Source organism: Camelus ferus, chromosome 21 (genome assembly GCF_009834535.1).
Source record: "Camelus ferus isolate YT-003-E chromosome 21, BCGSAC_Cfer_1.0, whole genome shotgun sequence".
Lineage (NCBI taxonomy): Eukaryota > Metazoa > Chordata > Mammalia > Artiodactyla > Camelidae > Camelus > Camelus ferus.
Window position 1 is genome coordinate 4,480,006 of NC_045716.1, and position 144,179 is coordinate 4,624,184.

At 41.1% G+C, this 144,179-nt stretch overlaps 4 protein-coding genes across 26 annotated transcripts in view; 2 read left to right on the plus strand and 2 right to left on the minus strand.

The window, feature by feature from the left end:
• Positions 1-17,956: 17,956 nt before the first annotated feature.
• TOR1AIP1 (torsin 1A interacting protein 1) lies at positions 17,957-54,469 on the minus strand. Of its 7 annotated transcripts, XM_032463618.1 has the most exons (13): positions 53,515-54,464; positions 51,784-51,861; positions 49,202-49,267; positions 47,794-47,853; positions 46,828-46,872; positions 33,806-33,847; positions 32,955-33,041; positions 30,424-30,480; positions 28,287-28,328; positions 27,656-27,724; positions 22,835-22,879; positions 22,429-22,485; positions 17,957-19,915 (listed from the first exon to the last, which is right to left on the minus strand). In XM_032463618.1, exons 1-13 carry the CDS (start codon positions 54,014-54,016, stop codon positions 19,128-19,130), a joined length of 1,938 nt encoding a protein of 645 aa, XP_032319509.1. In that variant the 5' UTR covers positions 54,017-54,464; the 3' UTR covers positions 17,957-19,127. The 7 variants fall into 7 exon arrangements, with proteins under 7 accessions (XP_032319509.1, XP_032319514.1, XP_032319512.1 ...); XM_032463623.1 differs by lacking the exon at positions 27,656-27,724 and having other exon boundaries at positions 53,515-54,469; XM_032463621.1 differs by lacking the exon at positions 22,835-22,879 and having other exon boundaries at positions 53,515-54,465.
• Positions 54,470-57,981: 3,512 nt separating this feature from the next.
• Positions 57,982-71,362, plus strand: LOC102518031 (torsin-1A-interacting protein 2). 2 transcript variants are annotated; one of them, XM_032463627.1, is made up of 3 exons: positions 58,070-58,116; positions 63,724-63,817; positions 68,774-71,362. In XM_032463627.1, exon 3 carries the CDS (start codon positions 69,445-69,447, stop codon positions 69,838-69,840), a length of 396 nt encoding a protein of 131 aa, XP_032319518.1. In that variant the 5' UTR covers positions 58,070-58,116; positions 63,724-63,817; positions 68,774-69,444; the 3' UTR covers positions 69,841-71,362. The 2 variants fall into 2 exon arrangements, with proteins under 2 accessions (XP_006183086.1, XP_032319518.1); XM_006183024.3 differs by lacking the exon at positions 63,724-63,817 and having other exon boundaries at positions 57,982-58,116.
• LOC102522651 (torsin-1A-interacting protein 2) lies at positions 57,992-89,478 on the plus strand. Of its 2 annotated transcripts, XM_014557842.2 has the most exons (6): positions 58,076-58,116; positions 63,724-63,817; positions 78,933-79,111; positions 81,074-81,586; positions 83,450-83,551; positions 84,194-89,478. In XM_014557842.2, exons 3-6 carry the CDS (start codon positions 79,078-79,080, stop codon positions 84,952-84,954), a joined length of 1,410 nt encoding a protein of 469 aa, XP_014413328.1. In that variant the 5' UTR covers positions 58,076-58,116; positions 63,724-63,817; positions 78,933-79,077; the 3' UTR covers positions 84,955-89,478. The 2 variants fall into 2 exon arrangements, with proteins under 2 accessions (XP_032319517.1, XP_014413328.1); XM_032463626.1 differs by lacking the exon at positions 63,724-63,817 and having other exon boundaries at positions 57,992-58,116.
• Positions 89,479-101,356: 11,878 nt separating this feature from the next.
• Positions 101,357-144,179, minus strand: part of FAM163A (family with sequence similarity 163 member A) — a 60,908-nt gene continuing 18,085 nt past the window's right edge. For 6 of the 15 annotated variants that reach the window (XM_032463631.1, XM_032463633.1, XM_032463636.1 and 3 more), the window contains 4 exons: positions 109,782-109,873; positions 106,281-106,301; positions 105,187-105,299; positions 101,357-104,614 (listed from right to left, as the gene is read on the minus strand). In XM_032463631.1, the coding sequence (XP_032319522.1) occupies positions 104,192-104,614; positions 105,187-105,279 (516 nt within the window). In that variant the 5' untranslated portion in view covers positions 105,280-105,299; positions 106,281-106,301; positions 109,782-109,873 and the 3' untranslated portion in view covers positions 101,357-104,191. Of the gene's footprint in view, positions 104,615-105,186; positions 105,300-106,280; positions 106,828-109,781; positions 109,874-114,216; positions 114,270-144,179 lie in introns of all 15 variants that reach the window. The other 9 variants (XM_032463644.1, XM_032463640.1, XM_032463642.1 and 6 more) reach the window with 6 other exon arrangements.

Below are 144,179 nucleotides of genomic sequence, written 5' to 3' on the forward strand. Positions count from 1 at the left end.
TAACTCTCCCAGACTTCAGACAATACTATAGAGCTACAGTAATCAAAACAGCATGGTACTGGTACAAAAAACAGACATATGGACCAATGGAACAGAATAGAGAGCCCAGAAATGAATCCATAAACTTTTGGTCAACTAATCTTCAAAAGGACAAAGGAGGCAAGAATATACAATGGAATAAAGACAATCTCTTCAGCAAATGGTGTTGGGAAAACTGGACAGCAGCATGTAAATCAATGAAGCTAGAACACTCCCTTACACCATACACAAAAATAAACTCAAATTGGATCAAAGACTTAAACATAAGACAAGATACAATAAACCTCCTTGAAGAAACTATAGGCAAAGCATTATCTCACATCTCAAAAATGTTCTCCTAGGGCAGTCTACCCAAGCAAGAGAAATAAAAACAAGAATAAACAAATGGAACCTAATTAAACTTACAAGCTTCTGCACAGCAAAGGAAACTATAAACAAAACAAAATGACAACCTACAGAATGGGAGAAAATTTTTGCAAAAGATGAAACTGCCAAAGGCTTGATCTCCAGAATATACAAGCAGCGCATAAGACTTAATAAGAAAAAAACAAACAACCCAATCCAAAAATGGGCAGAAGACCTAAACAAGCAATTCTCCAAGGAAGAAATACAAATGATCAATAGGCACCTGAAAAAATGCTCAATATCACTCATCATCAGAGAAATACAAATCACCTCACACCAGCTAGAATGGCCATCATTCAAAAGTCCACAAATGACAAATGCTGGAGAGGCTGTGGAGAAAAGGGAACCCTCCTTCACTGCTAGTGGGAATGCAGTTTGGTGCAGCCACTGTGGAATACAGGATGGAGATTCCTCAAAAGACTAGGAATAGACTTACCATATGACCCAGGAATCCCGCTCCTGGGCATATATCCAGAAGGAACCCTACTTCAAAAAGACACCTGAACCCCAATGTTCATAGCAGCACTATTTACAATAGCCAAGACATGGAAACAGCCTAAATGTCCATCAACAGATGGCTGGATAAAGAAGGTGTGGTATATTTATACAATGGAATACTATTCAGCCATAAAACCCGACAACATAATGCCATTTGCAGCAACATGGATGTCCCTGGAGAATGTCATTCTAAGTGAAATAAGCCAGAAACAGAAAGAAAAATACCATATGAGATTGTTTATACGTGGAATCTTAAAAAAAAAAAAAAAGAACACAAATACAAAACAGAAACAGACTCATAGACATAGAATACAAACTTGTGGTTGCCAAGGAAGAGAGGAGTGGGAAGGGATAGACTGGGAGTTCAAAATTTGTAGATACTGACAGGCATATGTAGAATAGATAAACAAGATTATACAGTATAGCACAGGGAAATATATACAAAATCTTGTGGTAGCTCACAGCGAAAAAGAATACAATGATGAATATATGTATGTTCATGTATAACTGAAAAATTGTGCTCTTCACTGGAAATTGACACAACATTGTGAACTGACTATAACTCAATAAAAAAAAAGTTTAAAAAAATACATACAAATGTAGTAAAACATTTTTAAATACCAAGATATAAAATATACTAAATTTGGAAATGTGGTTACCTCTGAGGGAGCAGAAGGGGAATCAGTATGTGATAGGGATGAACCCAGGAAACTTTAATGCATTGATAATGCTTTATTTTTCAAGCTGGGTTTGGATATATGGATGTTTATACTATTGTTCTTCATTGCTCTTTTACATCCAAAATGTTAAATAATACATTTTAAACATAAAAATAAACAAGAATTTAAAAATCTATGTGGGGAACAGTAGGAAGAACAGCAAGATGAAAGTAAAATTTTGAGCACAAGCAGGCAATTTCACTCAGTAGAAATGGTATCCTACAAAACTGGGGCTCAAGAAACTCTTCAACTTTGCAACACTGGACAAGAAAAGTACAGGCATTCTTTTCATCATTTTAAGCCAAGAAAAGAGTTCATTATCTAAGAAAAAGCAGCAGTAACTTCCCTGGGGGTAAATTAGCCACAGTTCAGGTACCTAGGGGATACTAGTGTGGAATTAACTTGACTATCTCCTGACTCAAAGCTACTGTCCCATACCAGCAAAGAGAGGTCACATCATCGCCTCAGCGAGCCTCTCCTCTACCCACATTTTTGTGAGAGAAAGATGTGTCCATGCAAAAGCTGTACAGCTGGTTCTAACTGAAAAGAGACTCAAAGATAATGCTAACACTGTCCACATTTTGATTAGCTCAAGCCAAACATTAAAGTGTCTTATGTGGCATTTATTAATTGTATTCATTTGTTTTGGCTGGGGGAGAGGGAGATAATTAGGTTTATTTATTTTTTTGATGGAGGTACTGGGGATTGAACCTGGGCCTTGAGCATGCAAAGCATGCTCTCTACCACTGAGCTATACCCTCTCTCCCTATTAATTGCATTATTACACCTTCTTTTGTCAAAAATCTTCTAGGCCTAAAGGTCACGTGAAAAGTTTTTAGTTTCACTTTGGCTTACTTCTTAAGACTTTAAAAAAAAAAAATCAAGATACAAAACTGGAAAAACTGGAAGTTAGGTTTTTAAGTATATATTTCTCTAATAATAAAATAGCCATTTCAAGTCAAGAAGAAAAAAAGCATGGTCAATAAGTGGACAATCAAGTATTAATGATTTTGAATAAAATTAAAAATTTTTCAGAAGTTTAAAATGTTAATGTTAATGTTGCAGGTAGTATTTTCCATAAATGGCTGCAACAATGTATTTCATCCTACATGCTTTTCTTATATTGGGATCTTGGCATTCCTCTGTTGAGAGGTGGGGTCTGGGTCCCTCTTCTTGAACTTAGACGGAACTTTGTAACTGCCTCTACCGATAGAGTACAGCAGAAGTGATACAATGTGATTTCAGAGGTTAGGTCATAAAAAGCAGTATCGATTCTGCTTGGTGCTCAGTCTCTAGGGACATAAGCCTTGGGAATCCTTATCTCACACACACACAAAAAGTCCAGTTTAACCTGCCCATGCTGGAAGACCACGTAGAGATACAGAGAGATGCCCACGGAGCCTCAGGTCTTCCTGTGCGCAGTGGTTTAATAGTCTTTCCGGCATTAAGCACCAGACACATGAGAAGGTGATGATTCCAGTCCTGATCTGTGTTGGTCAGAGTCTAATAGAATGAATGGGATGTGTGTGTGTATATATATGTATATATACACACACATATATATTAAAATATAAAAATAAAAATTTAATAAAATGTCTATAAATATATGCATATTTTATGTATTATTACATATGTGTATGTGTGTGTGTGTGTATATATATATATATATATATCAAGAGAGTGGAAGAGAGAGACAGAGAGACACATAGAGAGAGAGATTTATTATAAGGAATTAACTCACACAGTTGCAGAGGCTGGCAAGTCCAACACCTGATAGTAAGCAAGCAGGCTGGAGACCTAGGAAAGAGTTGATGTTGCAGCTTCAGTTCAAAGGCAGTCTGTTGGCAGAATTCCCTCTTTGTGAGACCTGTCTGTTTTCACTTAAGACCTTCAACTGATTAGATGAGGCCCACCCCCACATGATGCAGGGTGATCTGCTTCACTCAGAATCTACTGATTTGTTGTTAATCTCATCTAAAAAATACTTTCATAGCAATATGTAGACTTGTATTTGATCAAATATCTGGGTACTGTGGCTAGCATTTGTTATGTCATTCACTTTTATTTTCACATTTTTTTAGGCAGGAGTGATACTAAAACTATAATGTGCAGTAAGGTTTGGAGCCAATCAGAATCGAGCAGAGTCAGAGCCCCCCTCCCATCCCACACTGCTTTTGGGCTGAGGATAAATTCCTTAGTTGTTAGATCTTGGGAATCAGTTTGCTAAGGGACAGCAGTTATTTAGCAACTAGTGCAGAACTGTTTTAATATTTAAACAACCAAACCAGTGCAAACTAGTTAGACACCAGCTGAGAATTAGGTATAATCCCTTATTGCAGTGCTTGCAGTTGGCTTTGGCCCATTTGTTTCATCATCCTAACAGTCCTAGAAGAAAAACACGGCAAGAATCTGCCTTTGTTAAGAATGCACTCGACCACCTCAGTAGAATCCATTCTTCACTGGATAAACCTGCAGGTATAAGTCTGTGCCCAGCAACATTGTGTTCCTCATGATGGATGCTGCTCAGTCCTGAGACCATGACTCAGCTCAGAGGAATTGCCCTGAGATTTTGACATTCTGCGAGAGGGCACACGGTGAGGTCCATTGCTGGTCAGAAATACACAACATAAATATGTACCTTGAAGTTCACTGAGAATTCAGCCATTCGAGTCACAGATAGAATACACCAATAAGGCAGCAGTGTTTGTCTACCTCACTGAAAAAGAGGAACTAGGATTTGAGCTCATCAGTGGCTCAGAATCTCACTCTTCTTAAATGTGAAAAATTACCTGACCATTGCAGAAACCCATAGCTTGGAAGAAAGGAAATTCTCATTAAGCAGGGTCTAGTAAAATTAAAAGATTCTTTTACTTTACTCAATTTACTTACAATCTTTTATTAGGTAAATACTAGAACAGATTGTTTCTGCCTTATTGCTAGGTGAAAGATTTATCCCTGTGTGGGAAATTAAGATACAGCTCTTAGGAAAGAGATCAGAGAGATTTTCAACATACATTGCAGCTAAATGAATAAGCAGCAAACAAATCTGAACAAGCACAAACTTATTTTGGGATGGTCTGGAAATTTATTTTCTAACACTAAAAAAAAATCTTAAAATCCCCACTCCAAATAATCTATAAATGAAATTAATATTCATTTTGCACAAACCAGTTGCTGAGAATGAAAACCTTGTGATAAAATACTTCAGCATTTACAAGGACTGGAAATTTTCATATCCGAGTAGCAGGGCATTGTTGATTCAACTTACATTTGATTCCAAACCTTCTACTCTCACTGGCTTGCCTTATGATTCTAAAACAAGGAATTTAACCTGGATGGACCTACCATTAGCAGAGATTCTGGTTTTAGGGTATATATGTATCTTTGAGGTATAGGATATAACTTGAAGGTGGGTTGGAACTATCAGGCAAACAGTTAATTAAATCAGTGGTAGGACCTGCACTTTCTCCCATCCTGTTTTTGAGTTATTGGCTCATAGTGGTTGCTAAAGGTAGCTAGGATTTAGGAAGTACATCCTGTTCTGTGTAAAGTTGACATGAAGAGGACAAACACGCCCTTCACAAAGGGCATGCCCTTCTTTGCAGTCACAAAAAAATGTAGGCTTGTTTAACACAGTGCTAAGCATTTAGCTCTAACAGTTAATAAAAACTCATTGAATGGATGGATGGATGAATTCATTCCATCAATGAAGTAGACTAGGAGAGCTAGCTGGAAGTCTACGGCAAAATAAAATCCACTTCTTAAATATCTGGTTGTTCAGATCAAAGCAGCTTTGGGGATATTGAGTTATCTGGAAAATTGCTTCAAATCCACATTTCACTTTTGGTGGCTAATCCCTCCCATAAGATGAGTGCTGAAGTGCTCTTGGAATAGAGCCAGGCAATGGGGTTGGAGAGTTTCTTCCTTCCTCTATTTCTGGAAAGGTCAAGAGCAAACCAGGATTTAGCACAAAACAGAGGGTGACTTTTTTTTTTTTTAATATAATGGATTAGACTCATAGATTCATTTATTGTAGCAACTGTGAGACATTGGAAACAACAGGTCCAACTCAAAAACATTGTTTAATGAAAGCATTGTTGAGTGTAAAAAAGCAACTTGCTTAAACAGATGCCTGCAGTCTGACTTTTATGTAGATAAAAAATAAAATGATGTTATATGTAATCTGTGGATACATGTATATATACAAATGTATAGCAGTGCATAAAAATGATAAACTCTAGTGTTGGGGAGCAGATCTGGATTAGGGTGAGGCTGACTTTTGATGATTTTATTGCTATGTTTTTCTCCCATCTTCTAAATTTCCTCAACAAGATTTGTGAATGAGACAACCAATGTATTTAAATCTAAGTACTAAGCTTTTCCCATTTTCCACAAATTAAGTTTTATATTTAAAAAGAGTACATCTAAAATATGTGATTTTGAAATGTTCCCAAGCTTTAAAAATTACATTTTCCTGAGTTTAATCTCCATGAATCTTCAAAGATCAGTCTCCTTTAATTTTGAATGCCTTCTTTTTGATATTTTCCCTATTGGCATTGCTTGTAAATTGCTTAGCTAGCAGACATGGTAATCCCTTTACTGTACTAAAGCAAGCCCTGTTTCTTAGAACACTGATAAAAAAGAAAAACATCGCTCTTTAGAGCATCTCTGGGTTTCAGTGCTGATTTATGCACTAATAATACAAATGAAATGTGCAATGGAACATCTTATAGCAAGACAGCAGCAACTGGAAAAGAAAAAAAAACCTGAATATGAGTCACAATTAGGCTATATGTGACCAAACCAGGTTATGCTTTGTAAGAGGTAAACCACCCTATTTACAGGTGGTGGAAAGTTTTAAACTCTTGACAGGACATTTTCTGCTGCCATTCTGAAAATAGAAAAAAGCAGCTGGGAAGAAGACCCACGGGTTTTAATGAGGCTTATCAGCCACTAAAAACACTCCTGGAATCCCGGGATTGGATGCTTCCCACCTGTTGAACAAGAAATGAGAACATGTGAGCTTTTGGTTACAAATCCTAGTGCATGAACAGAAGGTCCACAAAATATTATAAGCGGGCAAAAGCAGCTGGAACTGTCTGACAGAAAAACTGATGGGCAGAAATGAGTGATGGTGAAGAGGTAGCTGGTTTTAGAAATATAAGTGATTGTATATATTAAGCATGAATTGAAAAATTTGTGCAAAGCAACCATATATACTGATCCAACACATGCTGACAATTACTTCACATATTTAAGGGGTTATATTATAACTAACATATGTATATTTTATATAACTAGCATATGTATTTATATAGCGTATACTATGTCAATAACTCTCGTATAACCTCTAATAACTTCTATTATTCACACCCATTGTCTTGTTTAATTCTCATCAAAACCTGAGATGTATTAGCATCACCCCTTCTTTCAGAGATGAGGAAGTTGCAGCTCAGAAAGGTGAGGTGGCTTGCTCTCAGTCACAGGTTGGAGAGTGGGAGAGCTAGCCCTGGAATCTCCATCTTCTGAATCCAGAACACGTCCTGTTCCACTACACGGTGTGGCTGCTCAAAGCAGTTAGGTGCCCTTTGGAAAGAACCCTGGGATGTGGATTTCTGTGCTTTGGCTGAACAAAAACGCTGTGAGTGACTAAGTGAGAAATACTTGTGTTTGCTGAGTTCATAATCCCTCTCTTTCCCCCAGCTCTTTAGTCACCTTTAGCCCGCACACACAGGTGACAATGGAAGTGTACATCTCCAGATGTTTATGTGCAGCTCTCTGGCCTTGATCCCCTGTCAGCGACTTGAATCCTGAGTTCAGGCCAAAATGAAGGAGAAATTGACTAGTTCTCCATTTTGAAATGTAGTTAGAGTTTAACAGGCAGTTAATACTACAAAAAAAATTTTTTTGTCCTGTGAATAGTTTACTTTTAGCACAATTATTTGATATTAGTAGAATATAAACAATTTACATTTATGATTTTTGTCAGAAGTAGTAATATCAATTATGCATTGACAAGTTTGAGTTCATGAGGCAGACTGTATGAGACTTATAGGAGCCTGGAGATTAGGACTAGTGTGAAAAATTGAATAACATTCTTGAGAAAGGACAATAACCAAAAGCCATGCCCTCCTCCCATCATATGTTCCCATAGAGATTACAGAAATTTCAGGGACAATTCTGAATTGAGTGGGGATAGAAAGTATAGAATAATTCCTAGACCCCTTCTGTCCATGCCCCCTATCAAAAATAATATATGACACAAATACAAAATAACCACAAGGACATTGGACCTTAACTGACATAAATTCTCTATTAGATAGCTAAAATGGGTTCTACTAAATAAACCGAACCTAATGTAGATGCTCTTTTGAATCCGGGAGAATTTATTTTTAAATCACTTCTTAAATTTCTCCCACAAAAAGCAGCCATGACCTACAACAAAAGCATTTTCATTGAATTGTTTACAGAAGATATCAGTTTTAAAAGTGCATTTAATACAAATTTACACCAATACTGGGACATTGTGCTGTACACCAGAAATTGACACATCATAATTGTACTTCAACTGAAAAATATTACGTCAATAAATGTCTTTTGGTGTCTGGAAAGCTGACCTAGTGATATAAACAGAAAAGTAGATTAGATTCCTGAAATAAATTTCTGGCTCCATCACCAACTCGTCGTGCACGCTTAAGCATGTTAGTTAATCTCTTAGTATCTTAGTTTCTCCGCCTATAAAATGGGGGTAACAATATTTGCTATTAGATAATGTCAGCAAAGCATTTGGAGAACTCAGATGAAAGGCGCCAGAAGTATTTTGTTATCTGAAGCATGACCTCACAGTGTCTGAAAAATGGACTTCAGCAGGGTTGCTGATTATCCCAGCACCTTAGTTCCAAACTGTTCCTGTTCAACTGCTTTTGGGGTTTATTAATTTCTATTTATACTCTTTTATATATTTTAACTTCATTGTGCTGTTTGTGTTGTTTTGAGGAAAGCTAATACTTTGAAGAAACCAGGAGACCAGGATTTGATTCGTTTTATGTTGGTTTGTTCGTTTGTTTAAACTCATATGCTTATGTTTAAGATTTGAAACAAATAAAAAGGCACTTAATCAGCTTTCTAATTGTGGGAGACAGCTATAGCTATAAGAGTTATATTAGCCTCATCCATCCATCCATCCCTCTTATTTGTGTTATGTATATTTTATTTCATAATAAAAGGTAATTTTTAGCTATATATATATGTGTGTGTGTATATATATATATATATATATATATACACACACACACACACATATGTATTTGTTATTAGATAATGCCAGCAAAGCATTTGGAGAACTCAGATGAAAGGCACCAGACATTATATTATATATATATATATTCCTCCCTGCACACTCCATGAAAGATTTAAGGCAGATCTTGAGATAGCTGTGACATTTGATGTTTCTGTCCTTTTCTACAGGAAGGAAATAATATGATACAAGGGCAAAAGTTTAGTTGCTTAGAACTAAATCTGACCTAAACCTATAGTCCAACCAGCTATTACACAATGATCTCAGAAAAAATAGCAAGGGTAAAAGGGCTACTTCAGAAATAACACACGTGACTCAAAGAGCAGAGCTGCTGACTCAGTAACAATAAAAACTTAGAGGTGAAGTCAGAGACAGGAAGCCAGCTATGTTTCCTGAACACGAAGGTACTTCACTCCCTCTGTGTCTGTCAATCTGCTTATCCGAGGCTAATAAAAACATTTCAGAGGAGCAAACCTTTGGTCTTTGGAACCTACCAGTTAGAGACAGAAAATCTAGTTCTTTGGGAACTTTCCAAAGGGAAAGATGTTATTGGAATCTGCCCACAAAGATGTTGTATTTCAAGTGGCAAGCATTACATCACTTGAACGCAGCTTGAGTCATCCATTAAACAATGGACGGATTATGGACTACAAGAGATGAAGACTTGTTCAGAGGAGACATCAAGCAAAATACTCTGGGCTTTACAGTATTTTCAGATATTATAACCTTTGCCAACTTTACAGAATCAGCATTGACAGAGATTTTAAATATCATCTAGTTCAACCTACATTCAAATTTGGAAATCAGAACCACAGTAGGCCTTTGTTATTAGAGAGGTATTCTTCCTAATGGAGCTTCAAATGTTTTTGCCAGGTTTTATCTCTATAGAGAGGTATAAATTTCATCAGATAATGAAGTGATCTTATAGGTCATACACTGTTTCCCTAACTTATATCCCTTATATGTTGTGGTTTATAAGACATGGTTTAATATCATTTTCACTTCTTCAGAAGTAGATATTATGATGGGACAGAATGTGGCATGATGGTTAAGAATGTAGGTTCTGCATGTAAATCAATGAAGCTAGAATACTCCCTTACACCATACACAAAAATAAACTCAAAATGGATCAAAGACTTAAACATAAGACAAGATACAATAAACCTCCTCGAAGAAAATATAGGCAAAACATTATCTGACATACATCTCAAAAATGTTCTCCTAGAACAATCTACCCAAGCAAGAGAAAAAAAATCAAGAATAAACAAATGGGACCTAATTAAACTTACAAGCTTCTGCACAGCAAAGGAAACTATAAACAAAACAAAAAGACAACCCACGGATTGGGAGAAAATTTTGCAAATGAAACTGACAAAGGCTTGATCTCCAGAATATATAAGCAGCTCATACGACTTAATAAGAAAAGAACAAACAACCCAATCCAAAAATGGGCAGAAGACCTAAACAAGCAATTCTCCAAGGAAGAAATACAAATGATCAATAGGCACCTGAAAAAATGCTCAATATCACTCATCATCAGAGAAATACAAATCACCTCACACCAGTCAGAATGGCCATCATTCAAAAGTCCACAAATGACAGATGCTGGAGAGGCTGTGGAGAAAAGGGAACCCTCCTACACTGCTGGTGGAATGCAGTTTGGTGCAGCCACTGTGGAAAACAGTATGGAGATTCCTCAAAAGACTAGGAATAGACTTACCATATGACCCAGGAATCCCACTCCTGGACTTGTATCCAGAAGGAACCCTACTTCAGGATGACACCTACACCCCAATGTTCATAGCAGTACTATTTACAATAGCCAAGACATGGAAACAGCCTAAATGTCCATCGACAGATGACTGGATAAAGAAGATGTGGCATATTTATACAATGGAATACTACTCAGCCATAAAATGACAACATAATGCCATTTGCAGCAACATGGATGTTACTGGAGAATGTCATTCTAAGTGAAATAAGACAGAAAGAGAAAGAAAAATACCATATGAGATCGCTTGTATGTGGAATTAAAAAAGAAGAACATAATACAAAACAGAAACAGACTCATAGACATAGAATACAAACTTGGTGGTTGCCAAGGAGGAGGGGCGTGGGAAGGGATAGACTGGGAGTTCAAAATTTGTAGATACTGACAGGCATATGTAGAATAGATAAACAAGATTATACAGTATAGCACAGGGAAATATATACAAGATCTTGTGGTAGCTCACAGCAAAAAAAGTGACTATATGTATGTTCATATATAACTGAAAAATTGTGCTCTACACTGGAATTTGACACAACGTTATAAAACGACTATAACTCAATAAAAAATGTTTTAAAAAAAAAGAATGTAGGTTCTGGAGTCAAATGATCTGCATTCAAATTCTGTCTCTGCCAGTTACCAACAGTCTAACTTTGTATCTTTGTTTCCTCACCTATAACAATGAGATAAAAGTGCTAATAGTTATGTTGAAGGATTATGGAAATTAAATGAGATGCTGTGTGTATGGATCCTACCATGGTGCTTGGCACGTACTTAGTGCTCAATAAACATGAGCTGTTATTCACTCTGTTTATAGACCACACTAAGCTTAGAGTGTGACATGGGGCGGGCGGAGGGGGCGATCTCTGAGAAGCAGACCATGAAACACAATTTGGTGTGCCAGATGTTCACCAGGGAGTGCTCCAGGTATGCACATGTGTGGAAGGGAGGAGATGAAAGCACGATGGGGGAGAGAGCAGTCACACTATTATGCAGGTCCTAAAGCCTCAGCCAAGCTCATGGGGAAGCCCTGAAGTGCAAATGGTCCATCCACATTGCACTGTGTTGGGCTGTATATTCCCTTAGTCGGCCATTGGACGTGCACCGCCCTCCCCCTTCCCTGGCACGAGCTTGGGTAAAGCGACTGTGCTGCTGAAACAGTCCACGAAGCGGCTGACAGTGAGGGCTGTCCGTTGACTGCACTCCCAGCCATCGGCAAATAAATTCTTTGTAAGGGGATCTAGGTGGCACAGGTCTGTGTTTATCACAAGGTGGTCTGGGCAGCACTTGGAAAACAAACTCAACAAATTACAGTTGCTTCAATAAAAGTGAGGTCTTTAAGGAGGAGAGTAGGACATGAAGCTGAATAAGAATAAGCTCTGGAAACATAAGAGAAAGAGCTGTATCTGTGCGATGGAAAGCTTTTTCGTTCTTTATAATCTCCCAAATTTTGGGAGAGGGTGGATTCTGGTAACTGGAAGCCCTTTGTTTAATGAACATTGTGATGGATTGGGGTTTGTGATGGAGGTGTAAACTGGAAGAAAGCCCATGTATTCTGCATAATCAGGGTCACTTAGGAGGTAGAAATAGAAGCCAGTTACAGTTGATGCCACCCAGAGGGGAGAGGAGAATGCTTGGTAAAAATTTGGGTGAACAAATGTGTCTAACATTGTACCCTTTGATGTGCTCAGCACTTTCTAAGGGCTATACATGTATTAACTGAAAAAAATCTTTACAACACTGAGATAGTATTTACATTATCTCCCCCATTTTAGAGATGAGGAAACTGAGACATAGGGAAGTAATTTTGCCAACGTCATTCAGTCAGAAAGGTGTGGAGCTGGGATTTGATCTCAGGCAGTCAGACTCCAGACTGTAGGGCCTGGGCTCTTAATCATCCCTTTCCAACTGTTCCTGTGAAATTGCCAATGCTTTTGATGCAAATGGAGTCTTTCTTAGGAATTCCAAGAAGTGCTGTCTTGCATCAAGGCTGAGGGCAGGCAAAAACAAAGGCCCTGTGATATGCAGGGACAGCTAACACTTAGGTCACCTGTAGGTACTCATTTTCAAAAAGATGAACTTGTAAGTCAACACCTCAGGCCTCTAGTTACACAAGCATGATGTCAATGTATGCAAATATGAGTCAACAAGTAGGATTGTGTGATTGTCCACACTACTCAAAATTCTTTAGACACTTAGTGTGTGCAATATTGGATTCCACAAAGCTGAGCAAGAAGGAAAGAAAGAAAATTACTTAAACGACCACAGATAATAATTTACAAGGTTGGCATATACAACATGATATCAAACAAATAAGCAACCGAATCAAAAAATGGGCGGAAGACCTAAATAGACATTTCTCCCAAAAAGACATACAGATAGTCAACAGGCACATGAAAAGGTGCTCAGTATTGCTAATTATTAGAGAAATGCAAATCAAAATTACATTGCAGTATCATCTCACACCAGTCAGCATGGCCATCATCAAAGGGTCTACAAATAATAAATGCTGGAGAGGTGTGGAGAAAAGGGAACCCTCTTACACTTTTGGTGGGAATGCAAATTGGTGCAGCCACCATGGAAAACAGTATGAAGGCTCCTTAAAAAACGAAAAGTAGAGTTACCATATGATCCAGTAATTCCACTCCTGGGCATATATCCAAAAAAGATGAAAACTCTAATTCAAAAAGATACATGCACCCCAGTGTTCACAGCAGCACTATTTACAATAGCCAAGACATGGAAGCAAACTAAGTGTCCATCCACAGATGACTGGATAAAGATGTGATACACACACACACACACACACACACACACACAATGGGATATTACTCAGCCATTAAAAAGAATGAAATATTGCCATTTGCAGCAACATGAATGGGCCTAGAGATTATCATACAAGGTGAAGTAAGTCAAAGACAAATATTATATGACATCACCTATATGTGGAATCTAAAAAGTAATACAAATGAATTTATGTACAAAACAAACAGACAGACATAGAAAACAAATTTATGGCTACCAAAGGGGAAAGGAGGCGTGAGTATAAATTTGGAGTATGGGATTAACAGATACACACCACTATATATAAAAATAAATAACAAGGATTGACTGTATGGCATTGGGAACTATATTCAATATCTTATAATAACCTATAATGGAAAATAATCTGAAAAAGAATATGTATTTATAATTGAATCACTTTGCTATAAACTAAAACTAACACAATACTGTAAATCAATTTAAAAAAAAGAATCTGCAAGGTTGGAAAAATACTCCAATCTGTACAGAGCCTGAATAGATCGGGGGAAAAACATCATACATGGGGTTCTAAAGACTCTAAACATAGTAGTAAGAACAAATGTTTTAAACCCAGACTACCTGGTTCAAATCTCTGTTTACCACTTTTTCCTTGGGTATTCTTGAGTGTCCTTTTACCTTTCTGTGCTTCAGTTTCCTGTTTATAAAGTTGGGATAATAGTACCACCTCACAGGGTTACTGTGAGAATTGAACCAGTTAATATGTTACTATAAAGCAGCTAGAACTGTGTTTGGAGCATTAATAAGCACTCAATCGTTAACAAAAACTAGAAAATGGTGAGAGAAAATATGTATTCAAATACAAAGATCTTTATATAGACCTTTTCCATCTTCATGGTAGACAAAGAGGAAGTCCATTTTACCTATGAGATGTTGAGGGTAGATTGAAAAATACTGCCCATCAAGAAATGCACGTAACTACTATGGGTAAATGTGCTTTTATAGAGGGCTGTAGAGCATGGAGCAGTTTCTCTTCTTGAGTTTAGCCTAAGAATGGTGCTCTCTATAAGTAAGAAAACAAACCCTAAAAGAATCAAGTCTGAGTCAGGGGTACATCGTCACGTGCTACCTCACTCACTCAAGAAACAGAATGAAAACAAAAGTTGTGTTCTTTTGAGGGTCTTACAACAAATTACTAATAGCCATTACGTATTAAAATAGTACCTGAAGTTTTGTTAACTGTTCCTTTTTTCCCCCCAACCTCAGCATAGAAGACAGAAGCAATGGGAAGAAATCACAACACATTTGTAGTAGAGTTACAAAAAGGATCTGCTCGGGTTAAATTTATCTAGACAGAGCCATGACCAGGACCCAGATTTTTAAACTTCAGTGTTGTTTCCATTACCTTTAATTTCCTTTCACTGATTCTTCAAAAAGGCAAAGTGAAATGAATTAACCCAGACAGCATCAAATTACATAAAGGTCTATAAATTTGAAGATGTATTCAGCTGTCCCTTAACCCTATCTGCTCACTCCTGACCTCAGGAGACTACCCTATCCCCACCCCATGGTCCCTGTTAAAGGGGTGACCTAGGCAGCTATGTTTAATCATATATTCTTTTCAGGGATGACCCATACACTGGACGGAGCCAATCAGGTCCACCCTCTTGATGTGTTTAAATCACAACGGGGGACGTTGCTAAGGTGTAGCAAAGCCAGAATTAGAGAGGCAGGGGAGAATGGCTACTGAAGTCTCCATCTACCACAGTTCTAACAGGTCCCCTATTTTCCTGTCCTGGATGGAGTCTGAGATGTATATTCTTACCATACCCACCTCACACTACCCGCAGCTTTTCTCTTTTGCTGATTAGACAGGGTTTTAACTTACCATCAAACAATTCCTGACTAAATACATGACTTTCTACTTCAGACTGCTAAAAGTCAACATGAAGACATGCCCAGATAAGAATTTAGCACTGTGTGCTTGGTACTTGGGGAGAGATGAGCTAAACAGATCAAAGAGGTATCTTGAGTATTTCAGCACTTTGAAGAGTCCTCTATGAGGGAGTTTCTCCGTAACATTACATTCAATTACCAAACTTTGTCATTTCTACTTCTCAAATATTTTTCTTATCCATCTTCTCTCCGCATACATAGCCATCTCTTATCTAGACTGTAATTACCCTCTTAGGCAACATGAAAAGATGTAAGGAAACTTGCTGTTTTAAGAAAACTCACAAATTCCAAATCTGTGGAAAGAACTCATGGCCTTCCAATTTCATCTGATAACACTCACCTTCTCTTGGGGACTTCTCACTCATGACCCTTGCTTCCACCAGAAAAGGGCCAGTTTCCCTTGTACCACTGGGGCTGGTCCCCTTCCTCTTTCCTTAAATTATTCATAGCCCTACTGAATCCAGGCTGAAATAGTTTATATAAAGCTTTAGAAAAAGACTCATGAATAACAGAAGAAAAAGCAAAACACCGAGAAAGATGCAACTTACTTATTTTTGCCAACTAGGTGGGGCTTGCAATTATTATTCAACAAGTATTTGAGCATTCTATGATTACCTCTGTGCTTAGACTGATGATCCTCTCCCGCTCTCAAGAGGAATACGGTAGTGGGAGTGTGCTAACTGCTGTGTCGGGGGTAATACAGGATGAATGAGAGCATAAAGCAGCTCCTGAACCAGTATTTCAAGGTAGGGAATCAGTGAAGTTCTGCCTTAAAAAATTAAGACTTAAGATCAAGTAAGAATTAGCAGACATGAAATTGGGGAAAGGAACGGGGAAGGATATGAACTATTCCAGAAAAGACCAACAATGTGCAAAAGCCGAGTACAATGTGTAGATTGCAAGAGGTTTCTCCCTGTTTATGCTCAGGTGACAGGCCACTATCTCCCCTACCATCCAGAAGAACCCGCAAGCACATCAGGACTTCTCGGAATCCAGGCCAAAGAGAGACAGGTCTTCAAGGCAGGAGTTTCTGTTTTCCAAGTCAATGGCAGTCGATGGTCGACTTTTCAGTTTGTTTTTCCAGACTCAGGACTCACACCTCCATCCCAGGTGGCTAATGCCAGTAAAATCCTCATACTGTAAGATTTTTACTCTATGGCCTGGATAAGGACAATACAGAAAAACAGTCCATTGTCTTTTTGCGATCAGTGAGAAATGCTTCCTCATGTTGCCAACATTCTGAAGACTTTCTGAGGATCAAAATTGGGCTTTACATCTTTAGTTTAGGTATTAACTATGCCAACCGTTACAGTTCTCTTCATAGAATGAAAAATCAGGTTTACTTCCAACCTTTGTTTTGAGGATTAGAAAACTTCCCTAAAAATAATGTAATAAAGTCATTAAAGGAAAGGAAGCAAATTAAGTTTCTAGACATTTGTAAGGTAAGTACTGCACCGTGGTTTTTCCCTGGGCCAATGTTGTTACTCAAAGTCACAATGTGCCTAATTTTCTAGAGGCCCTAGTTCCTGTTCTCAAGCCAGTGATTTATTAAATTTTCCCCTCCAAACGGATGATGGTAACATGAACAAAGCAGGATGTTTTAGGCATCAATGATCTAAAATACAGATTTTTTAAAATACAGATATTCTTGAATATGCATTTTCAGTGGGGGCAAAAAAATCTTACTCTTTGTATATATAAAGCATAAAAACATACATCCAGTATATATGTGGTATTAAAATTTCATGGGAGCAGATGATTAGGGGAAAAAAATCTAAAAAGACTCTTTAGGGAGGTGAGAATAAAAAATTTGGAAAACACTGGTGCAGATTTTTTTGCTAAGTTGGGAATCTCCAAATTAATTCCATTTTAGTGATAATTCAAAATCCCTGGATGGACTAGAAAAACATGATTGTATTTCCTACCAATGTACTTGTGAACGGCTCGAATTCTTTGGCCTTTCTTCTAGCAGAAGTCACTAAAATTGTTCAAGAGTAAAGAAAACTCTAGGAATAATTTTTAAATAGGTATATGAATCATTAAGTTTATAACACAGAGAATACAAACCAAGAAAGTAAATTTATTTAAGTTACTAAAATAGCTTTTAAAGTCATTTACAGATCAGCTGCTACAATGATTTTTTTTCCTGATATAAGTAATATTAATTACTTTGAAATTATTTTGGTCAATGAAACACTTAATAAAAATGTTTGTTTATTCATAATATATATATATATATATATATATATATATATATAAAATAAGCCTTTCAAAAACTCTTTGTTTTAGAATCCTCTATAAATCAGAATATCTGACTTCTGACAGGAACAAATTATAACAAGGGGTGTCAATTTATGAATACTGGTGGGCCTAGTGGGAAGAAACCAGGCCACACTCCACCATCAGTCATGGGATCCTCAGAAGGTATACGGTGAAGCCAATGAGAGGATCTAGCATTCTAAAAACAGTATTTTCATTTAAAGGTTTGTAGACACACACACACACACACACAAAAAGGTGGATCCAGAACTTTAAGAATCTAAGAAAACCAAAGCAGCTGACAAATGAGAGAGCTCAGTTAGAGATGCAAAGTTAAAACTGAAATACTGTAGCAGTACAGTAATACACAGCAGTACACCTTAACATTCTGCACCTACGGTAAGCTTCACTTTCCTTTTGGCTGGAGGCAGTCAACAGAATTTATCCTGTGCACAGTATATCTATTTGCTGTAAGTGTCAGTAAAGGACTTCAAATGCAGTAAGTAGACATGCAGAAAATCAAATCCTTCTTCAACAGCCCAGGAAAGCTGGTTAGTAAGTGGTTTGCCAATTCTTGAAATTATATTTCTTAACAAAACTTTCAGGATGTGACCAAAATAAACTGCTCTGAATGTACACATTCTTAAGAGCCAAGTAAACAAATATACTAAATTTCATCATATACATACTTCAAAATCTTTGGGAGGACCAAAAATTTCTTAAAGGAAAGTAAATGATAAATGAAAAACAAATCCCAACAGAATTCACTGAGAATGGAGTTCATGTGTGACTAACCCTAAGTCTCAGTGGCGTATTTTAACATTTCACCTTGAAGATTTTTCCCCCTTTTCCTTCCCCATTCCACAACTTCTTTTTCCTGGTCTCCTCCTCCCTTCCCTCCAAAAAAAAGAAAAAAAGTCCAAACACACACTCAGATGACCTTTCATTACTTTTGTTCCAAAAGCAGAAGCTGACTAAGGAATTCACATCTAAATGATATAAAAGAGAATAAAACAGGGAAAATCCACAGTCACATTTAGGGAGCTGCCTTACTAATAACTCAACAAACTCTGCAGAAAAGAAAAAAAACAAAGTTAAAAAAATTGGGGATTCATAAAAAAGAGCCTATCCCTCCCACTGGTCATACCACAGCAATAATGACTCAACCCAGAACCTAAGCAGATCCTCAGTGAGACCGCATATAATCTACAGTCCTCAGATATCATTAACACAGAATTTCAATCGAAACAGGGAAATGATTCTCTCAAGTAACAGATAATTAGGTTGAATACACAATTTAGATGTTCCATGTTTACTTAAGAAGTTAACTTCCTTTAAAAAGAAACCAGTTCTTCCAAAAAGAGCTCCGAATTCTGTCTCTGGTTACAAAGACTGAAAAATTCACTTGGGACATGATTTTCACCCCTTATAAGCAGATACCGCTTTTCAGGTCATTTTCAGGTTGTACAGGCAGGACTAAGTGAGAAATGCGGCTCCAGAGTCCACTCAATTTGTCTGGGTCCATATGTTTGTAGGAGTTGGGTGTGTCAGAATTGGTGAACTTTACTTTGAGGAAGTCCCTCACTTTTTCTTCAATTTCCTTTAGGCCTAGACTGGTTTCAAGTGTCTCCTCCTCCAACAAGACAGTCAGGACTAAGGCTACATCTTTGAAGGCTGCATTTTCATGGTCACAATACTTATAGAAGATCAAAGCAGAGCCTGCAGGCAGTGACTCGAAGCGGTGTACCACGGCTGCACTCTGGCCGTTTGTGAATCCGTTGGTCAGTTCCTGATCTACCTCTTGTTTGACAGTGTCACTGTCTTGAGTAGCTTTGCCTGCCCCATCAATCCGGATGGCAGGAACGCTGCGGAAGGAAGAATAGGCATCGGCAATTTGCTCACTCAGACACTTGAGTGCTTCCTCAGCATCTCGGGCAGCAGTGAGCAGCAAGATAGCAGGATGAGGCCGAGGCTGGGAGCTATTAAGATGTTTTTTCAGGAATGTCAGGCTCCTTTCCCACAGCTTCTCGTCTTGACTTTGGTACTTGTTCATAAGTTGCTTCATCTGGTTCTGGAACTCTTGAACAGCAGTGGTTTCTGCCTCAGGAGTAGGAGTGAACCAAAAACTCCCAATGACAAGAGCAGCTATCAGAACAAGTGGCCACCACCACTTCATCTGGACAAAAGATGCACTTTTGTGTTGTCCAGTCACGTCTGCTCAGGAAAAAAAGAGATACAAGTATTATTTTCTTAGATTCAAGGGCAAGTGACTTTTAAAGCCAATATGAATCTTTATAAACATATAGATAAAAGAGGAAGGAATTAAAGAAGGGAGCTGAATAATTTACTTCCTTAAAGAGATAATTTATCACAGGTGTTTTAAATTATGAGTGTGCCTATGTCTCATCAATGTCAAAATGATAAAAAAATCTTAGAGGAAAAAGGAGAACTTAAATATAGGAAATGGCAAATGCCAAGTCAGAAAGAATATAATTTATAAAGCAAAACTATTATTACCACTGCTGCTAATATTTGGGAGGTAAACAATATTCAAAGACACTTTACAAAAATAATTTTAAATTTAGAAATGTGGGATGTTCTGGAAGTACATAAAGGGATAAAGAAAAAGATGCACTGTAAGTGAAATCTTCCGTATATTATAATAGCTAGCTGTCCTTTTAATTGCACTGATGCCATCCTTTGGGGTTGCAAGTTAACACTAGCAAAATTTAGTTTTCAACTCATTCCTAGTTATTAACTGGCAATGATGATAATTATTTACATTCATCTAGTGCTTTTCAGTTTATAAAGCACATTCTCATATACCATCTCATTTAATCATTTATTTAAAAAAATTTTTTTCATTTAATCATTTAATATGACAGCAACAGTACTTTTACACTTTCTATTTATTGATTGACTGCTTTAGACTAATAATTGTACCACAGACCTCCTGTTTTTTTTTTCTTTCTTAAAAAAATTTCATTTTTATTATTTTACCATGGACTTTTTAGAGCAACAGTTCTCAAAGTGTGGTTGGTGGAGTATCTCAAGATCTCTTCAGGGAGGTCCTTGAGGTTAAAGCCATCCTCCTAACACTAAGATGTTATTTGACTTTTTCCACCATGTTGACATCTGCACTGATGGTGCAAAAAGCTATGGTAGAAAAAACAACTCATGATTTAGATGAACCATTGGGCAATGGCAGCAAACTGTCCTTGTACTTTCATAGCCATGCATTAAAGATTATCAGTTTCACTTAAGAACGTAATTCATGAAGCAGTTAAAATTATTTATCTTATTAAAACTCAATCCTCGAGTACAAATCTTAACATCCTATGTGAAGAAATGGAAAGTACACATAAAGCACTTCTGACACAGAGCACAGCACGGCTGCCCCAGGGAAAGAACTGTGCGCACCTTAGCTGTGGGCTGAACAGGTGCTTTTTTCACAGGATTTTTACTCGAAAGACCAAGTGACAAACTATGCTTAGTCAGACTTTTGTATCTGGAAGACATTTTCTTGAAAATGAACAAAGTTGAGCTTGTTGCTTCTAAGAGAACTGACAATATTTGTTTCCAATTCTAAAATTCAAGGTTTCAAGTGAAAATTAGGATTGTGGGAAAGTATTGTATCTGCCATTATGAGCTTAACGGCTTCCAATAGTTAAGACTTTTTTGTCTTGAGATTGGTGGTGATACTAACAAATGCTATCTTTTTATCTTGTATTACAAGTGTGTCAACATTTGGAAGATCTACATAACTTAGTGAAACAACATTTTCCAAATGACTAGTGCATACTCATACAAAGTACAAGAAAGACCAATGGATTTTAATGTAACAGAACACAAAAAGTTCATTAAAATTGTTTCAGATTTCACATTTCAAATAACATTTAGAAACTACCACTTGTTGAGTTTTAGAGAATATCAAAACAGAATATCCACAACTGTCTGAAGGCTATTATAATTTTATGTATCTGTTTAAAGCTGGATTTTTGCAGATAACTTCAACCAAAACAATATACTTTAACAGGTTAAATACAGAAGCAGATATGAGACTCCAGCTTCATTTTATTAAGCCAGGCATTAAAAAGATTAGAAAAAACACGAAGTAAGCTATCATTCTTCTTACTAAATTATTTAAAAATAAATTAATAAACATTTAAATTTCTTTTTAATTTTAATTTCTAGATAAATATGGACATATTAAATAAAAAAGCTCTCTTGGGGTATTTATTAATTTTGCTAGTGGAAAGTGGTATTGAGACCAAAGAGTCTGAAAATCACTGTTATTTTCTTAGTACTCATTCAGGATAATAAGCAGACTTAGAGAATTAAACAAACTTCCCCGAAGGCTATACAGAAGGTAAGCGGTCCAATCTAATTCAAATACAGTTCTTTAAACTCTAAAAACTACTATGCTATGTGCATCTTTCTTCTAACTCGGTGAGGTTCAATTGGTTAATAGTATTAGTTGCTTAATTATTAATTTTTACTTTAGGTCTTATGGATAATAAAGTGTAGGGGAAAACCAGATGTTGTTTCATACAGTTTGTCCTTAAAGATTTCCCTGCTAGTATATACATACACCTTTTCCTTTATAGTGCTTAAAATACCATTCTTCAAATAGCATGAAGTTATTTGGTGTGAAAAAAAAATTTAAAAACCACCATGATCACCAATTTTAGAGACTCATTTAATAAAAACTGAATAGATAAACTTACGTTGGCTGGAGGTTGATGGAGACTGGTTTCCAAGATCTGATTTCAGAACAGTGTCATCTAATGATAAAGTAATAGAGACTATCAGTTTATGTTTCATAATTTCAGTGTTTCCAATAGAAAAGGAAAATACAAATTCCACCAAGAGAAAATAAGGCAGAGACCAGCCAGAAACAGAAGAAAATGCAGAAGCTCTGAGTGCCCATGAGATTGACAGCTGCTTGAGAAACAGGACCTATTTCATAATTATTTATGGTATGTAAAAAGCATACTCTTAGTATATCAGTATTGTGAAAAAGCCTTGAAGTATTTGACCCAAATTATTTAGTGGGAGTGGTGAAACTTCTGGGACAAAGTTAAGAGGACAAAGAAAATAAGAACAACTATAATAAAAGGAAACACATTATACCATCTGAAAAACTGCCATATATTGAACTCTTGCTTGGTGATGATGCTGAAAAGAGGCAAAGAAGGACAAAATATGGATTATGGATTACTGAGCTCTCTGGATAAGAGTTTTAAGATAAAATGCAATCTTAATCCTCACTATTTTCTACCTCAGACTGTTTCGAATATTTCCTCTGGTGCTTCTGACCATTTCAAATACCAATAATATTCTAAAAATTACATTAAAAACTTTTCACCATTTCTGTTAATAGACCAGTAATTTTGTTTTAGCTTGTGGTAAAACAATAGATTTCAAAATAATTTTCTCATAATTCCATTCAATCTCTATTTTCATTATTACTTTAGAAAACAAATTAAAAACTATCCCAACTCTTTCCTTATTTCCTCCTTCATTCTTGGCATGGTCACAGATTTTGACATCTAAGAGAGAGGAAATGGAAGGACAGGATTCAGAGGGCGAAGAGGTGGAGTTTCTCATTCGTATGATCTACATTTACCAATACTGCCACCTGTCACTTGCTTGAAGTTTTATAACTTTTATGTAAGTACTTTCCCTGGTGTTTATCAACAGCTTTCATTTGAGGAAAACTGGAATAAACTGGAGGGATAAAATTAGCACTGCTAAGATACAAAAATAGCCTTATTTTTGGTCATATGACAAAAAAACATCAAATGAAACAAAATAACATCAACCTTAACTCTATAGGCATATTGTTTTGCAAATACCAGTTTAGCTAAGAAATTGCATCCTTAGAAGTTTCTAAGTTAGGTCACCAAAAGTCACAACTGACTTAACTAAAACAGAAAAAAAAAATCCATCAGATAATGTTTATCTTGAACACCTCACTCATGACTACAAAGATCAAATGAGATAATATATAAAAGTGCTGTACAATGCTATATACTATGATGATATTAATGATGAAGAATAGCTAAATAATTGCTATTATGAAACATATGTAACATTTATATGACTCAGAACACAAAATTTAAAAAAAATTAACACAAACACAACTAAGAAAAATTTCCATTTACAACAATATCAACAAGAATAAAATATTTAGGAATAAGCTTAACCAAGGTGAAAGACTTATTACTGAAACCTCTAAAACACTGATGAAAGAAAAGCCTACACAAGTTAAAGGAAAGACATCCCATGGTCATGAACTGGAGAATTAATATTCTTAAAATATCCATACTACTCAAAGCATTCTATAGATTCAGTGCAATCCCTATCAAAATTCCAATGCATTTTTTACAGAAATAAAAAACAATCCTAAAATTCATATGGAGCCACAAAAGACCCCCAAAATAGCCAACTTTTTTTAAAACTTTTTTTTATTGAGTTATAGTCATTTTACAATGTTGTGTCAAATCTGAGCAAGAAGAATAAAGCTGGAGTATCACACTTCCTGATTTCAAAATATATCACAAAGCTAGAGTAATCACAGCATTATGGTACTACCATAAAAAGACATACAGACCAACGGAAGAGAAAACAGAGTCAAAAATAAACCCATGAAGATATATATGGTCAATTGATTGTCGACAAGGGTGCCAAGAATACACAAGGGGGAAAGGACAGTCTCCTCAATAAACGGTATTGGGAAGACTGGATAACTACATACAAAAAAATGAAATTGGATCTCATACCATCCACAAAAATCAACTCAAAATGGACTAAAGACTTAAACAATAAAAACCCAAACAATAAAACTCCCAGAAGAAACATAAGAGAAAAAGCTTCTTGAAGTTGGCTTTGACAATGATTTCTTGGATGTGCACCAAAAGCACGGGAAACAAAAGTAAAAACACACCATGGGATTACATCAAACTTAATAAGCACAGTGACACATGTGATCAAAATCACAATGAGGTATCACCTCACGTTATCAAATGTGATGTGGCTATTATCAAAAAACCAAGGTATATGGAGACGATGTGGAGAAAAGGGAACCCCTATACACTGTTGGTGGGAATATAAGTTAGTGCAACCACTATGGAAAAGAGTATGGTGGCTCCTCAGAAAGTTAAAAATGGAACTACCATTTTATACTATAAAATGATATAAGAGAGTACCCCTATAGAAGAGAACAGAGAGTTAATACTTGTATAGTCCATAGAACACAAACAAATTTAGCAGGGTAAATGCTGCTGAGGCAGGGCATTGTCTAAAAGGTAATCTCTATCCTTATTAAAAATATTATTGAAGACAATAATAAAAATTCCTAAAAAAAATTTTTTTTTAAAAAGGTAAAGGTCAAAGCTTTTCTAGTATGAAGAATATAGTAAAATCACTCTATAAAGTCAAGAGCAGAGGGCATGAATCTTTCAGTTATTACTACTGATTATTACATAATACACTGTTAACAATAAATAAGCATTAATTATGTGGTATTTAGACTTAAAAAATTATGTTCACATATAAAATAATCTAATTAAATAACCTAGTTATAGGCACTATAGTTCCTACTTTAAAGTTAGGAAAATTGAGGTTCACCAAGGTTAAGTGACTTTATTTACCAAGATAACTCAATTAGTAAGTAGAAAAGCTGGGACTGGAACCCAGTAATTCTAACTCTAAACTTCCCTCTTTTCTCTACACCACTTTTAAAGACAGATTCTAAAGCATATATGTATTAATGAAGCATAGATTCAGAGGTCTGACTCTCCACAGACAGTGTTCCTCATTCTCACCGTTCTATCATCTGGGAAACAGGAAAAATAAAGACAGTGGTTCTATCTTTCCCAAAAGGTTTGGATATAGGCAGAAACCTGAACTGGGACCTATCTAACCAGAGATAGATAGGGTGCTAACACAGGGTCAGAATAATGATCTAAAGTCCCAGATTCTTGCCAATAACTAAATCTGAAAATAATTGTTTTTTCTCACTGAAGCAGGTAGAATTGTATAGTTAAGACAATGAGATATGAAATTTGGAATGCCAAGGAAAAATTTTTTCAAATCATCTTGGATTAAAGAGGAATCTACAAGGCTGTTTGAAAAATCACTGCAGCCTTCTACTTTGAAAATATTTTCTTCCTGTTCATTGTTCTTAAAGTCCTCATGTGGTCAGAAATCTAAAAAATTCTGGTATCTGTACCTGCAAACTTCTGCTATATAATTTCTATTTAACTCTCACAGTCCTATATTTATGGTAGATGGCTATCAACCAGTATGTAACTATTTAAGCCATAACAAATATACAAACTTAAGACAAAGTAGGATTGCAAACAGAATGCAAAAATACTAAAAACGAGCTATCAATTTAGCAACCAAAGATTATTTCTACATTCCAACCAAACCTTCAAAATATTTATTTTCCCTTCTGCATTTCACTTGTACAGTTGTCTTATTAGAATAAATAAAAACACAAACTTTTTTTTGACAACAGTGTGTCTTACACTTTTCTGGAAGTAATTTATCTGCTACTAATTATACAAAATATATAGTTAAAATAAGAAATAACATAAGAAGTCTCTGAGCTTTTCATAGGATGTATATACTTAAACTCAGGCAGTTCTGCTTCCAAGAATATCTCTCAGATCTGATCTTTAAAATAAGTTTTAATTTTTAATACTGGGTGAAAACATAATCCTAAGAAGCTGAATGATTAATACTTGGTTTCCTAACTATAATAGGTCAGGAGAACAAATTTTAAGAGGAAATAGGCTTCTAATAGCAAGTGTATATACAGCAATAAGAAATGACAACCAACAGTACGGCAAGGGCAAAAAGCTATTTGAGTTTCAGGCAGTTAAAGAACTCACTTATATGTAGGGTAAAACTCCACTGCTGGGGAAAAATTAATTGTGACCATTGCTACTTTACTAATGGAAAAACAAAGCCTCTTGTCCAATTATAGTTAGTTATTTCGTGAGTAAGAGCTATATGATGCAGATTTTTATATCGTCTAAATGAAATATAAGGGGCCACCTGATGACCTTGAGACCTACTGTGGTTACATGAGTAAGGGATAGTGGTTAAAGGTCACTTACGGCATGGCATGGATTTTTTTTTTATACAATTAAGGTTTAATGTGGACACACTACTATAGAAATTACAATAGACACTGAATTCAAAGTATGATTGTTTTATCACGTTTACTTATGTTATTTCTTAAATCCTGTGACATTTAATCCTTCCTAAACCTAAACATGAAAATACAATTTAAAAATTTCAGCCTCTATTACTTGAAATAAGTACATAAAGCTGCTCTAAGTGGTTATTTATATAAAAGTAAATAATCTGGGATTTCAAAATTTGTAGACACTGATAGGCATATGCAGAATAGATAAACAAGATTATACTGTATAGCACAGGGAAATATATACAAGACCTTGTGGTAGCTCACAGCGAAAAAAAATGTGACAATGAATATATATATGTTCATGTATAACTGAAAAATTGTGCTCTACACTGGAATTTGATACAATATTTTAAAATGATTATAACTCAGTAAAAAGTGTTAAAGTACATAATCTGTTAAAAGTAACAAACAGGTAATGTCAAAAGAGTAGAGTTTCATTTTCATGTACAGATCGTACTGTTGCTAGATAGAACTGACAGTCTGTCAAGTACAGACCCATTATCTACTGGTTTTCTTACACCACCGTCTACACTTTACACCCAGTCCATCTCCTGCTAGTCCAAGTAGAAGGAAATAACTAAACCAGTAATCATAGATTTCCTTATAAATGAAATCACAAACAACCCGAATGCTTATCTGAAGAACTAAATAATTTTATATATTAAATAATCAAGAAAACAGAAAGTAATCTTAAAATTACTTCAATAACAGGTAGAGATTCATCAACTTACTTTTCATCCTAGTCCTTATTCTTGTGGCGTGTTCAATCCATTCCTGAGGGGTTTTGTGATATCCCGAGCCTGAGGTAAATATATACATACATATATATATATAACAAGCTATCAGTTCACACAGTTTGAAAATATATACTATACCCCAGTGTTCTAAGGTAAATTCATCAGAAAAGCAAAACAAAGTTGGGGAGAAAAGACACAAAAGGCAGTAATAGTTCAAAACTAAAAGATACTGTCAAAGGATCACATCAGTGAGAATGAACCACTTCCCACAGCAAAAGAGGCAGCAAATAAATACATAATCTCCGAAGAGACAAAACTACGTGCAAGTCCTTTGCTATGATCTCTGAGAATGACTGTGTTCATTAACACTTGAACTTCATTAACACTTCAGTGTAAATTAAGAAAAAAGCTAACCATTTACTTTCATAAATAAGTTATTTTCAGTAAAATAGCCCTGAACACATTTCCACATCACAGAGTAATTATCACCTATAGTACCAATTTGTGGTGGATTAAAAGGCAAAGAGGGCAGAATGACTTAAAATCCTATTTAAATTTTTGTTGGCAGAAAAAGATTGGGTTAGAATTGCTTAAATGATAAAAGAATAGACAACCAACCACTTACTAAGCACTAATGGTTGCTTATCAAAAGCTGTGTAGTTTCGACCTGAAACAGAAAACAGAGATTAAGTCATAGAATATTTGGAAATTAAAAAAAATGAAGAAGTTGCATAGACATTTTGCTTGTTTACTATGGATACCATATCCAAAAACAAACAAAAATCAAAACTTTCTTTTATTAGTCCCAAACATATACAATATGTATGTATTTTCCCTTTCCTAAACTTCAAAATGTTCAGGAATCAGATAATAAGAAGCCAGCTTTAAGATCAACATCATCAAAATAATGGCTAAAAGTACTGAATATTTACCAGGTACCGAGTACAATTTTATTAATTCTCACACTTTATGTGGTGGATACTGTTATTCCTATTTTACAAATATGGAAACTGAAATTGTTAATTTGTTCAAGATTACATATCTAAAGGTAGTATGACAGAGAATATAAATGCAGGCAGTTCATATATAACAGTATATACTATATAAGCAAATTTGTGAACACTGCAAAGTAGTTATGAAGTGAAAGATTCTACTTCATGTTTGGGATGGTATCTAAGTACAACTGTAAAATGATACAGTGGGATAATAAAAAAATGATATTACAATTGTAACAGGGTACATTTCCAAATCTGCCCTAAAGAAATTTACTTCTACCCTCTAATTCAAGTATCAGTATAACTTTATGTTCAACTTTATTTTTCTCTGACTACAAATGCAATATATGCTAGCTGTACAGAAATGCACCATTTTAAAAATGCATAACTTAAAAATTCATTAGTATCTATTAAGTGCCTACTATGTGCAAAACATTGTAGGAAAACCATGGTGAATAAGTCAGATAGATGTAGATACCAGATTTGTATTCAGTCTAACAAGGTACTTATCTAAAAAGTAGACATTATATTGTCTTTCATTGATTCTGAAGAAGTAATTTTTAAAAAACACCTCTGATTTAGGGCTGCATCTTATAATCAACAATATGTCACACTTTAACTGCATTTTCTTTCTTTCTCAGTGATATGTAAAAGCAGTGGCATCTTAGATTCAAGGAAATATATACTGATCACCTAACTGTATATAAATAACTCATTTTCCATAACTGAAATGTATTCCACTGCAAGAGTATAGCATAATTAATACAGGGAGACAAATTTCAGAGCTTCCAAAGACCAAAGATTTAGAAAAATAAAGGGCAAATATATTAAGATGATTCAAAAGTCATTTTCCACAAATGACTTATTTCTGTTTCAGTTGCTTTTGTTTTGTCTCAGTTTAAACTCCAAACCCAGAACCTACTAAAGACTAAAACAACAGATACATATATACACACATATAAAGTAGAATTCAATGAGCACAGCGATTATGAAACAGATTTCCAAAGACTTTTTCTTTAAATACAGTCTCATATTTTAAAAATATTGATGTGGAAGGAAAAAAAGTCTTGAAGATTTTACATTCAAGGGTATTTCTGGTTGATCAATAATTAATTTGAGTTCTGGGAATTGATTAAAAAATGGGAAAAGAAAACAGAATAATTTCTGCTTAACCTAAGAAATACGTATCAATTGTAGGTTATCTGCAAAATACAGAAAAAAGGTAAAAGAAAAATGTCAACAATGATTCTACCAACCCGATTATATTACTTTCCAATCTTTTTTGTGCATTACATTTTCTTTGAAAATGAAAATTTTCAAAGCTGTAAGCAAGGCTGTAAAACTTTTATATACCCACCACCTAACTTACCATTAACTTTTTACTATACCTGATTTATCACTTATTTATTCATCCTTCCAGACTTTTGCAACATTTGCAATGGTTGAAATCATACCATCAAGGCTCAAACTAATACCTTAATTAAACTAAAACAATCAACAAATTTATATTGCAAGCAAGGACATTCAACGCATCATAGAAAGCAGTTTTTTTGTTTTTTCAATTCAAATTCAAGTTTGGGCACAGAGATGATTAACTCAAGAAGGAAAGTCAAGATGCAAGATGAATTTCTTTTTTTAGAACTCACTCTACCTTTATTTCAACATTTTACGTTAAATTGCAAAAGAGGATCTTCAAAAACAAGAACAGCATTTCACCACACCCACAACAGACAGACTTTTAAGGATGTAAATTATGGTTTTACTTACTTTGTGATGACTGCCAAAGTGATTCTGGATATTGACTTGATGATCTAATGGTTTGGTCTAAAAATGAAAAAGAAATATAGTACACTATAGAGCTTATTTAACTTTTTAAGTGCACATTTTACCAAAGAACAATGAGTAATCAAAAGAGCAAAAAATATTCACACAAACCCTAGGGAATTCAACACTTGGACATGTAATTTATTTAAAAAAATAGTTTCTAAAGGGTCATGTTATATCTAAAAATTTAATTATCTATCTTTTCTTTTTAAAGAAAAAAATAAAAGAAGCCATAGAACATTGCATGACGTAAAGGAGATAATGAAACCTTTGAGTTGAGGAAAATTCTTAAAGTTTATAATAATGGATCTTCTTGAAATCATTACTATCCATTTCGCCTCAAAATTTTCTTGCAACTGGTCAATACACTATGTATTTTAGTCTTCCCTTCTTCAAACTTTTTCTTCATTTAAAAGTGGAATTTGTAACAAAATCTGTTTAAAAGTGACCAGACTGCTATCTTGGAGGCAAAAGCATTTGACACATCCAGGAGGTGGCTAAGTATTTTTGTTAGTGCGCTCCTTTTACTAAAAAAGTTTTGAGCATCAATCTCCAAAACATATTTCTAACATTACATACATGAATCACTAAAATATTAACTAATATGTATTACTGTAAAACAAACAAAAATAGATATTCTAAATGGATGAAATAAAAAATAAATATACATGAAACTCTAATATTTTCTTCCTTCACTGTGATGTATCTTCTTGTACCTCTTCGGTTATAACTGGCCCAGAAGATAGTCTGAAAAATTAGTATTCTTATTCTGATGCCTCACCTCTTTGTTCTTTAGCTAGAGTCTTCTCTTGCATGGTGTCTGTGTGCTTCAATAAGAACTTACCAGAACTCTAAAGGGATCACAGAGCCTGGGATTTATGTATTTCAAAGGGTAGCAATGGTACCAATGGCATCAAACTACTGGCCACAAGAATGGCTTAATCAGTCTCTAATTTTTAGAGCTTTATGAAGCACATACGAAAACTAATAACAGGACTTAATTTGAGTGTTTACTATGTGCCAGGTACTTTCTAAGTAATTTAACCTTACAATAAGCCAGGTGAGAAAACTGAGGAGCATAAAAGTTAAGCAATTGCCTGAGGGCACAAACCTAGTAGTGGAGGAGTGAAACCTAGGGATTCTGGCTCCAGAGAACGTGTTCTTAACCACTATGCTAGGATGTTGCATGTCTCCTTTGGATTTCTGTATCAAGGAAGAACAGGGAATGAATATACGTATGTATATGCGTGACTGGGACATTGTGCTGTACACCAGAAATTGACACTTTGTAACTGTACTTTAAAAAAAAAAAAGAAAGAATGGGGGAAAATGAGGAAGGGTGGGAAATATACAGAATACCACATGCCCATAAACTAGCTTCTGAGCTTATTTTTAAAGTGGAATGATTAAGTAAAACGTAGGATTATAGAAATTCTCAAAAGGAGGTGAGTGAAAAATGGAGACTTAATCTTCCATGGGACTATTAAAACATAAAATTACTCATTATTTACGAAGTTTACAAATTTGATCAGCACCCTCATAAGCCTCAAGTTGGTGTTTTTTCTCTTCAGTCAGTTCTTTCCTTAAATAAATTTCAATATAAATTTACATGGATAATCAGAAACTGTTGTTGCTAATTTGGTGTGAATTTGAGCAATCCAGAGACAAAAGTAGTAATCTAAGTATATTAAAACTTCCTTTCAAAAAAGAAGAACAATCTCAAATAAACAATCTAACCCACCAGCTAAAAGAACTAGAAAAAGAAAAGCAAAAAAAAAAACAAAAACAAAAACTTCCTAAAGCTAACTAACACTCCTGACAGTGTGTAGTGAGTCAATGCCAGTGTGATATCAGTTTTTTTTGTTCAGATGCCAAATTTTTTTTTCATTGAGTTATAGTCAGTTTACAATGTTGTATCAATTTCTGGTGTACAGCACAATTCTTCAGTCATACGTATATTCATTTTCATATTCTTTTTCACTGTGAGCTACTACAAGATACTGAATATATTTTCCTGTGCTATACAGTATAAACTTACCTATTTTATATATACCTGTCAGTATATCTCAAACTCCCAGTTTAACCCACAAATCCCCCTCCCCACTGGGAACCACAAGTCTGTATTCTATGTCTGTGAGTCTGTTGTGAATCAGTTCCTCTATAAAATTTTTTTAAAAAACTACAAATAATTCTTGAGAACAAAAATCTTATGTTCTAGAAATATCAAAGCAAAATAAAAGTGATTTATTTGTTTAGACATTACATGACATTGTACTACCAATTAAATGTATATATGAAATAAGTAATTTTAATAAATATTAAAAAGTTAAACTTTTAAAAAACTCTTTAAAAATTAGTTTTAATAAATACTTTAAAGTATTTTTTTAAAAAAATAAGTTCACATAAATTCTTTATATTTTAACTAAAAATACAGCTCCTAAGATAAAAGTCATATGTACATAAAGCAATGTTACCTTCAGACTCAACAGAATCCCTGGATCTGACTTTAATAGTAGAAACATCACTGTCAGAGCTGTCTTGATCGTTTTCTTCAGTTTCTCCTAAAAAGAAGTAAAAATACACGAGTATAGTTTGTATTCCAAGGCTCTACAGATCTGGATTAAAAAACAAAAACAAGTAATTCAACCTTAAAATGAAGCCTTTTAAAATATCAGGTGTATAACTGCCACTTATTATGTTTACTATTCTGAGTCACAAAGTTGTAGATAAGCTAAAAACATTTTATGTTCTCTGGGGTATATAATTATGCCCCAAATATTCAGAGTAATATCAGCAAGATTACACTCTGAGGCTTTAATGTAGAGGCAAAGAGTAAACAAATGAGCATTAAATAGAAGGAAAGTTTTACTCCGTGGGGAGGAGAAGCACATATGGTATAGTATGCCCACACCCACACACAAACATTTCAGTATGCAGGTAACAATCTCAGATTATGCAAAGTTTGAAAATGGACTAAGTTTTACTGTAGTATTCAAACACAGCCTGGTTATAAGAATTTGAAAAACTGATCATTTTAATATCATAATCAAAGGCCAGCATATGCCAGAAACTGAAAATATTAGCTTTGCTTAAATTAACTCAACAGGGCAAAAGTTGCTTAAAATGCACATAAGGGCGATTATCACTCATTGTATCCTAATTTATCTATCCATTCAAGAGTTCAGATAAATGTGAATTCTTTTTTCCCCTGAAGAAAAGGACACTATTTTCTGTTCTCTCTTAAGTACCTATCAAAATTGCTTCTAATGCTAACAACAACAAAAAAGATTTAGAATATATTGCACGATATTTTAAAAGAAAATACCTTCTTCAGAGAAATTCACCTTCTCTTGGACACTGGTGGCTTCTAGAAGACAAAAGCATACATGTTGTATATAACATCAAAAGCTAAAGCTCAGGAATAAATAAGAGCATCCATTTGGGGGGGTGGTAATTAGGTTTACTGTTAATTTACTTTCTTTTTTCAGAGGAGGTACCGGGGATTGAACCCAGGACCTCATGGATGCTAAGCCTGTGCTTTACCACTTTGAGCTATACCTTCCCCACTAAGAGCATCCATTTTAAAAAGTGAACATAACATCACACCATTTAAACTTTTTTTTCTGTTAAATCATTAAAAAAAGAATCTATTTTTTCCTTTACATTATTTCAGGAATTAAGTCTACTACAAACTAGAATCAGAAAGAGTTTAATTTTCCTTCACCCAGAGGTCTATTTGTACTATAAAATATAGAAAACATGAAACTGTTGATAAGCAAATTCACAGTATTCTCACTCTCCTATTTGCTAGATGCCCTGCACTCCATTCAAAGGCCAACCATACAAGTAGAACCGAAAATCCAGTTCTTCAATGCACTGGTGTATCTAAAGGTAAGAAAGAAATTCTCCTACTTTCAGCAGGTCCACATAGACTATTTCTCATCCAGAGAATTTGGACAAAGATACATAAGCAAAACCTGTCAAACTTAAAATGCACTATTTTTACATGGGCTATTCTGAATTTTTTTTTAATAAAGGAAGATATACCCAAATGCAGTTATTGCATAATTGGGCTAAAATACTGCTGAGCAATATGTGAGGAGAAGTAGCATGAACCAGACTCCTTCCACAAAGCTGAAAAGTTTCTTTTGCTTCCAGCATTTTCCTCTCTTAATTTTAACGCCTATTTGCTTTTAACCCCTCTTTGCTTTTGCCTGTATTGTAAAAGGCAACTGTCAACACACTATATGGTGAATTTAGAAATATTTTTTTCAAATCAGTTTAGTTAGATTGGTATAATACTAGTCAAACTCCTCTTACTCAATAGTAGCAAGTGCAAAACAGCATTTGCCAACATTTTTGCCACAGAAAAAAAAACCCTGAGAAAATTATTAGTAGCACTGTTACTCTTTCCTTAGAAAGACTGACCTTTCATCTTTTTTTCAAGCAGAAAAATGGAAAGTCAAACTTGTCTTAGTGTTATTTCCTTAAAATTTATAAATACTTCCATTCATATAAAAAGGTATTGTTCCCTTTTTGAAGTTTTATTTTCTAAGCGCATAACTATTATATGAGTACTTTTTTGTACAGCAGTTTTGCTTTATTCACTTATACAGCTATTCACATAGCATACAAACAAGAGATATTTTCTTAAGAATCAATGGTTCATGTCATTTCAGCTTATCAATGATTTCCTTCATGGATCATGCCCCTTTGGTTTATATCTAAAAAGGCATCATCATATCCAAGGTCGCCTAGGTTTTCTCCTGTTATCTTCTAGGAGTTTTATAATTTTGTGTTTACATCTAGGTCTGTGATCTATGTTGAGTTAATTTTTGCAAAAGGTGGAAGGTCTGTATTTAGACTCTTCTTTTTTTTTTTTTTTTTTTTTTGCAAGTGGATGTCCAGTTGTAGCAGTACCATTTGTTGAAGACTCTGTCCCATTGTATTGCTTTTGTTCCTTTGTCAGAGATCAGTTGACTATACGTGGGGTCTACTTAGGGGCTTTTTATTCTAGTCCAATGACCTCCTTATCTTTTCTTTTGCCAATACCATACTGCCTCAATTACTGTAGTTTTAGGTTTAGTTTAGCTTGAAGTTGAGTCCTGTCCTTCTACTTTGTTCTTCAATATTGTATTAGCTCTTCTGAGTCTTTTATTTCTCCATATAAACTTTAGGACCAATTTACCAATACCCATGAATTAACTTGCTGGGATTTTGATTGGGATTGCATTGGGAAGAAATGATATCTTGACAATATTAAGTCCTCCTATCCATAAACATGGAATATCTCCCCACTTACTTAGTAGTTCTTTGACTTCATCTTATCATCTTATCAAGTTTTGTAGTTTTATTCATATAAATCTACATATCTCAAGGCCCATCCACATTGCCACAAATGAGTAGTATTTCATTGTATACATCTACCATATCTTCTTTATCCATTCATCTGTTGATGAGCACTTAGGTTGCTTCCATATATTGGCTATTGTAAATAGTGCTGCTATGAACATCAGGATGCACGTATCTTTTTGACTTAGAGTTCTCATCTTGTCTGGATATATGCCCAGGAGTGGAATTACTGGATCATATGGTAACTCTATTTTTAGTTTTTTAAGGAACCTCTGTATTGTTTTCCATAGTGGCTGCACCAATTTACATTCTCATCAACACTGTAAGAGGGTTCCCTTTTCTCAACACCCTCTCCAGCATTTATTATTTGTAGACTTTTTGATGATGGCCATTCTGACCCATATGAGGTGATACCTCATTGTAGTTTTGATGCATTTCTCTAATAATTAGCAATGTTGAGCATCTTTTATGTGACTAGTGGCCATCTGTATGTCTTCTTTGGAGACAGGTCTTTTTAGGTCTTCTGTCCATTTTTTGATTGGGTTTTTCTTTTGACATTGAATTGTGTGAGCTGTTTATTTTTGGAAATTAATGGTCTCTCAATTCTGTTCCACTGATCTACATATCTATTTTTCTGCCAGTATCATGCTGTTTCTATTACTATGTCTTTGTAGTCTAGTTTACAATCAGGGAGTGTGATACCTCCAGCTTTGTCCTTTTTCTCAGGATTGCTTTGGCTATTTGCAGTCTTTTGTAGTTCCACGTAAGTTTTAAAATTGTTTATTCTATTTCTATGAAAATTTGTCCTGGAGATTTTGATAGGGATTGCACTGAATCTATAGATTACTTTCAGTAATAAGTACATTTTGACAATGTTAATTCTTCCAGTCTGTGAGTCTTTCCATTTCTTTCTTTCTTCAATTCAAAAATGTCTTATAGTTTTCAGTGCACACATCTTTTACCTCCTGGATTCAATCTATTTCTAGGTATTTTTATTATTTATGTTGTAATTATAAGAGTTGTTGCTTTCTTAATTTCTCTCTCTGCTAGCTCACTGTTAGCATATAGAAATGCTACAGATTTTTGTATATTGATTTTGTACCCTGCAACTTTACTGTATTCATTTATTATTTCTAGCATTTTTGATGAAGTCTCTAGGATTTTCTATATATAAAATAATATCTAAAAATAGTGAGTTTATTTCTCCCTTTCCAATTTGGATGGCTTTTATTTCTTTTTATTACCCAACTGCTCTGGCTATGACTTCCAATACTATGTTCAGTAAAAGTGGCAAGAACGGGCATCCTTGCCTTGTTCCTCTTCTTAGAGGGATAGCTTTCAAATTTTCAATATGAAGTATGATGCTAGATGTGGGTTTATCATATATGGGTTTTATTACATTGAAGTACGTCCCTACAATACACACTTAATTGAGTTATTATAAATAGGTGTTGAGCCTTGTCAAATGCTTTTCTGCATCTATTAAGATGATTATATGGCTTTTATCCTTCATTTTGCTAAGGCAGTGTATCAATCACACTGATTGATTTGTAAATATGGAATCATCCTTGCATGGACTAAATCTCAATTATGGCATATGATTTTTTTGATGTATTGTTGAATTTGGTTTGCTAATATTTTGCATCTATGTTCTTCAGATATACTGGCCTGTAATTTTCTTTTGCTGTGCTGTCATTGTCTGGTTTTGGTATCACGGTGATATTGGCTTCTTATTTAAAATGAGTTAGGAAGTATTCCCTTCTCTTCAGTTTTATGGCATAGTTTGAAGATAGGTATTAAATCTATTTTGAACGTTTGGTAGAATTCAGTTGTGAAACCATCCTATCCTGGACTATTTTTTTGTGGGGAGGGGAGCTTTTTGATTACTGTTTCAATCTCTGTACAAGTGATTAGTCTATTTAGATTTTCTATTTCTTACTGATTCAATCTTGGAAGGTTGTATGATTTTAAGAATTTGTCCATTTTTTCTAGGTTGTCCAGTTTGTTGGTATACAGCTGTTCATAATATTCTCATATAATCCTTTGAATTTCTGTGGTATCTCTTATTACTCCTCATTTGTTTCTATTTATCAAGGCCCCCTCTTGTTTTCTCTCAGTGAGTCTAGCTAATAGTTTGTCAGTTTATCTTTTCAAGGAACTAGCTCTTAGTTTCATTGATCTTTTCTACTGTCTTTTTAGTCTCTATTTCATGTATTTCTGCTCTGATTTTTATTTTTTCCTTAATTCTACTAACTTTGGGCTTCAATTGTTCCTTTTCTAGTTACTTTAGGTGTAAGATTAGATTGAGATTATTCTTGTTTCTTGAAGTAAGCCTTATTGTTATAAACTTCCCTCTTAGTAATGCTTTAATGGCTTTCCATAGATCTTGGTATGTTGTATTTTCATTTTTGTTTTTCTCACGTAATTTTTAATTTCTCCTTTAATTTCTTTATCGACCCAGTCATTGTTCAACAGCATGTTGTTCAGTCTCCACAATTTGTGGTTTTTCTAGTTTTCTTCTAGGAGTTGATTTCTAGTTTCAGCCCATTGTGATCAGAGAATATGAATCACATGATTTCAATCTTCTTAAATTTACCAGGACTTGTTTTGTGTTCCAACATATAGTCTATCCTTGAGAAAGTTTCATGTGTGTGTGAGAAGAATGCATATTCTGCTGCATTTGGACAGATACTCTTTAGAAATCAAATCCATCTTAATGTTTCATTTAAGGCCAGTGTTTCCCTGTTGACTTTCTGTCTGGATATATTTATTGATGTTAAAGTGGGGTGTTAAAGTCCTCTACTATTATTATGTTGCTGTCAACTTCTCCCTTTAGGTCTGTTAATAATTGCTTTATATTTTGGTGCTCCTATTTTAGATGCATATATATTAATCACTATTATGTCTCCTTGATAAATTGTCCCCTTTATCATTATATGCTGATCCATTTTTGTCTCTTCTTATCTTCTTTGGCTTGAAGTCTGTTTTTTTCTGACATGCGTATGGCTACTCCAGTTTTTTTTTGGCTATTTGCTTGGCATATCATCTTCCACTCCATCACTTTTAGCCTATATTTGTCTTTGCAGCTGAGATCTGTCTCCTAGAGACAACCTGGAGCTGTTTTTTCAATTCATCCAACCACTCTGTGCCTTTTGATAGGTGAATGCAATCCATTTATACTTAGGGTGATTACTGATAAGGACTTAGTATTGCCATTTTATCTACTGTTTTCTGGTTGGTCTATATCTCCATTGTTTCTTTCTTGTGTTTATGTCTACCATTTTGGTTTGGTGGTTTTCTACGATATTTTTCTGTATCCTCTTTTGTTATGTCTTGTGTCTTTGCTCTGTGTTTATGCTGTGTTTACCCTATGGTATGTAGAAACATCTCAGTTAAAATAGTCCTTTTTCTACTGATAGTATCTTACCCTTATTTACCTATACAAGTTGTCCTTTTCCTCTTCTCCTTTTATGTTGTTTTCTTAAATTACCCCTCTTTATGTTGTGAGTTTGGTATCCAAGTGAGATAGCTATATTTATGGTTTTTTTTCTCCTTTTAACCTTTATGCTATAATAGAGTGTCTAAAAACCTATTTTGATAGAGAGTTGTAATTTTCTGGTTCTATTTCTCACCTTGCTCAAAGTTCTGTATATTGTGGCCATTTTGTTTCTGGTTGAAGAGCTCCTTTCAACATCTCCTTTAAGGCAGATCTAATGGGGATGGACTCCCTCAGCTTCTGTTTGTTTGGGAAAGTCTATTTGTCCTTTATATATGAATGACAACTTTGCTGAATAGAGTATTATTGGATGACAATTTTTATCTTTCAGTATTTTCACAGCATCATTCTATTCCCTTGTGGCCTCTAGGGTTTCTGCTGAGAAATCTACTAATAGCCTAATGGGGGTTCCTTTGTAGGTCACCATCCTTTTTTCCCTGGCTGCCTTTCAAATGCTGTCATTGACTTCTGAAAAATTATTCTCTTAGAGGAGGTCTTTTTGCATAGAGGTAAATAGGTATTATTCTCTTAGCTTCATGGGTTTGTATACCCAGTTCCTTCCTCAGTTTGGGAAGTTCTCAGCTACTTCTTTAAATAATCTCTCTGTTCTCTTCTACCTCTATTCTCCTTCCGAGATACCCATTATCCTAATGCTGCCTTTCCAAAAAGAGTTGGACAGCTCTCACAGGATTTCCTCATTTTAAAAATATATTATTTCACTTCCCTCTTCTACTTGTATTATTTCTAGATTTATATCTTAGAGCTCACTAATTCTGTATGTGGCTTGCTCTATTTCTAATACTTTCTAATGTGTTTTTAATTTTACTGCATTCTTCAGCTCAAAAATTTGTCTCTTTTTTAGAATTTCAACACCTCTCGTAAAGTATTCCTTCTGTTCATAAATTTTATTCTTGAGCTCATTAAACTAAGTTTTATTGTATCTCACTGCCTGTTGTCATGATGGCTGTTTTTGAATTCTCTATCAGTCAAATTATGATATTTTGTGCTTTAAGTTTCATTTCCAGAGAACTATCATTTTCTTTTTTGTGGTTCTTCATGTTGTTTGATGAAGAACTGTTCCTCTGCCAGAACATCTGATATTAAATGATAGGTCAGAAGTTAAATTTCTTTCTTTTGTTTTCCAGGGATAGCACTATCATACAAGTTTTTAGTTTTTCCTACCTGAGCTGCCCCTCGTTATATTTGAGAGTGGCACTTTCCATGCTCCACCTTCTCTGTAAGAGGTGTGGCTCTGTGCCTTTGTTGTTGCTTTCTCACCAGCAGCACCACTGCTGCCTTGTTTCTGCCAGAGCCACTGTCATCCACTCTTTTCTTTGCATCTGAGATCCCCTGAGACACAGGCTCCACCATGAGGGCAGGAAACCAGGGGTGGCAGGGGCACCTCCATAGCTGTTGGGATGGGGTCCAAGGCCCCACTGCCACTGCTGCCAAGTTACCTGTGACCACAGATGCCAGTGTGATTAGGTGGCTAGAGTCACATGTGCAGCCTTTCCTTATGTTAGTGGGCTTTCTGAAGGTATGGGCTCTGCTGCCCCCCTCAGAGGGCCTGAATTCCAGGTCCCATCTTCCCTATTCCTCTGGTTCCACTTCTTCTAAGTGCCACAGTCCATCCACGTTTAGATGTATGTGTGGAATTCACTAGCGTCCTGTTGTGTTGGGCAGAGGCACCTCTGTTGAGGTGTGGATGGTTCACTGGTTGTAGCATGAAGGGGAAAGACAAAGTTAGATGTTTCACTCTGTCGCATTTTAGATGGTATTTTTTAGTTTTTTCTTATAAGTCTTTGTCTGGTTTTGGTATTAGCATAATGCTGGCCTAATGGAATGAGTTAGGAATTTTCTCTGCTTCTATCATCCAAGAGGTTGCAGAGACTCAGTATTTCTTCCTTAAATGTTTGACAGAATTCACTAATAAACTCAACTGGGCCTGGTGCTTTCTGTTTTTGAAGGTTATTATTGATTCCATTTACTCAAGAAATATATACCAATTTAGACTGTCCATTCTTCTTGCATAATTTTGGCAAATTATGCCTTTTAAGGAAATCAGTTCATTTCATCTAGGTTATTAAATTTGTAGGCATAGAGTTGTTCATAATATTCTTGTATTATCCTTTCAATTTCCATGGGATCTATAGTGTCCTCTCCTTTAATTTCTGATAATATTAGAGTCCTATCTTTTTTTTCTTAGTTTTTTTCCCCCTAGTTAGTATACTGTTCAACTTTGAAGGATAATTTTGCAAGGTACAGAATTCAAGGTTGGTGGTTTTTCCTTTGAACATTTTAAATACTTCACTCCAATCTCTTCTTGCTTACATGGTTTCTGAGATGTTGGATGTAATTCTTATCTTTGTTCCTTTACAGGTCATGTGTTTTCTTCCCTTCGCTTCTTTTGGGATTTTTTTTTCTTTACCTTTGATTCTAAGTGTGTGTGTGTGTGTGTGTGTGTGTGTGTGTGTGTGTGTGTGTGTGTTTGGCTTGGAGTGGGTTGGGCAGTCATTTATCTTGTTTGTGTTCTGTGAGGTTCCTGGATCTGAGGTTTGTTGTTTGACATTAATTTGGGAAATTCTTAGTCATTATTGTGTCAAATCATTTCTTCTGTTCCTCTCTTCTCCTTCTGTTATTCACATTATCTGTACATTACACCTTTCATAGTTGTTGCAGTCTAGGACATTCTGTATTATTCAGTTGTTCTCTTTGCTTTTTGGTTTTCAAGGATTTCATTTTTTAAATTGAGATACAATTGATATTTAACATTGTGTAAGATGTACAAAGTGTTGATTGTTACATTTCTATACTGCAATATGATTATCATGCAGCATTAACACACTTACCACACCACATAATTATCCTCTAGAAATTCTTCCCTTAGCTGTATCCAGTCCAATAAGGCCATCAAAGGCATTCATTTGTTACAGTGTTTTTTTATCTGTAGCATTTCTTTTTGACTCTTTCTTAGGATTTCCATCTCTCTGCTTACATTGTTCATCTGTTCTTGCATGTGGTCTACTTTATCCTTTAGAGCCCTTAGATATTAATTATAGTTGTTTTAAATTCCTGGTCTGATAATTCTAACATCCCTGCCAAGTCTGGTTGATGTTTGCTCTATCTTTTCAAATTGTGTTCTTTCATTTTAGCATGTCTTGTAATTTTTTCTTCATAGCTGGACATGAAGTATTGGGTAAAAAGAACTGCTGTAAATAGGCCTTTAGTAATGTGGTGAGGTACTGGGGGAGGGAAAGCATTCTATAGTTCTAGGTCTCGGTGTTTTAGTAAGCCTGTGCCTCTGCACTGTAAACTTCATAATAGTTCTTCCTTTTTTTTTTTTCCCCCTTTCCCCTTTAGGTGGGACAGGACATCCAGAGTGGTCTGGAGTTAGGTATTTCCCCTCCCTCAGGTCAGTTAGGCTTTGATAGTAATATAGTAGATTAAGATTTAGTTAACCAGATTTCCCTGGGGGCTTGACTTGTTAAGAAGAACAGGGTGCTCTGACATAGTTCAGAATGGGGAAAGCTCTCCCTTGCAAAGGTATGAGGGGATTTTTTGTTGATATTTGTTATGGGAGCCTGGTTGAGATTCTGGAGGTAAATCTCACAATATAGTGGGGACCTCTCTTTGACTGGGTCCCCCTGTAATTTTGAACTCTCAGACTTGTCCACACTGAGTCTCCAGCAATCCCTCAGTTGCAGCTCAGGTTTTCTTACCCAGAATGACTTCCTGCAGAGGTTCCTGCTTGTGAGTCTCTGCTCCAGTAAGCCATGACTCCCTATATTTGCCTGTCTTTCCAATCTTGGGGGCAGTGATTTGACCTGTGGCCTTTTAATGATCTAAGAAGAGTTGTTGATTTTTCAGCTGTCAGTTTTTTACTTGTTACTAGGTAGAAGTGGCAATTTCCAAGCTCCTTATACATGAATCAAAAATCTCCTTCAATAATTTTTTGAATAAATGAATGAATGATGAAGAAAAGGCTCATAAGTGAGCTCTTCCTAAAATGAGAGGCTCCAACAACACCTAAGTGTAAGTCATGTAATACAGTAGCTTTGCTTAAGTTACATTTACATTAGAGCATTACGTTGTATATAATTTAAAAATTATTTGGTGTAGCAAAATTTCTTTAAGGCTGAACCGATTTTTGAATCTGTATTAATGGAAAGAAAGTATGTTGAAGATTTACACTCATTCACTGAGCTATCAGAAAAAATAAATAGTACAGAAATCCCTCCCTTTTTCATCCTGATAAATTTATTTCCATATACTTTTGAAATTCCAGGTCAACTTGTCTAAAGTCAATTAGTTAATAATCAATGCTTCACATACCAGGTTGCCTAAAATTCAATTTTTTTCTATTTATGTTTATTATTGGATTTAAGAATTATTTTATAACCACATTATATAAGGGAGCTCCCCATTTACTTTTAATACTTCTAATATGTTATTATCATATTTGAAGTATTGAATAAATCATGGATTTAATCTATTTTTGAACACTTCTAAGACTTTTAATCTAGTGTCGAAAGATCCTTTCTTTAGAATTCCCTGTTCCTAACAATAAATATTTATCAGCAGTATCTAAAACATAAACAATAATTTGCCAGGCAAGGCTACCCTGATAATACCACTAAAAACAAAAAATAGTACTATTTTGTGCCTCATAATCCAGTAATATTTTATGAATTAGATAGCTTAAATAATAACACATCCTATATATTTGACAAGTAATCATCATAATAGGCTTTCATCTTGGCTATATATACATTTTTAAACATGGTTCTCACACTAGTAAGTGAATCTCTAGAAACCCAAGCCTACGGATTTAGAATGTCATTCTAAATAAGATCCCTCAAAGAGCCACAGCTGACGTGAGAGTGTTGTCTCTAATGTAAGGGAGTTTCTCACACTGCACAGACTCTAAAGGTCAAAGAACGACATTCCACTATAAGACAAACTGTAGTATTAGCAAATCTTCTTCCCCATTTTGTCTGCTATTCATCCTTCAAAACTCAATTCATATGCCATCTCCATAAAACCTTCCTGACCTCTTCCAGAGAGTAGGGTACTTCTCTAGACTACCGTGTACATATACCACTATGTTAACAAGTAACAATTTTCTTCTTCTTATCCCAAGCTGCAAAGAATGTACACATAAATATTTAAATGCAATCTGATGATGAATCACTAACAGCTAATGACTACAGAAGTTTTAATTTCATTTCCCTCTTTTAGTATTCAGCTTCCTTTATTTTAAATTTCTTGGCTGCTACATGTAAAAGGTTAAAGCATTTTTAAAAAATATTTTTTAAAAAAGGTAATTACTCTTCCCTATACTCATGCAGAAACTGTTAGAAATTACAGTCCTATTTGGAGCAATAATACCCTTTAACCAAAAAGAGTCATTTTAAGAAATTATAAAAGCTGTGGCTTTAAGACCAATGACAATAATTAAATGTGCTATTAAAGGAGGTGTCACTTTTCCAACAACTTCAACCAATTAGGAAAAGGTTCTTTAGGAAGTCCTAGGTCTTCACGTTTGTTATAAAATTAGATCACATACAATCATCTCTTCTGGTGAAGACTATCCACTAAATGTATCACTTTCTGTTCACTTTCTTTTGCCTGGTCACAGTTTTTAAGAAAAACACGAAGTTCAAGATATATTTCTACTACAGACTTTCCTATTCCTAGAGACTCACAGAATGTACTGCTGTGAGAATTGAAGGGTACTCAAGGAAATTTAAACTGTGTTTACTTGTGTTGTGACTGGGGTCAAAGATATGAAGATTCAGACCTGAGACTATCATGCTTTCTCAAAGAGGATGCTACACAGAATACAGGAGTCATTGTATCTCCTGTCTTTTTGTGTTGTCAGTAAAACCTAGTGTGGAGTGTTACACTAAACTATGTCCAGGCAAGTATGTAACTCTCTGAATTTGCTCTTAGAACAAACAAATGAAAATTTAGGTGATTTCCCGTCTTTATTTCTGCCATTGCTATAAATCAGTGGTTGGTAAACTTTCCCCATCAAGAGCCAAATAGTAAATATTTTAGACTTTTCAAGCCATGTAAGGTCTGTCACACATATATATGTATATATTTATTTCACAAAATGTAGAAATCTTTTCCTAGCTCATAGGCTATACAAAAAACAGGACTGCCAGTCAGATTTTATTCAGAGGCTGGAGTTTGTGGACCCCTGCTACAGTTACCTTTAAGAACAGTAACTTTTAAGACTATTCAGTATCAATCATGCTTTGGAGAACAGAAAGTGGAGCAGCAAGAAAAAGAGAATAAAGAATAGTCTGGAGATATCACTAGTGTTCAAGCTCCGTGAATAGCCATTTCATATACTCCAAGATGCACTAGCATTACTATTAAAAAAGGAAAGAAAAAAGTCAGGTATCATTCTCTATATTAAGTTCACAAAAATTTCCTTTAAACTGGAAAGCACTTTTTTAAAAGTTAGTGTTTTTTATCAAGTACTTATAGGAATGATTTCTAAATTTGGCATAGAAAGTACATAAGAGTGCTCGATTATCTCAGCTCCAAGTTCTCTTCCAATTAAGACCGACTTTTTTTTTAAACAAATACCCTTTCTAAAAAAAATTTTTTTTTGTCTTTTGCTTCTTTTTTAGGGGAGAGGTAATTAGACTTATTATTTATTTACCAATGGAGGTACTGGGAATTGAGCCCTCGGGCATGCTAAGCAATCACTCTACCATTGAGCTATACAGACCCTCCCCCAAGACTCTGTGACTTAAAAAAATTTTTTTTTAATGTTTTTAAACAGAGCATTTGAGAAACTCTGCTAGGTAAAAGTATACATGGTAAGTCATACACTGCAAGGACCATTTTCAGTACCCAGACACTATAAATTCTGAAGTCTCTAAAAAAAAAAAAAAAAAAATCAGCCTGAGCTTAAGCGAAAGACAAATTTAAAACAAGTTGCAACTATTTATAAAGAAAAATGATGCTTCCCTCCTTTTGACTCATCTCAAAATTTAGGAAAGAATTGTAACTTAAGACTAAGTCCAACCACAATCAATGTAGGTTCACTTAAAGCCACAGATCTTGGTACTTACACCAAGGCAAACACTAAAAAGACTATAAACCACTTCAACAAATATGGCAAAGGACTTACTATGAAAAAAATCTCAAATTCAATGTCTCAACCAAGAAAAAAACCTTAATTGGTAAGTTGGTATCTCTCTTTTCTCAATAGTGTGAATTTAACAAATACTAATAAAAGCTAAAATGAATCGGCTATTACATTTTCTTACATGTACTTAAACAATAATATAACAAAAGACAATTTCAGAAAGAATAAAAACCAAGGCTATCAGTAAAGGCCATGGTCATAAGGACACTGTTCCTCAAGCTGAGAGAATGAACAAATATTCTCAAGCCAGTGACCAAAAGAATATACTTCTGTATTCTACTGATAATTAGAACCCTCAAAGAGAACCTATAAGAATTAGAGATAAACAAACCTAATTCACTCATTTTAGTATTTCCATTTGTTTTGTATGTCGAATCTGCAAGAGAGATAGCAAGAAAATGATTAGGGCTTAAAAGGAAATGCATCATATGGTTCTTTACCACAGGTTCGTCAGCAAAACCTTAACAGATTTTTATCGTTTATAACACTTAATAGGATAGTCATCTAGCAAAAAAAAAAAAAAAACCTAATTCTTTTTTAAAGAGAATGAGTGAGGAATAGAAACCTCATGTAAAGATAAGCTTCCTTTTTAATTCTTGTGAAAAAGCATCCATATGGGTCAATAAACTCTAAAACAGAAGTAGAAGTAGGCTGCTTAGAATGACATTACTCATTTCCTTTCATAGTCATGAAATCAACTAAAGGGCAATATACTCTTTTAAAGTTTTAGTCAAAAAGAAATGTAATTCCAGCAGGGAAAGTTTATAGTCCTGAGCCACAAAGTCTCAGTCTTGAATTTTTTATTTGCATTATACTGAGAATAAAAGTCCCTAACCCTAATTTAAAACCATTATGCTAACAAAAAGAATCACAGCAACATGTAAGAAACACTCTCTTAAAAAAAAAAAAAAAAAGAGGAAGTCCTTCATACACTTATGTGGAAAGATGTCTCAATGTATTTTAAGTAAAAATAAAAACAAAGAATAAGAAAGCATAGGAAAAAGTATTTACTGGGCTAAAATAAAATTTGGGTTAATAAAAGGGAGGAAAAAATCATTTATACATGAATTTCCTTTTATCTCCATAAAATATCTCTGGAAAAATAAGAAACTGACAACATTGGTTGCCTCTGATGAGGAGACTGGGTGGGTAATGGACAGAGGAGGCTGGGAGACTTTTCATTGAATATTTACAGAAATGTTTGAATTTTGAACCATATGAATACATGTAGTACCCCACTTAAAAATAAAATTACTAGTATAAAAAAGTTAAACCAACAGACAAAACAATTTCTTACCAGATCGTGAGCCTCTTAGAGGGGGTCTACACAGGCTGATTACAGGATCTTCACTCACCACTAACAGGAAAAGAAAACATTTTAAAAAATACAAAATGGCAAACATACTAGATTTATTATACAATCATCTATTTATTCAGCAAAGTTTTTTTCTGAGCTTCCCATCATGCTAAGTATGGGAATACAATAGTGAACTAGGGACAAGTTTCCTGCCATAAAAAATTTATGAACTTGATGGAAAAATGTGCAGTTTTTCTCACCATACCATATTTGTATAAAAGGAAAGGAATATCAAATAAAACTCTTCTAAATTTCTCAAATAAGAACCAAAATATGTACTGTAGCACCAACTCAATTATCCATTCCATTTGTGGCATACTCATGTCATTATTTTAATTTGAGGGTTGACTTCCTAAGAGTTAATACACTCCCTCCAGTTATTTAACCTTGTGTGTGTTCAGGAAGTGCAAGTTCTAATTTTTTAAAAAATGTTAATGTTAGCCAGGAGACTGTCTAAGGTTCAATGGCATAGGTTTAATGGGAAAGTCAATCACATTAAATAAAATGTTAATGCAAGCCTAGAAATCCAAGCTGTGCTTTCTCAAAGAGCCTCACATAACATAATATAAAACCCAATCTACATCTAAATTTGGATTATATTATGTCTTGTTTCATTTGTCTCTGTAAAAAAGCATTATGTTTGGCTCCATATGAGAAGCGCAAAAATCACATTCTGAACTGGCTATTACTGACCCCCTCCCTTACACTGGCTGCCTATGTTTGTTTTAAAAATACTTATTGAGCATGTTTTTATACATCTTAAAGACAGAGATCTAGAACAGCAATTAAACTGATTTTGTGCAGCTTAAAAAGGCAGAACTAAGATCAAGAGAAAGTTATAGCAAAGTAGCTTTTAGTTCAATAGTAAAAACAAAAACAACCAATTAGTGTTGTCTCCAAAACAGAACAGTGATGGAGTGATTCCCACATCACTGCAGATGATCAACAATGTGTGAATGGATGTTAACAGAAGGACACCTACATTGATAGAAGCTCTGAGTAGATGACTTCCCTAAATCTTCCAGCTCTAAGATTCTATGAAATACATCAGTTGTCAGCATTTTATGCGTCAGGTACCTAGAACTCATATAGGTAGCTTTAAAAAGAAACCTTGTACATTTCCATTACTCTTATTATTACAACTACCTTCCTCTTTTTCTCTGCTGTATTTCCATCCTTTTCAGGTTTAATTAAAACAACTTAATCTGTAGACATCAATTAATATTTCAGTTCCCATCTTTTCATTTCAGCGTTTCCTGTATGCTCTCCCATATTCATAGCCCTATGTAAGATGCCTCAAGGAGACAGAGTAAGAGAGAGAGGTATTAGGGAATAAAATAACTGGTACCCTTCCTTCGTAGCAATCTCCTTCCCTTGCCTGCTTTTGCAGTACCCTCAGCATCTAGCACGGGGACTGGAATAAAAAAGGTGCTCAGTAAGTATCTAGAGAATGAATGCATGCTATAATTACAGCGGCCAAAGAATCAAATGCTCACGACAAAATAGTAGGCATTAAAAATACTTAAGTATTAATTATTTAGCTAGAAACCACAACTGTTAAAAATACTTAACTTTAGGAAAAGTAAATGAAATTTTCCTAATCCATTTTTACATTATGAAATTAATTTTAAGAAAGGAATGAATCTAGCCATAGATGAAGTTATACATGTATATGTAGGTTAGACTAACTGAACAACCTAATGGCTATTTTAATGTGAAAATCATGCAATTCTGAAACTTCAAACAATGAGCAGAGTTCAAACTGTATGCCCATCCTAAACTAATATAAACAATATTTTTTCACGGCTTCTAAAATAGGGTGACAAGTGATATGGTTATCTTTGCTAGATTGTTTTAGAAAGTGGCCCCTTGGTTTAGGTCTTTATTTTTGAGGACATTTTTGGATAGAGTTCTCTCAGACCACACCAGTGGCCCTAGATAAAATTACAGCACTATTTTGAATGCCAAAGTTAAACTGAAAGTCTGTGACTCTTATCAGGAGGAGGAAGGGCCTAACTTTAAACTTGTACTCAAAGCAGTTTTCCATCAAAGTAACTCCTTTTTTAATAATTCTTCTGCCAAACAGACTTTATAAGCATTTATTTATCGATTTTTCTAAACTATTTTTCATTTTATTAAGAGGAATGCGACAGGACCATGTCAAGGGATAGATGTAGTATGATTTTTAAAAAGTATCTTTTAGTGTAAGAGAACCCTGAGTATCTCAAATCTCCCAAAGATGTACATACCCTTATTTCTAGTTATATTGCATGCACAGTATGCTATCGATACATTCCAGGTAATCTATGCATGGGTTCCATCAATCTATCATCTATATTGGGAAATGTTTTCTATTTTCTGTTATCGACTATAGCATAAGGTTCTTGAGAAAAAGAAACGCTTAAGTAATCTTTTATGAACTTCACATCTCCTGTAAAGTGCCCTGCGGGGAAAAAAACCATACTGTATATTTGTATGTTTTACTATGTACAAAGTGATTTTGCAAGTACTGTAGCATTTCTGCGGTGGCCTTGTGAGTTAGGCAGGGCAAGTCATATAGATAAAGGGCTGAAGTTCAAGGTGGGTAGCTAACTCAACCAAGATCCAGTGCTCTTTCCACGACATTATGCAGCCACAGACCCCTTTAGCAGTCCTTAAATGCAGGCCTAACGTGAACTCCAAAAGACTGTTCGAGACATTCTATTACATAATAGTTTTATAATGGTCTATAGGCTGGTGCTCAACAGTCTTCATAACATCAATGTACTTAATTCCAAAATTTTTACAAATTTACTGTAAATTTTAAAAATGAGAAATTTTTGTTTCTTCAGGTATAAGGGACATGCAATTATATGAATATATTACTATAAATAAAATTTCAAGAATATGGTTTTTCCAACTGGCTTGGAAAATCTTAATATAGCACCTATCAGTCAAAGCATTTTTCTAAGATTTTTCTAAGTCAGAGTATGGGTTAAGGGGGAAAAAAAAAGCTAGGGATGATCAGTTTCAATAGCTATAATCATTTACTGATGTGAACTTTCCTAATATCAAAAGAAGCAAACTGAAAATAAATAGAACTAAAACCAAAGGACATTAAATGTTAATAACTGATCTTAATCCTTTCCCTTGCTTTTCAGTATAGTTTAAACAGGTTTTAAAACTTTAAGCCGACTATCAAATGTAGCCTACTTCCATGTTGTGTTAACAGTAAGATACAAATATTTTTACACTTTAACATCTCTGAAATTGGGATGTAGCATACAATCTTTGGCATGTTACAGTTTAATTGGCAGCATTTCTTCCTTCTGGATGGTACATAAAACAGTGATGGTGTATCTTACAATTTTTGAGATTTTAGATTTGATGAAATACAGTATCAAACTGAGAAGACTGACCATATTGTGTCATGATTTTTACTATGTAGATCATTTAATTCATTATAAATGGACTATAATGTGACATATTCATTCATTGAACACTTAACAAGCTTTCCAGAGTAGCTAATTATTGTGTAGCAGAGTGACAGTGAGGTACTTGGGGCAAATGAAAGAGCTTTGGAAAAGACAAATCTGGGTCTGAATTTAGCTCAGTCACCTATCGAGTAATCTTAGGGAAAAGTCTTAGCTACTCTAAGCTCCAGTTTTCTCATTTATAAAATGAATATATCCATCCTGCATAGTTATGCGAATGAATTAACATAGTTATGTGAATGAACTGAGTAACTGGTACTTAGTAGTTACTCAAGTATGTGTGCTGTCTTTTCTTGACACATGCCACTATTGCTTAATTCAGTAAACAACCTGTAAAGAAGATTTACTGAAACTCTGAATGTCATATGATTTGGGACCCTTGATGGACTAGGTTATAATCCGTACATTAAAAAAAAAAATTGACAGGTAAGGGAAAAAACAAACTCACTCTTCTTACCTGGAGTCTCTTGTGTTCTCCTGATAGTTTTCTTTGAGACTGTTTGGCTTAAAACAGTTTGTGAAGGTGGTTCATCCTCTAAAGAACAGATATGGCAATTGTAAAATTCAGAATATACGAACTGGGTAGATTATGCATATTAACAGCAATATATAAACAAATGTAATTCATTCTTTTAGAAATGTGTAATTAGGTTTATCAAAACTTAGGAATTAAACTAGTCAGAACTACTCTTTGAGACAATATAAAAATAAACTATTCACCAATGACACTTTATAACAAAAATATATTTCATTAGAATATTTAAAAGATGGGCTGGGATGTCATAAATGATGTGGAAGAAAGCAGAAGAGTGAAAAATGTTTCGATCCTTACAGATTTACTAAAATAGAGGTAAATCGTTTATGTGTTAAAAAAAATTATTTTGTACAACTGCACCAGCCTGTGTGGGAGTCAATACAATTTAATATATTTACTGCCTACGAAAGCATTCTTCCAGATTTTGGAGAAACAGAATGAACTAAGTACTTAAGTATGACGTGGTTCTCCAAACACATATGTAGGATCTTTGTCTTCAGAGAGTTTATAATGTTAAAAGAGAGACAAAACTAGAATTGCTACTCCCAATAGTAACTTACATATCTTTAACACCAAAATCAACACATCTTCCCATATGTCAGCACTTCACGTGTCAGCAGCCTATTACTCTTGCTCTAAACTAAAAATGGTCTATCACTATGTAATCCCATTATGATTCAAATCCCCTGATTTTACCTCATAGGTACCCTACCCGGGGCCAATATGAAACTTCATCTGTGACTCAGTGTTACACGAGGCGGGGAAGAAGACAATGGATTAAGGGAGTGACTTCATCTGTGACTTATCTAAAACAATACACTCTGTCAGTTTTCTTATGGTCCATTTATTAGAAAACGAATTAAGAGTCTTGCTTTGTCGGGCTACTACTTAACCACCCAGGTTACACTGGGACTCCCCAACGTGGCGAATTTCTGCCAGACAACCACTGCACTCGAGAATAAGAGATCAGATCAAGTTTATCAGACACTGGGGAGGGGAAGCTTCAAATTTAGGATAACTGTCTTTACCCCATTTCGGTGTATTTGGGTGGGGTCTCAAATCACTTCACCGACTACACTAGCCCTCAAAACGACCACTCACAAAATTCCCCTCCTTCTCTCCCCACCTAAGTAGTGATGGAAAAAGACTGGAAGGTTAAATTAGAACCAAAATTCTCAGCTGGGAACTTCTGTTCTCTGAGAGTTAAAGGAGGAAATGGAAGTGGCTTTGGTAGAAACATTCGGAGGACAGAGAGAACCGGCATGAAACCGAGCCTGCAGTGATTCAGTGACCCGCCTGCCGCCTAACTCGCTGTCCCAAAGTGCTGGCCTGCAGAAAGAGGCAATCCTGACACCCCTAAATTGATGTAAAGGGATGCACGGGGCTCCCCGGCTCTGCTCAGGTCGCTCCACATGACTCTCTTTCCTTCCAGTGCCCCACCCCTGCCTCTTTCCCGCCTGCAGTGGGGGCGAACCCGGGGTGCAGGCGCACGTCCATCCCGGCGAAGGAGCCCCGGAGGGGTGAGCTCCGGGAAGGCTCACGCCCGCCCGCCCGCTCGGAGCGCGCACACCGTCCGCGCGCGCGCGCGCTTCCCTTCCCGCGGCTCTCCCTTCCCGGCTCGCGGCTGAGACTGTTAACCTCCGTCGGCCTCACCTTCAGATGAACGGGAGGAGTCCCGTAATCCTCTCCGGGTCGTAACCGGAGACGACTGTAGGGGAGACGACTGTGAGTTCTGCTGCTGCTGCTGCTGCTGCTGCTGCTGGAGGCGAGTAGCCCTTCGCGTCTTCATCTCCTCTGCTTCCTGGAGTCGCGGTTGCCTCCGCTGCCGAGACCGAAGGTAGTAGGCGCTTTCTCTCACTTCCTCTTTTGCTGAATCGGGCCGGAACTCTTCTAGCGGAATTTGTCTTCCCCCCGGGGCCTTTTGCTTGGCCGCCCGGGGCTCGAAGTCACCGTACACTTCGGGCGGCTCTTCTGAGAACCTCACTTCCCGCCGGCCGTGGCGCGACGGCGTAGGAGTTCCGTACGCAGGCGCGTCACTGCCGCCGCCATTTTGAAGGGCGAGCCGGGGCCTTCCCTCCCGCAGCGGAGCCCTGGGCGTGACGTACAGCCCCCAACCTTCCCTCACCGGCTCCGCCCGCTGCTCCTCGCCCGCCATAGTTGTTGACGTATCTTGAGTAAATCGCGAAGGTGTTTTGGGAGGCCCCTAGATTCTCCTGCCGTTGGTGGCGATGGCTTTTCGGGGTGCTGGGCGGTGATGTCGGCAGTCAGGGAGGCAGTTGAGAGTCGCCGGGGCTGCCGCCTGCGTCGTCGCTGCTGTGCTGCAAACCCGCCTCTGGGCCCATGATGTGTTCTGAGGGCTGTGGGACAGGCAGTGCCCGTGTTGGGTCAGCTGCTGCGGGTCACTCCCGCCTCCTGGCTGAAGGCACCAAAGAGGAGGAGAAGAGGGAGGAGGACGTCGCTGTCCTCGGCCCTCGCGGAGGGAGGGAGGGGAAGACGGAGAAGGGACAACTGGCTGGGCAAATTGCCGGTCCTCAACTTAGCTGTTCCTGGCAACTGTTACCCGCACGCAGGAGACGCCCGGCCCCCTAGTACCGAGTCCCTGGAAAAGGCGGAGTGAGACGGGGTGGAGGAGAACTTTCCGTCCTCGTTCCCAGGCTGTTGCGCAGTTTCCCAGCAGCCTTTTGGATCGACTGCTGCCTCAGCCGACCCTTTGCAAGTGTCCGTAGCAGGAGTGATAAGAAAGCTACTACTGGAGGTGTCCTCATCTGGAGAAAATTTTTAGTTTCAGGCTCCTTATGAAGGCAGTTAACCAGTTTTAGGTTTTAATCACTTGTTGAGAGTGTACAAAATCTGATCTACAGGCTTACTCGAGTGGGTTTCCATTTGCAAAATGTGCGCATGCAAACAGTCTCGTTCTTGGTTTCGTATAAGAGCTCTTGTCCAGCAACACTGTTCAGACACCTTGTTAGTGCTGTATTACGGACAGTGAGAAACGCACACACACTGATTAAAGATAAGCTCTGTAATGTTCACTTGTGTTCCATGATTTTTACCTTAATTTTGGGCATGACTTGATATACTGCTTTGAGTTAGGGTTTCTTGCGTTTTGTTTTCTGAATAAAAAAGGATGATAAAAGCTGTTCCATCTCTATAACATATTTACAGATGTGGATAATCTGCAAATAATCTAACCCAATTTAGACACACAGAGGGGAGGTTAAATTAGTGTATAGTGAAAATTATGGAAAAACATTGTCTTCAAATATACACGTGTTCTTGGACGACTTTCTATGATTGATTTTAGTGAATAGATTTTAAAAATTGTAGCCAATTACAACGAATGATTTTGAAAATTTTAAAGGTATTTAATTGTTCTTTCAAGTATTCAAAATCACCTTGGAATGTTTTTGAACAACTAATTTGTGCAAACTGGGCACAAATTTCAATTTAATGAAATCTTAAGGTGTCTTAGGTTTTCATTAACAGTTCATAAATTTCACCAGACACGAGGAATTACAGGCTTTAGGGAGTCACCTGGATTTTCGCCCGTTAGGAGCTTGGTTTAGTTTAGCTTTGTTTACTATACACCATACAGCCAAAGAAACTGGAGGAACAGTAACAAGGGAGATGCTACTTTTATTTATCTTTTTCTTAAGGAAAAACTAAAAGCATGTTCTCCCTTGTCAGCCTATGTTAGTATATTTGGAAAATCTGTGAGACTACTGTTTTCTGACAAAATGCTGAGTGTTGATACTTGGTTAATACTTGGGTTTTATTTATGTTTTAACTAATGCTTTATAAGGTGCCTATTACATTACTCATTAATAACGTATGATAGTAAAAGTTCTGTAATAGAAGAAATTATTAAAGGATATAAAACTTTATAGTATTAATAAACAAAGTTCATATGATGAGCACTAATGCATATATTAAGAGACTCTTTAAAACATTTACCAGGACAGATTCCTGTATAGAAACTTGGATACAGATTTGTAAAACTTAGGTTTGGGGGATATATTGAAAAAGAGAGGACAAGAGGTTTTACATATTATTGAATAATCAGTACATGTGTTATTTTGTAATTAAAAATGCTTGTGAAGACTTAGGAATGGCTTTTCAAAGAAACAAATCATGAGAATCTTGAAGTAAAATCAGAGGCATGGTAACCATAATTTAACATTAACAGGTATATTTGCTTAGGATTTTCCGTAAGACAGAATTCTCTTTTGTACTGGTAATGAAGATACGTAATCCTAGCTCTGCCACATGTGCCTCCCACACCTAGCAACCTTACAAATAACGAACTTTCATCACTAACTGTAAGGTAAAGCTAAACTCTTGTCAAACCAGATATTCTGTAGATGTTTGCCAGACTACAAGGGTTGCCCAAAAGAGGTGACATTATAGAGACAGTAGACTCATAGCTAATATTATAAAGGAATTGCTGGCCAGCCAATACCAAGAGGAGGCATGACCTCTGGATATTTAGTTACTTTGGGAGTTTGAAATATGTGGAGGAATTCAGTGAATCAAAAGAGAACAAGAGAAGAGATGATTAGAACAAAGAGTATGCTCATTAATTCACGTATTTATTAAACATCTTTGTTGACACAGAATAGATGCTCAATAAATACATGAATTAAGTTAGAGTAGTCTTCTCTCTGAGGGAATTTGCCATGTACTAGGGAAGACTGATATACAAAAAAATTATAATTCAGGTTAAATGACTGGCATTTAAGTACAGTACATTTCTAAATAAAACAACTATTTTAAATGAAACATTTTATTTTAAAATAAGATAATTTTTGTACATGATTTTTTTTTTCAGGATAAGTAGAAATCCAGTTATTTACTTGAGAAAGCATTTATCAGTTCATTGTATGTGATATTCACATTTCTGGTCAGATAGGGAAATAACTTTGGGGTTATATCTTAGTGGAAAGAGGAAACATTGTTATTTTTAATAAGGAAAAGATTAAAGTATTAAATAAAAGGAAGTAAATTAAAGATATAGTAGCTAGCTCCAGTTATTCCCCGTTCTCACAAGTGATAGGAAACATATTTTAAAAGTGTTAATACAAATGAAAATGTCTAGCTGGAAATGTTATACTGAAATTCAGAAAATTGAAACAGTGAAGTGACTAGAATGTAATATTTGTCCACTTACTCTTTGTTGATCCCAAATCCTGTGCCTTTTGCCAAAAGAGGATGGTTGAGAGGTGAACACCAAAAAAATCAGTTACATGAAGAATCACTAATCCAATAAGTAGTTGAGCTTGTGCTGTGTACTAGGTGAACCCTGTTCTAGGTCTGGGGATACAGCAGTAAAAGAATAGACGGAAAGACAACCTTCCCTGCCTTCTTGGAGTTCATATTCTATGGGAGTCAGATAAAAAAATCAGAATGAGTAGAACAGTGTGTTGGTCATAAGTGTTACGGAAAAAAATTAGGAAAAGGGAAGTGAGATTTACGTGAGCAGATTTCTTCCCCGTTGTCTTGAATTGGTGGAGGTCAGGAACAGGAACTTCAGACTCACTCAACTTTGCCCTAAACCAATTATGTGTTCTTAGGTAAATTGCTTGCCACCTCTCAATTTTCACATTTATAAAATTAATAGATCAATAGCTACTTTCTATTCATCATTTACTAAGTCATTTAGCGGACACTCACAACCACATTATAAGGTATGTAGCGTTGTCCGCATTTGACACGAGCAAACTGAGGTTTAGATTAAGCAACTCGTTTGAGGACACGCACCTAGTAATGGTAGAGGCCGGCTTCCAAGCCAAGCCTGACAGGTGCTTTCCCTTATCTCTTGGGTAGTGCCTCTCACTGTTGGTTCCATGGATTCTTCGCGTCTATTAATTTTAGGTCTTTTTGAGGGTTAGGGGCATCCACTGTCTTGCAGAGATGCCTGCCTCCGGGTCAGAATGTAACGCGAGAACCCGCGGAGGCCTGCCGTTCGGTAGCGCGCACTCACCACGCCTCCAGCCTCTCGCCAGCCCGGAGCGGGCGGGCGCTGGGCCTGAGGGGTAGGGGGTGCCGACGGGAGGGGGAGGGGCCGGCGCCTACCAGTCCCAGCATTCCGCGGGCGCCCGCCCTCCCCGCGGAGGTCGCCGTCACGTGGGCAGGGACGGGGACGACGTTCGCTTGGGCCGCGTCCGAGGGGTGCAGCCCGGCGTTGTGGAGCGGAGAGAACACTCGAAGGGCTCTCCTGACATTGACAGTCGACGATTTAAAACCCCGCTAGAATTTGTAAGTAAAATGTATATGCAACTTCTACATGTTTTAATATTTGATCTGATATCTTCTTTTTAAATATCTTTCAAAACCGATCCCTCCCCACCCCCACCTCCCTACCGCAAAAACCTTAAAACGGACCAGGTTGGAGGTATATTTTTGTTTTGGAGTGAAAAAAGAGAAACAGAATTGTATAGACATTAAACAGAATAAGGTGGAATGAATGTTTGGTTTGGACTCTGAGATGAGAAGCAAAATTCTTAACAAGGTTCCAGTGTAAACCGGAAATTTACCAGTGTAGATGTTGATTACTCCCTTACCTCCGTGCTTAACAGGATCCCATCATTGGTCTTCTTAATCCTTGTAAAATTGTATCCCCCTTACCTTTTTTTAGCCTTAATGGTGCTAAAAAGAGCAAAGTTAATGAAGTTTTAGTACGACCCTACGGTTACCAATTGCTTACGTATACGTATGTATCCCCAATTGTATTCCACACCTTATGAGAAAGTTGACCCCATTTTCCTTCCTTCAAAAATGTGTATACTCGACTTAGTAGAGCTTGTTAGACTTTATCACACGTAGACAGAAATGAGTTACCTAAATCTTATTCAACATACTGTTTTTGTTTTAATTTTATCTGTCTTTAGGTTTTAAAACATTTTATTTTGAATCTGTATGAGAGATCCTTTCCTTATCTCTATTTTTTAAGAATTAGGCAGTTTTCCCTGTTTATCAGTTTCGTTTTTCAAGCACAGGATTAGTATATAAACGGCTAGTGGAAAATAATCTAAAACGAAACTTAGTGGTAGAGGAGCTAAAACTGTTCCTGGAAGCCTTTGTGTGGATTAGAACAATTTGAAAACACTGGTATTTGCTATGAAAACTTAAAGTGAGAGCCTCGCCTCAGACATGTTTATTATGCTGAATGCGGACTCCAGAACTCGATGACCAGTTTTGCTGCTGGTTTATCATGTAACCATAAGTGACTCATTTAAGCTCTGTTTCACTTATTTTTCTTCCTAGTGTAGCGATAATACTAGCCTGAGAGCGTCTATAATTCACAAATAAAATAATTTAAGGATGTAGCTAATTATTTGGGGATGGATTATTGGGTATTTTAATAATGTGTATTGCCTTATATGTAATTTATTTTTGCCTAGAAAGTAATTTTAAACACTATGCCAAGGAAATCCACATTCTCTGAAGTGCCACTTGGATTTTCTGAAGGAAAGTTTGCTCAGAGAAGCCTTGTCTGCTTTATACTGTTTTTCATTTTGCATTTAGTATTTTAATTGTGTTAAATTTTTGTTAATAGTCTATATATTTTACACTTACTACTGTGTGCCACAAGAGATAATTCAGTATAGTGATTATACTTTATCGGAAGTTTTGCACAGCAGACCAAGCATTTGTGAATAAAGAAAGATGTCTCCGACACTGGTTATGAGCATAGACTTTGGAGTCAGCTGCATTTGAGTTTTCTTTTCTGTTACTGTGTGACTTGGTCAGGCTGCTTTATCACTTTGAGGCCATTTCCTCATTTTTAAAGTGGGATTCATAGGGTTATTTGGAATATTAAATGGGATAGTTTAAGGACTCAAATGGAAACAGTTATTGCTAATTGGGCTACTTTTCTCTTTACTAATATTAAAGGACTTGGCACATGGTTTTGATAATCAAAATAGAAAGGAAGAATATTCACCTAAAATTCCACGACCTCAACAGATCATGTTGTTTTGATTTTTATATACTCTTCTTTAGCCCTTGACCATGGGTATATATAATGTAAATATATATATACATAATGTAAATATAACAACATTTTTGCAAAAAGTTGAATTTAAAACATTGGATTGTAAACTTGTGAGGGTTTTAATTATATAAATAGAGCTCTCTGGTCCTGCTTTTATTCTCATCTACTAGTGAAGAAACAGCTGAGCTTTTCCTTTAGCGCAGTTTCCACTTGCTTTCCCCATCACAAAAAATAAAATGTCTAGTTGCGCTTTTACTTAATAATTTAAAAAATAATAAACAGTATCTGAGACTCCTTTTGTGCCCCGTAGTGATCAGTGATGCACATTCTCTCTTCATTCCTCATAATGCCTCGTTCATCTAGGTAGTGTTACTCCATTATGTGGTTAAGAAAACCAGGGAAACAGGGAAGAGTTCACCAAGTTGGGTGCTGGAGAGTCATTCAAGTCTAGGCAGTCTGACTTAAGAAGACAGTGCTGCAAGGGTTACATATTTATAGATTCGCTCTATGGATGTTAGGTCATATATGTAGGCAGGCGTTGATCCTGGAGGCTGACTTACAACTTCTTTGTAGAAGAGTAACAGTTATTTGTACTTAACTACTGTGACCACCATATTTTAAAAAAATATTGTAAGAAAACAAAGAAAGTGTTTAGTGCCTTAACAGACGAGGCATTCACCTTTAGTTTTATTAGTTGTGGGAGTAAAAATATGGTTTATACACAAGACACATTATTAAGACTAAAATTTCCTTTTTTTTAATTAAATGTAGTAAACATAGGGTTTATAGTGACAGAAAACTAACATTTATTCATTAAAGCTGTGTTTCTTAAACTTTATAACAAGCAACAGAATCATCTGGTGAACACAATTTCTGCACCAGACCCTCAAAAGATTCTGGTCTCATAGGTCTGGGGTGGAGCCCAAGAGTTTGCATGTATAGTAAGGTCTCAGGATATGCTAATGATTTCAAATAATGAGTTTAGTTAGGGAATGGATATTAGTGGTGGTTGTCCAAATTGTTGGCCTGATAGTGAAATGCCAGTAGCAGTAAGCACCCACTCTTGTTTTTAAACACTATCCTTTTATTCTCATCTACTAGTGAAGAAACAGCTGAGCTTTTCCTTTAGCGCAGTTTCCACTTGCTTTCCCCATCACAAAAAATAAAATGTCTAGTTGCGCTTTTGCTTAATAATTTAAAAAAGTAAATTTTTTTTGTGGGTGGGGGGAACTACTTGATTTCAGGACTGCGGCAGGGAAAGTACAAGATGAGCCTGGAATATCTTGTAGTGCTTGAAATTAAGGAAATGCTCAAAAAGTTTGAGGGCTTGTTGAAAGGACACAGGAGCAACTTGAAGGAGCTCCTGGTGACCGAAGTTGGGACAACTTGAGTAACAAAATGAATAACGATAGTATTGCATTCTAACCCATAGAGTAAAGTAAATGTCCGTGAGTCCATGCTGACATAGTTGAATAAACAAACAGGGTTTGAGAAGGAATAACTCTTTCCTACAGGAGAATTCTGACAAATAAACACGGCAAAAAGGAAGTAGAAAAATCACTATTACACAAACAGCACCATAGTAATTATTGTAGACAAAATCTACCTGTGATGCTAGTGGATGAAAGTTTGAGGAAAATCAGGATATTTACATAGTCTCAGAGTACCTCACCAAGAAAATTATTAGCTGCAAAGGAAAAATAGTAACTTGACAATGGAGATACCATGTTAACCAGCTGATTGAGGTTAACATCACCAGTAATAAAACATGTGGACATCATGAACCCAATCATATGATACACTTAGAAGGACACAACATTATTTCTGTGGTATTATTCTTGCCAAAAATGCTCTTTATCTTGCTACTCATGAGAAAACATTATACAAACCTAAATTGAGGGTCATTCTACAAAATAACTGACCAGTACTTTTCAAACATATCAAGGTCAAAAAGACCAAGAAAGTTCACAAAAGACAAAGACAGAAACTGTCACAGATTGGAGACTCAGGAGAATTAACAACTAAATGCAGTGGGGGATCCCAGATTGGACCATGGAACAGAAAAGGGACATTAGTGGAGAAACTGGTGAAATTCACATAGTCTGTAGTTTGGTTAATTGACTTGTACCAATGTTAATTTCTTGATTTTATAATTGTATTTTAATTTTATGAGATGTTGACTTTAGAAGAAACTAGATAAAGGATATAAGGGAACTCTGCACTATTTTTGAAACTTTTTTACGAATTTAAAAATCTTAATAAAAATGTGCTGGCTTCATGTAGATACTAAAGGTAATTAGGGGAGTTGGGCTAAAACTGGAAATCAGTTATACCACCCACTGCCTGAAATCGTAGCAATCTCTTTGATCCTTTGCTTGTGCTTTTTTGCCTCTCCGTGGTTAGCCTAAACCTAAGATACAAATCAAGGGAGCTGGGAAGGAGTAAGAAGAGGGTAAGAAGAAAAAGAAGTCTTTCTATAGTCAGGGAAAAAAAAAAAAAAATGGAAGTGCTCCAGGCATCCAGTCCCTATATAAGAAACAGTTGCCTAAGGAAGTAATTAGAGTGCATCTTGTGTCTAGTTTTTAGTACTTTTTCCACCTCCCTTTCAAAAATACAGAATAACTACTAGACAGTAAAAACACTGGGAAATGAGGGGGAAATTGTGAAAATAATAATCCTGGCATATTATGACAATGGATATAGTGCAAAGGAGTGGACAAGACTTACTTAGTTTTCAATAGACACAAACACCTGGTACAAGTATAGAAATACTTAAGCTTGGCACTGGGTTTCGCTATTGAAAGCTGCACATTAACCTTTAAGGTTTGGCTGCTGGTGTTTTAAATGGAAACTGTAGACAGAATTTGAACCATGGACTTTCAGTCCATGAGGGCAAAGTAGATTGAAGTTGCACCAGTAAATTTCTAAACCAGTTGTTCCCTTTTATGGAATGCCAGCAATGCACACGTACACCTGTTATGTTTGTCAGTTCCTGGGTGACTCAAGATCATATTTTTTGTTTGGCTTATCTGTTCTTCGTAAGAGGGAACAGTGCGTGTGCGAAATAGTACTGAAGATTGTCACCTATATGCCTTCTCTCTGTGATTTCAAGACTTTGCCAAATTAAAAGTAGTTCCTCACAAAGGAGGCTGAAGATTTTTTTCAGGAGCATATATTTTCATAATATATTTTTAACAAAGAATTATTAGATTATGTGAATTTAAAAATGAAAGTGATTCCTTTTTTTCATACTCCTTAATCTCCCAACATCTAAATTCAAAACTAGTAAAGAAATATGAAACTCTTAAGATTTCCCTTTGTGTCTAAAACTTATCAGAAAAACTGTCTCATACAAAAAATAGTTTTGATTATTGATTAGCCTTAGAGTAAAATGTTCTATGGAGGAAAGTGCTTAAAATGGGAACTCAAGAAAATTTAGAATATTTATGTTTTTTCTATGTAGCTGTTCCTTTGATTTTATGTATCTTGTGAGGACTTGGCTGAGGCTGAGGTTTCAGGATATATTGCCTGGAGAAGTCACCCCAATCCTGACTCGATCAGAAACCACTATAAAGAACAAGGGGATTTTTGTCTATCAGAGGCAGAATTGACCTTGCTTACTAACATCCATTTAGGAAATAACAAAAAATTATATAGAATCAGAATATTTAAGAGATGATAATTATTTAATATGTATTAAGCTGCCATCATTAGTAGTTGTAAATTTCACTGGTTTAAGTAGAACTGCATTTTCTATTTTGGTGTTAAAATGCTATTTTCTAAATTTTCCTCTAACAAAGCTGGAAGAATCCTAAATTTACTTTAGTTCTCACACATAAAAAAATCTGATTTGTATTTTTCTCTTGTAGAGTTGGCCCTCTGTTTCCACAGGTCCAACTTCTGTGGATTCAACCAACCTGGATCAAAAATATTTGGGAAAAAAATTCCAGAAATTTCCAAGAGGTAAAACTTGAGCTTGCTGTGCTCTGGCAACTGTTTACATAGCACTTACATTGTGTCAGGTATTATAAGTACTCTAGAGATGATTTAACGTATACAGCAGGGTGTGCATAGGTTGTATGCAGATACTGTGCCCTTTATGTAAGGGACTTCTGAGCATCTTTGGATTTTTTAATCCATGGGTGGTCTTGGAACCAACCCTTCACTGATACTGAAGGACAACTGTATAGTGTTTATGTGCTAGAGAAGCCTTTTAAACTTTGGTTTTTGCCCACTGTTGTTGGCTAGAAGGTTTGCTTGAAAATAAAGACATTCCATCTTCTTCTGTGGGCCTTCATGAATTTCCTGTGTTTTCTCCAGGCTGTCTTTATATCCATCTAAAAGCCCTTAACTTTTACCTAAATCATTGGTTCCACTTTGGATTTGCTGGACACCTAGAAGTCCTGTACGATTTTTCCTCTGTATTTACAGCACTTTGCTTTGGGCCTAGTACTACGAATGGCGGTTTCCTTAATAATGTAAACAGTAAACAGTAGAGTAATGGTGGTTCTCAAAGTGTTTTCAGCGTTTCTACAAGCCTGACGGCAACCATGCATTTACCTCACATCAACCGCTTTTGACTTAAGCTAATGGAGTTGAGGAAGGAAACATCTAGAATATCTAAATCTTTCTAACTTTATGTTATAGGCATTTTCAATATTATCTGTAACTTAAAATATTGAAAATTTCCAAACCAGGGTTAGTAATACTAGTTATCTTCTTGTTTTATTAGAAGTTCTGATTGGCAGATCTACATGTCTAATTAATAAAGCGAGAAAACAAGTTATTACAAGAATGCTCGTTATTTAGGCATGCTTCTGAGCTCTCGGGAGGGGGGGCGCTAGGAATAAAAATTGCCTTAATAGTACAGTGATTAGGAACCATTCATGCCTGATGGTTCTGAACCATTGCAGACTCCTTTAGGAGTCTAAAAGTATATACAGTTGGCCCTTGAACAACAGTTTGAACCGTGGGTCTACTTTCACGCAGACTTTTTTCAACAGTAAATTCTACAGTATTACACGGTTTGTGGTTGATTGAATCTGAGGATGTGGAACAACATGCAGAGGGGTCACGGTATGAAACAGGGCACACATGAATTACATGCAGATTTTTGACTGCTAGGGGTTCCGTGCCCCTAACCCCTACATTGGGTCAAGGGTCACCTGTACTCTCCTTCCAGAAAAAAAATACGCATGTGTACATAAAAAATTTTATATGTAATTTCAGAGGATTCAGTACTCCCTGAAACCTATCCTGGATTTTTTTTGTTTGAAAGTAGAAAATTATGAGAGATGGTTTCCCCCACCCCCATTTTAATATATCAGACACAATTGAAGAGTATCCTGTAGCTTCACGAATAGTATATGAAAGGACTGTCTAAGTCTTAACTGTCACTGCTTCAGAAAGGCAGTATCTTACAGTGGTTAAGAGTACAGGTGAGTACAGGCTCTGGAACCAGTCTTCCTGAATTCAAATACTGATTTTTCTACGAAGACCTGTGTGCCTTTGGGCAAGTTGCTCAACCTCTCAGTTTCTTTCACTATAAAATGGATTATTGTAAGGATTACATGAGTCAAGTGTATTACATGTATTAGAACAGGTAGTGGCACTTTGTAAGTGTTAGCTATTGTTATTATTATCTCACAGATGGAGGATTACTGTTGAATACCTGGCCAAGTGAGGTTCTTTGGGCTTCATCTTGCCTGGAAGGAGGGTGCTTTTTCTAATTTGCACAAAGGCACCATATGAAAAAAACAAAGTCCAGCACACAGATGCATGCCAAGATAAACTTTCTATTCCATTAGGTAGCCTAGAGGAAGAATTAATTCCATTAATTAGCATTAGGTAGGCCTCTTTTACCTTTTTTTCTTTCCATAGGGATTGTTTTAATTGAAGTATAGTAGATTTACAATATTATAGTTTCTTTTACTTTACTTCTATGAAGAGATAGTTGCTTACAATAGTATGAGAAAAATAAAGATCTGTGTCTTTCTGTAGGACTCCTCTTTTCCTCAGTGTATCGGTCACCCACTTGGCCTCTGAGCAGAGTCCCTGCTGCCGGTCTTCTTGTCCAGTGTGAAAGTTTGCTTTTGCCTGTTAATCTCTTTTTCTAGCCCATTGCTATTTCCACTCTCCTCTTTTTTAAAAATTATCAGAGATTATGTAAACTAGGATTTATGATACAGTGACCATTCTTGTGCCTCCACCTATTCACAGAAAAAAATGCTTACAGTTATCTTTGAAATACTCTGTATACTCTCCCCAATCCCAGTGCCTTTTTTCTCCCATCAGAGGTAATAATTATCCCTGTGCTTATCCTTTTCTTTTTAGCTTTATTGCAATATTTATTACTAAACAATATATTGAAACTTTACGTAAATGGAAACTGTATATTAGAGGGAGTGTGAGAGAGAGAGAGAGAGAGAGAGTGAGTGTGTGTGTGTGTTCCTCTGATACTTGCTTTTTTATTTTTAGCTCAATATTCTTGACTTTCGTCTGTGTCTGTATGGAAATACCTTGGTTTTTTATCCATTCAGTTGTTCATGGACATTATCGCTGTTATTTTGCTGTTCTACAAAGTACGGCCATGAATATTTTTATTCATATTTTTAGATAAACATGTATAAATTTCTCTAGGTTAGTTATCTAAGAGTGGAATTACTGAGTTATAGAAAATGCACATCCTAAGCTGAACTAGATAATGCCAATGTCAAATTAATTCCAAAAGTGGTTGTACTAATTCATGCTCCTATTGTTAAGGTAAAGATTCCAGTTACTATGTATTCTCACAATTTATTCATTCAAGAAATGTTGGTTGAGCATGTACAGCTGTAAATAAAAATACAAAAAGCCCTACTCTTGAGGAGTTTAGATTTTAGTAGAGACAAATAGCTGATATATATATATTTGATATAATATATCAAAATGGTGCATGTTTTATGGGGGAAAAATACAGCATAGGATACTGTTTCACTGCTCTCAGAGCCATGAGAGGAGTAGAGACTGAGGGGATGAGGTATAACCAGGAAGCTCTGGGCTTCATGTGGCGATCGACATAAGCAGGTACGGATGTGAGGAGATTGGCTGGTCCTCATGCCTGCTGGCAGATAGTGGTAGTGGAGCTGTGAGGGTGGGAGTTGGGGGAAGTTTGAGAACCTTGCCTGGAGCACTTTCAGGAGGCCCTCCTTACTCTTCTGGTAGTGGTAAGGCTAAGGAGGAGTGAGTCGGGCTGGTGATAGGTGATCTTACTCTGAGCACTCAGTGCCTTGGAGCCCCGTCTTGACTCTTGACCTTAGTGGTTTGGAGGACCAGGGGAGGGGCAGTCTTCTTGGGAACACGTGGAGCACTAGAGTTCTCTTGATTCAGGAATGTTTGGAGCTCTGGTGCTTGCTTAACTCTTTAAGTTGGAGAAGTGAAGGTTGGGGGAAGGGTGGGTTTATTTTGAGCATGTGGAGCTTTAGGGCTTCTTGACTCTGCCAGTGGAGACGTGGAGTCCTGAGGGAGGGGTGGGTGGTCTTGGCTGGGGTATATGGAGCCCACATTGTCAACCTTGTTAATTTTTTGCCAGTCTGGTGGATGTGAAATACTGTATCTTGTTGAGGTTTTAATAGAATTTCCCCCTTTCACTCTAAAAATCCAAAATTCCAGATCTTTCCACTGTCAGACTTAGTCAGAAAACTTTACTACTAACTTCTGTGCTAAACCCTACAATCAAGTGAATTCTATTTGTCATCTGTCTTTCCATGTACTGGACACCCAAGATTTCCCAGTTCAACAACTGAAACTCTTATTTATTCTAGTGGCTCATGACAGTAGACTCTCAGGGAAGTCTGTTACATCCTGTGTTTATCCACTGAGTCTATCTCCCTCATCTAGGACTCCCATCAGAATATTGGCCCCAGATGGATCGCACTGTCAGGAGCTGCTCCTCGGTTGTCTTTTATAGTTGCCGTTTTAAAATCTGAGAATCACAGCTACTGTTGATAGTCTGTAAGGAACATGGTTTGGCTGATCACAGCTAAGGCCGTAATTCCCTCCGCTTTTCAGGCTGTATCTTTATACTGTTTTAACCCTCATACTCTCCCCAGTGTCTCCTAGTGCTCTCACAGGATCAAGCCTCAGAATTCACAAAAGAATGCTGGAAAAAGGCAGCATGTGTGTGGTACTCTGATGCTCTATGGCACTCCCAAGGTGGCTGTCTAGTTGTCCCATAGATTCTACTCCACTCCACCTTGTTTACTTGTTACAGTCAGTGTCAGACAAAGATGATGACGGCATCTGTAAGTTCCAGCTGATTTGCTATACATTTTTTAAGAATAGCTCAGGACTATGCCTTAATTGCCTTCTTAAACTTAAAATGTGTATAAACCTATAAAGATAGATTTGAGCAATTGGACATGCCCCTCATGGCTTCTTTTTCAGCCTTCAGAAGGATTTCCTCCAACTTCCTATGGTTATTATTTAATAATTTTGTAAGCTTTTCCCTGCATGGATTGAGGTTTATTACGGAAGGCTGTCACCATTGTTGGTTGTCCCACCCATTATAGGAATACTGTGTATGGCACCCATCTCACAGAATAGAGATATGAGAAATCTCAAAGTTCTACCACATTAAACAGGATTGTACAGGCCTTATTATTCCCAAAGTACAAAAGGAATAGGAAAAAGAAATACACTAAAAAAGAAAAATTAAGCTAGTATGAATCTTCAGTGAACCAAAAGTCTCCCTATTGCCCAAAGAAGAATAACTCCCAGCAGATAAATTGGTTTGAACGAACATGAAATTGTCATGATGAAACCCATGAGACAATTCTCATCCACCCTGACTGACCCAGATGATTTCCAGATGCATGTTTCTAATACTGTTGTGAGCAAGTCAAAGCCCACATGAGTCGTCTGAAGTTTTATCATTTACAGGTATGTGAAGCATTTCCAGACCCTCCAACCAACTCAGCAGCAGCTACTTCTCTGTGACTGGGTCCTGATTAAGGTCCTCCCAAGAAAGACTTCACTGGACCACGCTCAAGAGGACTGACTACGAGGTTTTCCTGACCCCTCTGCATCGCTCTAAAGTGCCAAGGCCTTAAGACGTGGGTACGTGTATTACAGCGGCAAGAGTGCCAGCGCCCACCAGAGACCCATTGGACCCGTCAGCTCCTCTGTTTCACCACGCAGACATAACAACTTACCAGCAAAGCAGAGTAAGCCAGGTGCCTCTGCATGATACCACCAGCTGATAACACACAGGAAAAACTAACTAACTTAGACTAGAACGCTATCTTTTCTTGAGAAGCTGGGATTTAAAGGAGCTGTTCTGAGATCTGTGCTACTAGTAAGTGACTGAAAACGTTAGAGACTGGATCAGTCCCTGAGTTCAGAGACTGGGTTGCAAGTGAGTGAAAAATAGACAACGAAATCTTGAAGAGTTGCGCGGAGGTGCCAGCCAAATTTAATCTTCTCCAAGTAATGTTGGTTGGACTGAGAAATTGCTAAACCAAACCTGTAATAGGACTGGTTATTTGGGTGTCTCTCTCTCTCTCATTTTTGCCTCTGTTACGTTGGTTTCTGTGTTGTCTTTCTAGGCCCCAATGTTCTCAGATAATTCACATTGCCCTGACTGTGGACAGCAGTGGTTCCCTAGTCTAGAACTGGGCCATTGGTTGTACCAAACTGAACTTGTTGAAAATGAGTGTTACCAAGTATTCTTAGACCGTATTAACAGAGCTGATTACTGCCCTGAGTGTTATCCTGATAATCCTGCTAACAGAAGCCTTGTTCTTCCTTGGTCTTTCCCACTTGAGTGGGCTCCCCAAAATCTTACCAGGTGGACCTTTGAAAAAGCTTGCCACCCGTTTCTTCTCGGTCCTCCGCTGGTCAGAAAAAGGATACATGACTCTAGAGTAGCTGGTTTTAACCCTGCGTTACAGTTAATCTTGACCAGAACAGACAAAACCTTAAACAAAAAACTTGGCCAAAGCAAGTAACTTCTTAAACAGTTAAAATCATGGAAACTCTAGAGAGTTTTGTACCAGTAGCCCAAGGAAGATGGAAAAATTACTCCTTTCTGAATCTGATCCAAACTGTCACTACTTTGGGGAACTGCTTGAATTGCTGGATTGGCTTCCAGGGTCTGCGTGTTTCTGGTTCAGCATGAATTTAATCAGTATTCCAAGCCACACTGTTCATCTAGAACCAGACTAATCTGTGTTCCCTATGTTTTGGAATTAGCTTACTCTTCCTAAAAAGCTCCACAGCCTAACTATTAACATATGACAAGGTAGCCCTGGAGGAGAAGCCCATACCTTGTGCACCATAATGATATTTCTCATGGTAACTTTTGTGGGAAAGCATCTTTGTAGCTGGGTTCTAGATTATTCCAGTAAAACAGCTAGACATTTTAGTAAGAAACTACATTGTTCTAGATTCCACCTCATATATTAATCAGTGATTATATATATATAATTTATTCATATATAACCACTTGCTCATCATTGGCTCTTTGGCTCACCCTTGGTGGGGCTTTGACATTATTGATAACTGGTCACTGTCAGAAAAATCACATTCAATCAGGCAGCACCTACCCAGGTTACATAAAAACATGCAGAAGTATGACTGTCAGCACTTACTTGGCTGGCTCTACGTAAGAAAGAGTATCCTATCTTTGTGGTGACTGGACTTAGAATGTCCTCCCCTGGAAAGGGAAAAGTATTTGTATTAGGAGAGAGGTGACAAAAGGAGTTACCAAGCTTGACTCCATATGTATTATGTACAGTTTAGGGAAAGCATTCTTAGAACTAAGAAGGTCTTACCTGACATTGGCCTCGTTCTGGCCTTCACTTGTTCATAAGAATCATGGATCAGAGTTTGGGTTAAGAAACTTGGAAAAAGCTGTTGAAAACATCTCGGAGGCCACTGAACAATTTTTACATTCCACGTAAGATGCTAGATAATCCAGTGCTTGTGTAGCAACTCAGCAATGGTCCCGAGGTTCTAGGTTCTTTCTGTCTTTCCCTCTGGGATCTGTGTCTTAATGGCTTTTTGTCCTAGTTGTTTCCTCAGTGAGTACAGTGTGGCTTGCTGCTCCAGACATTTCAGTCCCAAAGGTTGGAAGTAGGGAGCAGAAAGTTTTCTTTCAAGTATCTTTTATCTGAGAAGAAAATCTTTCTCAAAAGTCCCTCACAGATTCCTCTTACATCCCATTGGAAGGTACTGATTCACAAGGGAGCCCAGGATGCCCGGCAAAGGGGAATGGAGTTGGCATTGCCTGGGTGGGACACAGTGTCTCCCCTGATAAAATCAGAGCCTTTTCAGAAAGGAAGAAGTGAGGAATGAATGGCTGTTGGTGTGCAACAAATCATGCCTGCCACATGTTGTGAAACCAAATCATTTGTTAGTCTGTATAAAGAATGTACCCCGGAGATCTATCCTGTATCTGCCTTATGTCTGTCATGATGGAAGTTCTCTCCTGTTCTATTGCTGAATAAACTGTGTGGACTGCTAAAATGAGTGAAGACTAATTAGTTTATCATTAACCCTTGGTTAAGAACTTCACTATTCTAAAGCTCTTTCTAAAAAGTGAAAATTTACTTGGAGGTATTGCTTTTGAGGATGGTGTCATGATCAATATTATTGTCCCTTAAATTTTTTCAGACACACACTAAGAAACCCTGCATATGTGCAATCTTAAATACCAGCCAAATAGAGACAGGATTTTTTGTTTTTGTTTTTAACCAATCTCTCCTTTAAATAGTAAGGACATATTAATGGATTTATACAATCAATTTTCAAATCAGTGCCTGAATGAGCTTGTCAAAAATGAGAATATCGTGATCTTACAGAAATTTTGATTCCTTAGGTTGCTCATGGGGCCCAGGAATCTGCATTTTATGAAGAGTGCCTCAGGAGATTCTTACTCAGGTGCTCTGTACACCATACTTTGAGAAATAGAATAGCAGCACATCCATGGTATTTAGTTATCTGGCTTAAGAGGACGGGAACTGAGTACTCATAGTACTGCGAGGTAGTGATCGTTACTGTACTTTGCTGATGACATGTGAAGAGGTTTCATGTCGGACTGAAAGGTCACTGCTGATATTTCAGGTTGTAACTCGTCACATTTTTCTCGTTAATTGAAATAATTGAGACCGTTGTAGCCCTCCTCAAATGGTCCTGTGTGGTGTCATCATAAGCGGGGTGAGTACGTGGGCAAGAGAAAAGAATCAGAAACACTAATCTTAAAATTACATTTAGAAATTTACTTTGCCCTCATTCATGATTATTATCACACACCTGATAAATGTTCCGTTCTCAGAAATAATGTGGTAGATTTCATAAAATTGAGCAAGGAGAAAATTTAGAAAACTTTCAGGTTTCAGCTTAGGTTGTTTTAGTATTTCTTCACTTGCTTAAAATATTACAGGTTATTCTAGAATACTCCACTTCATAGCTATGAACAGTGAATTTTAAGGTATAAATATGTTCCTAAAATTAATTCTCATAACAAATGATCCCCTGTTTTAGATTATGTGAACCATATTAATCGCTACTTCCATACTGTGGAAGAGTTGATAATATTACTTACACATAATGACCATTCCTGAAATGACTCTAGGACCACTTTCTGTTACTTTACTTCCTGGGAGTGGAAGTTTAATGAAAACACGCTGGATCTCCTGGAAGGAAAATATCTCCTCAAGAGGAAGCTGTCCTGAATTAAGGTTCATCCCTAAGTTGTAGGAGAAGGTAGACAAGAAAGTATTGCATGGCATCCAGAGAGGATGTGGCAATCAGCATGGTACAGGTACCTGTGAAAGTGAGTTGAACCATAACTTACCTCTTCGGTGTCCCCTGGCAGCCCTTGAGTCTCCATGGAATCGGGAACACAGCTTGAAAACTGCTTGTTATAGAGGAAAAATAATGGCCTTGTAGCCAGCTGACCTGGGTTTGTCTTGTAATTCTGACACTTACTAAATGACCCTGGGCACTTTAACCTTTCTGTATCCAGTTTCTTCATCTGTGAAATAGGTTGTGTAATAATGCCTACCTCATGCTGTTGGGAGTTTCAAATGTGGTAACGTGTTAATCATGTGACACGTGGTAATTCTTTAGGGCTGGGAAGGGTACAAGAGAACAAAGCAGAAGTTAGAACTCTAGGGATAAGGAAGTCTTCGCTTTAGAACAGGGATTAAAGCCAATTGTAAGAACTCAATCCTGAATTATTGAAAACTTCTTAAATCCTTTCTGATGAAGGACAAGATTTATCTTGGGACTGAGGGCAAGCCTGTAGTTGTGTGAGTCAAACAGTCTTTGATGTAAAGATTAAGAGGCCTGGAGGGATGGATGACCAGAGGCAGATCCTTGTCACATTTTTAAGGCCCATTTATAATCATAATTACAGTAGATGTAATTGCTACATGATTTATTAAATCACCTGAGACTTTCTGACAACTCTGAAATAAGCAGTTTGAGAAAAGTTGAAGGACACGTGCAAATTCACCCAGGTCGTACGTGCTAGAGTCACAATTCAAACCTAGATTCCAGGTGCTATGTAGTATGTTTACTATAAGGTGGTGTTTTTTTGGTGGTTGTTTTGGGGTTTTTTTGTGGTTTTTTTGTTTTTTTTTAGTGTCATAGTTAAAAGCTTGGGTCCCATGGACTGAGTTCAAATCCTAACTGCTTTTACTAGTGGTGTGTTCTTGGGTAAGATTCTTAACCTCTCTGTATCTCAGCTTCCTCATTTGTAAGATAGTGGGAATGTTAATAATAGTCCATACATCATAAGATTTTTGTGGAAATTACATGAGTAAATGCATAAAATGCTTTGAATTTTGCCTGGCACAAAGAAAGCACTGAATTAATGCTATTATTTTTGTTATGTATGTTTTATATGGTATTTGTCTCCACAACAGGATCATAAATTGTTTGAGGGCCAAGATAGCTGCCTTTTTTTTTTAATCATCCCTAGAGCCTAAAATGGCATCATTCACTAAAATGTAAGAGTCTTTACAAATAGAAAAGATAAGTACTTATTGGGCCCTGACTGCCATTAAATTTGTCATGATGGCATTTATCTCTAAACTATCATCCTAGATTTACTGATGCTCTTTTGTCCTTCTTAGCAGCTAAACTAATTTCCCTTTCTTCTTTTTTTTTTTTTAATTTAATTTATGTTTAAATGTTGCAGATAACCAGAGCTGCTTGATACCTACCTCTTCCCTGTTCCCCAGTTTTCCTCCAGGTCTCCATCCCCACCCCTCCCATACTTGTCCCCAGTCCCTGTGGTGAGACTAGGGGGTCCCAGGATGGAGTAGAGGTTGGGTGAGGTCCTACTGCTCCCCCAGCCCCACTCACAAGGGTAGCTTTTCCTTACCTCCTCTCAGCTGGTTGTAACAAAACACACAGAAGCCTGTGGTTGACGTGCACGTCTGTCACATTCAGTTTGGTGTGTCTGGGCTCAGAGTTAACACTACAGGCCTTTCCTCTTGATTCTTTTCCCCACAGAAGCTAATATACTTCATTTTATTACTTACTTAAAAAATTGTTAACTATATCAATCACATAGGAAAGTGCAGAAAATAACATTCAGCTATGTACCCAGATCTAAAGTACATTAACATTTTGCCACATTTACCTCATTTTTTAAAAAGATACTTTATAGATGTAGCTGAAACCCATTCTTGTTCTCAGCCTATTCCTATCCTTCCCTCAGCAGAAGCAAGCATGTATCCTTTCTGTTCACATTTAATTTTTATATAAATTTAAATAAGGTACAGAGCAATAAAAAAGAAATGAACACTTTCAAAATTGTATTACTCAGTAACATTCATATATAAACATGTATTATGCATCAATTTATAGAGTTACCCTTACAACACTTTATTTTATATGTTGGCGTCTGCTGAACTTGGCTGTATTGCTGCATTGCAAAGGTCATTCTGTGGACCAGACAATGAACCAGGCTGTCAAAGCACTACCGTTGGTACATTGAGATGAAGCAGAAAGGGTACATCTTAAAAGACAGAGCACAGGGCAGCCACAACTGAAGAGGAAGCAGTGAAGCAATTTTGTGTCCTCTTCAGAGAAGTCCCAGGATATCGAAATTAAGGAAGACATTCTCCGTAAGTGGAGGAAAAAACCTTACTCCTTTCACCTCTTTCAAGCCCTCATGGAGACAGTTAAAGCAAAACAAGCTTTGCTGATTTCAGGGTCACAGGGAAGTGGAGATAATTACCAGTGATAAGACTAAGTTTTATTTAAGTGGAAAAATGAATCACTATAACCTCCACAAATAGGGCACTGAAAACCAACATTTCACAACTGAGCTTGTAAGGAATTCACTAAAAGTAAACGTCTTTTGTGCCAAATGAAGCATGTGGGTCTTCATGACTTCTCTTTTGCAGAAGATATCATCAAAGGAATTTTTTCCTCTTTTGGACATACTTATGGACTGGTTTTTTTCCCTACAGCTGCCAAAAGTCTTCAACGCCCCTGTTTTCCACCAGGATGAGGCTCTGCCTCACTTCTGTTATGCAGTCCACAGATTCCTAATGTATACACTTCCTGGTATGGACTGGACACTGTTCAAAAGATTGACCCGCTCCTGGAATAGTGGCCTCCAGATCTCCCAGACACCTCACCATGTGACTTCTTGTGAGGATGAGTCAAGAACCTCCGTGTTTGTACTGCTTCCTCCTTGTAGCCTTGAGGGGATACCATTTCAGCTGTGAACAGCGATATGTTACAGAGGGTCTGAGTGAAGTGGGCTACAGGAACGATGTGCACCTTGTGCAAGAAAAGCATATGCTGAGCATTTGTAAGATTACAGAAGTGTCTCTGATGATTCCTTTGCACATTGTTTATTGGCTACAACCCAGTTTCCAAGGAGTTCGTTTTGAAAGCACTCAGTTCTGTTTATTTGAAATAAGGTTTATTGAGGATATTCTACATGCAATAAAATGTACAGATTTTAAGTTCAATGACAAATGTAACTACCACCTCAATAAAGATATGAAACACTTCATTCCCCCAGAAGGTTTCCTCGGCCCTTTTCCAGTGGGTAATCCTCCCCCTAGGAACCGCTGGTCTGTTTTCCATCACCGTAGAGCATGGGCCATTCTAGACCTTCATGTAAATGGAGTCTGGCATATAATCTTGCGTGTGGCTTTTTTCACTCTTCACATTTTTTAGATCCATCCATGTTATGGTACGTATCAGTAGTTGGTTCACTTTTACTCCATTCGTTCAATCTTTAAATCACTCTATGCAGTATTTTGTTTCTTAAATTTTATAAAAATGCTATCATGTGCTTTTACACATTTTTAATATATAAATCATTAATCTAATTCTATATCTAATATTAAAGAATATGCCACACATTTGAAAATCCACTTCCTTATATATGGACATTTAGGCTTTCTCATTTTCCCTCATTTTAAACAATGCTGCTACAAACATCATTGGGCACTTGAGGAAAAGTTCCTCTAAGGTATTATCTAAAAGCAGAAATGCTGTTTTATAGAGTATGTGTGTCTTAACTAGATATTACGAATTGCTCTCCAAAGTAGCACTAACATTTACCTCATTGCTAGTAGAGTTTAAGAGTTCTCTGTATCCAAATCCTTACCAATACTTGGTATTGCCCGATTTTTAAACTTTTGCCAATCTGATGGTTATGAAATGGTATCTTACCATTATTTTGCATTTCCTTCACTACTTCTCTTACCAACTCATTAGACTTTGAGATGTCCTCCTTATTTAACTACTTGTCCATCTCTTTTGCCCACTTTTTTAAAAAAAAACATTATTTGTCCCTCACTGATTTTGAGGCATCTTCATGTATTCTAGCTATTAATCCTTCGCCGATTATATATGTTACTGATACTTGTCTAGTCAGCAAGTTTATCTTTTAACTTTGATTTTGATAATTTGATAGATATTAACATTTTTAACACCATCCCATTTGTTAAATTTCCCTTTATGGTTTGTGTATTTGATATCTTGCTTAAGAAAATCTTGAGGTTATAAAGATAATCCATAATTTCTTCTGAAAATTTCAAAGTTTTGTTCTTTACATTTAGGTCTCTGATCTGGAATTGATCTCATTTTTTTCCCCATTTGAAAATTCAGTTGTCCCCAAACTATTTGTTCGCCAATCCATTCTTTTTCTTGTGTCACTCCGTTTCCTTTACATATGTACGCATGTATTTCTTGGCTCTGTATTCTGTATAATCTTTTTGTCTGTTCTTGTATCAGTGCCGTATTGTTTTTAATGTCTTGATAGATCTGATAAAGATATCCCCCCTCCTTCACGATTCTTTTTTCTTCCTTCAGAATTATCTTAACTCTTCTTAATCCTTTACTGCTCTTTGTGAATTTTAGGGTCAGTTTGTCTGCTCCATAAGAACACATAACAATAAATTGTCCCGAGATTTTGTTTTAAATTGCAGTGAATTTATAGATTAATTTGGAGAGAATTGGCATTAAATGGTTTTAAGTCTTACTGTCTATATGCACAATATATTTCGCTACTTACTTCGTTTTTACGTCCTTCAATAAAGTTTTATAGTTTTCTTCCTAAAAGTCCTTTTTTTTAAAAGTTTCATTGAGGTATAATTTACATACCATATATTTCACCCCACTCTAAAGTTCCTGCATATATGTTGCTAGATTTATTACTATGTCCCTTTCAGTTTTTATTATGAAGTACCAAACAGTTACTGTGAATAGCATCTGTACTTTCTAAAATTTTTCTCACTGGACTTTCTATTTATTTTTTAAAGGATTGGGGGCTTTTTATTTTCTATCATGAACTAGGGTAGGTGATAATCCTCACTGCAACATGATGGTAATGAAAAACAGCTGGAAGCCCAGTCCCAGGGGACTGGAGATAAAAGAGTGACAAGGAACCCTCCAGATGTGAAACACCAGCAGAAAGGAAACCTGTTTTTAACCCCTCCCTTCACATCCAGTTTATAATTGGCACAACTCTTTACTCACACATTCATGCATTCATTCATTTATTCATTTTTTAAATTAAAATATGGGGTTCTCAAGATATAATGGAAAAGAATCTGAAAAGAAAAAATATATATGTATGTGTATGTAAAAAAAATTGGGTTCTTACTCTACTAAGATCAGTGCTAGCCATTTGGAATTTAAATTTCTAACTTGTAAAATTACATTTTACAAAAGAGTGTGAGAAAGATACAAAAAGGCTAGCTTCTCAACTAGGCTGTCAGAAACAGTGTAACACTTTACAAAGCTCTTTCATGTATATTTTTGCATTTAATCATCATAGCAACCCTTAATCATTTTTATAGATAGTGAAGGTTGGGTAACTTGGGGTGGTATGGTTTTTGACAGTAAGATTTAACTATAAAAGATAAAAGTAACTTTTTATTGCTTAAAAATTGCCTCTGATTTTGACTCCCTTTGTACAGCTCATAATAGTTTATATATCAGTCTTTGAGCACTGCATAGAAGGGCACTGTATAAAGAGATATTTGTCTCCACATTTTACAAAAGAATACTGTGAGAAAACCACTGAGAAGGCAGTGACAAGACACTAAGTGTATCTCCTGCTCCTGACACCAAAACAGCCATCTTTGTTTGTTGGTTGGCTCTGTGCATTATTACTTGTTAATGATAAGTGAAAGCTTCTGATAGGCAAACTGAGAAATTTATATGGAACAGAAACTAAAGACACAAAGGGAATCTGCAGTGATTAACTCAGCAGTGACTTAAATCTCCACTCTTAAATTTTTTATTTCAGTTTCAAAAAGATGTTCTCTTCAAGATTCTGGTCACTTGGTCTTGCTTTTTACATCCTTTCAGACACTGGAATGTGTTAGGAGGTTGTGGCATCTATGCTAGGTTAATAATCTAAAGCTTTTTTTCTGCTTGTAGCCTAGGATTTGGAATATGGTCTTCATGAAAGCCAGAAAATGTTTCTCTTCACTAGAAAAGTTTCAGAGAGGAAATATTACTCAAACTAAACAGACTTAGTAAATAAAGCTGAAATTGACATTTCTCCTATGTATGAGTAAAAAGTCATTTAATTTTTTTCATTTTATTTTAGTCACTGTGTATATGCCTTGTTTCCCGGGTCCTCGGGAAGCATGAGTCTATCTGGACTTGAGACAAGAAGAAAACAAGACATCTTCAGAAGGAAAACCAGACACTAGCAAAAAGTATCCCAAAGTCTGAAGAGACAGAACACAAACATGACCGACAGAGGACTTAGGGATCCTCCACAGGGTAAGACTAGTTTGTACAGCACGAGATTTGTGCTATAGGAAAACTAGGGCTGTGCTAAGTGAGAAAATCTGCTGACGGAAACTGAAGTTTGGAAGTAAAAAAGAAGTTAATGTAATTGCTTAATTTGTTATAAGTCTTGTTCTTTCACATCTCCTGGATTTTCACCATAGTGTCAGACCCTAATTATGAAGAAGAGTAATGTTTTAGAGACTCCAATAGTAGGAACCTAGAGTATTGGGAAAATAAAATGCATTTTAAAAAAAGATGGTAGGCAAATTGTTTTATATATTTTAAAAAATCAAAATATAAGCTAAATATTTAGAAGGGGGAATCTTTCAATCATAGGGAAAGATGAAATTTAAATTATTCCTGCATATATATATATATATATATATATAGGAGATATAAAGTAGGCAAAGTACGACGTAAGCTTTTCAGGAAAAAAGTGCATATTTAAATCTTTTATTAAGGATATTTTAAAATATATAAGAATGAACAGTATAGTGTACTCCCATGTACTCAATATCTAACTTCAACTTTTACCTACATAATGCTAATCTTGTTGCCTGCCTTGAAAGATTTAAGTGCAAATCCAAGACATTATATCATTTTATTCAACAGTACTTTAGCTTACATCTAAAGATAAATTTTTAAAAAACAGAACTAGCATTATCACACCTAAAAAATAAATTAATAGTTACTCCTCACTGTTACCACATATATAGCCAGTGTTCACATTTTCCCAATTGTCTCATGATCTTGTTTTCTTTGCAGTTGGGTTTTTAATTTTTTTAAATTCTTTTCAGTTGGGTCACATACTGCATTTGATTGATACATCTTTTAGGTTACTCTTTTTTAAAGCTTTATAATAGAAATTTTCAAACATACATAAAAGTAGGGAGAGAGATGAAATGAATCCCATGTACTGGTCAAACAGCTTCATCTGCTGTCCACATATGCTCAGTGTTGTCTCATTTACCTTCCCTTCTCCTTACCCCCATGTCAGTAATTGAAGCAAATTCTAGATATCATATAATTCTAGCCATAAATTCTTGAATACTTACATCTAAATGATATGGATTCCTTTTTAAAAACATGATCACAATACCTTTATATACCTAAAAGATGAACAATAATTCCTTAGTCTCATCAGACATCTGGTGTTCAAGTTTTCCTGATTGTCTCATAAATATTTCTTTAACAACTGATTTGTTTGACATCAGATCTAAATCATGTAGCCCACACAGTGCATTTGGGTGATGTGTCCCATGTATCTCTTAACCGACACGTCACCCCTGCTTTTTTTTCCTTTTCTTGCTATTGATTTTTACTTCTTGCTGTTATTAAAGAAACAAAGTCTTTTGTCCCTTGGAACTTCCTACATTCTGGGTTTTGCTGATTATATTCCTGAGGTGAAATTTAATATAATCCCTCTATCCCTGTATTTCTTAGAAACTGGTAGAGGTTTGATAGTTTCCGGTTCAGCTTGGCAAGAATACTTCCTATTGCATTGAATTGGGAGGTTAAGGATGTCTGTATTTTGCCTCTTTTTGTGGTGTTAAGATTGATCAGTGGGTTCCAGCAGTTGTCAGTCTGGTTTATCTATTACAGAATTCTTCACTAGCCTTTACATAATGGTTTTAGCTGTTACTGATGATTATTGCCTAGATTCATTATTTCATTAGGGAAGAGAGTGTATTTAATATAACCAAAAGTTGGTTCTGCCATTCAAAATAGTTCTATATTAATATTACTTATTAGATTTATTAACATGATGATAGATGTGTTTGTTTAATCAATCGCCTTTAGTGGAAGTCAGAAGAAATACTGTTTGGGAAGAGTACCTTGTAAGCCATAAAAATCAATATAAATACTACTTTTTATTAACCAGGGAGCTTGTTAAAGTACAAAAATTGAGGGAAGTTTTTTTCCAATAAAAATTATACATTTTTATCTCAATAGATTCTCAAAAGAATTTGGAAAATGACCCATCATTAAGCCCTCAGGCACAGGAGACCACGGTCACAGCAAGTACCACTGAAGAAGCTCAGACCCCAAATCCTGCCTCTGGTCTTAACAAAGATCACCAAGAGATAGAATCAATTGGTCCAGAAAGTCCAGAAGTAGGCAATCAGTCAGCAAGTCCAGATGAAACAAATTATGGGAAAGATCCAGAGGATGTGGAAGGTGAGAACAACCAGAGTTTTCAGGATGGAGAACCAGGGAATCCACTCCCTTCAGAAAGTGAAGAAGAGCCCCTGGATCCAGAATCCAGCTGTTCTCCAAGTGACAAGATGGGAAGAGCAGGTCCACACTCGGTGAGCAGCTCTGCAGCCCTCCCCGAGGACGTGACCGACAGACCCGGAGCCTCACGGGAGCCGCCTACCGCAGACCCTGAGGACGCCCAGAGCCCTGGTGGTTCCACTGCGGGGCTGGAGGGCCAGGACGCACTGAGGAGGAGACTGCTGGCGCCAGGTGAGAGAAGCCCTGGACTTCTACCCTGTTTTGTATGCTCTGTCACTGGGAACACAGCATAGGCCAGGCCGCTTCTCTTCAGAGAACTTCTCTTTCCTTCAGAGGGTTAAGGCCTTTGCTCCTTGCCCAAGGTCACATAAAGAGAGGACTGCATTGAGATTACAGTGAGGTTTCTCATCTCCTGAACTGGCTCATTCCACTACATTAAGTTGCTTCCCACACATAAACTGCATTTTAAAACACTTTTTATTTATTTGCTGTTTGTATTAATGCAGTATAATTTTTTTAAAGGCTTAACTTTTAAAAAAAATCACCTCTAGCTTCTTCTTTATTTCTTATGAGTGTATTTTCACTTTCAGTTTTTAACATCTTTTCATTTGGTGGGTAACCGAATGCTACTTAAATCAAGAGCTAGGTATATTTTAAAACCACCACCAGTGAGTATAGTACCTTCAATCAGTCATATTTCAGTTTTGAACTGAACTGAGCAAGTCAGTTAATTTCTCTGTACCGGATTTTCCCTGCTTGTATATTAAGGAGAACAAGCATCGTATCTCCCCTCATGAAGATAATGGCTGCAGGATGCTAAGTCTTTCTGTAACTCCAGGGAAAGGCAAGGGCTGTCTCTCATTTATTGTGTTTCTGTGGTACCTGGCACAGAGAAGCAACTTTATGAATATTTGTTAAATGAATGAATGAATGCATGTGATTTGTATGGACCACCATCTGCCATCAGAATTTCAGTGTGCAAGTTCACTGAGTAGAGGAAGAAAATACTATTTTTAAAATGCAATTTATGTGTGAGAAGCAACTTATTATAATGGAATGAGCTAATCTAGGAAACGAGAAACCTTGTTCTGATCTCAACTCGGCCACATCTCTTTATGTGAACTCGGGCAAAGCCCTTAACATCCCTGGACCTTTTGTTACAATAGGTAAGGAAGGGAGCTAGACTAGGTGATCATTAAAGATTCCTTCCGCCCTTGAATTCTGTAACATTTTAAAATGCCATTTTTTGTGTGATATGACTGGGTGAACTGTCCTTTATAGGTGAAGATGACTCTACTTTTTGTATGTTGATGGAGTGTGCTATTTGAGTTATTTCTCCTCGGAGGATATATGGGCAGTGCTCAGCTTTCACTATTTCATGAGGTACCTGGCAGGGGTCAACCACACGTTGAGACTCTAGAGTGACTTGGCTTAGAGTCTACAAAATGCTGCCCTCCTTTTCACCCACACATTTTAAGATTGGTGTCACATCCTACACGTACATTTTTATATAGTTCATAAATTTTCTTAACCTTATACTCTTTGCTTTGAATACCTCACTCACGAAGAGTTCCAAACTTGTTTTCGTAAGCTGTTCTGCAAAGTAAGCTACTACCACTGCACAGTGATCTCTCCTGCCTCTGAGTGCAGTGCCTCTGTCATTGAGGAGCCACGTGAGACTTGAACACTGAAATCGGAGTGTCATTGCTCTGTGTTGTTGAGTCTGGCATACAGACATTTCTTAAATCCCTTCTTAATTCTGTACATTTTGTTGAATCACATTTTAGATAGGTTTGCCTGCAATATTAAGCTATCTGTTTCTTTGTCCCTGATCTCAGGGCCAGTGAAGAATTGTGGATGGAGCAAAAGCATCCTTAAGTGAATTTTACAGCACTTTATTTTTTTATTCTAAGTAGAATAAAGGTAATAGTGAGCCTTAAGGAAAAGACAGGGAAAAAGTTCACTTTTTATAAAAAAAAATTTTATAAAGTATGGAAAACTCTCAGTCAAATAATTCTTTGGCAAGAGGTATAAAGGTATACAGACTCTCATTGGTGTACTGTCTAAAAATAATGTTCCTTTTTTTTCCCCCAGAGGCTGAGAGGCATCAACAAGAGATACAGAAATTGGAAGAAAACAAAGAGAATGCACAGGATACCGGGAGAAAGATGAATAAAAAGGATTTTTTGAGCTATGGTGAGAACAAAACTGGTCTTACTGCAGCGTTGATTCACATTCAGAAATCCTCAGAGAAATACCTAGCAAACTAGCAGATTTAAATATCTTTAACATTGTCTTAATGGTTTTTAAAAAAAAGTTTGTCATATTAGAATACAGCAATGGAGGTTTAGGGATTTTTCCTTTAGGGGTGTTGGCCAATATTTTGCCATCCTCAACAAAATGGGAATTCCCACAGGAGTTAGGGCTTTTCATCAACAAGAAACTAAAACTACTGTTTCAATGAGAGAGCATTAATTTCTCAAGTGGCATTTTTACATTTTGACCTTTTAGGAAAAAATGGCCTTCTCCAGGCAGTGAATCCTTTGAGAAGGTAGAACAGACCTCTTGTTTCAAAATCACATCATTAGTTATAGCAACAAATACATAAACTTAGCTTTTACCTTTTAACAGAGATGTTGTCTCTTCAAATAATTTAAGAAATTTAAGAAAAGGTGTTTCTGGTAGACTTCAGTGGCTGGAAGTTTAAAGGGTTTAGGCAAAAGAAAGTCACCACAGCCAGTAAAATCAGTGTGTCTGCCTCTTTTCAATTTACCGCAGGCTTTATTTCTGACTTACGTTCTCTCTAATTTCGTCTTTTGTTTTCTCATTCTCTGACAGGCTCCATCTTTCTTGGCTTCATGGTTCTGACTCTTGTTTTGCTAAGTTCTGTTAATAGCTACTATTCCTCTCCAGCCCAGCAAGTGCCCAAAAATCCAGCTTTGGAGGCCTTCTTGGTTCATTTCAGCCAATTGAAGGATAAATTTCCAGGCCAGAGTTCCTTTTTGTGGCAGAGAGGACTTAAGTTTCTCCAGAAGCACCTCAATTCTTCAAACCCCACTGAGCCAGCCACCATCATATTTACAGCAGCTCGAGAGGGAAGAGAGACCCTGAGGTGCCTGAGCCACCACGTGGCAGATGCCTACACGTCCTCCCAGAAAGTCTCTGCCATTCAGATTGATGGGGCTGGGAGAACCTTGCAGGACAGTGACAAGGTCAAGCATTCAGTTGACATGGAGCTGAGCTCCGGGTTTGAGAAGGGCCAGAAGGCTGCTGTGGTACATCGCTTTGAATCCCTCCCTGCAGGCTCCACCTTGATCTTCTACAAGTATTGTGACCATGAGAATGCTGCCTTTAAAGATGTGGCCCTGGTCCTAACGGTCCTACTGGAGGAGGAGACCTTAGACGCAAGTGTCGGCCCACGGGAAACTGAAGAGAAAGTGCGAGATTTACTCTGGGCGAGGTTTACCAACTCCAGCACTCCCAGCTCTTTCAACCACATGGATTCAGACAAACTGAGCGGGCTGTGGAGCCGCATTTCCCACCTGGTGCTGCCCGTCCAGCCCGTGAGGAACATAGAAGAACAGGGCTGCTCTCTATAAGCCAAGCACGGAGTTGGTTATGGAAGGCATGGGTATATTAAAAAGTCAGTTTAAAAGCCTTCTGTTCATATGGAAGGAGCTTGATGAATGTGAGGAAATAGCCTGGAAAGTACAAATGAGCTTATTTTAGAAAAAAATTCATTTTTTACTTTTTTTAAAATTTTTCTTATCTAAGCTTGACAAAGCTAAAAGTTGACCTGACTTTTTCTTTCCTTGCCTTTCAGGCAAATCAGGTATATATAACAGGTATTTTTTTAATCCACAAATATAGCAGCATAATCATTGCGTGGGAAGGTAATCTCAGAGTAATTACAGATTGATTTTTGTTTTCTTGAGACTCTAAAGAGCCTTTTAGATAGTATTTGGACCCGGATTAAAGCAATTACAGTTTATGAAACAATGAAAATTTTTAAAAAATTGTATCATGTTAAATATTTTTTAAATTTGTCTTAATAATCTGGTTGGGGGATTACAGCTTATGCTTATTGGCACTTTTGAGTAGTATGAAACAGGAAATAAGAATTCAAATTCTTACTTACCTAAGTACTATACGTAAGATATGCTGTGTTTTTACTCCGTTAATTAGCTCTGAGATAAAAGCAGCTGTACTCAAGAGATGTTTTTAAAAATTGGAAACAATGGGGCAATTGTTTATAATGGCTGCAAATGAAGATATTCCAGGTGCCTGTATCTTTGTTTCAACTTTCTTGAATGATTCAGAGCAGTGATTTTTTTAAGCTGTCTATTGGTACCCCTCCCCTTTGTATCAGCAGTTCTGCTTTTGACCATTTTATATATTGGGATTCTCCATACGATTTGAAAACCATTGATTAGTGGGAAAAAAATCTTAAAAGATAGGAAATGGGTAGGAAAAAATGAATGTAGTAAAACTCATGAGTAGAAAGGGGATGAAACACAGGTTTATCATATAGACTTGGCTATTTATGAAGGATAAAGACCCACAGATGAATAGCAGAATGTATACATTAGTATTTACTAGCATATTTCTGATGCTTTTAAAAATTTCTGTTCATCATTTTTGTCTCCTCTGAATAAACTGTATAGGATGAGAGGTTGAACGCCGTTTAAGCAGAACAGATTTTAATAACCAGCTGAATAGTAGATTTTTATATGGGCACATTAGCATAACTTTACCACACTGTTTACTTGTTAGACAGTGATGGAACATTATATAATGCAGCTAATTTCTTGCCCTGCTAGTTAGAAGTACCATTAGGTTAACAGTTAGGAAAATGTAAGAGATGTTATACTTAGAGGAAACAGAAATGGTAGGTAGATTCTAAGAGGTTTTAATATTTTATTGTTGGACCATGTTTGTAATTGTAAGAAAGCTTGAGAACAGTGTTTATGGAGATAGTACTTATTGATTTGCATTTCAACCCCAAAACCAGAACTTTAGTAAAATGATCTTGACCTCATGAATGATCTGTTCCATTACATGGCATACCCAGGACCTATCACCGTGAACCTGGAATCTTTTAGCTAAGTTTTGGCCTCTCTACTGCTGTGAGAGTATATATATATATATATATATATATATATATATATATATATATATATATATTTAAAATGAAGTCACATGATTAAATTATGGAAGGATTTTTTTTTCAGAAACAGTAAAAAGATATACGGCTCTTTGATACCTAAACAGAGATCATAAAGAATTGGGGGAAGAATCTATTTGAAAATGACTGTCACAGGAAAAACAAATCTGTTCTAACCAAGGCCTGACATCCAGTGGAGGGCCATACGTAAAGGAACTGTTTTCGTTTGGGATTTTGCGAAGGACTCTCCCGCTAGATTTGAGGAGACCTTCCTGAATAAGAAGTTAAAGCACAGTGAATATAATGTCAGTGTCAATCCGGTATTTCCAGATCTCCGATGCCAGCGTTACATCACACAAAACCAGCAGTGCCTTGTAGAAGTGTTCTGTCGGCCTGCTGACCTGTGCTACCTCAGCTCCTTAAAAAACCAGTGTGAAGTGTGCACATCTAAGCTGTCAGTGACGCAGATCACAGTTGAGACAAAGATTGTTTCTTCATTCAGTTGAGTTGATTTTTCATCATTTCCTTTCAGTATAATTTCCAAAAGTCACAATTTTTTTTTTTTTTTTTTACTATTTGGTCTTTGTTAAAAATACTTTCCTTCCATGTATAAGTGCAATCAGCTGAAACTGTTGTCAGTTTTCTGTCCACTATCTCAGAAACCCTTTTAAAAAGCAATATATTAGCTCTGTGATTTCTCATGAGAAAGCAAAAAATTATATTTTTAAATGTATGAATAAAATCTATTATCTAATGTACTCTTAGGTTGGCTTCTATTCAGTTGCATCTATTTTTTACGTTTGCCAAGTTTCCAGATTTTCTTTTGTGTATCTAGTAGTTCATCTTTCATTACTGTAATAGATAGTTAGCTTGTCTGACTTAGAACAGTGGCTTGTGGGCATACGATACCATACATGCTACCCAAACACTGCTGTTTAATTATTATCACAGAACAACTCCTGTTACATTACATATTAATATAAATCACTTCTTGAATGATACCAGAGTTCTAGAAGCAACTGGTAGGATTATAAACTGCCTCTGGACTTGAGTTTTTCCCCCTGTGGGGTGAACTTTAGGTTCCCCAATTAGTTCCCAAAAGTTGGCAGAGAAGTTCCAGGGGATTCGTATAACTAAATGTAGCAATGCTGTTATTTCTGTTTCTCTTTTTTAAATCAATAAAGTAATTTAAATGTATTTTACTTGGAAGCTGCCGCAGTCAACGTGGTGCGTAAGGCTCAGCAGGCCTGTTACTACCCACCGTCCTCTGGCTAATGTCCCAGGTGAACAGTGTTATTAGCCCCTGAGGTGGTTTTGACCCTTTTGCAGTTTTTAATTGTTTGATTTATACTTTTATCTGGTAAAGACAGGAAATATAATGAGCATTGTTAAAATACAACAAATTCAGCAAGATGATCTTCACCAGGACTATACTTGCATACCTCTGACCACAGTTTTTATGCATATTCAGGTGTCTAGTACTTCAAAAACTAATGTTAAATAGAAAATATAATTACATCTGATTAAGGTTATCATTTAATGGGAGTAAAGCTTGTCTCCATACACAGGGTATTTGTAGAGAAGTACTTTCAAATAGAAACATGACACCTTTTATCTTTTGTCATCTGAAAATAAAACGTAACAATTATAAAAATAAACCAATACCTCTTTGTAAAGCCCTCAATATATCATTTTATAAAAGCAGTTTTTAATCTTTTTCAAGTCGACTATGTAGTTAAATATTAATCTTCGTTTTAACATATTTCATTTTAAAATTTGTTGAAAAGTCATAGTGGTTTTGCTTTTTGTTTTCATTTTTTTTTTCAAAATTAAGATACCTTGAACACTGTGTATCACTTGTTTAATAGGAATGTTGAAAAATGATGAAATGATTATTTTAAAATATTTCTAAGGGTGTCTGTAAGATTATAAAATACTTTAGGCTTATGAGTCATGTAGGAAACAAGTCATGTACTTGTTTTGAATAATAATATATTTGTAAAGAAGATGTTACCAATTCTAGAGAGAACTGAATAGAGTTAAGATATCCATGTAAAACAGGTTTCCCAGATGACTTTAAAATATGCCTTATTTCTATTATGTGAAGTTTTAGGTGTTAGGTTGTGAAGTAGCTGATGATAGGGGCCTAAATTTGCCTCATTCAGACTGAGACTGGGCTGTTGAAACTCATCTGCAGCTAATATGCTGCCCCGTCACCCCCCATCTATGCCAGTGCTGCTCCCCCGTTTTTAAAAATGTATATACATACTGGTTAAGAGCACTAGCCTTATCCAGACGGTCTGAGAACATAACCAGTATCCCCTAATCTGTGAGTAATCTGTAAAGATGTAAACAGTTTAATCTTCAATGCATTTCCTTCCCGTGTTACGTGCTGTGTTTATTTCAGCTTGTTTTGATGTCTTTAAAAATCCAGAGACTGGTTCCTATACTGGGAAGTGATCTCCCACTTTTCCTCACTGAGGTTCATAAACTAAATCTGCCCTTGGCTAAGAGCAATTCCCTGAACTACAAAGAACATTTTGGACTTGGGAAGCAGCGGGCTGCGTAGGGAGGGTAGAGCTGGCAAGGAGTGATGCCTGCTACTGCCGGCCCACAGCGGTGGCAGCCTGCCTTCCCCGGTGTCCAGCTCGGCTCAGCGTCCTCATCCCAGAGCTCTAGGCCACCGCTCTGAGTTGACCAGATTACAAGACGTGTAAATCTGTTTGCCATCCCTTTCGTGAAAGAAGCATTGACTTTCAAACAACTGCATTTTGATTTTTTTTTCCTACTTAACAACAAAAAAAGGGCTTTGCCAATATTAATGTCAAAATTCTTGGCATTCCCCTTCTTCCTTATGTAACCATGATTGCATTTGCATTTGTTTCTTATAGAGGTTGAAGGATGTGCCTTATTCAAATTTGTTGTCTGGTTTTACCAAAAATAAATCATTTTAATTTTTCTCAGTTGACTGATTCTTGATTATAGTTCCCAAAGGAGCAAGTTTATAGAAATGAGCATGGGTCATTAATGATGGGAAATGGGCAATAAGTTCAAGAGCCGAAAGAGTCCTGTGCGTGTCCCGGTGGCACTCAGCCATCAGTGAAATGTACAGCACGGAGGCTGTGCCTGGAATCTACTGCACGTCTCCTTTAGCATTCTTAGAACTATCTCTACTTAACGAGGCTGTCTTCAGGAGGGAGAGAGTCTTGTAAGAGCCCTGGGAATTGCTCCTCACCCCAGTGTGCTGACAACTTCCAGTTGTGTGTTGGGAAGTGGGAAAGGCCAGAATGTGTTCAGAATTTCTGCCTTAAAATGATGTCAAACCAGAATTAGCAGAAGTACCTGAATACCCATCTCAGCCCCTTACCTACCCTTCTCTCAGCTTTCTGCCCCCACAATCTATACCCAACTAAGAACAGTGGATCTGCTGACATTTTATTGTACATTTTTCTACCAAATCTGAATTCAGTTTTGAAAGTCTGAAAGATTTATTCTTGCAGTTTAGAAAAATGGGAACTCCTGGGAGTCAGTGTGTCTTAAAAGAGGAGCTTTCAGTGGAATGGGCTAAAGTCAAAGGATAAGACAAGCCTGAAGGGATTTCCAAACATTCACAGTGGGTTTGCGACAACAGGATTTGTTTGTCTTACTTCACAAACTCACCACTAGAGGATGTTAACATACTTCTCCAAATACATTGGAACAGACTGAGGCCTCAATTATGTGAAAATTGATTAATAAGGAAGAGAGGTGCTAAGCAGTAGTTACTGTGGAATTTTTCATTTTAAATAGTGTATAATAAAACTGTCAAGTCTGAAGTTGCAATCTGGGTCATGGAATGTCTGATAAAGAAGCTGACCATGATTCTTTGCTTGTCTAAACCTCAGTCAGGCTCCTGAATATTTTCCTAGGCCCATCTGTATACTTCCTTGGAAAATACAGTTTTAGCAAGAAACCTGCTAAGTTAGTTTAACCAGAACCGCCCCCCCCCCCAATATCTGATCACCCTCAATATCTAACACAGTTCCTCATCCTCCAGCATGCCCTAGGTGATGTCTGATCACCCTGGCCTGCGTCCAGCAAGAATTCTGATAGATCGGTTTGGCCTGAACCCATTATCCCTGGTGTGTCCGCTTAGTTGTTTCCCATCCACTGACCCCTACCCAGCTCCTTGGCTGTAAATTCCTACTTGCTCCAACTGCATTTGGAGTTGAACCCAATCTCTCTGTAACATTCCATTGCAGTGGTCCCTACTCCTATCACGAGGGTCCTAAATAAAGTCTGCCTTACCATCTTTACTAAGTGTCACTGGATTTTTTTTTTCTTTAACAAAGTAGCTTCATCAAGCTAAACTAGGGAAGGGTCCTAGCTACTGAGTGAAGACCTTAGCCACTTTGAGAAAAGGAAGCAGAGTAGACAGATCCTGCTTTATATACGTGCAGGGCACTCTTCACACTAACTTACCCACCCACCCACGTGATCAATTTAGGACCTGCAGGAAGCCCCCACACACACAAACACTAAAAATGAGACACAAGTTGTTTCTTTGAACCTGTAGCCTGCCACTTACTAGGATCCCTAATTTTCTAACGTACAAATCAATACTTACGATGGACCATCAACATGGTAATACTTTTTATTATCATATTACCTGAGATGCCATTTTAAGTTCTTACTTTGAGTTAACATCTTCCTGTAACTCCAAACGTAACAATAATAGATAAAATAATTCAAGGGAAATTTAAACACAAAGAGCCAGGTTCAAAAACAAGAGTTGCATTTTTAAGGTATCAGAAACAGAATAAAAATGAAGTAACGAGTGGGACTAAAGCCACAGGCTTGCTAGGCCCTGCGTCCAGGCAGGCAGACGCTGCTGGGTGCTTAGAACTAAGTACCCCACATGAAGCACACCAGTCTGGTTATACAAGCAAGATAGCTGATAGGCAAGTCCTACAAAATTGGCATTGTTCATTGTAAATATTCAGTAATTCGTCTGTTTTAAGCAGCCTTTTAAAAAGCATCTTGTTTGAATGCCTCCTGTAAGTGTGCTAGAAGTCAGTTTCATAATTTCTCATTTGCCATGTAGTTTGGCCAGAGGGGGTTAATTTAAATGTGTCCTACTGTCTTCCTGCTTATAGCCACGAATTTCATTACATGATGTGGAGCTATAATTACTCACCAGACACATTACTGAACAGTGTCAACAAACATCATGCTTCTGGTAACTGAATCACCAAATTTATGAGTTTCATAGAGAAGGTAAGCAGTATGCAGAGCATTCCCCAGGCAAAACCTAGAGTGAATAGCTTTTAGAAGAATGTCAGCATGCTTACTGGAAACTAGAAAAATAAGTAACAAAAACTTTAGCAACTCCATTTGATTTGAAAAGTATACAGCAGCAATCCAAATAAACAGGAGCCACAACAGAAGATCTGGTACCATTTTTAACATTACTCTTGGTTTGTACAGAAAGAAAAAACAATTGTCTCCCTTTTTTTAAATTAAAAAATATCTCCCCCCCAAATCACTACATGTGCACTCTTGGTAATATTCTTTCTTCCTACAGAGTTGTCTTCAAACTTGATGCCTGAATTAGCAGAATTAATCAAAACAAAGAAGGAAAGGATCTTTCACAACAGCCATCAGTTCAGTGGGTTTTATTTAGTGGTGAAAGTGTGGGGCTGGATTACCAAGTGGTTAGCTTTCCCAGTTAGAAAAGAAACATCATGGAGAAGGTGTATATTTCTTCAATCATATTTCCACCATATTGCTTCCTGAGCGAGAGCATAAATTCCCAGAAAGCAAGAAAAGCCAAAGCACAGATGAATTCATCATTAATCCACTGTGGTTTCAAAACCATTAATGGTTGTTTTCACATGAGCAAGCGTCCCTTTGTATTATTAACTAATAATAACTATTATTTAGTAAGAGTAGTTAGCATTTATATTGCATGTCTTCATACTCTGTGTTCTTTATTATATCTGATTCATGGATGTTCTTACACATAATTTTCAGGTAGGAAAGCTGATGTCTTATTTTCAATGTATCCTTAGAGGATGTGAAAAATTCCTAATAGGACTTTTTTAAAGAAGGACTCATGACCTAAATGGAAATAAATACCTAAAAATTAATTGTAGTTTTTAAAGACTATTTTGTTAACTACTAGCATCCTGAATAATCATAGGAAGATTAGAATTATGATATCTAATCTCTTATCCTCTTTTAATTATTTACATTTTTCCAGCTTTATCGAGGTATAATTATAATTAGCAGATAAAATTGTATATATTTCAGGTGTACAATATGATAATTTGATAAACTTGTACTGTGAAATGATCACCACAACCAAGTTAATTAACACATCCATCACCTAATTACCATTTTTGTGGTGAGAACAGTTAAGATTTACTCTCTTGGCAAATTTCAAGCATATAATACAGTATTATTAGCTATAGTCACCATACTGTTACAGTGCTCCCCAAAACTTACCTGTATTTGAAAATTTGTTCCTTTTGACCAACATCTATTATTATTTGCATTTCAATAAGTGGTGTTTGTCTTAAAAAGAATATAATGTTATTTTCCTAAGGGTACCTTTTTTGATATTCGTATCAGTTCCCAATTTGTTTTTAAGCTCATAATTTTTTACATAAACTTAACAGCCTTCACCATCATAACTCATTGCAGTATTTTACTCTTGCAATAATAACTATTAAATTAAATCATAGATCTTTAAACTTATCACATAAGATGACTTTCACTCCAAGTTATATTAGAAACTTCATTTATATATTTGAAAGTGAATATTCAGATTTGAAAGTGAATGTTCAGATTTAAAAAAAGTCAGAGTGACCTGCTTCGTTGAATTACTGTAGCTGTTCAGACATCATTTATTAAGAATCTATCTTTTCCCCATTGACTTGAAATACTTATCGTTCATTTAACAAAGCTTCCCATGCAATTCAACATACCAACTTATCCTAGTTAAATATTTTTCTCAGAGATGCTACAGGGGCCCTCTGTGGCAACCCAAAGTTAGATGAAGTCAAAAGAACTTTAATTAGAATTTAATAGGAAGTTTGTAAAAAAAAAAAAAAAATCCAAAAGTTTCACACAATCTTCTCTCAGAAGCATTCTAAGTAAACTTGTCCTCTTAACAGAGAGGAACCAAATCTAGTCCTATTACTAGCTTATTTTTAATAACAAAATTCATTGACCTAATTACATTTAATCTAATGTCAGCCTGACCATGCACAGAACTCCTTTTTCAGGGCTTCCTTTCTACAAACTTCCCACAACTTTCTGTATCCGTATTAGTTTGTCCCTTATTTTTCCCATCTAGAAACAACTAGCTCTAGGACCCAATCACTTCATTTTCCCTTAACAAAATGCAATTCCATTCTCACACTTCTTTTTTTATTACTCAAAACATATTTCATAATTTTCTACCGTATACTGAAATGTTTCCCCCATTATTTTTAGTAGCTTCAATTACACATCCAAATTGGAATCCTCAGTTCTTAAAAATCTCAATTTCTCAATTTCTAGTGAATGTTTTGGTATCTTATTTTGTTTGGGAATGCCCTGTCTATTCAACTATTCAGTAAACTCCCATCATTTAACTTAACTCAGCACAACTCCAAAATTTCAAGTTTCCAAAAATCCGGAGAGATCATTTTTAAGCAGACATTCCCAAAGCACAATCATTCCCAAAGGGTTCATCCAAAAGCTCCCATCTCATTTGCTTTCAATTCACTTGTAAGAATTTACCAAGTTAATTTTTTTCTTTCTGCTGACAAACTCTGCAACAGAAACAACATGAACCTACTGACCTTCAGTAAACCTGTGAACAATAAGACATGTTCATATTGATTATACCAACAAGCTTAAGCTAGCTTAATACCAGTATTGAACACTTTCTAGATCACGTGAACCTGAATTTTGTTCTGCCTAGCTTCTTTCATACTTAGAAGTTATCTGTAAGCACTTACTCTTAAGTCAATTAACTAGAGCTCATTTACAAGTTAATTTTTTTTGTAAAGACAGACAAAATCAGGGATCTCAATTTTCCAGCTAGAATTAAAAAAAAAATTTTTTTCCCCCTTGAGAGCCCAGGGAGATCATGTACATCTCAAATACACAGGAAGAGAAATGCAAATTTCTCCTCTAACTGCTCTTGCAAAACCCAAGCATCTGGCTATTTTCAGGATATTTTTTTTTCCAGTTCCCAAATATCTAGAAGACAATAACATATATACCATTCACTCACATTTGCATGCCTCACTTTCAGCAGAACCAGGAGGAGAGAACAGGGTTTGGACCCAGCCACGGAGATTTTCACACACACATCTCCCAAAATAAAAGCCAAACTGCAAAATATAATAGCAGGGCCATTAGGGGCCACTGTTGTCCAGATCTCAGGGAGTACTGAGTCCACACAGTGTTACAATAAAAGATATCACTTTCTTTCCTTTATGGGAGTATAACTGAAGATCTCTTGCAAAATATACCCTAGGGAGACGAGACTACGATGAACTGAGCTCTGATCATCCATAATTGATTATTCATGGCTGATGTTATCAAGTATCAAGCAAATGACAATCCAAAATGGTCTCTCAGGGTCACAGTTTCCTAGCTCCAAAAGGCAGATTCCCAACCAAAGCCCCATGAAGCCGACGCAACAGGGAAGGATGCCCTGGGTTGTCATACTAGGAGCCCTGTTACTCATCAAAGACGTCTCAACCTGCAAGCGAAAGTGCTGATACACACACGTGCAAACAGCAAGTGTGGTCCCACAAAGCAAAGGTCAGATGAGGTGTAGCCCAAAAATTTCACCTCTACTTCCAGACGGAGGCTTCCAGAGTGGCCTGGCTCCCGAAAGAGAATAGACCCAGAGTGGCTCCCAACGAGCCCAGAGCAGCTCACTTCCCGGAAGGAAACGAGGCCAGGTGGAGCTGGTAGAATTTTCCCTTCCTGCACAAGCTGGAATGGTTCACCCCAAAATGACACACACAAAACCACAACCAACAAATAAGCTACAGTTGCACAGACAGAGAATCAGAGGGTGTAGCCTAAAAATTCTATTTCTACTTCCAGACTGAGGCCTCCAAAAAGACTGGCCCAGCTCTGGGAAAAGAACAGACCCAGAGCGGCTTGCAACGAGCCCAGAGCGACTCACTTTCCGCAGTAATAAGCCTAGATGAAGTGGAGAGAATTGCCAGCCTGCACAAGCTGGAGCAACTTACCTCCAGGCAACAGTGAATGTGGACTGTAGCTCAGCTCCAAACTGCCTCGTGCGGTGGGGTGGCTGGTGCCTGTCACGGAGAATCCCTCCTGGTTCCCTAGAGCAAAGGGAACCTCCGGCAGCTGCTGGGAAGTGGCTGCCCCTGGCCAGGGTTGACCCACCACGGACACAGACTCCTAGGCTGGCTTCACCAAAATTATTACCCAATACAAACTCACGTGCCTGAGGCACAGTGAAGCCAAACAAACCAAAATGACGGTATTTTGAGCAGAGGAAGGTTTATTGCAGGGCTGAGCAAGAATAGGTGCTCGTGCCCCAAAAACCTCAAACTCCCTGAAGGGTTTCAGCTGTGCCTAATTCTCTGATTGGTTGATGGTGCTCAATCCTTAGGCACCAGAAGGTCTGCAGGCTATCGGCTCATGATCATCAAGTAGTTAACTTCTTCCACTTGGTGGTAGTTTTTAACCATCTGAAAAACTCCAAATATCATCGCTCCAACCTAGAGTGTCACAGAGAGATACAGATGTGTTGGTTTTGTTCAGGAAAAGGGAGCCATTACTTCCAGGGGTGGCAAAGGAGTAAATCATTGAATCATAGAAAAGGTTTGAAGGACACAGGTAAAATTGGGGCTGGTGGAGAAGAGTATGTGTATGTGGAGTCAAAGTTGTAATTGAAAAGTCACTCCAGGTGGGAACAAGAGAGAAAAGTCATTCCAGGTTTTGTTTGTTTTTACTTTTTTTTTTTTTTTTTTTTTTTGATGAGGGAGATATTTTCAGAGCTCTAATACACAGGCATTTGTGTCAAATCCCAGTGGGTTCATAGACCTCATGTCCATTCAGACAGATCAGTTTGGTTGAGGTCCCTGCAGAGAGGCTGGTGATGCTGGTGTGCACCTGGTTTGCTCTCCTTCCCGCCCTCCTTCCTCCCCTCTCTGTGGCCAGTGGTCCAGCAGCTGTGGCACTCTGGGGACCGTGAGGGGACGGGCAGCTGCTCAGTGGAGCAGGCCCAGTGCAGTGAGTTCTGCTGCTCAGAAGGCTACCAAGGCTTCTGCCTGGGAACCCGTGAATGGTCTGCCCAAGGCCTCCCCATCCATCCGATTGGCTGGTGCAGCCTAGGACCTGAGTGTGCTGACAGCCAGGAAGGAAGGAGGTCGGGTCACGGAGCTGCTCACCCACTCACTGAGCCTTGTACCTCCCTCCCAGCTGCTTCATTCTCCCCGCTATCCAAATCTCCTTTTCATCTTAGGATCATCCCAAGTCATCTGAGAGTGGCTGCCTGAGCCACGTCACAAATCTCTTAAGATGTTGCCTGCCTGACCAGGCCTCCCCTGACCTTTCCTTCAGGATAGGCTGTAAAGCTACATTCCAACCCTTTTATCTTTGGAGCTTCCTTGCCATCAGTTTTTGCCTAGAGATTTCATCGTGGCAGAAGGGAAGTGATGATCCTGCATCAGCCTGCCTTCTTCCAGATTTACTGAGCCCCATCCCCAGAAGGATGAGTTTATCTGACAAATTTAATACAAAAATAAATCAAACACAGCTGTTAAAAGTAATTCTAACATGAGTGGTTATGGAGTTTCTGTTTGGGGTGATAAAAAAGCTCGGGAAACAGTGGTGATGGCTGCACAACATGTGAATGTAACTAGTCACTGAATCGTACACCTCGACATGGTTAGAATTGTAAATTTTACGTACAATTACAGATATTTTACCACCACAAAATTTTTTTTAATTTGTCAAATATGCGCCTATGTTGCTTGACACTGTTTTCCCTTCTAGTCTGCCTGTTGGCCTTGGGGGGAGAAAACCATACGTGCAGCATGGAAGCCCCTGGGCCTTCGGTGGGTGCCCTACGGCAGCCATGACCCAGCCCCAGAGCTGGGAGGATCTGAGTGCGGTAGCATCTTAAGAGACTCAGCCGCCCAGGTCGCTGCCCTGAGACCACGCGGCACCCTTTCCAGTTAAGGGGTCAGAGCGGGGGCCTCAGCAAGCTTCCCCCAGGGCTCTGCTCACAGCCAGAGCCAGGCATGTGTGTACCTGTGCATGAATTCCTGGAGGGACCTCAGCTATTCTCAGCCAGTTTTGGTATAATTTAACTGAGGAAAAAAAAAAAGTTTTGAAATGTAGAGTCACCAAGTCAAAATAATGTAACAAGGCATATGTGGAAAAGCTTTGTTTCTGCCGTCACCCTGACTCCCTCCCATTGGGAAGCCATTTTTATTTGTTTTTTATGGATCCTCCCCATGGCCAATATTTTATATTACCACTTTTTCTCCCTCATGTAAAATTCTCAAGTCTTCATTTTTTCCTCATTTGATTTCCTCCTCATTCACTGTCACCAGCTCAAGACTCCTCCTCAGATGGGGGTACTGGGGGCCACATGGGGTGGGAGAGAGGCAAAGGCAAGAGGCAGGTGAGGGGTCTGGTGAGACCCTCGGTTTCTAGGCAGGAGCCTGGGGTTCGGGGTCTTCTGATAATCCGTAGCCCTTTGGTGGGGCCCTAAATGTTTGCGGAAAGAATTCAGAGAATGTTGTGAGGAGGGCCAGGCCTCTGCTATAACTTCAGGATGTTTAAATTAGACCCAGAACACAAATTTTCTCAGGAGAGTGATCTTTTGTTGCAAATAAGGATGTGACTCCCAATGGGTAGAAAACCCCTGGCCCAAGGCAAAACCCAATTCAGGTGGATGTATAACTATCGGGATGGGCTGGAGAAGAGAGAGACCTGGCTTGCACCTGCAGGCCAGCGCTGGAGCCTCATGCTCCTCCAGGGGCTCAGGTGCCTGTGGCCAGGGCTGGATGACCTGGGTCTTCTGTGCCGACCTGGAAGGTGATCTCAGATGGCCAGTGTGATCCAGCCTCTGGATGCTTACCCCTGTGAAGACTGGAACTGTCCTGCCCACGGGGTGGAGTCGGCCTGGGAGCCAGGGAGCTGGGGTAGAGGCTCCCTGCAACTTCTATTGGGTGGGGGGCACCTGGTGACAGAATAGAGAGGAAGGTGGGAAGCCAAGTGCTTCCCTGGAGGCCTGGGCAAACTGTCCCCCAGAGACCAGCCACCCTGGAGAAGGACGTCCCAGGGAAGCAGGCTCACCTGGGGTTGTGGGGGACAGTCTGCTGGAGAGAGGAGTGACTTCTGCCATGATTAGGGCAAGAGCCCCAGGTGGGTGCTCATCTCCTAAACTTCAGGAAGAGTTCATGGCTGCCCAACAAATGGGCTACAAAGCAGAAAATATTCTTAAGGATATTCATGGTTGAGGGGGAGAAGGGTATAGCTCAAGTAGTAAAGCAAGTGCTTAGCATGCATGAGATCCTGGGTTGAATCCCCAGTACCGTCATTAAATAAATTTTTTTGAAAAGACAAAAAATGAAAAAAAAAAGGATATTCATGGTAAGTGTGTTTATCTCTAATGTATTTGAATTTGTTCTCTGGACAACACTTGGAGAATGTTGAGATTTTCACAGCCTGCACACGGCTGCTTTTGATGATCTTGCCTTTTAGAGATTAAAAGATAGAGGTGCCATCCTCCACCCGCTCTCATCCTCCATCCAGGACCCCGCCCCTCCTCAGGAGTCCTGCCTTAGGAAGAGTTCCAGAGACCCCTCCCTGCGGACTGAGTTGTGGCCTCCTTGGCTATACTGTTATAGTGGGTTTAACAATACTGGTTAACGGGAGGGGGCCTCTCCCTTCAGCTGGGCCCTGTGTGTGGGAGAAGTTGAGAGGACTTTGTGAGGAGGGCCAGGCCTCTGTCTAACCTTGAGTTGTTTAGTTAGATCCAGAACAGAACTCAAAGTGTCAACATCATACTTACAGGTTCTATTTCCTCCCATCTAAATAGTAGCCTGTTAGCCCCTTAAGCAAAGGGAAAAGGGGGGAAGGCAGAGGTACCCCGAGCTGGCCTGATGAAGCCCTTTCCCACTCACACCCCCCAGCAAGACGCAGATGAGAGATGAAGGCAGGTGGTGCAGGAGGTCTGTATGTGACGCTTGGTGGCTGCCCAGATCTGTCCGGCCATCCCTCCTCCAAGGGTGCATGTGAAGCGGGGCCATGGGAATTGTATGTCCGAATACTCTCGCGCTCATTTGTACAGTTTGCTGCGGCAAATGCAAGGCCAAAATGCAGTCCTAGGTTGATGGGACACTTGGTCCCTCAGAGTGTCACGAGCAGTTATAATGGGGAGGGAGGTTCCAGATGCAGGGAGAGGCAGTAAATGGGTGGAGTAATGGGCTGGAAAGGGCGGGGAGAGGTTCTTGCTTCTGCTTTTTCTCGTTGCTGTGCTGTTCAAGAGCCCAGCCTTAGATACTGGTGGTTTGGGCCTCTTACCCCGGAAATTATCAGTGGCCTCTGAGCAGCACTTTTAAACTTGAGTGTAGAAAATGGGATGCAAAGGTTTTTTTTTGTTTTGTTTTGTTTTTGTAGGGGCGACGGTGGTAATTAGGTTTACTTATTTATTATTTAATGTAGGTGCTGGGGCTTGAACGCAGGACCTCACGCTGCTAAGCATGTGCTCTACCACTAAGCTATACCCACAGGATGCAAAGTTTTTATCATGGAAGAAGCTTCTCTCTGAAGTCCACGCAGAAACCCCAGGGACAGCATAACGATCTGGAGATCTGGGATGGCAAGGCGCAGCTTATGGGGTTGATGGTGTCCAGGGCACTGTGTAAGTCAGAGGCCCATGGGTGGCGGGCCTATGATCCTGACCAGGGCTCCGGCTCTCCCCTCCCTGCCCCCGTGGGCCTAGACGGTGCAGTGAGACCTGTGGCCCAGGCTCAGGCTGGAGGACTGGCTCTGGCGCTCCAAGGGAGAAGAGTGGAGGTGGAGGACATGGCTTAAGGCTGCTGCGGGTGCCCTCAGGAGAGATTGGCCTCAGGGTTTTGTTCCAGCGGCGGACAACTGGTGACAGGGCTGCAGCCGCCTGCCCCCTGCCGGGGGTGGAGCTGTGCCCGGTGCTGCTACAGGAAGTTCTGCTGGGGCAGCGCCCTGGGCTTCGGGCGTCCGGGGGCCCGCTACACAGCCGGCTGTGGTCGGGGCTGGACGCGGCCCTGGGACAGGGACACAGTGTCCCTCTCACACACGCAGAGAGCGTGCTGTCCGCCCGCATCCCCTCCAATCCTCCCTTTGTTCCGGTTCTCGGGGCATCGCTCCACACTTCTCCCCTTCCTAACATTTCTGCTGGGGTCTCAGCTGACGATGTGGTCCCCAAACTTTCTTCTCTTCCCTCCTCAGCTTGTTAGGGTCTCTGCAGGCTTCACTGTGGGGGATTGAACCGGACTGGGCGTGGGGACCCCAGGGGCCGGGACAGTGGGGGGGGGGCAGGCTGCTCCCCATCATTGCAGGGCTCCTTCCACCTCAGGGGGCAGCAGCTGCTACATGTCAGTTCCCTTCCCTGACAAAGGACACAGCCTGCCTGCTATGTGAGCTCTGACTGAGGCCGCGGGGGGCGGAGGGGGTTTGTCAGCGAGGAAGCCGGAGGGGAGAGGAGTCCGGAGGACCTCGGTGTTGGACATGGATGTTCTGGGCAATGAACGGGAGCGTTCACTCCCAAACCCACACCCAGCCGCCCCTTCCCCAGCTAGAGAACGGAGGGCCCCTCGGGATTTCTATTTCAAATTCCTCCTTTATTTTGACATTGACTTGGTTGTGACTCCAAGTTATCAAAGATGCGGGACGAGAAGTCTGTAGCGGGCGCCGTGCAGCCGAGGTGGAGAGAAACGGTGGAGAGAACCGGACGCTCCCGGCCTCTCCTCTTCCTGTTGAGGGTGCAGGTTGGAAAGTGTCCAAGTGGTGTCCCAGGGCACAGACTCCGCGGCCAAAAAGCACAGTGTGGCTGAGTGGGGGGAGCTTCCTCTTCCACAGACGAGGCCCTCGCAGCGCCAGGGAGGTGGGGGTGGGGTGGGGGCATCTTGAGCCTGTGCCCTGAGCAATGTGGGGCGGCGGGGGGACAGCCGCGGCCCGCCATCTCTCCAACGCCCCAAACCCAGATTCGGATTTGTGGGTTGATTTAGGCTGGGAAAGCTAGAAGAGGCGATGGGATTACACATAAGAGGAGACGGGATTACACAAGATGCTTTTCACTCAGGGACCCAACAGATTAGGGCCAAGGAGCAGGGGAGAGGTGACGGGGTCCTCCTGATTTCTCCAAAGGCAGGATGTACTATAATTTTGGGGTGAGGAGGGACAGCCTCTGCTGGGGTGGTTTGGCTGTGGAATTCCAGGGCAGCAGGGCACTGGGGCTGGTTCTCAGGAAGCAGGGAGGGCAGCCAGGCCCAGCAACTCGTGTTAAGGGGGTGTGCTTGGTCCAGGAAGGGCTGGCGGTGGGATGGGGCATGTTGAGGCTGCTGTCCTGAGCCGGTCCCTCCCGGCTTTGAGATAGAGCTCATAACCCCCACCTAGAGCTGCCTCCCGAGAGAAGAGAAATGTTATTACCATTCGAGGTCACTCAGTAGGAGAGTCAAACATGTTTGCTTTTCACTGAGAATTAAAATTGTTTTGCTTGCTCATCCTGTATTTTACTGTGGTCCTTCGTCCGTCAGCATGCATCCCTGCACCCAGGGTCAGGCAGCTGGCAGGTGCAGCCCTTGCCAGGATTAGGACAAGAGAGAGTGGTCTGGCTGGCAGAACTTTTCGGGGTGTCTTGGCTTTGTGGAGCACTAAACGGCCCTTAGAGTTTATCTGGGCAAATCTTATTTCCATGGAGAAAACAGGGTCACAGAGGAGGTAAGTGACTGGTCCTAGAGCTAATGAGTGACCGAAGTGTGACTGGACCCCAGGTCCTCTGATTCTCAACCCAGTGAGCCTCGATTATAGATCGAGATGCGAGGTGACAAGGGCCCAGAGTGATGCAAAAGGCCTGGTGAATTCTCTTCCTCCTCCCCCTCCCCCGGCCACACCCTGCTTTCCTCAAATGCAAAATCAAGATTTCAGCGGAGGGGCCAGCTCCCTTCTGGCCCCACGCTCGGCAGCATTCAGTGACTCAGGAGAGCCTTAGAAGGCGGGCAGCCCCCTTACTGCAGAGGCAACTGGAAAACTCACCAGATGCATTTACTCAAACAGCACGAGGCCACAGCTGAGCTGTAAGTGGGAGTTGGACTTGGGGCTTGAGTGACACAGCAATAAAGAGGCCCTCGTCAGAGGCTGGGGGGTGGGGCAGCGGAGGGAGGGCAAGCGTGGACTCTTGATTGCTAAGTCAGGTCCCTCCCAATCAGCACAAAGGCTGCTGTCCCTGCTGGAATGAAGGGGTCCTGCGCTACGGCCTCACGGCTGGCTGCCCAAGTAGAACACCAGGTGTCTGGAGGGGCTTACGTGGCTTCAGCGCCGCAGCATCGTCCCACGGGAGCCTCCGCGGGCTCCTCCTGTGCCAGCCAGCTGGTCGCTGTGCAGACTGTCTGCCACTTTAACCGCCGTTTGCTCGCGCTGCCTAGAGTCTGATTTTTCTTTCTAGCTGGTACATCAGAGACCCTTCCACTCTGCGGCTCCCAAAGATGGCAAAGCCCCGGTGTGTGCTGGTGGGGACAGGCGCGTGTGTGCACACCTGGGGACACACACGTCCTCACAGGGCTGCGTCCACGCCCAGCGCTCAGCCTGGTGGACCAGGGCCCCAGAGACCACCAGCAAGATCGCCCTCACTAAGCTGCTCCAACTCTAGCAACTAAACTTGGAAAAGGTTCTCCAGCAGGTGCAGCAGTCTCCCGAGGCCAAGAAAGAGGATTTGTGGGGAGACAAGGTGAGATAGTCACCTTTGGGGTGCATTTGCCGCAAATAACCTCATGCCATGGCCTTTAAAGTCCTGTCACCATGTTCCACGAGGAAGGGGGCAGTTACAGATGGGTGTGTTCAGGAAGGAACATCCAAGTTGGAACAGCGACAGGGGCTGCCGTCTCTTTGATAGCCAAAGTACAAAACTAGATTGTGAACTAGCTCTTGGATTTGTTTTAGCAAGCAAGTCCCGAAGAGGTCCCTTTCACCCCCGCCTCTCCCTTCTCAAGTTCTGCAGTGCCTGAGTTCTCGCCTCTCCCCTCACCCTTTGCCCCACCGGCTCCTTTCCTCCCGCAAGGACTCCGGAAGCCTCAGGAGCCTTTGCTTAGCTCTGCCTGGTGTTCCTCTTTTCACAGTCCAGCAAAGCCAGGGGACGGAGGGGAGTGAGAGAGGAGTGGCGGTGCTGGCACTGGCCACAAGAATGTCCCAGCAGAGAAACTGGCCAAGCTGCCACCCTGACCTGTCAGGCCCCCACCTCTGGGCCGGGGGGCCAGGCCCTGCCCTGGTTCTTGACGGCCTTAACAGCTTGAATCCAGGTGAGCCTTCCACAGAGGGGCAAGGGAAGCCAGAAACACTGAGACGGTCCTCGTGGGCGGTGGAGGGTTCTTCCGCTGCCCCCAGTGCTCCCGTGGGGCAGCAGCCCTGGTGTGCGTTGTGGGGGATCGGGGTGAAAGGGGTTACACGTCTGTACTAATAGCCCTTGGATTGGTGAAGGCCTCACGCCCGGAGCCTGGCCACGTCACCGGGTAACTCTGGGGCGCTGCCACTTTGAGGGATGGGGGTCCCCCCTCTTTGTAGTACATGGGAGCAAAGGAGAGCCTCTCGCCTCCGCCCCCATTGGGCACCATGTCGGCCGTCCGTATGTAGAAGGGGGAGCTGTACGGGGGGGAGCAGGTGGCGCAGCGGCTGGCGGCCACCCCGCACGGCTGGCCGCAGGGCTCGCTGGTGAGAGGCGCCAGGCTGCCTCGGCCGTCCAGGGCTTGGGAGCTGCAGGCATTGCAGGTGGGGCCTCTGGGGTGCGCGCACAGGTCATGCTCCTCCTCCTCCGCCTCCTCCTCCTCATCGGCATCCTCCGCTCCGCTCTTCTTGCAGCAGTAATACTGAGGGGAGAGGGGGGCGAGATGCCTATGGGCTGAGTGCTCCCCTCGGGGGGCGCACAGGCAGCCGTGCCCCTGCTCCACTGAGGACCCTGTGCTGCGCACTGGGCTGGTGCTGGGGAGAAAACCCCAGCCTGGCAAGACCAGCACTTGCCCTCTTCCTTCCCATTACTTCCTAGTACGTGAACTCCAGGCCGGGGTTGAGGGAGGCAGGGAGGCAGAGAGGGAGGGACACAAAACCAAGCTGAGGACAGGCTGGGAGTGCTGGGGGCTGCATTCAGAGTCTCTCCGGAATGATGTCCTTCCCACCACTCCTGAAATCTCCAACGTGCAGGAGACATGACACAGTGACCCAGTATTTTCCCAGCTCATCCCCTTTGGGTGCCCGAAGTGTGCAGGGGGTGAGGGATACATAACTCCCTGCTGACCCCCCCAACTCCTAGCCCCCTTGACTCACACCTCCCACATTCCATGGCCTTGGGGTTTGTCACCCCCTCAGTGGGCCTCCAGGTTCTGCCCCCACGATGGGGAGGTGGTTTGCTGGTGGCCTCTGGCCGCAGGCCCAGGGGACTGACCTGGAGCCTACAGTAGCAGAGGACAGCGATGATGCAGAGGAGGATGACCGTAGCTAGGATTCCGCCAGTGATCACAACCGTTCCCGCTGTCATCCGCCCGATGCTCCATCAAACTGCAAAGACGTGTGCGAACAGGTGAGGGGCAGCTGCGGCTGCCACCTTGGGCACGGGGCCGGGAGCCCTCCTGGAACTTTCTCAGCTGGAGGCACGGGGAACTTGAGAGCAGGGAGAGCCCTGGGCACTGGGACACCAGGGGATTCCTGAGGACAGAGCAGTTGGGCCAGCCTAACCTGCGGGGCTTACAGCTGCGGGAGGTGGAGAGCAAACTGAACTTGTAATTCTGTCCCCTGTTTCTGTCCAGTTTCAAAGGTTCTTGCTGTCATTTCTGCTTAAATTCCCTTCTCCCTCTCCTCCCCCTCTCCTCGTATCATGCTTAGCCCCGGCCCCCTTCCCCACACCCCATGGCGCCAAGACACAGAGAAAATAACTTCTGTTTACTGAGGGCTTAGTCTGTGTGAGGCACTGTGCTAAGCCCTCCCCTGGTCATCTCAGTTAATCTTCAAAATAACCTTTGGAAATAGTTACCAATGAGCTCTATTTCACTCATGATGAACTGAGGCTTGGATAGATGTGGTTGAGATTCCACCCAGCCTGGTTCCCCACAAAGGCCATGCTTTTCATCACCAACCTCCAGGGCACAAACACCAATGGTCCCTGAGCCCTTGACCCAGGTGGAAGGGCCAGGGTCTGCACCTCAGAAGTTCACCTGGTTCTGCCCTGGCTCCAACCCATACTCCTTTTGCAGGGCATCTCTCCTCTCTTTCCAAGTCTGGTGGACAACAAGGGCAGGGCGAGCTTAGGGGGAGCTGCAGGTGCATTCTGGCTCCTGGACGGGTCCTGCTAATGGGGGCTAACAGGGCAGGGGCACGCTCTGGATGTGAGACTGTCTGATGGCCAGCTCCCCTTTCAGGTCACTGAACAGGTATTCTTGAACCCCCAGGCACACAGGGACCAAGGCTGCCTCTGCCAAAGGAGCAGGAGGTTGGGAGGAGACTTGGCATCTTGAGGACGGAAGAATGACTGTGAGCACTTACATTCATAAAGGGAACGGTGACCTGCAAGACAACAAAAGGGACGGAGATGTTGGAAGCAGAGTGTTAGGCCCTGTAGAAGGCGTCAGGGTTAGACTGGTCCCTGAGCTCCACCTCACCTCATCTTACACTCTCACCACCTGCTCTAGCATCAATCAGCCTGTAAGTCCCAAATCTGAGTCTCCAGCTGCTAGTCGTCAGACCTGTCACTTGGATGCTCCAGACTGGCACCTCGAACTCAGTTATTACAGGCTAAGCCATCACCCTCTCTCCAGATGGGCTCCCCTACCTCCAACCCCTGTTAGTGGTTCCACCAGAACAGCCAGGAAGGGGTTTGCAGGTTGTCCGTTATTCAAAGGGCAAGTGGGGGCTGGAACACAGGGTGCTCAGGAAGCCATGTGCCCCACTGTGCTCACCTGGGGAAGGGGCACCTCCTCTTCACCCAAGGACACCACGTGCTCCTCACCATTGTGCTCCCACAGCCTTGCGCGCACCTGGCACTGCTTTGAACTCACTCAGAAGTGCTCGCAGTATGAGCAGCACCTGGGAGCTGGTTAGAAACATAGCATCTCAGGCCCCGCCACAGGCCTGATGAGTCAGAATGTGCATTTTTAACCAGGTCTCAGGGGATTGATCTGCGTCTTAGAGTTTGGCAAGGCTCTGGCGTCTTCCCCTAGCAGCCTAGACTTTGTCCTCAAATTCTTCTTTGGCCTCCCCCATTCTTCTCCACACCAATGAAGGCTGTGCATGGCACACCTGCACTGGTGCAATGCTTTCCTAACTGACCTCGCAGGTTTTGTCTCTGTAGAGCCCACAGTTAGCCCTTCCTCATGCCCCTGCACCCCTCTTACCCCAGAGCCTTCCTGGCACCACACTGCCTGCAGGACACATTTATCTGGGCGCAACTTTTAGATGGAGCTTCAGAAGCTTTGCCCGCCCCCACTTCCCTGCAGGCGCACACTGATCTATCTTTCCTTCCTCACTGCCCACTGTCCTTCCTACATGGATCCTCTGCCCACCAGGCAGTCCCAATTCTTAAGAAGCTCATAGCCTAGTGATGAAAAGACACTTAACATACACTATGAACCAGAGATGCACAGACCAGGGGCTGTGGGAACACAGAGGAGGGGGCAGCTAACTACTCAGGGGAAAGTTCCATAGAATGTGTTGTGTTTGAGCTGAATCCTAAAAGCTGAGTGGGGGGGTTGTCCAGGAGACCTGATGGAGAGGGCAGAATGAAGAGTCCAGGGGTGTGGAACACAGGGGTTCCAGGAACTAACTGTCTGGACTCTGGAAAGGCCGGGGTAGGCACGCAGCTGGAGAGGTGGTAAGGCAGGCTAGGAACTAGGGGGTAACTCACTTGGAGACACTGGGGGCTCCTGAAGGGTTTCAGGACGGGAGGGCGTGATCTCTCTTTCTCCATCTATTTAAATCCTGCCCACCCTTCCAGTCCTTTGGGATCAGGAGTTGTGTCTTATATTGTGTCCTGTCCCCCTGCAGTGTTACACACAGTGCCTGGCACACAGCGGGCACTTAATAAAAGTTTGGTAATCATCTCACCGTACAGTGTTTCTTTCACTGGCCTGGTAGTTATGATGCTGATCTACCACCAGGGGGCAGCAAGTTGTACCGCTCAGCTCACATCCTGTCTGCGGACTTGAGCAACATCCTTCAAGACCAATTTGACTTTGCCCAGATGCCTGGTGAGCCATGCTTTAGAGATTCCCTGGGGCATTTCAGGGAGAGGGGTAGGTGAACCTCAGCCTTGGGAGGACTTAACATACCTTCAGAACAACACCCCCCACCCTCCCCTGCTTCCCCTGCATGCTCACCCCCGAGAGCTGCTTAAGAGACAGAGAGGCCCAGGGGCCTGAAGTTGGGGGAGGCAGCAGTGCCCCACTCTCCTGAAAGTCTTGGCCTAGTCCCCTGGGATGTGCCCAGGCTGCTTTAGGAAACAGGGAATTACGAAGCCATATTCGAACTGTGCCCTCCCTTCTCTGCCCTGGTGCCTGGCTTCCTTCTTTCAGTCACAGGAAGGTTGTACAGCAGAAGCGGCCTGGAAATGGGGCGCAGGGCCGTGCGGGCTGGGCCACGGGTCTGAAGGCCCATTCGAGGCCCAGCTGTGCCACTTAGCAGACACCTCATCTTGGAAACTGATCTTCTTTCTCATTTGTAAAAGAGAGATTGCTGAAACACTCAGCTTGCAAGTATGATTGTGAGGGAACAGACTCATGTATGCAAGGGCCCCTTGTAAACTCTAAGATATCCTTCAGACATGGTTATTTGTGGGGAAAAAGGAAAGCCCAGACATTTTGTGGGTCTGTAAGTCTGGCCTTACAGTCATAAACCAAGAGGGCACATGTCAAGTGCATGTGGTGAGCCGGCCAGGCCCCAGCCAGCTTCCCTGAGGGCCCAGTCCTCAAGGTGCAATTTAGCACTGACGCTGCCACACGGAGTGGCCCTGTGATTTCAGGTGGGCTCATTTTCTGTTTGCAACTAGATGCAAATGGTCATGATAACTCACTGCGTCTACAGAGCATTCATTCATTCTGCAGTTTACAACGTGTTTGCATTTCTGGCCCCTTTAATGATGCGCAGGCTCTAAGACGGCCCCAAATGAGCTTGTCCCCTGGCAGTCATGCCTTGTGAACTCCGCTCCCCTCGAGGGCGGGTGCCACCTCTGACTGGCTTCTAACTAACAGAATACAGCCAAGGGGATGGGATGTCACTGCTGTGAGAAGACTGTATGAGTTTCTGACTTCCCTCGTGCTAACCAGCTCTCTGCCTTGCTGGTTTTGGTGCAGCAAGTCGCCATGTTGAGGAGGCCCACGTGGCGAGGAGCTGAGGGTGGCCTCTGGCCCTCAGTCCAATGGCCAGGGAACAGAACAATCACAGAATTGAAAGCCCAAGCAGACCCTTCCCCAGCTGAGCTTGTGACCCCAGCGGACACCTTGAATGCAGCCTCACGACAGACCCTGAAGCAGTGGCCCCAGCTGGCCGTGCCTGGACTCCCGACTCACAGAAACCGTGAGATAATCAGTGTGTGTTGTTTCAAGCTACTAAGTCTGTGGTGGTTTGTTATGCAGCAAAAGATAACTAATACGTCTCCTCGGAACCATACAAAATCCCCCCACACAGGAGGGAAAGCCAGGCTTTTAAGTGATTTATGTCAGGTCACACAATGGCGAGTGTCTGAGTCAGGACTCAAGGGCCAGTGCCGTGGAGTTCCTGTCATACAATTTGCCTGATTAAATTCCCGAGGACTTGAGAACAAGTTCCCTCCCAGGGCCTGCATCACGGGTCTGGACAGAACAGGTTCAGTGGGGACCAACTCAGGGGCAGAGGGCAGCCAAAGAGGACAAACCTGTTGCCAGCGGCAACCCCCAGGGCCTGCCCTCTGTGACCAGGACTTTCTGGAGGTCCCCCTCCACCAACACCTCTCTCCACTGGGGGTCCAGGCAGCTTCTCCGGAGGGGGAGCGGGGGGCCTGGGCCTCACACTTACGTGAAACAGCTGGAGCAGCGATGGCCCGGTCACGCAGGCTGTGCCTGGGCAGACAGCAGCTGGGGGTGCGTCATGGCCAAGGGCATCAGTCCCTGCCAGAGAAGAGACGGGAAGGTCAGTGGGAGCCGGAGGGGGAGGCTGAGAGGACAGATGGGCACACACTGGCACCTGGTTATGACCCTAAGACTCTGAAGTGATGCCCCTGATGGGGCTTGTTTTCTGACCTCATGACCGCCTTGGTCTCTGAGGTCCCAGACTAAGAACCTGAGGTCAGACTTCTAAGGCCACATCCTATCTTGTCCTGGTTTCCTTGTTTCCTTCCCTTAGTGCTGCTGCCTGGAACCCTCTGCCCGATGCAGCAGGACACTGGGCAGGACCCTCGGCCCGTTCTGGGAAGTGAGGCTCAGTGGCGGAAGCAAGTCTAGCTGCCCCGTCATGCTCCACTGGAGAATTCTGACCTGTCTCCTGGTGGATGTGTCCTTGTTAGCTCATGGCCGATCCCCCTCTCTCTGGCCCCACACACCTCTCTCCCATTCCCTTCCGCACACTCCCCTGGGCCTGTCCCTATCACCAGTGCCCAGAGCTGCTCACTCCTTTCTCTTCCTCCAATATCCCCACTTCCTCAGGCCAACATGCCAACACTGGATGGACAAGTTCATGCTGATGTGCAGATGGAGGAGGCAAGACCCTATGGAGACACTGAGGAATCCAGTGCAGGCTAATTATGGGCGGCCCCTTCAAGCCAAAACTCTTTATCCACTCGCCATTACTCAGAGGAGAGTCTGGGCCCTACACTGGGAATGGGGAATGGGTAGGAAGGTCACCTCTGATGGTGACACTGGCCCCTGCTCACTATCCGGGGGATGAGCCGCCACACTGGGTGTGTGTTTGTGTTGGGGAGGGAACCCAAGCGTTAACAGGATGTGCAGAACCACCTTCCACAGGGACAAAAGCTGGAGGTCAAAGGAAAGACATTTTCACACGTCAAGGACTGGCACTCATCTGAGTTCCGCAGGTCTCAGGAACAGAACTCCGGGAGAAGCTGAGAAGGCAGATGGTCACCTACAGAGTTACCCCATCCCCGCCTTCACCTCCCTTTTAGATCTAAGCCTTAATACTGTCTTCAGCACTGGCCTTGGATGTTCTGGGCATTCAGGCTTTCTTTTCTCAAAGATGTTTTTTTCTCACACACATGAAAATGTACATTGTATGTAACTGGATGTCAGAGTGGAACTCTTCCCACCAAAGGTTTGATTGAGATGCCAGTGGGTGGAAATCAGAAAGCTAAAGTGAATTTGGGATTGGTCCCTCTTCCCTGGCCACGTGCAGGGAAATGTCCATGGGGATACAAGAATGTCTGTTTCAGGATTCAGGAAGCCTTTCCCCCACTTCGTAAAATACAAATGGGTCAATAATTTGGTGAGGGTTTGGGGAGGAAGAGTTCCTTGGCAAGAGCTGTTGTTGAGACATGAATCTCTCACTGCAACAAGCAAAAGAAGAGACGGCTGTGGGGCTCGCGGGACTGGCTGTCTTGAGTCCTGTCCAATGGTGCCACCTGGAGGCAGGAGAAGACCCCAGGCCACGAGGCTGGAAGTGGCCTCCAGATGCCCAGGGGCTGAGCAAGGAGTTCCACAGGATTCCTGAAATAGAGATGAGGTGCTCGCCTGGATGAAGGGCTGGAAAAGCCCCCAGAACATTCACAAAAGCAAGAGCCAGTCTGAAGCTTCCCCCTGCTCTCTAACCAATGTGAATTCCCATTTCGATCCTGGCAGCTAGTGAAATGGCAGCTCTCAGGGATGGTGGGAGGGAGGGTAAGAAGAGTAGGGGGGTGTGGACAGAGAGGATGCTGCCCACTGCCCCACTGCTTCCAGCCTGAAGTGGGTCTGAACTGGAGGAAGGCAGAGGGTAATGCTGTCAGACTGGCAGTATTTTGATGATCACTCACTACTCGCATTCTAATTTCTGAGTTGAAACTATCTGTAACAGAGTGACTATAAAACTATCACCTAAGAACGAATGAAAAAGCAACAGGGCTGACCCAAGCTTTTATCTAGGGGCTGGGAAGATTTCTCCCCCTGAATACATTTTACAGTAAAGGGATAATTGAAGAAAAAAAAATCAAAGTTACTTTTTGGGCATAAACCATGCAGCATGCTTGTTAACGAACCAGTTACTCATAGAAAAATAATCCATGGAAATGGAAGGACTCCAAGAGATCTGGCCCAGTGTCTTTATTTCCTAGATGAAGAAACCAAGTTCACAGAGGACGAGTGACTTGCTCAATCACACACAGCAAGATAGAGATGGAGCAGCAGAGGCACTGGGAGCGGAGCTCCTGGCTCCAGCCCAGGGTCCTGTCATTAGGACGTTGTCTCTCCTCCAGAAGATCTGCACCTGTTTCCCCAGGAGCGAAGGGGTCCCCTGAAGTAGGGGTCCTCAAGTTGCCTTGATGGTAACAATCACCTGAGCCACGTGTTTAAACAGACTCCAGACCGACTGAAGCAGCCATCTCCAGGGCGGGGCCCAGGAATCTGCGTCTTTAACAGGTTTGAGTCTTACCATCTGGCCCTTTTGGGAAATGATGCAGGAATGAAGGTCTCTGGGAGGATTTCAGGCTGGAGGCAGCAGGGGAGGTGGGTGATCTGGCAGAGCCTGGGGCACCATCATCTGCTGCCCTTAACAAGCCTGGCTCTGGATTCGGTGTCCTTGGGGCAAGCAGGCCAGAAGGCAGAAGATGGGAGTGTGAGGAGGACCAAAGGTACCTGGTGTCTCTGGGTGGGATGGAGCCAATAAAAAGGTCAGGATGGGGGGACCTTAAGGCTACTCTTCTAGTAAATGCTGGGGGCGCATTAAAGCCATCCTGATAGAATGTATTGGAAATGGGTTCCCCTCTCCCCGTAAGGCCAGGGGTCTGTGCTCTCTTTGAAGGGCCCCTGCCCTCAGTGAATTCAGGGCCCTGAGGCAGAGTCACCTCCCTCACTGCCTGGATCACCACTGGCTGGACAGGCCCGCCGCAGCTGGCACCAGCACATGTAATTAAGGATGGGCTGCCCCCTGCTCGGCCCCCTTAGGAGCACAAGTTAATTGAGTGGGGCCTGAGCACCGGCTGATTCCAATTACTTCTGATGCAATTAAGCCTTCTCCAATCATTTATTAACTCATGCAATTGACACAGCAGGTTAGCAGCCCTGGAGAAGAGGAACAGTTTTTTCTCTTGTTCCCTGTCTCCTCGACAGCAATCCTCAGGCAAGGCTGACAGGGATCTGAGGAAGGCGCTCCTTTTACTTTGACTGTCCTTATGGCCATCACCAAGCCCTGACCCCCAGGATGCGGGTGGGAAGAGTTCATGGTCAGATCGGTTCGTTTGCCCCAGATGGGGTACTGCAGTAGCAAAGAGGTATGTTTGAGAAGGAGCCTCCCTAAGAGATACAAGGAGTGTCTGCAAACCATCAACAGGGTAAAAAGAGAACCTCACTGTAACAATGGGTAATAAACAGGTGTTTTATGGAAAAAAAGAAAAGGCAACCCAAAGGCTAACAAGAAAATGAAGAGATGCCCAAACTCACTAGTACTCTGAGAAATGCAAATTGAAACCACAGTGAGCTGTCACTCTACACGAGCTGACCGGCAAAAATTAGGATGCTGGACAATGCCAAATGTTGGAGCAGATGTGGGAATTCAGGGTGGGGTGTAGCTAGGGCAGCTGTTAGGGAGAAACCTGCTACCACTTGATCATATTAAGTTCACACAAACCCCATGAAACAGCAATTCTGCTCCTGGGTCTACGTCTCCAAAATTTCTCAACATATCCATAAGGCGCCATGCCTGAAGATGTTCATGACTGTGTTTTATGGTGCCAGGGAATTGGAAGCAAGCTCGGTGATAACCACTGGAGAGTGGAGAGGTAAAATCAGGCAGAGGCGCACCTCAGAGGACAACGCAACTGTTGAAAGCAATGGACCAGCTGGACCATAGCAACACAGAGCAACAAGGGTAAATCTTAGGGCGCAGCTAAATGGAAAAAAAAAAAAACACCAAAATGAGGTGTATAAAGATATATAATACTGCTTACATACATTTAAAACGCAAGCATACAGATCAACAATTGACATTTTCAAGAACACATACCAAAACAAAACCAAAAAATCCCCACGCTCATAAATACAGAGAACAGACTCGTGGTTGCCAAAGGCGGAGGCTGGGGGGTGGGAGAAATGGGTGAAGGGGGTCAAAAGATACAAACTTCCAGTTGTAAAGTAAATAAGTCACGGAGAAGTAATGCACCAGAGAAGTAACGCACCGCATAGAGACCACAGTTAATAATACTCCAGTGTATATTTGAAAGTTGCCACAACAGTTAGACCTTAAAGGTTCTCATCACAAGAAAAACATTTTTCTGTAACTATGTGTGGTGACAGGTGATAAGTGGACTTACTGTGGTGATCGTTTTGCAATGTACACAAAATATGGAATCGTCACGTTGTACACCTGAAACGAATACAATGTTGTGTGTCGATTACACCTCAATAAACCAAACCAAACCAAACCAAAACACATACCCCCCACATGGATACATATCAAATATGTTAAAATGCTGACTAACATACTCAGTCACATAACATACGCTGACTGTGGAAGGAGGAGAATGAGAATGGGAATAAGAATAAAAGAAACAAATAAACTAACAAACCAACCAGGAGAGGGGCCATGCCCCGAGTCGTGAATAGTAACATGGCGTGTCTGAGAAGTAATGCTGAGGAGTATGGTTAACCTTCTACATCTGAGGTCCAACTTGAACAAAAAGAAACAAAGGGGTCTCTCACCACCCCCGGGAAGCCTTCCAGGATTGATTTAATGCTGCACATTCCTATTTGACCTTCCTAGCTGTTCTCAGGTAACTGTATTGTTGATACACTGGTGTCAAGTGGGTGTATTTGGCCTCCTTCTTAGATTTCAGACCATTTGAGGGCACAGACTTGGAATCTTGTGTCTTCATAAAGCTCCACTCCAGCTGCCTGGTGTTCTGCGCATCATAGACACAGAAATGGCAGGTCCAGTGGGGAAGCTGCTTTGCATGCAGAGTGCTGTCCCGACGCATAGGCTTCCATTCTGGTCTCACTTGCTGCGTATAGTGGAAAGAGCACTGGGCTAGGAGTCCTAAGATGTTGGTTTAAATTCTGCTTTCTCTACTCACTGCTTGGGTGATTTTGGACAATTAAGGTTCATCTACAAAATGAAGGTAAATCATATACCTTCCCTTACAGGGTGAGGATAATGGGGAAAGAGTGGGGGTTATTTAAAATGCTGCAGCCTTCTAAGGAGGGTTCCCGATGTCCTCTGTGCTAACAGGAGAGACGGCCTTTCGTGCTCACTCATCCCTTGATGAGTTGGCTCTACCAAGGTCTGGGAGCAGACATGGTAAGAGCTGGACCACTTAGCATAAGAGAGAGAGAGAAAGGAGTTTATTGGGGTGTTGCAGGCGGCAGGCAGACCAGAGAGATGGGTCAGGGACAGAGAGGAGCCAGAAAAAATGGCCAAAGCTGGGGGACCCTGTGGAGTCTCTTGGCCAGTTAAACACCCCAGCAGTTAGTATGTGAGAAAGGCTTTTAAGATTTTGGAGGTTAAGTTTTCTGTATTGCCTTCTCAAACTCTTGGTAACTCACAGGTGTGAGTGATATTTTTCTTATTTGTGGCAATCAGATGAAGGTGCTGAGCTCAGACCTGGGTGCGTATCCACGGGACACAGATACCACTCACAAGAACTATTCCACGTGTGCAGGAGTTTAGAGCCAGGGGTGACCGTGAGAACGATGGCTCTCGGGACAGAGTCTACCCTCCTATGAGCGCTGGAGCGGGGTTAGAGCCAGTCCTATCTAGATCCTTAGAACACAGGATCCCAGCTCTTATGTGACAGCCTCTTCTCTTCTGGCCTTGCCCTGCCTCCCAGATAAAATGCGTCCCTAAGGCTCCTGACCATCACCTTGACTAGCGTCCTGGCTGGGACCTTAGTGTCTCAGCACGACACTCACGGAAGCTATGCAACCCCCCTCACTTACTCTTCGTCTGCTAGTTCCTGAGCACTAAGTGCCTGGCATTGAGCTCCACCCCAGGGACACAAGGAAGAAGAGGCAGACTTCCCTCAAGGAGCTCACAGGGGCAGGAGACCAGTAAACAATAGTGGCGTGGCCTGTCCGCAGGTCCCAGGACCCCCAGACGGAAGGCCTGGGGGTGACCCTGCAGTGCAATCCTGTGAACTCCCTGCAGCAGGAGGGGCCGCTTGTCCAGCGCTCGGGGTCACCAGCGAATGTTTCTGCAGGTAAACGGCAAAGACGAGAGGGCCCTGCCCCCGAAAGCCCAGGGCCGCCCCACAGGTGCTGCCTGCAACCCTGGTGCCTCTGTGTGAGGCGAGGCTGAGCTCACCTCCTCCCTGACCGGGGCGGCACAGAGATGGGCTGCTCTGCCTGGTCCCCCAGGAAGGACTCTGCTGATCATGGACGAACAGCGGGCGCATGTGTGTAGGAGGCCTCATACCTCCAGAGCCAGACAGCCTGGCTACAGGCCCCTCGGGCTGGGGAGGGGGTGCGAATTCGATCTAAAACCCCCTAAACATGCTGCTTTGTGTCTGCCAGCAAATCCTCAGCCCTAGAACATAGTAGATGCTCAGTTCATGCTTGTCAAACAGAAAGTAGTGAATAGCACACGCCAAGTTTGTGGGGAATCTTCCTCACCACTCCCCCTGCTCCCCACCCCACTGCCCGCTGTCCCTGCTGCAGAGCATCACTCGGGCACCTCCAGCCCCACCTGCCCCGCCTCACAGCCTTCCCTGAGCTCTCTGCCTGCAAACCCCACTGTGCCAATAGTCCATAGGATGCAGGGGACTTAATTATGTGTCATTTTAGATGAGTGTGGGCGCTTTTGTGCAGATGACGCTCGTCTCTGCAGCTCTTGGGGTGGGGGTTCCCATCATGGACGTGTTCTCTCTGCTTCAGAGAAACAGCCGCGGAGGCCAGTAAACGTGTTACGGGCTTGGTTCACCTTGGACTTGGCTTTCTTTCCCTTTCTGCCTTTCAAAACAATGTCCATCACTGCTGACAGAGTTTTCCTGTGTTCATCTTGTTTCATCTCTACGCATGGCAGTTTTTGATTTCTCTTGTTTTACAGAAAATATTAAGTTCAGGAAGGCCAAGTGGCTTGGCCAAGGTCACACAGCTATTTCGGGGAGAGCTGGGACACCCTGCCTACAGGTTCTTCCATGACCAGTGTAGTTCTTGCTCTGCAGGTAACACATGCCCTGTGCCACGGGCCCCGTCTCTGCGCTGCCCCAGCTCTCCTGACTGCACGTTCCATTTTCTGACCTGACCACTCACAGGAAGCGCAGGGGTACCTGTGTCTTGGGAAAGGGGTCACTTTTCTGTTTCATAGCATGCGTTGTTCGCCACTGTAAGTTTGGATTTCTCTCCATCCATATTTGATCTCTACTGTTGTTCGCAAGGTGTTCCGAGATCCCCAGGCATCAGGCCTCCAGCCCAGTGACGGCTGAACAGGCTTGTTAGGAAAGGCAGAGGCATCTGTGGGGTTTTTTTCTCCTTGCTGGCAAGAGGTAGGCGGACTGGAAGAGATCCAGTAAGAACCCAGGCCACTGAAGGGACAGAGTTTGATTTTCAAGGCCAGATGGAGATAAGGAGGGGCAAGACGTTAGGCTAACAAGTGGGCCCGAGGGAGCTGGCCTGTGAGGGTCTGGTCACCGAACCCTTGGGTCATCAAACTCAGAGCAGCAGGAAGGGGGAGGCTTGCTCAAGGCTTTCCAAGGGGACAGGATTTGAAGTAAAGGGATAAGAGTAGACCGAGGAAATTTTGCAAGGCAAATCTCACAGGCCCTACACAAACGTAACGGGAGATTTGGAAACTGTCAACCCATGTGGCACAGGGACTGGCTCGGCGTTACTGAGCTCCCCGTCTCCCGTCCTCCCGCCCAGAGACCTGGCGCATTCTTGCCGCCAGTCGGCTCTGACCGGGGTCAGGCTGAGGGCAGGACGAACGTGGGACAAGGCAGCTTCTGGGTGTGGAGACCTTAAAAACAGCACCAGAGTTTATTGCGAATCCTTAATCACGTCAAAGAAAATATCCTAAAATGGGCAAGAGGGCCCTGAGGAAGACTCTCAAAAGTCCATCCGCAAGTGGTCAAGGGATGGAGGCAGGAGGCCTTCTGCTACTCACGTGGGCGGGGGCAGCGCTCCCTGGAGACCACGGGAGGCTCCGCCAGAGCCCCACGGCACGCCCGGCGCAGACACAGCAGGGTCTGGGGGGTGTCCAGCAGGCCCCGCAAGGACGGCATCCAGCTGGATCAGAGTAAACCTGTCCCCGGGCCACATGGAGCGCAGCTCCCACTCCCAGGGAGCAGAATGGGAAATTCACCTCCAGATCTGCCTCCTGCTCTTAATAGTTTACACGCACACGCTCAAGGCAACTGCACACCACAGCATATGTGGTTCCTATTCCACAGGCTGGGTTTGGTCATTCTCAACTAATTCTTTGGGTGTCCAAGTTAAACTTCTCTAAAAATTGACCTACTTGACTTGTGAAGTACCATGTGGTGCAGAGGGAACAAAACCAAGGAAGAAGCATCTGTACCCCAGTGACTCACACGTCTGTCTGCATTACATGCTCTGGTTTCTCTGGCGGTGGGAGGGGCCTGTGACGGCTCTTCCAGCTGAATCTTTATCACTTTGCACCCTGTAGGTGGGGTGGGGAGGCTTGTGCTGACTCTAAATCGCAGCTTCCAGCCCTCCCTGACCCAAGTGGAGTTGGAGACAGGAATCTCACTTCATCCACTGGTACCTGAGGGCTGAAGTGGGTGAGAACCGCACGTGGTCAGCTTACCCATCGGGGAAACCTCCAGAACAGGCTGATCCAGACAGCCATACTCTTTCAGGAAACATGTTAAAAGAGAGCAACTTTACAGTTTTGTGTGTGTGTGTGTGTGTGTGTGTGCAATAGGAAAACATACTGTGTAACAGGAAAAGATAGAATGTTGATAGCTTTTCCCTTCCTCTGCTTTCTGCTAAACCATGTCTACCAGCTCATCTCCTGGACTGGGCAGTTTTGGAGTAAAAGGTAAGTCAGGAGGTACCGTGTTGCCTGAATTGAAATGACCTAACCCGAATACACTTACACAATGAGAGGAGAGGAGGAGAAATTCGAAAGCCAGCATGAAAGGTATTTGAAAAACATTCCGGAGAGACCGCAGGGAGGAGATGTGAGGCGGCTGCCGTATGCCTGAGATGTTGGGAGAGATGGAGATGGGGAAAGAGGAGTTTTAAGTTTTTTATGTATTATGAATGAAATTTATCCCATTGGGATTTCCCCCAATCTCCTATGGAGGTTAAAATTGCTTTTCCAGATAGGTTTGGCATATTGGAATTGAGTTTCTTTAAATGAGAACCTTGAAGAGACTGAGCCCACAGGGCAACTTTTCCTTTTCTTTACTGAGTTATAATCATAAAGGAGGGCGACTTGTCCAAAGGAAAAAGTCTATAAATAATAAATGTTGGAGAGGGTGTGGAGAAAAAGGAAATCGTCTATACTGTTGGGAATGTAAACTGGTGCAGCCACTATGGAAAACAGTATGGAGGTTCCTTAAAAAAAACTAAAAATAGAGTTACCATATGATCCAGCAATCTTAATCGTGGGCATATATCTGGAGAAAACCCTGATTTGAAAAAGTACATGCACCCAAATGTTCATAGCAGCGCTATTTACAATAGCCAAGACATGGAGGAAACCTAAGTGTCCATCAACAAATGAACAGATAAAGAATGGAATATTACTCAGCCATAAAAAGAATGAAATAAGACCATTTGCAGCAACATGGATGAACCTAGAGATGATCATACTAAGTAAAGGAAGACAGAGAAAGACAAATGTCATATGAGATCACTTTTATGTGGAATCTAAAAAAGTGTTACAAATGAACTTATTTACGAAACATAAATAGACTCACACACATAGAAAACAAACTTATGTTTACTGAAGGGGGAAGGGTTGGAGAAGGGATAAACTGGGAATTGGGAATTAATAGATACACACTACTGTATGACAGATAATAAGGATCTATAGGGAACTATATTCAATATCTTGTAGTAACTTTAATGGAAAAGAATCTGAGAAAGAACATATATACATATGTATCCCTGAATCACTTTGCTGTACACCTGAAACATTGTAAATCAGCTATACTCCAAATAAAAAATGTTGCATGTCAATTTTAACTTGAAAAAAAGGCATGAATAGTATCTACCATAGATATCATTACCCACGACAGCCTTTTAAAGTGGGAGTTATTATTTCCATTTTATAAATGAGGAAACTGAAGGTCAGAGAGATTAAGGAACTTGCCCAAAGTCACACATCTAGTAAGTGGCAGGGTCAGGATCTGGACCCCGGTCTACGTGACACCAAAGCTCATTAACCGCTGCACTCTGTTGCTCGGCAGAGTAAGCCCTCAGCTAGCGCTACTATATGTTGTTTCTGGAACAGGAAGATCGACTTTCACTCAAAAGAAAGGAACGCTTTTTAGAAGCGAGAAACTGCAGCGACAGAGTGGTCCAGAGACTCAGGAGGCAATCACAATTGGAGGTGTTTAAGCATTTGATGGGAACCTGAACTTGACTAGGTGGTTGAAATCGTTGACTTTTATGGTTCCTTTTATCCAAGGTCTTCCTGCTAACACTTGTGGGACCCAGGGCAAGATGACAAATGGGGCTTCAGACCGTATGTCTAAATATTTCAAAGTGAAACTCAAGCTAGCACCTGTGAAATAAGAAGGGTTCTGTCCTCCTGCCTTGATAAATATACTTTACAACACCTGGACATCCAGGCTCAACTTTAGAAAGCCAAGGCTACTTGGAGTTCCATGCTGAGATGTGGCAGCGTGGGGCTAGCCAGCCTAGTTTCCAGCCTGCCACCCACCCTACCCCTCTTTCCACTCCAGACTTGGTCCTGTACCTGTGGGGGGCCTCATGTGCATGGAGTGTGGACACTCCAGACTGACAGTCCAGGCTCCATTCACTGTCCCCAAAGAACTGCCTCTTGGCCACCCCACACAGAAATATGCACACCTGCAGAAGGACAGACAAGGGGGAAGAGGCCTGAACAGGCCCGGGAAGCAGCTCGAGGCTGTTCGGACAGGGCCAGGGCGTGGTTTAGAAGGGAAGGCACAGATGCATTCTCTTGACCCCACAGGCTTGTCCTCACTTAGGAGGGGCATGGCCGAGGAGATCCGGGGCAGGGGCCTTGGCTGGGTCTAAGGGCCTCTTCCAATATGAGATTTCCATGATGGTTAGTTCCTTGGGTCTTACCTTTCTTCTGGATATTTATATTATCTTGAGTTTAAGACCAAAATCCTCTGTCTGGGACAAAGACATCTTAGGCTGGATGATTCGGAGCTGGGCATTAGGGAAGCTTTGCAAGGCTGTTGGACTGGGTGCAGTGGCCTAAAAAGGACTATGGCTGGAGAAACCCAGACAAAATAACTGGTGGAAACTCTTTCTTTCTGTTTTTGCTCATTTCTCCTTGCTTGGCTGCTCATACAACATGGTTTACTTAAGAAAATATTCTGGGCTTTGGGGAATTTGCCTCCTTTATCCCACAACTTTCTTTCACTGACCTCACCTCTCTCCTCATTCTCTGATGTTCCACAGGCCACCGTCTTTCCAAGTCTGCCCTAAATCTGAACTGCAGTTGCCTTCTCCCACCCCTACGGCAGATCTTTTCCACAGCAAATATCTTAAACAGAAATTCCAATCTGAGCGAGAGCTGACTGCCATCTCCCCAGGTGGGTGGAAGGGTGCATTTGGTCTTTTTGGGGTGACAGCAGCTACAGAGCCCAGGTTTGCCTTGCTCACCAAACCAACTCTCCCTTCATGCCAGCTTACATCTGCAGGGGGGTTGACGGGGCTGCTCAGTGCTGGGTTAAGAGTATAGATTCTAGAGACTGTCAGTCAGACCTGGGCTGAAATACTGTTCCATGCTTTGTAACCTTGGACAAATTATGTAATCACCTTGGGCCTCAGTTTTCCATCTCCAAAATCTCTAAAATGGGGTTGATAATTTTAACTATATTAGAGGGCCTTTAGGAAGACTTCATGAAAAAATTCACAAAAAGCTCTTAATTTTGCAGTGGCCAGCACAAAACAGCTGCTCAAAAAAAAAAAAAAAGCCAGCTGTTGTTATTAATCCTTCCTACTTCTGTTGATGATAATCTTTCCACCCCAAGGCTTGGAACCTTGGTGTTATCTCTGACCTCCTTTAATTGTCTCCTGCATTTAATTATCTGTCTCTTTCTTTCTATGCCTACTGCCACCATCTGAGTTGAGGGTCACATTTCAAATAGTTTGTTCTGCCATTTTTTCTGTGTGCTGCTGTATTCCCCTTTCTAAATCATTCTTTGGTCATGTTCCCTCCCTCCTCTAAAACATTCTGGCCTCACCACTGCCCACTGCACAGCCCTGTTCAGCCCTCCAGAATGAAGTCCCAGGCCTCCTTTTCTCCGTTACTTCCCACCATCCAACATGAGTCTTTAGCTCAAACCAGATTGGTCTGTTTGTGAATCCTGCTGGTCAGCTGTCCTGGGTTCAAGTCCAGTATGCGTCATTTACTGGTTGTGTGACTCTGGACAGGGCTCTTAATTATTTTAGAGCCTGTGTTCTCACCCTGCAAAATGGGGGGGTGGTGGTAATACCACTTAATTAGAGAATGACTTTATCTTCCTCCTAGGGCAGGTGTGTGGACCAATGAAGATAATGTGATAGCACTTTGTAAACTTAAATCACTCTGCAAATATTAAATTTTTAGTTCTTGTAGGTCTGGTCCAGGATATTATTTGTCCTTCTATTTTAAGGGACACCTCCTGGTTGGATGATCAGATCCGGGACTTGACAATGTTTTAAAATAAGAAAAAGGAGGAAAAAGAAGAAAGAGGATGGTAGAAGGAGAGAAGAATCTGATCTCTTCTACAAACACATTTGAAGATTTTGAGGTGAAGTAACCAGAAATTTTCACTTATTTTAAATTGATCTGATGGCCCACCAGAGCCATCACTGGGCTCACAGAAGAGGGGCTGGTGACAGACGTGTTCACAAGGAGACCATGCTGTCTGTATTAGCATGGGGCTGGAGGTTGAAGGCTGACAAGTGCTAATGAAGGAGGCTGTTTTAGGGAACATGGGAGGCTAGAAAGGTCTGAGGCCTGAATGTGGTGCCCAGAGGGGGCCAGTTGGTTCTCTGTGCTGAGTGAGCACACTTGAGGATTCAATGACATCATTATGGCAAAAGGCTTAGCAGGTGGTTATGTGCTGCACAGGCACGTGGCTAGTAAGACTGAGCCTGGAGATCCCTCTCTGCTGCTGAGCTGAGGCTCTGATGGGGAAGCAGAAGAGCCGGGCCTGGGCTGAGCCCACAGCCTGGGTTGGGTTTCCGGTCAGATTTGAGCTTCACCTTGTGTGTGACTCTCAGGCCTGTGGCCCTGGTTGGCATCTGGCCCTGAGTGTCCTTCTTTAAGCTGATCCCCCTTGTGCTGGCTCTGGATCTGCCTTGGGGGGACCTGGGACCCCAGTGCTGTCACTGCCACCCTCCTGAGGGTGAGGACCTCTGGGGGTGGGAGGAAGGTGTGTCCACTTCAGGTTAAGTGCCTGGTGGTTCCGGGAGCCTCTGTGATGTGTTAGTGGGTACCAAGTGGCTTTTTAGATTAAAACGACATGACATCTTTTTTCCAACCCAACAAATTGGTCAAGATTAAAAAAATATATATCACGAAGCATTTTTTGGCCAGGGGGTGGGGAAATGGTCACAAGCATACACTAGTGAAGTGGAAACAGGCTCGATCTTTCTAGAAGGCATCTTGGCAACATGTACCAGTCTTAAAAGTCAAGGGCCCAGCAATTCTACTTTGCATATTTACCCAAAAGAAGTAATTATGGCTACATGCAAACTTTCAATCAATAGTGTTCACTGCAGCATTGTACATGAGGGGCAATCTGGAAGCAATCTGACTGCTGAACAGCAGGGGAAAGTTAAATACGTGCTGGTACACAGAGGGTACTACGGGAAAATACTATTAACATAAATACTGCTGAGCAGCAGGCTACAAAACAGTATTACTAAATGACACTAAATTACTAAATGACAAACATGGATGTGTATAGCCTGGGGTAGGGGAGGGGGGATCTGAAATAATATATCCTAAAATGTTAGTTTTTTTAAGGGGTGGGATTATGGGTTCTTATTTCTCCATTGTGCTTTTCAGTGTTTTCCAAGTTTGAACTCATATACGCACTTTGCCTGGTGAAGAAGTGATTGTTATGAAACAAAATAAAACCCGGACTCCGGCTGGGGTGCCCAGGGCCTGCAGTCCCAGCGGAGCGCAGAACTCCCAGGCACGCCCCAGACGGCGATCTGCAGAATGAAAACCCTGGGGGATACCTTTCTGATCAAGGACTGGATATTCTCTCTGTTCATCAAAGGAAAACCTCAGCTGGAAGATGTGGGTGTGGAGGGGAGAACGGCCTTCAGACAGACTTCCACTCACAGTTTTGAAACGCCTGTATTTATAGCCTGTGCGGTGACCTTTCTAGTCAACCGCAATTTATGGCTTCTTAATTGGTTTTCCTGAAACAAGCAGTGGTAACTTATATTCCAGGCGAGGGAGGAGCGAACCTCATCAGAGGCAGGGGTGAGGGCTGGGGGTGGGTGGGAGGGGCAGGACCTGTTCTCTTCGCAGCCTCCCTGACACGCTGAATTACGGCGTCTTGAATTAATCTGGTGAATCACAGCAGGGAGCTGTGAGAGGAGCTGGGCTCTAAACGAATAATCTCTTGATGTTCTATATTTATTTGTCCTCCCGCAGTGACGTCCACGGCCAGTTTCTAAGGTTGGGCAGCTTTTTTTTCCCACATTTGGGACCACCTGCCTGGTAACCAGGCAACAGAAGAGTCCAGCTTGCCTGGCAGAACTGAAGAGATAGGGGCGGGGAGGATTCAAGTCATTTGTTAAGTCAATGAAATAAAATAATCACAAGGAAAGGAAACTGGAAGGAATGCCCTAAACCCTCAGCAACTAGCTTTTGTAAACTACAGTGTGTCTCAATTCTGGGCTGTCTTCTATACGAAAGCAATGCAGTATCTTTTTGTTTTCTCTACATATAACAGGAATTCAACAAACGTTAGCCTGTTTTTCTTCCTAATTTTGTTTCATATGTGCAGGGGTTTTGGCTTCACAAGATGACAAGCCCTGCAAAGGACGATGCCGTGTCGGGTTTTCTCTGGATTTGGGTATGTAGGTATTTGGGGCCGTGCTGGACACAGACTAGGAAGGGAACAGCAGAAGGTTACAGCAGAGGGATACCTTCGATGCGCCAGGCACTGCAGCTGCAAATTTAGTTCATCCTCACAACAAATTCTGTGATGCATAACTGTATTTATTTTCACATAAGAGTTTCAGAAAGATTAAAGTAACTTTTAGCCCAGGTCACTCCACTGGGAAGCTACAGAGCTGAGCTGTGAACTTAGCAGCATGGCTTGGATCCCACACTCTTTTCTCCTCCACCACTGATCTCCAAGAGGGGACACTGGCCCAGGGGGAGGGCAGGGATGAGTGTTGCTGTGGCCAGCTCATTCTTGAAGAGAACAGGAGGTTCTGGAAGGTCCAAGGTTCTGGTGGGTGTAGGGTAGGCTTGTCTTCAAATATAACCAACTCTGTCCAACCCTGAACTGCCCTAGCAGTTCTGTCACCGCAGACCAGAGCCAGCCTCTGGCTCCTGAGGAGACAGATGTGTCCAAGTAAGCAGAGGGGGCAGGAAGCTCACTTGCACATCTCTCCTTAAGGACTTTTATTCCAGATATGTCCTTGAGAGTGAAGAGGGCCAGCGTTTGAGCAAACTCTGGAGTCACAGAGGTATAATCAGGGAAATATTCCTTACAGCCACCTAGCCTAGCCCATGAGGAAATACAATGAGGTTTTTATTTTGCTCGATGGTAAAAAATCTGGAAAGCATAAGAAAGTGCAAAGGATGTGGCAGTTCTCCATAGTGATTGAGGGTTTATATAGACTTAGGATCAGACTCTAGATTTGTTACCTAATATTAGTATTTCATATCTATGTGACCTTGGGCAAATTTTAAAGCCTTTCTGTGCCCTGCTTTTCTCCTATCTAAAATAGGATGGTCTTTTCCTTTTTCTTCTATTATTTCAATGGAATGTTGGGGGTTAGGGAAGACAGACATCGGGAGGCCTGGACTGCAACCCTCCTCTGCTTCTGATGAACTAGGTGGTCTCAGGCAACTTCCTAAACTTCTCTAGGAAACAGTTGGACAGAAGGTGTGGACTCAGGACCTTTAAGGATCTCTCTGGCGCTCACGTTCCTTGTTCTCAAACCAGGAGGCTGCCTGGCAGGGTGGGCTGAGAGCTGTGGGTTCTACAAAGGGGAGGCTACTGCAGCAGCTGCAGGTCCCTGGGAAGGCGACGGGCACAGGGCACTGTCCAAAACCCTGGCAGTGGCCTTGGAGAAGCCAGGTCCCCCGGGGCAGCCCTACCAGTCCCAGAGGAGGCTCTGCCCCACGCCTGTGTGCACAGCTTCTTCACCAAATAAGGAGATGCTGAAAGGCAGCACCCCCCACCCGACCACACGGCCAGCCTCACTGTGTGTGTCCTGCTGACCCAGCCCTTCAGGTCCCCATCGCCCTTCCTCATCCCTCACATCCCCTCTACAACAGCTAATTCAATGAGTCCGGGTCTGTAAAATTAAACCCACTGCTGCCCCTTGCCAGAATCCTCTAACAGCCCTAATTGGAAAACTGCCTCAGCCTCTGCCCATCAAAGCTGATTATATCTGCAAGCCGAGGGGCCTGGTCCTCGTCCGTCCGGGATGCTCACTCCACCCAGGCCCGTGAGATCATCCCGCCAGCTCGCCCGGGGCTGTCTGCGGCTGGCAGGAGTCAGCCCGGGAGAGGCGCCTTCTCCACATCAAGCAGCAGCAGCTGGCCTCCCGAGCTCTGCCTCTGACGCCATAAACAAATCTGTGCTCATCACAGGGACCTGGAAACAACTCGCTCTCAAGCAAGAAGTCATTTTTCTCTGACCTGCGTTCACTTTTCCCCTCTACGATCCCAGTGGAATCTCTCGAGCTAGAGGTGAGGATTTACTCCAAGAAAAAGGACACCTGCCTCAAGGACCACAGTCCAACTGTGTTAATCCGCAGGTGCCTGCTCATTAGACCCCTTTCTCAGGGGTCAGAGCAGTCAACCAACTAACAGAGAGCTCTCTGAGCACCTGTTATGTGCCCCACGCAGAACTAGGGCTGGATGTGGGAGAAGGGGAAATAAAAGAGGATAGTCATTCCTCTCCACTAAACCACCAGGTTTTAAAAACGTTTTTTGAGATAAAATTCACATAACATAAAATTCAAATTTTAACCATTTTAGAGTGTACAAGTCAGTGGTGTTTAGCACAGTCGTAATATTGTGCAACTATCACTACTACCTAATTCTAGGTTTTCATCACCCCAAAAAGAAATCCTGTCCCCATTAGGTAGTCAGTCTCCACTCTCCTCTCTTCCTGAGGCCTTGAAAAAACCACTAATCTAATTTGTCTCTATTATATCGCTGGGTTAAAGAGCCATGCTTCATACCTCCTTTCCTCCCCTCCCCATCTCTACATTTTTTCATAACTAGGTACCAACAGACCTTTGCATGAAGCACTTTGGGCGCCTTTACTTCTGAGATCTCAAAGCACTTAAATGCTGTAGGTTCCTCGGTTCCTGCCCCACGATGTGACTGACAAGCGCCCTCTGTCCCTGCACCACTGCTCTCCTGCTACTTTGGTTTAAGTCTGGTGAATATAGCTCTAGTCTAGCTGATAAAACTAGTTAGTGTTAGAAGTTTAACCAATGCTGAAAACCTTAGTTATTTTGGAATGAAGAATAAGGCATTTTAAGCAAACGTGAGGAACCACAGAGATAGTTGATGCTAACTGTTTTGGGGGGCAGGTACCTGCACAGGAATCACACACCCTAGCCCACAGCAGAACCCCCCGGAGAGCTTGTTAACACGCGCTGCTGGCCCCCGCCCCAGAGTTCCTGAATCAGTAGGTCTCGGGTGGGGCCTGAGACTCTAGTTCTAACAAGTTCCCAGGAGATGTTGATGGTGTCGGTCCAGGACAATGCCTGGAGGACCACTGGCCCAGGATATGCACGGCTACCACCCCAGTACTGACTAACGGCCATAGCAAAGAAGAGCCATCACCCATCGCATGCCTTTGGCTTTGTTGATATGCCACTTCTTCAAGCTAATTGATTATGTTGACATATGGAGTACGGTTATTAGTAAATAACATTGCTTGTATTTTCACAAGTATGTTTTATGGTCAAAGTTTTCCATTTCACACTAAAGAGCCAAGATCAGCAATTCCTTAATGTGCCAGCAAATGGCATAATCAAATAGTAAGTAATTTCCTTTCTGAATAGAAGCGTGACCGTGAATTTACAGATTATATTCTCCTGCTAGCTATGGGCACCTTTGAGGTGTTTACCCCTAACATACATGTGCATTCACACAGTCCTGGACCATTCTGGTCCATCCTCTACAGGGCTCTCCTTTGAACACGTGTGTCATGGCTCATTACATAATATCCACATGAACCTGCTTGGCCCCAGCCCCTCCGTGTTTTGCCTCAGGGATGGAGCCAAGATGAGACTTTGGGTCATGGCCAGGCATTCTTAAGAGCATGCACTCTTTGTAAAAACAACCATATCTTTTCCAAAAAAGAAACAGTAATATTCATAACAATAACTATGCACATACATACTTATATACGGGTTTTTACACTTAATATAGTACTTTCACATCATCTAATGCAAAGCTCAAAGCAACCCTATGTCATAAGGTGGAATGGCTTTACTATTCTATTTTATGCAACAAATAAACTAAAACTCAGTTTACCCCAAGATCTCCAGCCAGTGGGGAAGCCAGGTCTCTAACCAAGTCCATGGCCACAAATCACCACTTTATCATTCACGTGGATTCCAGAGTTAAGACCCCACCTGTCATTATGGAGGGATCCTCTTGAAAACAACATAAATCTATTTATCTGCAGGACGACAGCAAAAACCAACAGGAGCCGATAAGCAGGAAATGCGGATGCATATTAATGTTCATTTTTCAGTCTCAGATGCCCAGAATGCAAGACTGTGTTCCCTGGAACATTTCAGTTTATTCCTTTAGCTAAAACATCATCTTGTCACTGCCTGGGCTTCTTCTCTGAGACCCACTAGCCAAGTCCCACTGGGGCTTTGAAGGCCTGGGGAGGAAGCAGCTCTCTGTGGCAGCTAAGATCCACCACAGTCCCCAACCTACTGGCCCTCATTAAAGTACCAGGACAGCAGGGACGCAGATGGGCCAGGGGGGCACTGGGCTCTCCAGGGGCTGCTCCACCACGAAGCAAAGGTGGGATCCTGACTGCTCCAGCCCGTGTCCATGAACATATTCTCTCTCTCTCTCAGCCTAGGCTAACCCTCATGGCAAAAAAGGCTCACGATCACCCCCTTCTTTCTACTCCTGCTACCAATGCCCTGGTTCACAGCCCTGTGACCCCTTGCAGATTACTGCCCATATAAAATATGTTAAATGTTTATTTTGCTGTAACTTTTACTGACTCCTTTTTCTAATAAACATGAATAAAGATAAAAAGGTATAAGGAAAATAAAACCCACCCAGTTCTCAATACCCAAGATAATCACGGTTAATACTTTATCATTTTCAACACAAGTGCATACTGAGAGCACTGTTTGGTGAGTTACTTTCTAAAATACAACTCTGTTGCTCTCATGCCTAAATCTTTTGAAGACTCCTCCCACTGCTAAAATAAAATCTAAACATTCCCCTTCTTCTTGGGTCCCTCTCACTTCTCTTTACAAGCCTGCCCTCCTAAGCCCTATGACCCTAGCCTGGAGCCTGCGTTACACCGTCAGATGTGTGTCTGCTGGGCTGGTTCGTTGTGCCCCAAGTATTTGAAAGGACAGTGTGACTATGTGGGGTGGGTGGTACCCGGCCCCACTACAAGCCCCGTGGCCTTATTACCACACACATCCCTTACACGTGTGTGTTAACGGCACCCTCCTTCAGGCCTTTGAACTTACAGCCTGTGTGTCTAGCTGCACTGATCTATGTACCTCCCCCAACATCTGCCTGTAAGCTTTGGCTCAGGGTATCCCCCTGCCTGGAGTGCTACCCTCCTTCCTACTACCACCTGTTGGAAAACCCAAATCAAATCTTCATCTTTTCAGATCCCATGGTTACAAGAACCTCTTCCTCCCCTTGCTCCTGGGGCATGTGAGACTCCACTCCACTCCTGTGCACTGACCACAGTCATTTATGCACATGCTGTCTTGCCCTCTAGAATTCCTAGTGGCCTGAGATCATCCTTTTATTCCATAAAGTGCTGTTCACGAATAGATGCAGAGGGTGGGATGCACTGAAGCTGAAAATGGACGTCTACGGCCTTGGGCCCGCCTACCTTCACCCGATCTGTCCCAGGGAGGCAGGGTGGGGAGTCTCTTCTCTGGAGCCAGGGCCACCAGGGGAGTGGGGAGGGGGCTGCTCCGGTTCTTCATGATCGAAGCTGGGCCAACTGGGCTTCTAATGACAGGAGGACATGTACACGCCTGACTACCAAGGTGAGAAGATGATTCTTTACATCTCACCTCAACCCAGGATGGATGTGAGGTGCTTCAGAAATGCCTACCATCCAGGAGAATAAAAATTAAGTAGGTACAGACAGCGAGGGCAGCGTAACAGCAGGCGACCCTTCATAAAGCTGATACACAGAACTGCTGCACGTGGGCTGCAAATTTAACTCTGAGCTTCTCAGCTACCAAAGCAAAAAGGGAAATAGGGTTGGTTAAAACAAATCACAGTTTAGGAGGAGCTCATTTTGCTTCCACTAAGCCGTGAGAGGAGTTTCTTCCGAGGACCCTCTTAAGCGGGAGGCTGAGGTCTACGGGGGGGAAAGTTATCACTGCGTCATTACGTATATGAAGAAGCAGCTTCTCACAGCATCTCCCAGGGCAGTCTGAGAGCCTAACGCCCACGGACAACTCACTGGAAGGGAGTGTACTGGAAAGTGGCAGTGTTTCAACCGGCAGCTCTCTGATGGGGGAGCTGCATCTGGGGCTCAGGGCTTCTGGGGCAGTGGTTCCGAGAGCTGCTGCCCAGAGCCCAGGAGGTCTGGGGGAGCCTTCTCAGGTCTGAGGGGGTGGGGTTGTATGAAGGCTGCTCTCACAGGGCTTCCAGCCTCCTCACCTGCCTCACCCCGAGCATCTCTGCTTTTCTGTTTTATTAGAGTTTGGGGTCAGCTGTTTGACAAAAGGATTTTATATCAAAAAAATGAAGCTCAAAAACCTGTCATGAGTAATATTTCTCTCCACTGAGCTTTTGATAAACATTTGCCAGCAGATTTTAAATTCATACTTAAATTTTGGGGCAAAAACTTAGAAGATTTCCATTAGCAGGTATTTATCCAGAAGAAATGAAAATAGATATTCAAACAAATATATGTGCATGCATGTTTACAGCAGCACTATTCACAATAGCCAAAAAGTGGAAACAGCCCAAATGTTCATCAACAGATGAATGGATAAACAATTGTGGTGTATACTCACAATGGAGTATTACTCAGCCATAAAAAAGGAACGACATTCTGACACATGCTATACTGTGCACAAATCTCAAAAACACTGTTAAGGGAACAAAGGCAGACACAGAAGTTCACATATTGCATGATTCCTTTTATATGAAATTTCCAAAATAGACAAATCCATAGAGACTGGATGCAGACTGGGGAGAAACTGCTTCGTGGGTACTGGGTTCTACTTGGGAGTGATGGACATATGGAATTAGACAGAGTGGTGATTGTGCAATACTGCGAATGTGCTACAGGCCACTGAATTTTACACTTTAAAATGGTTATTTTGTGTTATGTGAATTCACTTCAATAAATTAAAGGGAAACAGTTGAAGGGCAGATCATCAGTGTTGCCAATCAAAGGCCATTTCACAGCTTGCCGATCAACAGAGCAAAGGGCAGGGCTGACGTCCTCATGGAGAAGAGCCACCTTCATCAGGGCCAACACATGCCTCTTACGGAGCGCTGCTGGGGACAGTGACTTAGGCTGGTAAAGTCACAGGTTCTTTTTCTTTCATGGGAGTCCTGCCTCGGGCTTACACTGCTTTTATCCCTTCAGCACCAGCCCACAGTGAGCACCCCTGACATGCTGACTGGTTAACCAGGCCACAAACAAGTAGGTGTTTGTTTTGAATCCATGACTCACCTGTTTCACTCACCCTCGTATGTAGCTATTTCTCTACCAGTTACCCCACCCCACCAATTCATTCAGCCTTATCCACTTTTGAATTTACAGCAAAGAATTAATGAGAATAAATCTTTCCTGCCAAGGACCCCACGAGGTACATCTTGTAGGTAGAATTAGGCTTAACCTCATGGAGCTACTTCACAAAGTCACTCATCATCTTCCTCTTGTTTTCTGCTGGATTAAAGGTCGGCCTCAGATGTTTTCCTGAGGGGCCTCAAACTATTCTCTGGTGTCATGTCCTCACCCATAAGACAACATACTCTTTTATATTTTTATCCACCCATCCATCCAATGAATATTTATTGAACATTGGGTGTCTATCATATGCCAGGCACCAGGCCAGGTGACTACGGGGGCTACACCCGTGGATAAGGCAGGAGGGCTCCCCTGAAGAGGGAGGTACAGACACGGACCACAGTGACAAGTGCTGGGGCTTTGGCAGCAAAGTACAGGGGCGCGGGGAGTGTCTTTCAGTGGAACAGACAGGTCTGGGGGCTCAGGGAAGATCTCCCTGGGCTTGAGGGATTCGCTAGGCAGAGACGAAGGATTAGATCAGGAAGAGCTGGTGTGGAGAGGGGCTTCCCCAGGGCCTGGAGTGGAAACAGGCTGTCCTGGCTGCCCTGGCCACGACTCCTGCCTGGACTGAGAGCAGGTCAGGACATCTGTCCCCACCGGGACCGGGGAGGATCAGCGTTGCCTGGACAAGCTCGGCCTACAAGGCACAGCTGAGTGCTTCCCCACACGCTTTTCTGCTCTGGCAACTTCCCTGCTCCACCTGGTCCTTACCTACGACTCCCTCACCACTCCTCCAAACCTCTCCTTCTTTATGCCATTGGGCATCATGCTCGGCTTTGAAGGGCATAGGGATTCCTTTGAGAGTCTGATATAAGCCATGGACACACTTCTAAAGGAAGAAGCATATACTCATAGAATTCTGTTACCAGTTCAGGGAATTCATGGAACCCCAAAACCCATCCCTGAACCCCCTGGGAGTCCATAGCCCCAGGCTGGGAAGCCCTGACCTGTAGCCCCCGAGGCCTCTGCTTGGCAGGCGGCCTCTGCCCTGCACCGTGCTTGGCCCTCAGGGCCGAGGAGAGCTCTTCCAGGCAGGCCTCCTGGTTCTCCCCCAGGGCCTTTAATGCTGGCTCTGCCTGACTCCCTCCCTCCTCCTCACGCTCCAGGTCTGCGCCTCCATCCCTTTATTCTTTCTCCAGTTGCCTGTCCCTCTCTCTCTCCAGAATCTCTCTGCCTTTGAGGCTCCGTTTTCCCATGGTGTGGCTCTGCTCCAAGCCCCGTCCCTCCCTCCTTCCCCTCCCTCGTCAGCACCTCCCTTTGCCGCTTCTGGGGCAGCTCAGAAAGCTGTTGGGAAAAGCCTCTGGGCAGGATTCTGGTTGAGCAGAAGCTCCTGACAAGCAGCTTAATTCCCTCCCGTGGGGGCACAGTCAAGTTCAGCAGAGCCGCCCAGGGGTGAGAGACCAGCTGGTGCTGGGCGATGCCTTCAGGAAAGAGCACCAGAACATGCAGAAAGCTGACGGGATGGGCTGCTCTAAAAGTCATTTAAAAATACGCTTCGGTACTTCCAGCTCCCACTACAGTCACTGCAGCAGCATGTGGGTCTAAGGGGCCCTCTTTGTTCACTGCCCGTTTAGATTCAACGATGGCCACCATTTGCCTTCTCTACCAGGTTGGCAACACACCTGGTGCTTTCTCAGCACAGGAGCTCCTGTAGGGGAGAAAAATTTCTGTTTTCTTGGCTCTATTCAGGAGCATGTAAGCGAAGAGAGAAATGCTTCATAAATTCCCCTGGGGCCTGCCTTCTAGTGATGCTTTAACACAAGCAACATTAACCTGATGAAGAAGTTCAGGACATGCCACCCCCAAATAAGCCATGTGCAAAGCTACAGTCATCAAAACAGCATGGCACTGGCACAGAAACAGACACACAGATTAATGGAACAGAATAGAGAGCCCAGAGGTAAACCCATGCACCTGTGGTCAAGTAGTCTATGACAAAGGACATTTCCTCACACCACACACAAAAGTAAACTCAAAATGGATTAAAGATCTAAGTGCAAGATCAGAAACCGTTAAGACTCCTAAAAGAAAACATAGGCGGAATACTTTTTGACATACATTGTAGCAATATTTTTTTTGGATCAGTCTCCTCAGGCAAAGGAAACAAAGGCAAAAATAAACAAATGGGACCTAATTAAACCTAAAAGCTTTTTGCACAGTAAAGGAAACCATGGACAAAATGAGAAGACAATCTACTGAATGGGAGAAAATATTTGTAAATGATATTGAAAATATTTCTAAATGATATAACCCAATGAGGGGTTAAATATCCAAAATATATAAATAGCTCATACAACCCAATACCAAACAAACAACCTGGTTATAATATGAGCCAAAGACCTGAATAGACAGTTTTCCAAAGAGGACATACAGATGGCCACCAGGTACATGAAGAGATGCTCAACATCACTAATCATCAAAGAAATGTAGATCAAAACCACAGTGAGGTGTCACCTCACACCTGTCAGAGTGGCTATTGTCAGAAAGACCACAGATAATGAATGTTGGCAAGAATGTGGAAAAAGGGGAACCCTTGTGCACTGCTGGTGGGAATAGAAACTGGTGTAACCACTATGGAAAACAGTACGGAGGGTCCTCAAACAACTAAAAATAGAACTACTATATGATCCAGCTATTCCACTCCTGGGTGTACATCTGAAAAAAACAAAAACACTAATTCAGAAAGATACATGTGCCCCAATGTTCATAGCAGCATTATTTACAACAACCAGGATGTGGGAACAACCTAAGAGTCCATCAACAGATGAATGGATAAAGAAGATGTGATACACACATACACACACACACACACACACACACACACACACTGGAGTATTTGTCAGCCATAAGAATGAAATCTTGCCATTTGTGACAACATGGATGGACCCAGAGGGCATTATGTTTAGTGAAATAAGTCAAAGACAAATACTGTATGATATCACTTGCATGTGGAACCTAAAAAATAAAACAAATGAGTAAGTATAACAAGACAGAAACAAACTCACAGATCTAGAGGACAAACTAGTGGTTACCAGAGGGGGGAGGAAGAGAAGGAGGGGCAAGAGAGGGGTGGGGGATGGAGAGGCACAAACTCTTATGCATAAAATAAGATACATGGTTATACTGTACAGCACAGGGAGTGTAGCCAGTATTTTATAATAACTTTAAGTGAAGTATAATCTATAAAAATATTGAATGACTATGTTGCACACCCAAAACTAATACTGTAAATCAACTACGCTTTAATTTAAAAAATGCCACTTTGGTATATTGATTACTTTGAGTTGAAGGCACTTGAAAAACAGCAAATGCATAAACAGGCTTTCTCTGAACTCCCCTTAGCTGCCTAAAGACAGGCCCTCCAAAAGAAACTCAACGGTCATAAATCCCCAGAGAGTTTCTTCAACCAGGCAGACTGATTCCTATCACAGGAGAGGGAACCCGAAGTCAGTATCACGTGCAGACAAACTTTGTCCTAAATTGTCGTATCTTCCATCTAGTCTTCCAAAGGCCCATTCATCTTTCCTAAAACTCCTGTACTGTCCCCTAAGTTCCTACATTCCCCCTCCCCTTCCCCTATTAAGACCAAATGTAAGCTCTTAAATCGCACTGCCTTTTTGGGTATTTCCCATTTCCCCCCCTATGATGCTCCCATGCACATAATATTAAAAATTAATAAATTTGTATGTGTTCTCTCCTGTTAATCTGCCTGTTGTCAGTTTATTTCATAGACCCAGCTATCGAACCTAGGCGTGTGGAGGGGGGTTTTCCTCCCTCACAGTGGCAAGGTGTGGGCTGCCCGGGAGGTGCCTTACGGCTAGATGGTAAAGGTCTCGATGATGCTAAGAAATTCGTACTTTTTACAGCAGGTTTCTTGCAGAGACCGCTAGTTGCTTATAACATCTCTTTGTTCTTGTTAGTAATAGAACCTCAATTTTGTTTTTGTTTCTTCGATTTGTTATTCTGGGATAATTGTAGATTTATATGCAGTTTGTAAGAAATAATAAAGAGATATCCCATGTACCCTTCATCCAGTTTCCACCAACGGTAATAGCCTGCAAAACGACAGTGCAGCGCCACATCAGGAAACTGACACTGATAGAATCCAGATTCAGGTTTCACCAGTTTTACATGACGACATGCATGTTTGCGTATGTATATTTAGTTCTATGCAATTTTAAAATTATTCCTTATTTTCTACTGAAGTGTAGTTGATTTACAATGTTAGTTTCAGGTGTACAGCAAAGTGATTCAGTTACACGTATACATACATACGTATATATTTTTTCAGTTTCTTATCACATGTATAGATTCGTGTGACCACCACAGTCAGGACACAGAACTGTTTCATTACAATGACCCCTAGTGCAGCCCTTTCAAGCCAGACCCACCTCCCTTCCTCCCCGTTCTCCAACCCCTGGCAACCATCGATCTGTTACCCACTTCTATAACTCTGTCATTTTGAGAACGTTATATAAATTGAATCATCCAGTATGTAACTTTTCGAAAGAACCTCAATTTTTAGCTGGACATTTTACCACCCAGAACAAAAACTGTGTTTCCCAGCTTCCCGTGTATCTAGTATGACCATGTGGCCAAATTCTGACCAACTGGATTTAGATGCAAGTGTTATTTGGGTCTCTTGGGAAGGCTGCTTAAAGGGAGCTGAGTCAGCTGGAAGAGTCCTCCTTTTGGCTTTTCTGCTTTACCTCTTGGACTGTATTAGGATGTGTGACATTGTGATATTTATAATAAGAAATATATAATTGTCCCATTCCTGCCCAGAGCTACTAAACCCTTGGAATTTCCTATGTGATGAGAGCATAATGGTATCTATCTTTGGTTATGTTACTTGGAGGACTTTTGGAAAATCCCTAGGCAACCAAAGGATGGGGGGCTGGTTGCCAGGGGAACCAACCCTGTGATTCGAGGGTTAGAAATTTCAGCCTCACCCTCCAACTTCCTGGGAGGGGAGAAAGCCTGGATACTGACTTCAGTCACCAATGACCAATGATTTAATCAATTGTGCCTAGGTAATTAAGCCTCATAAAAACCCTAAAGGGAGAGGGTTAGGAGAGCTTCTGGGTTGATGAACATGTGGAGACTTGGGGAGTGTGGTGCCCCTGGAGAGGGCAGGGAAGCTCTGCGCCCTTTCCTCATACATTGTCCTGTGCACTTCTTCCATCTGGCTGTTCCTGAGTTACATTCTTTTATGATAAACTGGTGGTCTAGTTTCTCTGAGTTCTGTGAGCTGCTCTAGCAAATTAATCAAACCCAAGGAGCGGGGGTCATTGGAACCTCCGATCTAAAGCCAATTGGTCTGAAGCACAGGTGACAACCTGGACTTGCCATTGGCATCTGAAGGGTTGGGGGGTGGTCTTGTGAGATGGAGCTGTTAACCTGTGGGGTCTGATGCTAGCTCTGAATAGAAGCATCAGAATTGAGCTGAACTGTAGGACACCCAGCCGGGGTCTGAGAATCGCCTGGTGTGGCAAAAAGTCCTACACATTGGAATTGGAGCAGAATGACAGATGTAACAGCTAGAGCTCCAGCAGCCATCTTGGGCCACGAGAGCCATGTTTCAGGAGTTGAAATAGAAACCTTGGGTTTTTGATGATACCACGGAGCTGCTGTATCCTTGAACTGTCTATGGCCACTCCTTCACTTGATCTTAGCCAAAAGGCTGAGAAGCAACAGCCAGACTTCTTTTAAGTGAAAGAAATACAGATTTCTATCTTGTTTAGGCCACTTTTTTAGTTATACCCAGCTGAACCAAATCCTAACTCAACAAAGCGCTCAGGTTTTTAAGCAGAGGAGAGGCTTGCTTGGTGCTACGTTTTAGGGCAGTGGTTCTTCAACTTCCCTTTATGTCAGAAGCACCTCACAGATTGCTGGGCCCCACCCAAAGAGTTCCTGACCCAGTAGGTCTGGAGTGGACCTGAGGGTCTGCGATGCGGAGGCTGCTGGTCCAAGGACTGCACCTTGAGATCGACTTGCATGGACCTGGCTGCAGAGCGTACCATGGACCGGAGACACGCAGACAGGGGAAGAAGGATCTAGGGGAGGAGGGAGGGGGACAAATGGTTTCTGCCAGCGGTGGTGAGACCTAAACTAAGGGTGAGACAGGAAAAATCAGAGCAGATGGATGTGAGAAGCTTGGGGACAGCGCAAGTGACAGACCTACCGGCTGACCGGATGTGAGCAGAGGAAGGTGTCAAAGGCAGCTGTGGGTTTTGAGCCTGAGGGACCTGAGAACGACAGTGCTGCCGACAGAAAGAGAAAGTGCAGAGGAGTTGCCATTTAGAGGGGAGCAGTTTGAGTTCTGCCTTATTCAGCAAAGCTGAAACACAAAACAGGAGCAGAAAAGATGTGCTGTTCACTCAAGAAGGGTCTTTTGGAGCAGCTGGGAAGCTGGTGCGGGCAGAGGACAGAATCCCCACAAAACTTATATTCAGAGGTTGGGAAGATGGGGACATGCCAGCAGGTGAGTCAGAGAGTGTGGGCAAGAACAGAAGCAAAGGCAGGTGATGCAGCGCTGAGGAAGAGAGTGTCTGAGAGAAGGGGAGGTCGCCGGCGTCCAAGGCAGCCGAGGAGAACACTGAAGACTCGTGACTAGAAGGACACAGGTGGCTTTGGTGACAGTGGTGTGGCTACAGGGGGCGGGGAGTGAGTGGAGAGCTGTGATGACAGAGGTGGTGAGATGCCCCTGGTGGGGTAGGGGAGCCGAGAGGCAGGATGCTAACTTCTGGGGGTCAGAAGGGCAGGGGGGTATTTTATAAGAGATGGCTATCCAAGCACAGGTGTAGCAGAAGGAAAGAACACGGGGAAGAGGGGGATGGACCAAAGATACTAGAAAAAAGGGGGTAATGATGGCACAGCGTTCTGAAAGGAGAAGGAGAGGATGGGGTTGGAAATATAAGCCAGAGGGACACTTCAGAGACAAGATGAGAGGTGGGAAGGACAGAAACTTTGCAAAGGATAGAACAGCAGTGATAGGAGCTCTCACAGAAGTGGTACAGCAAGGCCCAGAGAGCGGAGAGTTAAGGCTGCCAGATTCTGAGCATCCAAGGGGCAGAGGACCGCACTGTTGGGTGAGGCTCTGTGGGTGCGGACATGGCCAGGCTGCAAGCACAGGAGGCGCATCTGGGCAGGATCTTCTGCTAGGACTGGGGCTGTGGGACCCCTGGGCAGACCGGCAGGGAACGCCCAGCTCCCCTGACGAAAGGGGGCGTGTCCAGAGGGCGTCGTGCTGGTCCTGCACGGGGGGGGGGGGGGGGGGGGGGGGGCGGGGCGGAAGTGAGCGGGTGAGAAGTTCAATGGAACGAATGTCGGAAGAGGGTGAGATCACACCACGAACAAGCAGGCCCTGATGGCAGAGGGCGGCACAATGGATTCAGCTGCACTTGGAAAATTCTTTCAGTGACCAAGGAACGTCTGTGGGAATATCAGACCAGGGAGTATTTGTGGGTTGGCTGAGAGAGCACGGGGTACCTGGGGACTGAGATACTGTAAACTGCTTGCAATATACATTTTTATATTTTCCCTTTCCTTCAAATCAAATGTATTCTCTCAATTCAAAAAATACTCACAGAACACCTACAGGGGGGCTAAGTGCTACGATGGGGGAATCACACAACGGACTCAGAGCAGGAAGACCAAGTGACTGGGCCACGGAACTCTTCTAGGAGGCAGTGAGGTTTAGCTGACCCAGACCAAGCGGGCGGGGGAGGCAGGGGGAGAAGGGAGAGTATTTCAGGCAGAAAGAACATGTGTAAGAGAAAGAGCATGGTGTTGTGAGGAACTGAGAGAATTTCAGGGTGGCTGCGGCACAGAAAGAGGGGGCTTGGGGATGAAAAGTGAGACTGGAGAGGCAATTAGAGTCTGGTCTCCAAGGACCCTGTAAGGGCTGAGTGACAAGATCAGAAGAATGAATGGAAAGCAGTAGGACAGGGTAATTGTGGTGAGAGGAGGGCAATTAGGAGGCGTTGCAGTAACAGAGCTAAGGAGGATGGTGGTGTGGACGAGGGTCGTGGCCGTGGCCATGGGTTACAGCGGGCAGACACTTAGAAGGCAGATTCAGTCATAGTGCTGCTTGGATGTGGGTGATTAGAAAAAGGGATGAACTGGGGATGGGCAGATAAGTAAATACATAAACAAATGAACAAACTAACATATTTACTTCATCCTGTGGCCAAACGTTTGAAAGTTAGGAAGCTGCTGACTGCCGACAGGAGGGTCTGGTGGAGAAGCTCCCCAGGTTCAGGATGAAAAAACTGAGCCCAGAGCCCGTGATGCTGGAGTGGGAAAATCTGAGCCCTTCACGCCACTGGCATGTCTGCCCCACGGCTACACGTGTGGGTGCTGGTGCCATCCCACATCCTGCAGAGTTTTGTTTGTTTGTTTGTTTTTACATCATTTGCCCAATGGTGGTAGTGTTTTATTCTCTATAATATGTAATTGATAATAGTCAAAAGTGCTCCGATTTTAGCAAAAATCAAAGATTAAAAAAATTTTTAAATAAAACCTTTATAATATAGAAAACATTAAACATATACAAAAGTAGAGAGAATGGTATAAGCCCTCAGCCTGCTTCATCCATACCTTTTACTGATTATTTTGTAGCCTACCCTAAGACAACATACACTTTATTTATAAACACTTCTAAAAGTAGTTCTTTTTAACACATATCCATTTGCACACCTAAACAAATTAACAATGATAGTCTAGTATCATAAAAACCCAGTGCCCATACACACAGGGGCATTTGACCACACCAAAGCTGAAGCCAGATGTTCTCACAGGCTCACACTCATCAGGACAGGCCCGGATGCCATTATCTGCCTCTGCAGCCTATAAAAATGTTGGAGAGCCTACCCCAGTAACCTCAGGATGGACCTGAACTCCTCAAATGCTGATGCCAGAACCCAAGAGACAACAATAAGATCCTGAACAAACTGATATCCAATTGGCTGTGAGGTATTAGACAAGTCATGTGTTTATGTAGGTGACCAGCTGCAAAATAAGAGGTTAAAAAACTGAGGAAGAAACCCAGACATCCATCCACAGATGAACTGATAAAGAAAGTGCAGGGTATACACACAATGGAATATTATGCAGCCTTAAAAAAGAAATCCTTCACATACCACAACATAGATGAACCTCAAGGACATTATGCTGAGAGAAATGAGCCCGTCATAAAAGGGCAAATACTGCATGATTCCACTCATATAAAGGGTCGAAAGTAGTCAAAATCATAGAAGCAGAAAGGTGGTCACCAAGGGCTGGGACAGGGAGAAGGTGGGTTAGTGTTTAGTGGTAAATAACTTGAGAGTTGCAAGATGAAAAAGTTCTAGAGATCTGTTGCACAACAATGTGAATATACTCAACACTACTGAACTCTACACTTAACGGTTAAGTCAGTAAGCTTTATGCTATGTTTTTCACTACAATAAAAAACAAAAGACAACTTCTGAGGTCCATTCTGGTTGAAGGAATTAGGGGTGTGCTGTTACTTTAATTTATGTTGGGAGGTGCCCCAGAACACCATTACTCTCCCTCAGGGTGCCGCTCAGGGAAACAGGGTGGGAGGGACACTGTATTCGGAATTGGATAGTCTCAACTTTTGCCTAATCCCATCAGGAAGCATGCGGCTGCATCCCAGCAGGCTGCTGGTAGGGGGCGCTAGGGGGCTGGGCAGGCCCAGTAAGGTAGGAGTTGGGGGCCGGGGCTTGGGTTCACCAAAGTAAGAGAAACAAAAGAAACAAAAGAAAGTGGAAGCCTTTAGCAGGGGCTAGGCTGTCCTCCGGGAACATTCTGGGAAGAAAGGAGAAAGGCCAGCTGGCCGGGAGCAGCCATGCAGGGGGGATGTGAAGTGACAGATACAAATGCGTAGTACACTCGGCGGACTCGTGGGAGATTAAAAGCGCGGGGATGCTGACAGCGGGCCGTGCAAGGGAGGGAGCTGGAGAGACTGAGCCCCCGAATCTCTTCCCAGGGCACCAGGGTCTGCAGAGTGCTTTTAGCGCTTATTATCATAAGGCCATTTTTCAAATTAGCACAAGTCTGGCCTAAGGGAATCCAGGCAGCAGCGGGCAGAACTGGTCTTCCAGCTCCTCTCCGACCTCGCCCGGGAAGGTTCCTCCCGCATCTGTCCAGGCCGGAGAGCAGAGGCCGGATTCACTGCACTAGGTGGTGACATTATCTTGGTGCCTGATAGGGTCTCGGGGGAAGGCAGTGTAAGAGAAGCGGGGAAAGGACTCCTGTTCGAGGCTTTGGAAAAGGAGTACATGGGTACGGATGTGAGGGGTCTGCTGTTTATGGCTACTTTGGCACTCAGATTATTTGGGAGAATAGAGTCCATCTATTCAAAGTGGAGGTGTAAGATCCAGACTGAGGTTCTCCCAGGCAAGGTCACTGGGGGCGTATTGGGTGGGACACCAGAGTCCCAGCTTTGGGCGCGCCTGTCTCTTCAGGTCAACAGCTCTTAACCTGTCTGCAGTCCCACTCACCATGGGTGAGTCCTGGGCACGCGGGGATGAGGGGTGATGGGTGGGGTGGGGGTGGGGAGGCTCGCTGTATCCCTCTGCCTACAATTCCAGAGAGCAAAGCCACCGACACAAGTGAGCAAGGAGGTCTGATTAAGCAATAGTCCTGAACCAGCTCTGATGCTGAAAATAAGCGAAAAAAAAAAAAAAAAGAACCCCAAAACTCATTTCCTTAACCACCGTTAACTGTCTGCAGCACTCCTCACCACAGATCTCGCCATCAGCCCAGAGCTTTGGTGCCCTGCTGGCTCCTCCATTCCCCGAGCCACTCTCCTCAAACACTTTCTAAGTGCACCTAAGCAACACCCGCCCCAGCCCCCAGTGCTAACCTCTAATCTCAGGAACTTCAGTTGGACATGAATTTCACGGGCTTTTGCTCAGATGAACACAGGCTGACACAGGTGTGGCCTTGCTCTTACAGAGTGGTCCTTGGACCAGCAACATCACCTGGGAGCTTGTTAGAAATATAGCATCTTGGGCCTCACCCAGACCTGCGGAATCAGAATCCGCATTTAACAGGATTTAACAAGATTCCATGATTTGTGTGCATATTTATGTCTGAGAGGTCCCACACTTAGCTGTCACACCCCACTTCCCTGTCACCAGGTGAGGTGGGGTGGCATCCACTCAGTTGCCAACCACATCAACCTCCAGTAGCTGCAACTGTTACCATTGTGGGGAGACTCAGCAACAGGGCAAGGTGGAAATGGAATGAGGTTGCTACAATGTGTGAAGTGCATGTAAATTTGGGGGTCACTGTGAAGAAATCTAAGAAGGCACCCCGTCAGTTCTGAGATCCTGTGGTCTTTGTAATTCATTAGCAAAATAATAATTGTACTTAACATTTATTGAGCTCTTATTAAGAGACAGGCTGTTTTAAATAAAAGTGCTCTACATGTGTTGATTTATATAATTACACATAGCAACACTTTGAGATATAGATTATCATTATCCCCATTTTACAAATGAGGCAATCGAGGCACAGGGAGGTCAAGTGACTTGTTCTGGGTCTGGCATGGATGCGGGCCAGAACCAGTTTCTGCACTCTGGCCACATGCCCAGAGCTCACACTTTAACTACTACGTGAGACCACTTCCAGAAGAAACCTGGGGAAACACTCGCCCTCCACAGGAGCTTCTTTTGAAGCAGTAACATATGTTTAGGGTGACCAACCACCTTGGTTTGCCCAGGACTGAGAGGGTTCCCTGGATGTGAGACTTTCAGTGCTAAAACTGGGAGTCCTGGGTAAGCTGGTTGCCCTACTGATACCTCATACCTCCACCTCCCACAGAAGAGTCAGAGAAGAGATTTCTCTTACTCTAGAAGGAGAGGAAATTAAATGTAACGGGAAATCCATGAGATTAC

What these genes read in the sequence shown, in the direction of transcription:
- TOR1AIP1 (XM_032463618.1), bottom strand. Translation starts at nt 54,016, where the DNA reads ATGGCGGGCGAGGAGCAGCGGGCGGAGCCGGTGAGGGAAGGTTGGGGG. An exon ending in GAGAACACAAGAGACTCCAG is followed by an intron (nt 49,268 to 51,783) that starts GTAAGAAGAGTG and finishes TTTTTATTCCAG; the next exon opens with TCCCCGTGCTAGATGCTGAG. An exon ending in TCTAAGAGGCTCACGATCTG is followed by an intron (nt 46,873 to 47,793) that starts GTAAGAAATTGT and finishes TCTCTCTTGCAG; the next exon opens with ATTCGACATACAAAACAAAT.
- LOC102518031 (XM_006183024.3), top strand. Translation starts at nt 69,445, where the DNA reads ATGTTCTCAGATAATTCACATTGCCCTGACTGTGGACAGCAGTGGTTC.
- LOC102522651 (XM_032463626.1), top strand. Translation starts at nt 79,078, where the DNA reads ATGACCGACAGAGGACTTAGGGATCCTCCACAGG. An exon ending in ACTTAGGGATCCTCCACAGG is followed by an intron (nt 79,112 to 81,073) that starts GTAAGACTAGTT and finishes TTATCTCAATAG; the next exon opens with ATTCTCAAAAGAATTTGGAA. An exon ending in GAGGAGACTGCTGGCGCCAG is followed by an intron (nt 81,587 to 83,449) that starts GTGAGAGAAGCC and finishes TTTTTCCCCCAG; the next exon opens with AGGCTGAGAGGCATCAACAA.